At 33.5% G+C, this 133472-nt stretch overlaps 1 protein-coding gene, 1 long non-coding RNA gene and 3 other non-coding genes across 5 annotated transcripts in view; 1 reads left to right on the top strand and 4 right to left on the bottom strand.

Moving 5' to 3' along the window:
* The first annotated feature begins 22784 nt into the window (after positions 1-22784).
* Positions 22785-128604, top strand: LOC149423249 (uncharacterized). The gene is made up of 2 exons (XR_016302311.1): positions 22785-23050; positions 127018-128604. It is a non-coding gene; the product is annotated as an uncharacterized LOC149423249 (long non-coding RNA).
* On the bottom strand, positions 84764-84882 carry LOC149423252 (5S ribosomal RNA). The gene has a single exon (XR_016302379.1). It is a non-coding gene; the product is annotated as a 5S ribosomal RNA (ribosomal RNA).
* On the bottom strand, positions 85206-85324 carry LOC149423251 (5S ribosomal RNA). The gene has a single exon (XR_016302378.1). It is a non-coding gene; the product is annotated as a 5S ribosomal RNA (ribosomal RNA).
* LOC149423250 (5S ribosomal RNA) lies at positions 85648-85766 on the bottom strand. The gene has a single exon (XR_016302377.1). It is a non-coding gene; the product is annotated as a 5S ribosomal RNA (ribosomal RNA).
* A 3890-nt stretch (positions 128605-132494) lies between the features above and the next one.
* The window catches only part of bigmax (helix-loop-helix-leucine zipper transcription factor bigmax), an 11751-nt gene continuing 10773 nt past the window's right edge, over positions 132495-133472 (bottom strand). The window contains exon 6 of the mRNA XM_089632928.1: positions 132495-133472. This exon is cut by the window's right edge and continues 2815 nt beyond it. The gene's annotated coding sequence lies outside the window, so the exon portion shown is untranslated.

The raw sequence follows: 133472 nt of genomic DNA, 5'->3' as shown, positions 1-133472 counted from the left end.
AGAATTTTAATGTATACCTATATTATACTTTATACCTACTTCATGTACAAACTGCCATTGAAAATAATTTATAAAATATAGATTTTTTTAAATTTACGATTATGTAAGTAAACAAGACAAGAAAAAAAATATTACAGTATGATTATGTAAGTAAACAATACACGTTATATTATGATTAGTAAGTAAACAATACAAAAGAAAAAAAAATACACGTTACATTACGATTATGTAAGTAAACAATACAACAAAAGAATTCACGTTACATTATGATTAGTAAGTAAACAGTACAAAAGAAAAAAAATACACGTTACAATATGATTATGTGAGTAAACAGGACAAAAGAAAAAATAATACATATTACAATATGATTATGTAAATAAACAAATCAAAAGAATATATGTTAGTACAGAGTTAACGAAAGAAATGAAGAGGAAACAAAAACAAAAACAAAAAAACTGTTACGCTTACCTAGTTAAAATATTCACGTTTTTATATATTCACACAAATGTTTAATTAGTACAGCTTTATACTTCAATAAACGCATATTAAAAACATCAGATATCGTAGTATTAAAGTTATCAATCGTGAATAACCTATTTTTAACAGAATTTTATCCTGAACCGTAGTATAATTGTCACAATAATACATACTAAATAACGCATTCTTGAAAGTGGAAAAAGCGCATAGTCTAGAAAAATCTCTATCTGACTTTACTTGTCAAGAATATCCCGAAGAAAGGCAGTAATCCAAGATATGGGTGGTAATACAAATATTTGATGCCAACAATAAAAAGCTGGAAAATTCCTGCCCGGTCAAAAGGACGAAATAAGTGAGTTTATTTTATGTGCATGTATAGGTACTTATAACATACAAGTTATATATATTTTTCTAATAACAAAGGAATGAGATGAAGATCAGATCCTGCTGCGTAACAAGAAAAACGAATAAATCTGAGAAAATACATGTTTTTTGATCAAATTGTTACATAGGTTGTTATTATATTTAAATATATATTGTGATGTGGAATTCATAATAAATAATCTTTATAATTTACTCATTTATGTATTTTATTTATTTATTGTATAACAGATTTTTAAACCACACAGTACCTACTAGATTTCTCATTTTATCAAGATAGGTGTACAAAAAAGTATTATGGTTATTTAAAGAGTGAATATATTCACTGTTTTCGAAATATCGTTCAGTAGTACCATTCCTCTTGTCATGCTATGCTGAGCTAGAACATTTGTGTATCTTGAACAAGTGGTGATGACTACGGATGAAGTTTTCAGGTAGGTATAAGCCACAGCATTCCAAGAGGAACGGGCTATCATTGCTATCAATATAACAAGTACAGGGAAGTTCTTTCCGTATGTAATGTTCATCAATTTTGAACATTACAAAAGGTTAATGAAATAGTAAATAATTGTTTGGAGTGAACTTTATTACATGAGCTAGCTATAGATATAAAAAGAGACAAATACAAATAAGCAATAACTACCACACGTGGTTATTGTTTTATGTCTGTCAGTTTTTACCTCACAGTCTCATAGATCTGATTACCTACAAAGATTGATACACAATTATAGAATAAGAAGAAAAAAATTGGTGCCTGGCATCTGTGGAAAAAATGACGAAACTCGATTGTATGTAGTTATGCTATCCAAGTTGTAAGCAGTTCGTATTTAAAATCATAGATGGCACTGGCAGCCATCTTAATCTCACGAATCCAAAAACAAAGTTCCACCAGACAAAAACTGATATATAGTGATATGAGTTTTTTTTACAAATGTATCTGGCTTTCACCCTTCAAGTATGTTCAAGGCCATAATTTCAAATTATGGAAAGGGGGAAGGTGAATTTATATATTAATTTGGTTTACATTAGAAAATAATAAAATTATATGGAAGATTGGAGTAGAATTCAGACATGTCAGACTCAGAAGAGATGATATATTTAGATAAATAGAGGGAAAGCAATTTTAGATAAGGCTTGATAGGAGAGAGGATATTTGTTTAGAGAGGGACAACCAAAAAATATTACTTTTTTTTAAATATACGCCTAAAACTTTTATTTACGCAATTTTTATAACTCTGAAGCAATGTACATTACAGACTCATATTAAAGAGGCGTCAAAAATCGTCCGAAAATATTTTTAATTTATACCACCTCCAGGGCCAGCGCTAGAAGCCCCAAGGCCCGGGCCTATAGCCCCAACCTGGGGGCGTCCCATCTAGGGACCTTTTTTTGGCAAATATTTTAATCCTTGGTCCTTCACATCGTAGACACATGACTCGCACAATTACGTCAATTGAATGAGGCATTCGACGAACGGTTTATGCGGGAAGTCTTTGAAAAGAATTGGCATTAGCGAATCACCGCAGATTCAATCCGGTACTGTATTTGGATGCCTTTCTGAAAAGAATGGAGTTTTTATACGGACAAAACTATTTATACAAGTTCATATTATATTTATAATTCATCTAACTAACCATCACGCCGTTTCCCCGAAGGGGTAGGCAGAGAGGACGGACCGCCAAACAACTCGGTCTTGGCACACACTTCTTGCCTCATTCACATTCATACATCGTCTCATACATACTCTTCTATTATTCTGACTCTTGACATGGCCCGACTCGAGTATCTGATTCACATGATCGTGCCATGTCTTCCTCGGGCGTTGCCGACTTCTGCTATTTAACTTTCGACTTTCGAATTTGCATCATATATCCTCCTTACACTCCTTTCTTCGCTCATTCGCTCTACGTTCCCAAACCATCTAAGTGTCCCTTTCTTAGTCTTACTCATTACGCTTCCATCCGCCTTACACTCTTTGCGGATCTCCACATTTCTCATACGATCATACATGGTTTTACCACACATACGCCTCAGGGATCTTATTTCAACAGCATTCAATCTACTTTCATCCTTTCTTTGCCAGTTCCATGCCTCACTTCCATACATCAGGGTAGGTACCAGCACTCCATTGTGGACTGCTAACTTCGCTTATTTGGACAATTTTTCGTTAGCGCCAACTGCGTTCAGTCCTCCATTAACGGAATTACCTGCATTTACCCTTCTTTCAATATCTCTGTCAGCCTTCCCATCTATCGTAAACACACTCCCTAAATAGACAAACTCATCCACTATATTGCTATAAAGCTATATTGCACACTGTTTTCGTACTCTCTCTCTTTCTAATTCATCATTATATTTATAAGTAGGTATATCTTGCAAAAAGTGTATTTTGATGAAAAAAATTAAATTAACGCCATCTATGAATAAGTAGATAATAACGTACATTACGTTTACCCGACATTTTGGATAAAAGTTGAGTTGCCGATAAAATCATAGATGACACTGGTAGCCATCTTGATTATTCAAACGGTCCCATAGAATAACAAGATTTCATTTTTTTTGTGTGTCGATGGATCTCTCAAACAACAAACTATGGACCTGAAAAGTCCCAGAAACAGCATCATTGCCATTTTGGATGAATATTGAGGTCAAATCTAGGGAAATTGCCTGGCAGCCATCTTGTATGATTAACTTTTGAACTGATTTGTACGCAAAGGCAAAATGAACTACAAACGAATTATTGTATATTTTATATTGTTCATGCAGTTATAAAGGTTTATGATTTTTTGGGGGGTAGGTATTTGATGAAAAAAGGAATGGGATAAGTTTTCCATACATCTTCCCCCTCGCCCCGCGGATTCAAATTGAGTAAAATTTATCAAATGGCTCCGTCCAGTGCTTTTAAAGCAAATTGTTTGCCAGCCATCTTGTATGACAAACAATAGTATGCAAAGTGGTGCATCTGATTTATATGTTCGTCCAGACAATAGCATCTTCTTCTGATAGAATTATTGTCCTAGCGTCTGGACGATGTAGGCCCTCTGATTGGTCAAATTAAAATTGTCTGTTTCGGGTAAATTCCGCCAACTTGAAAATTAAGACACGATTTCATACTAAAATAGGATCGCCTCATAATAATACGAGATTTCTTCAAAAGCATCGTTTCTGCTCATATAATTTTTGGATAATATCGAAGAAAATATGTTTTAGAAAGTTCATAATCCATTGGATTAATTACATTACAATGAAAATTATCCACAGTTACGTGATTATGTTTGACGTTTATAAAAAATCACGCGTTCTTTCAATATGGCCGATACGCACGGCTATAGATGGCCGACAGAGCGCACCTCTGGCGGTATAAAAACGAACCAAATGACTGGTGCGAATATTTAAATATGCAGCTCACAATACTTGACTACTTACCATTAACAAGCGTTTAATAAGAAGATTTCTTCTGGAAGCTTATCACTTTGTAATGGCATTTTTCATTATTATTTATATTTTTTTTGCTTATTAATTATATCTGATTTTATATTGACATGCAAAGATATTAGAAGAACGAGATATGCTATGTTGGCCGCCGGACCGTAGCCGGAGTACTACCTAATTAGGGTACTTTGAACGGTATCGGGACGTGTACGCACAGAAATCTGTTCTATGTATTAGTGCGGATACCTTAGCGCAAGCGAAGGTGTGCAGTAGTGTTGGTGAACAAAACCGGCGACACTCGGCAAAACAATTTCACTCAGTACGAACTGCGCATAGCACATCTCGTTCTTCTAATATCTTTGTTGACATGTTTTCTAATTTCTAAAATTTCAAAATTATTTATTTTACTCAGATTCACTATTTCCATTTAGAGCCCTGCGATATTCTTTAGTTCTGACGGAAGGTAGACCAAGTTTCTATTGGTTCTACCTTTGTAAAAGAAATTACAATCATCCCAATTGAGTTTTTAAACTCCTGATTTTTTTGTTTGAATTTTGCCATCTTTATTATTAAGAATATATTTCTTCATTGTTATTAGAGTAAAACGCCAGTTGAATAGTACCAGGATTGTTTTTATATATAATTTTAGAAGTATCGTTATCCACAAACAGAATTCTACGCCATTGTTTATTTCTATCTTTAGAAAGACCGTTTGAAGAGAATATGTTTAATATTTTTATTCAGTATTTCAACTATCAATTTATTAGAATAACCGTTATTAAATGCTATTTGTCTCATGAATATATTGTTTTATGGTTGTATGCTATTTGTTTTTTTCAGGTCTTAAAATACTTCACTATAAATAATTTTGAAATTTTAGAAATGAGGAAACATGTTAATATAAAAGCAGATATAATTAACAAGATTTTTTTTTAAAAATCTCTTTTAAATATTTTCCCACTTAACTGGTCTTTCCCGTCTAACGATATTGTAATTCCTAATTATTATAAACCCAGCCTACTCATCCCCTCCCCCCTCCTTCCACTTTTCTTTCTTTCCCAATTGCAATCTATATTTAATTTTTGACTTCGGTGTATACACAATAAAATGTAAACATTATATTTATTTATTTATTGGACAATTTGCATAGCGCCGCTTTTGTGAGATATCACCTCAGGGGCGCTTTATTGTAATAATCTACCTTTATATATAGATTTTTACTCTCCTGATGAAGGTGTATATATATATAATCTAACTTTAAACTTTATTAGATACAGTAACAGTTGTAGGTAAAGAATTACCACCAGTTGGAGTAAAATTAACACATTTTAATTAAACCGACTGCTATTAATTACCCTCCTTTTATTCATAAACACGGGTACAATTAATCAATATGTAATAATCTATTATTTAAGTCAACTTTGTTATAACTATTTTTAATTGTGACAAACTAAACGATATTGATTCAACTTATAGACATTGACGGTTGTAACACATATGCACTAAAAGTCTCATATGATCAAATTATATTAGGTACAATAACAGTTAATATCAGACATGTAGTCAATAATAGTGTTTCATTTGAAATAATCCATCACAAATACGTAAAATTTCATTTATTCAAACAACTGTCATTCTTGTTATGCGTAAATTTAGCATGTTATTATTAATTAACTCCTTCCTTTTCCGTGTTTTAACAATATATATACTCACCCTCTCTCTGTGAATGTCCTAATATCTATCTATTAAATGTAACTGTTGTTAATATCACTTAAGGTTAAACGCAACGCTCGTTGTATTCTACGTGTTCACAGATGGCGTTAATTAATTATTTTTTTTTAAATACGCTTATATATACGCCCGTATATACGCAATATGAATATGAATCAATAGTTTTGTTCGTTTAAAGACTTAATTCTTTCGAGAGAGGCACACAAATACAATATTTTACCGATGATTCAATCCAATATTGTATTTGTATGCCTTTCTCGATAGAATTGAGTTTTTATATGGACAAAACTATTTATTCATATTCATATTGCGTATATGAGGGCGCAAACCAATAATTTATCTTAATACTGTAAAGCAATACCTTGCAAAAGCGTATTTAAAAAAAAAAAAAAAATTAACGCCATCTGTGAACACGTAGAATACAACGAGCGTTGCGTTTAACCTTAAAATGGGCGATGCGCAAGTTAGAGCCGCCCGCAGGGCCTAGCAGAAAAAAACCCGCAGAGCGGGTTTTTAACTGCTAGTATGTATTATTATGCTATTGTATGGACGTTTTCGGCCCTCTGATTAGTCGAATTTAAATCGTATGTTTCGGGTAAATTAAATAGCCTTCACGCAAAAAAAAATAAATCGGTGTCTGCAGGCAAAAAACGACCACTCTGCCCCTCAATTTTAACCCACCGTAAGGTTCATTTCGGTTTGCAGGCGACCGGACCCAAAAAATTAAGACTTGAAAATGAAGACCAGATTTCATACTGAAATACCGTTACAAAATTTAACTGCGACCCCAGGGCGACCAAAACTGGAACCTCTCATAACTCACCGAAGAAATTCAGCCGAAGTTCTATTTCCAAGCAGCAGGTTCGCCAGTAAAAAAAGTAAGTTTTAACAAGGAAACTATAGTGCCAAAAAGGAAACTTAGTTTATTATTTATTTATTTATTTATTGTAAGAAACAAACAGCAATTTTATACAGGATAATTTATACAAGAGGTTAAATATGAGGTAAGCCAAAATAGTTTCTTATGCTAATGTTGGTTAATGTGATATAATACAAAATTGTAATTGGTTATAACCATTAACTGAAAATGAAATTAACAAAAAAATCATATAAATATATTAGAAGGAAGAAGGAATAGGAAAGGGCAAGAGGCAGAGGAAGATGGGATGGGGACAGGAGACGCTCATGTTGTACCTTTTCTATTACTGTACATTAATTTAATTAATATTTGTGGTCGTGCGCTTGACTTCGTTTCGGTATTTCACAAGAGTATTATTAAGAATATCGATATTGTTAAATTGCGTGTTATATTGCGCGCATATACGGGGGATTGGAGAATTTTTTCTAATGTTGGTTCTGCACGCGGGCAAATGAAAAAAATGGTTTTGTCTGGTTGGCCTTGTTGGTATGCGAATTCTTAAATAATTTACGAGTTCTGGAGAGTCCAGGCCGTTATTCAGAATTTTGTATAAAAATATTTGATCAGATATTAATCTACGTGTTTGAAGTGGAGTAAAGTTGTGAAATTTTAAGGATTCGGTGTTATTTGCAAAGAGTAATTTAAATTTATAATTTATGTGTTTAAAAAATTTGTTTTGCACACTTTCGATTCTGTCAATATGGCATTGGTAGAACGGTGCCCAAATTAGTGTGCCGTATTCTAAGTGGGGGCGGATATACGTGGTGTAAAGGGAATACATGGTTTTAATGTTGCGAAAAGGTTTAGATATGCGAATTATAAATCCCAACATTTTATTGGCTTTGTTGATTACTTCGTTAATGTGTTTGATAAAATTTAGTTTTACATCCAGTACTACCCCAAGGTCACGGATTGATTCTATTTCATTGATATGTGTATCATGAAAGTTATAATTAAAATAAATTTTATTTTTGTTGCGCGTAAAAGATAATTTGTTGCACTTAGAAATGTTTATGATTAATTTGTTTAATTTACAGTATGCAAAAAGACGATTTAGGTCTTTTTGAAGTTTTATGCAGTCATTGATAGATTTGATTACTAAGTATATTTTTTTGTCATCTGCATATGCAAGGTAGTTAGCATGTAAAAAACATTTATAAATATCAAATATATATACATTAAACAGTAATGGTCCCAGATGGGAACCCTGCGGTACGCCAGAGGGCACAGTTAAGAAACTAGACTTAGTTCCCTCAACTGATACGCACTGTAGTCTTTTCTGCAGATATGAAGTTAGCCACCGAAGTAAGTCGCCATGGATTCCTAATTGGTGTAATTTTTTAATGAGGATAGAGTGGTTAACTTTATCGAAAGCTTTCGAGTAATCTGTGTAGATAACATCTACTTGGTGTCCATTATCCATATTGCTTGTTAAGTATTCAGTAAAGTTGACTAAGTTTGTTATTACTGACCTTTTTTGTAAAAAGCCATGTTGTTGATTTTGTATGCTGCGGACAATAGATATATAAATTTGATCGTACACAATGCGCTCAAAGAGTTTACTAAATACTGTGAGTATTGAGATTGGGCGATAGTTTGCAATGTTACTTTTTGAGCCAGTTTTATGGATGGGGATTATAATGGCTTCTTTGAATTTTGTAGGAAATATTCCTTTTTTTAAAGACATGTTAAATAAGTTAGTTAAAGGAAATGCAAGATTTTTGGCACATTTTGAGATAAAATATGGCGAGATACCATCACTGCCCGCACCCTTTGTAACATCCAATTCATTCAAGTATTTATTGACCAATGAGTTGTTTATTTGTACGTCCCCGATCGGGTTAACATTATTAACGCAGGTGGAATTATCTATATTACTGGGATCATCCGTGCCCTCATCGCTTACGTAAGTAGATTGGAAGTGTTTACAGAACAGTTGGCACACTTGATGAGCACCGGTGCCTGACTCGTCTTTTAGGTTCATGATTTGTGGTATGCCATTTGTCCTATTTTTGTTCTTAGCGTAATTCCAGAGACTTTTATTGTTAGTTGGAATACTAGACTCAACTGAATTTATATATTGGGTGTAACAATGTTTCTGTAAGTGTTTTTGTTGTATTCGTTTGATAGAAAACTCTATGTAATCTACTGGATTATTACTTGATTTCCATTTTTTGTGTAGTCTTTGTTTCTCATTTATAATTTTGATTAGGGGAGGTGAGTACCAGTTGGGAAATTTTTTCTTTTTGATGAAACGTTTAGGGACAAACTGGTTAATGGTGTTATTTAAAATGTCATAAAAAGTATAAATTGCTTCGTCAACGTCAGCATTATCGTGAGTAAAAGACCAGTCTGTTTTAGACAGGTGTTGGTTTATTAAATCATAATCAGCTTTATCATACCGATAAATTTCTTTTGGTGGAGCATTGATAGTTGGAAGTGTGTCTAATTGTAGTATGATTTTGAGCGATGGATGGTGTAAATCCTCTTTGACAAGAGGGTTGTATGCTTGAGATACAAGGCATTCCTCATTACAGATAACTAAATCTAGTATACGTTTATTGGTATTTTCGATGGAATTGTATTGGTTCAGTTCAGAGTAATGGATTGTGTCAGTAAGTAAGGAAGTAATTGAATTTAAATTTTCAGGTGTTAAGTGTGAATTTTTATCTTGTGGTTTCCATGTTATGGTGGGCATATTAAAGTCTCCAATTACGAGAATAATATCATCTGGGTTTTGATCTTTGACGTTAGCAAGCAAACAAAGGAATGAACTGAGAGCATTTTCATATTTATGTCCCTGTGGTAAGTATAGACAAGAAACATGGATGGTACGTTTTGAAGTATAGTTAGACGGGGGAATAGTTACCCAGATGCATTCAGCATTACAGACCAAGTCTTCGCGAGGGTATGCGTTAAGATTGTTATGAGTTATGATCATGACTCCACCGCCTCGACGAGAATCTGATTGGGTATTAATGCTATTAATTGTAATGTTATTTGTCCTATCCCGTCTAAAAATACTGTAAAATTCAGTTGGTGCCAGTTCCGGATCTAAAATAGAATCAATAAGCCAAGACTCAGATATACCGAAAATGAAGCAATCGTCATTCAAAAGAATATTATTGTGAAAAATCTCAGTTTTAGTTCGTAGTCCTCTACAGTTTTGGTATATAATATTTAACATTGTAATTTAGTTGAGTAATAGTTGGGTACAATTCGGTTATAATATATGAGTATAACTGAAGAGTAGTGTATTATGAATGACATGTACGATATTAAATTGATAGAATAATGTACAAAAGTGAGCATCAAGTACAGGAGGAGGGGGGATAGCGAGATAAAGATGGGTAAGGAGAGTGTAGGAGTGTATCTTCTATATTGGGTAATATATACATTCCTTATTGTAAATATACTAAATTTAATATTGAAGACAAAACAGACTATTTTAGCAAAATTTATAAGATAACTAGGTATAAACAAAAAAGGAAATAAAAATAAGAATAAAAATAAAAATAAAAATAAAAATAAAAATAAACATAAAAATAAAAATAATAACATTATTCAACGGTAAGTTAAAATTAAAAGAAAAATGCAGATCGTGCGAATGATCTTAAAATATGGTTTTAAATAGATGAAATAATATGAACAGATTGCTTATAGCTTGTAAGTATACGAATATAATAAAGTAGAGACCGTATCAACAGTATCAGGATTATTGTTAGTAGGCGTTCTTGAAATATAGACAATGTCTATTAGTAGCATTATAGATAGATATGTACATGAAAGATATACAATGTTATAGTATTATTAACATGATATAAAACGGTAAGTTAAAATTAAAAGAAAAATGCAGATCGTGTGAATGATCTTAAAATATGGTTATAAATACAGGAAATAATATGAGCAGCTTGATTATAGCTTGTAAGTATACGAATAAAATAAAGTAGAGACCGTATCAATAGTATCAGGATTATTGTTAGTAGGCATTCTTGAAATATAGACAATATCTATTAGTAGCATTGTAGATAGATATGTACATGAAAGATATACAATGTTATAGTATTATTAACATGATATACATGGAAAACATAAGATAAACATGAATAATAAACAGTAGTAATAGTATCACTGCATTTTGAGCATAGGTACATGAGATATAGGTACACAATTAGATAAAGGCACACAATATCGTCGAAATTGTAAATAAAGGTCGTGAAGTACACACGCTACCAGTAGCCTAATTGTAAGTATGTATGAACAACTGTAATATGCGCGGTATTGCGATAATTTGCCTGCATGAGTATTATAATACGGGCGTTTCTAAATGTGTATAATATTTTTGCAGGCTGAATTGAATAATAATAAAGTGTATGGCGAGCGGGTACTACATAGGTATTCATAAGATGTTTGTTATTATGGTTTGTGGGCAGATTACTAATAAAGTTATAATATGTAGGATAAGTTATAATGCGATAATGTAAGTTAAGTATATTATATATGTACCTACGTACTTGTTGATAATTCAAACTATTCACCATTCGAGCAAAATATGTTTTTAATAACGTAGTTTTAGAGATTATTATTTATATTATCAAAAAATAAATCACTTTTTATTATTATTTTTAGTAACCGACTTTTAACAAAACCGATAATGATGCCACAAGGTATTTTTGCTAAGTTTGAAGAATTATTTATGTTTATTGGTTCTGGAACGCAGACCGATCGGTCTGGAGTCATCATTAACAGAACCAGCAATGGAATCGGAATCGGGCACGGCGCCGGTGGACTTGTTAACTGGAGGAGCTGCTGGGTTAAGAGCCTTGGCCCTCGTCAAGAGGGCGGTCACGATATCCAGCTGCTTTTGGGAGTTGATGGCGCGCTTGCTGCCATCCGGAAGGAGAACGACGATGGTTCCATCACTGGTCCAGCATTTGAATGGTGTAAAGACCGAACGGACCTTGGAGAATAACTTCTGCCGTATGGGAGTGAGCGACTCTGTTAAGAGGAGAGCAGAGTTTTTCAGACCCTTTTTTCTTTCCCACACGGATCGACGATCGGACTGGCGCAGGAACTGAAGCAGGATGGGCCTGCTCTTATTGGGCAAGGCACGACCCAGTCTCTTGGCGCACTCGATGCCCTTGATGGCGTCGTCGGGGCATCCTAGACCGGTCAACACATTGCTCATCAGGGAGCGGGTGTCTTCAGATGGTGATTCTTTAACACCGTGCAGGAGAAGAACATGGTTCCTGGAAGCTGCGTCAATTGCATCCACACGAAGCTCCAGTCTGGTCACATCCTCCTGAAGGGCGCACAAATCAGCAGTAATCTTAACCTTGAAGGCCGCAAAATCATCATGGATCTTCTTAAAGTCAGTTTGCGAGTTGCCGGGTTTATTTAATGCCGTGTTCAGTCTTTTTTCGAAATCGCTCATTGTTATAATAAATTTTTCGTTCAGCTCCTCGATTGACATTTTGATGTTATTGATAGTGGGTAGATTGTGAAGACACGGTCACTTTGGTGAATTATTTAATTATTTGCACTGATATTATTATTTCATGTGTTAGATTGTTCTAAGACCACGCACAATTGCTGTACTACATAACTAGATTAAAATTGAAATAGTATAATAAAAAACCCGATTGATAGTACATTAATTAATATGTAGTATTGATATCACGTGTGACACGCACGGAGGTCGGTAGGAAAGTTCCTTTATTGCCTCTGTCCGATCGTCCAGTCGGACACTGTAAATGTATTGGAAATGTTCGGTAAGAAATTTGCAGTGTCCTATCGGATAGAGGAACAAGAGCAGTTGAATTAATGAAGCTCATAGAATTGAAAGGAATCGAATACGCTATCCATAGACTTACATAATTCATCCAAGTGTTTCAATCGGTTCCATGATAACTCAACACAGTGACAATTCAACACACTTTTAAAAAGTGATATAAAGTCATTAGAAACGATGAAAATTTTTTTTTTAACCTAACTCAACCTAATCTAACCTAACCTAACCCAGTTAATAAAGTTTTTGTTTCATCACTTTCCATGACTTTATATAATTTTTTAAAGATGTGATGAATTATCATTGTGATGATTTATCTGGTCACCGTTTCAATCATATGACAAAAAACCTCAAAAATAAATTAACTCCTATTTACTATCAAAAAGTACATACGAAGAACCAAAGTATATTAAAGTTAGTTTTTCCATTCAAAATTGGGAATGCATTGGTTTTTTTAAAAATTTTTACGACTTTTTAAAAATATGTAACCCAAATATTTAGATTTTTTAGGATTTATCCCAATAAAATAATTCTTAATAAATTTAAAAGTTGGGGTGAAGGGTGTTCCTCTCATTGTCCGCGCTCTGACTACTACAGAGTCTTACTATCTACCCACTGACCCAATATCTACCTGTTAATGTAACTGTTGTCAGTATCACTTAAACTGGGCGAAGCCCAACTATGTGTGTGGTATGTCAATATTTTGTGTAGTAGATCAGTTTTTAATATTCTCCTGACGAAGGAAGGGTTCTTCCGAAACCGGTAGAGTGAAAATAAAACTATAGTGGTCAAAAACAAATTTATGTGTTTTATTGTAAATTATTTACTTATTGAAGACAATATTAGAGATTCCTAAACGAAAATCTGGAACAGAAAAATCAGAAAAGTATACGGTCACATCTAGGACTCGAACCCAGGACTCTTGCCTTGCCGAGGCACCGCTCTACCACTGAGCTAATGGGACCCTATCCCCTTCGGTCACTTTTAACTGTATCATACTTCGAATAAGAACTACCAAAATTGTCTTCATTTTTTCACCGCATATTTTTTATTGGCAACTATCGTCATGTATGATCGCAAGATTCAACCCGAACTAAATGCAATCTAGACAGCGTCTTTTTAGATAAACCTATCTAATTTTTTTTTATTTTAATGTGCGACATCTATTGACTTTTTCTGCAAGTCTAAGATGAATTTTTATTTTTTGGAATAATTTTATTGAGTAAAACCTGAAATTGTAATATTTAATTATTGAAGACAATATTAGCGATTTCTAAACAAAAATCTGAAACAGAAAAATCAGATAGATATAGGGATCAGATGGGGATAGGGTCCCGGTGCCCCGGCAAGGCAAGGGTCCTGAGTTCGAGTCCTAGATGTGACCGTATCCTTTTCTGATTTTTCTGTTTCAGATTTTCGTTTAGAAATCGCTAAAATTGTCTTCAATAATTAAATATTACAATTTGAGGTTTTACTCAGCAAAGTTATTGCAAAAAATAAAAAAAATTATTAACACTTTTCTGGAAATAAATTATTAGTATGATTATATTACATATTTATATAAATATAATATAATTCAAACGTTAAGAATATCGTCTATATATGACTTATAGAGGATTATACAGACGACAAAGTGATTTTGTGATATTTTGCAACATTTGATTCAAAGCCTAATGGGGCTATTCCCGATGAAACACTGATTTAAAAAAAAACTTTATACGTATTGTACACCTATAACAAGCCACAAAAAAAACACACACACAAAAAATAACACCATATTTCTAAACGACTGGCCGGGGACACGTAACTGTAAATGAAACCCTCTCCTGGAGAAAATTGAAATGGCATTTTCCCCAAAAGAAATAAAGCCTAGTCCATACGAAGTCGTGACAATATTGTATTGTCCCTATCCTGACCCATTGCTCTAGTGTAAAAACAAAACAAAAGACAGAACAATGAACCAAGACATTATCCTAGAGATAGACGGGCAGTATATCTCCGCAGGACCATTTCTTACCCCCGCCACCGTGCCTAGTCCGTGTGTCCGCGTGGAAACGCGCTTGGACAGGACATTAACACAGCTGGACAATATTTCGGTTGCGTAAATGACAAATGGACGGCCTCCGTGGTAACGGGTAAGGCTCTCGACCAACAAGCTAGAGGTCGCGGGTTCAAGTACCGGCGTACACAAGTAAATTGTATTCGATTATTTTTTTTATTCTTTCACAAATTACTCATTAAAAATAATATATGGTATATTTGCGTCAAAGTGGAAGATACTCTTAGTAACGCCCTTGTGTAAGACATCCATTCAGAATTGAAACGTTGTTTGAAATAGCTTTAACCGTGTTTGGTGACCAGATCTGAATAGCCAGGTACTCCCCCATCTCCACTACCTTCAGCCTTATAACATACTCCAATTGGGGAAGCCATAGACTCACTGACTCCAGAAAAATGCAATACATTTGGCTGTGATATTTTTCGGGCGCTTCGTACTGTATCCATTTCCGCAGCTTTCCGAATATGAGCTACGGTTGAATTTTTGTTGTTCCATTATCCTATCCTGCGCATTATCCTATCCTGCGCATTATCCTATCCTGCGCATTATCCTATCCTGCGCATTATCCTATCCATGCAACACTATTGTACCTATCAGTCCCCGTCCTTCCATACATGTTGTGGATGCTCCGCATCCCTTGCATTTTAGAGTAAAAAGATTTGGACTTCTAGCCGTAAAAAGCAATACTGCAATTTAAATATTTTAGTATTTTTGCAGCCACCAACGGCGCTGTAAAAAATCATAAAAATATTATTATTATAAGACATCGTGCATATTATCGTCCTATTTCTGTGTACGCATAACGAACGACACGATGCAAACAGCGCGGGCTAACGTAAATACACATACATTCTCAAATACGCGTAAAACACACGTGTGGTGTGGAAGCGATCTGTAAACCGGATCCAAGAATGCTAAAACGTACGTTCTTTCCGCGCATGCGCATTGAGACCCGCAAGCTAATATCTTCGTCAACGTTATATGATATTAATGACAGCATCCAACGTACAAAAACCCTCTTTAATGCTCATATGCATAATGCACAGAATCGTATACTCTACTAATCCATTATATTGTATGCGTGCGCTGCTTTGACAGTTTGCTTTGAGCTCGAATACTGAAGTCGAATTCCTTTTGAATATTATTAACCTGCGATTTACTTTTTAATCATAATTTAAATAAATAAAAATGAATATCCAAAATGAGATGGATACTTCGCCAACGTGTTCTAATTGATAATAGTGAATTTGTGGCTGTATAATTGAATCATTAATGCGAAAAAGTTATGTGTCTCGGCCATTTGCGGAAAAAAAATTATTCTGCATACTGGAAATATTGTGTTATGGAGCTTAATGGATTTATGGAGATTATTTTAGACGGTACCTAATTGTATGTTGTTCGTGGGCTAGCGTCTAGATGTGCTTATTTGATATCAAGTACGTAGTAAGTACGAGTTGATGTCCAGCATCCCTTCTACAAAAAGTCACCGACCGCCATTGGTACTTATAGCCTTCAGTATTGTCCTCGTGTGAACGGACCGTGACAGCGTAAACACCCTCGCGGCGATTTGTGATTACTTCAGCATGGAGCCCTGATAAACATTTTCCCTACGGCCTGAAAATACCATCTCAACTAAAGAAACTCTCTTGGGTATGAAATTAATCAAACTTTTTCCATTTGGGTTTTCCATTTCCAAGTCTGAATCAACATGATTTTTGTTTAAATTATGATATCAGAAAACACGTATTTTTTACTCATTAGATTGGTTACAAAGTACAATAATACAATACAAAGTAAGCGTCCACATCTAGCCCACATAAAGGGGTGCATTTAGAAACAGTTTTTACAATTCGTTGTAACATAGATTGAAGTGTTACGGAAAATGAAACAGAATTCAGAAAATTATTTCTTTCTTATTTTAAAACAAATGTGCTATTTCATTTCATCGAAATACGCTAGCCATCTACGTTTTTAACCCTTCAAAACTTTCATCACTTTTGTACAGTTTTCTGTTTATTTCAAATGCTCTATATACATCTTGTTTATTGATTTTCCGTAAAAACAAATACTGTTTTAAAAACTACATAAAATTATCTTTCCAGTGTATGTATTTAAAATAAACATTACTATTTCTAAATAATAAAGTTTTAAAATCAAATGTGAAAAATGTTGTCGAAAACGCTAACCACATTTTTACTTAAATTTTTACTCTAATCATAGAAAAATTGAAAGATAATCGATATTTCGAAAACATATTCGTTTAGTTTGGGGAATTTGTAAGAAATCTGTACATTCACTTTAATCTAATTTTTAAAGTAAAACCGATTGTTTCTATAGCGGCGCGAAATATGAATTATTCATTTTGGCTATTTTTTGGATTTTATTTATAAATTCCAGCATAAATATTTGAGTCAAACTGGAAAGAATTATTATAATTTCTTTCTAAAGTAAAAAAATAAGTTTTTCCGAATTCCATGACAGAAAAAAAGATAAAAATACTTTTATAAAATTTGGACGCCCGGTCATATATGACCCACAAATGCTGGAGGGGTTAATTGAATACTTAACTTATCATGAAATAAAACAAATTAAGGTTTTTTTTTTACTTTAATAGGTACATCTGGTTAAAAATGGTTTAAACTTTTAAAAAAAATGGTTTGACTGATGATTGAACCTTCCTACCCAGAAACTGGAGATGATAACTCTGCTAACCTTGCCAAATGCCGATCGGGTAGAACCGAAATTTATTTCGTATATTAACTGCTATACTATCATACGATTTCAGGGAAACGCTAATATTACTATGTCCGCACGTGTGTGGATAGAATGCATTGTCATCGACAACGAGTTTATCTGCCGAGTTTCAGCTCGATCGGATGTCAGAAAGCTGGTTAATTTCCACTTCCAAGAGTTGCATTCATTCATTCATTCATTCATAACCGAAACAAAAGATAAATTAAAATTGGAGATGTATTTAAAAAGAAAATGTTATTAAAATGAAAATTGTAAAGTATTACGTATAATAATTTTTTGTTGGATTTCCATTATAGTAATTAAAATAAACGCCTGCGGTGTCAAGTAAATAAACGCAAGCTTCTCAGTGAGCAGCAATCCTTGGAGAAAATTGCTTTAGGTACATCACTGTTACTAATCAAAAGTTTTACCGGTAAATCCCAACATTTACAGAAATTATTGTGATGATTTTATTCCCTTATTCTTGTTCACTAACCGATGGACAGTGCTGCGGTGAGTGGTCCCATACAAGGCTATAGATTCCACAGATCCACAGTCCTACTAAACAAAACTTAGATATCTACTACTGATGTTAAAACAAATGATTGACTTTGCACTCTCTTTTTTTAAAACTTTAAACCCACACAGGAAAATAATCACCCTCAGGGCCTATATCATCTTTTGAGGATGCTGTGTGGAGTGTGTTTTTAAGGCAAGGAAAGTTCTCGGAAGGTAAACGTAGCAAACCACTTGGGGTGACCCATGTCAAAGATGTTGGTGATTTATTAAATGGTTGCTGGGGCGGCGGTACCCAATATTACTAATTTATTTATTTATCCACCAATATATTACTGAGAAGATCACATTTTTGGGGTATATATAAGTATAAAAGGTTAAGGGGGCAGTGTAACATGTCGATGATCAACGCAGAATCGTTTAAGGCGATGCACTATGTCGTGTAATATTTTAAATTGAGCCGCTATCAATAACAACTCTTACGTAGATGGCGATAAGGTTTAAATTCCCGCTTAACACCATCCGCCTGTTTTGATTTATGCAAGAAAAAAACCTGACCAAAAAGTGCCTTTTATTTTATTTTGTGGATGTTCAGGAATAAATATTTAATTTTTTTCGATCATTTTATAGATAACTTAATTTTCCACATTATACAATAAAATCATAACCGAAAATTGGTTCGTAAGTAGGAGATTTTGAAATTTAAAGCAGTTTTCGTAGGCCTTATACATAATTTTTTTCTGGGCTTATAAAAAGATTTATCTAAAAAATACTCGATTATTTTAAAAGCCAAGATGTATTCTACTCGCAGTATTTAATTAAAGCATCTGAAACATTTCTAGGCGACCAAATTTTCAAACCAAAAACACATGATTTTGCATTACTACGTATGGCATCGCCTTAACAGTTGAGTCGCTCGGTTAATTGGCGAGTTCTGATAGGCAGAAGTCCTCGCTTTTCGCAGTATAAAAAAAGTGCATGGGATCTCTCACGAGTATACTTGTTAGGCACATAAAAGTTAACCTCTTTCAATATAAGTGGATTAAGTATAGTTCCAGGGATTAGTTTAAAAAAAATTTTTCGGCGTGCTTCCAAAGTGTTGAAATCGAGCTTTCTTGTTAAGGCGAAGTTTAATGCTAAATCACTATTTTGATTAATCTTTATAACGAATTTGTGTACATTATGAATACCAAAAAATATGTTTTAGATAAATTGAAGGTTTTCCTATAGTTTCGCTTGAGTAGAATACAAACAAAAAAATAAATTACTCAATAAAAAATATAAATGTAAACTACTTATAAAAATATTTTTTCAATAGAAATGTATAAACGCGTAAAGGAAACAACTTTAAAAATACATTATTATAGCTAAGATTATCTGTGACAGTTTCACTTGATTAACTTTTTTTCTATCTTATAAAATTATTTACAAAATAAATTAAAAACAGTTTTGTACTTGAAATCGAACGTTTTTAGACTCCGTTTGTCAAGCGATTTTAATACCTATTACCTTCAACATACCAGAAATATACACGTTTTTGGCTTATAGCTTCCTTTTAAGAAGAAGAATGGATACAGGAATGGATAGTACGTATATTCTCTCATATGTAGGTAATGTATAAACCTCTATTGTACATTTTCCATTTCTTGTGTAATGTTTTGTTCAAAAGAGGCCCAAATAATGGAGCTATATTCCTGTAATATTCCATATAATATAGAATACGTTACGCCTAATGATCTAGTTAACGTTATCTGAGAATAAAATCTAATAAATGCTATGCAATAGTCACCCTTTAGAAATGTAAATTATTTGGACGACTATTTGAAAAAAAAATTAAAAAATGTTCCTAGCCATGAATGAGACCGCAGCACTGTGATGTGTTGGGTTGTCAACTGTCACTTGCCTGCCACGATATGTAAATAATACTTTCAACGAAGCACGTTCGTCTGTTTACTTTGCAACCTGGTACTAAAACAAATAAATGGAATATCCATACCACATAATATACAACCCCGCAAAGAGACAAATATTAAACATTTACGCAGGTGAAAATTTACCTAAATTAAACTTACATTAAAAACAGGAATACATGGAATCATCTTATGTGACAAGAGCCTGCGAAATGAGGTTAACGCATGTTTCATTAATGTGTCTAACCGAGAAAAGCACTTCGAAATTTGATAATACTCAGCTCAGAAGTTTTGAATTGTAACTAAATACATAAGACGACGCAGTACCCTAAAATAAGTCGGAATCGTAACGACGTATGTGAAGAAAGCGTGTACAAATTTATTGAGCCCGCGGTCCAGCGTATTGGACTGACCTACGGTTGAATTTGCTCTAGCAAGTCTAGAAAATATATATTTTAGCGGGGTTTATTTTATTTAACTCTTATAACTAAAATCTTAGATGTTTCTCATTGAATCCCTCGGGAATTTACTAACTCAAGTATAAAAAAATTAAATCTTTGCTTGCCTATAATTTTGTAGTTGATAAACGTTTTATAAATTTTTAAACCGTTTTTCGTAAAATATTTTATTTGATAGGTACTTTTTAAATATAAATAACTCATATCCGTGTGTATCGGTCTGAGAAAAAAGGTGTTACAGTTACAAATTCATAGGAATTAATTGAAACGTGAGCCTCGGGCAAACCCCAGTCATTAGAGTCTTGTGTTGCATTCATAGAAAATCTCCCCATGAAAATTCTCCATTTGTGAAAACTTGTAGGAAAAAATATTTTTAACTGGAATTTAAGGTCTACGGAACTATTTTACCTGAGCCATGGAACTTGACACCCCAATGTTTCGCCGTATGAGCGTGCAACACGACTTATAAAAGTGTGATAATGATATTGTTCGTTCCATGTTTTTCCGGCAAAGCCGTGCCTGATATGAAATATTGTTAATTTATTAAAACTCTGTTCAAGTTCGTTTTTCTGTTAAAAACGGGATTGAAGGCATGTTATGTATGATTTTACAAATTTCATAACAAACTATCAGTAAAGCATTAATATGTTATGAGGAAGTCGGAAAACGTGTTCTTAAAAATAATAATATTGTCGCATCTCGTACATCATATTTATTTGGATTGGGCCACTTGCGTGAACACGTGTTCAGATATATTCTAAATGACTTATATTTTATCAGGAAATGGTCACATTTTTAACAGGGGCTTGATAAAGGACGCCGTACTCATTTTTCTCCACAACTGCTAATTATTCAAGGGACGTATTTGACTACTTTAACTAGTGATCCCTTGCACTATACTTCTACCTTGCAACAAAAATTATAAAAATAATATTCAAATAAAGTTGCACTCTTTAAAAATAACGGAAATCTTAGACAAACTTCAATACTACCTACTGCGAAATGTAAAAACACAATAGGAAAGTTCAATCATAAATATCTCGGAGTTAAATTTTTTAACTCATTACCAGAAAAAATTAGAAACATGCATACAAATATAAAAGCCACCTTAAAAAGTATTCTGAACACTTGAACTAAATCATATAAAATTTAAACCAATATAATAACACCCCTCATACACACAAGCCCTGCTTATTTATAAGGGTACGTCAAATAAATATATTATGTAATTAATAACTGTATTATATTTATTTGTAATTCGTGTATCTTTATTATTAGTTTAAAAAAAATTAAAAGAAAAATTATTTGGAATACAAGAATGTAAATAAAATTTTGATATTAAAGCTTTTTTTTTTAAAAGCATGTAAAAACCAGTTGGTACCGGACTGAATAGTTACTCGGCCGAGTAACCAGTGACGACACGTGGAATTTTTTTTTTCGTTTTAAGTCAATTGTGTCCGTTCAAAAACCAAAAAGACAGTGCAGTTTTGAGGGGCTGTTAAAAATAAAACGGTGAAACTTAATGATATAGGGTTTATTTAATTTTATTCGGTAAATCATGCCGTTTTATGCATCCAAGTCTTGAAGATGACATCAGATAGATGATGAAGGCGATCTCGATGGGTATAGCGACGATTTCCTCCGAATTCGATCCTTGAGTGCTTCCAATGTGTAAGGCCAAAGCTTAAAACATTTTCTTTCAGGTAGTCCCACAGGAACAAGTCGCAAATTTCAGCTGGAAGGACCGCTGGGTGGTGATGAAAGAATTACGGCTATTTTCAAGAAATGTGCGGATGGCGAAGCTCCGGTGTAGTCCGGACCAAAACGTGGTAACGACTGAAAATGGCACGACCCTCCGGACACAATGAGACCCCTCCCAGGTACCTACCCCCATCACACGGGAAGTATCGGCCCTTCAAACTGCACTAATACTTTTGGCCCTGAAAATTTCAAACTATACAAATCTCAAATTATATCTAGGTATCACAAAATGGCTTTAATTATTTTAGAACTCTAAAAACTACCAATCACACATCAAGTATTTTCATTTTAACATTCTTCTTGTCCCCTTTCTCCTATCGGTGGATGACTATTATCAGGGCAATTTACAAATGTCAAAAAGTCTGCTAGGCACCTAAAAATATTTATTATTTTTGAACAAATTTTACCGATTTCTATTTTTATATCCTGTCGGTAGGCAAAATGCAAATCGAATCAGTTCCTGATTGGAGATAAACGAGGAAAATGTGAGACGCGGAAAATTGAACTAGTTGTTTCGTTTCACGTCCGATAGAGGGAGTCGCTACAATCTGTACCACTACCACAGGCTCAGTTTTCAGTTTCTCTCCGATCTCCGCCTGGGAGCACGTCATTACAGTTATATTCCCGGAATCTGTGTTTTATCGGCAAATCTGTTCAAACATCCAAATTCTAAATTCGACTTGACGTGTGTTTACGTTGATGTGACAGATTGAAAGTTTGAAATAAATAAACAGATTTTTGATTAAATCGGTTATTATTTTCCACAAGTGTTGTTGAATAGAAAAATTGTAATGCAATAAAATTTTTAATGGAATAAGTATAACAAAACATGTTAAGGCTGCAGTTTTTCAGTGTCTCGATTGGAATATTTCTTCAATGGAATAGGTAAATATGACGCTTCTACTTTTTACTTTTGTACTACTTTTACTTTTTACTTGTTACTTTTTAATTTTGATATAAATATTTTTTTCTGAGAAATGTATTGCGGGAAAAATTGATTAACAAAAAATAATAATACCTTAATTCTAATCTTAACCTAATGCATAATGTAAAATAAACGTTTCTTTTTTACGATTTTTAAAACAATTAACTTTCTCACTGAGTAAAAGAATTGACTATTTCCGTACGTATATTTAAAAAAAAATTGATAGATTTCAGAATGTTTTCCTCCAAAACTTGAGCAAAAAAAAATTCTAATTTAATTTATTCAAAAGGTAGCTCTTTTTTGTATTTTAAAAGGTGATTGTTAGGTTAAACACAACAATCACATTTTTCCTTTGGATTTTAAGTACTCTTTCAGAAGTTAGCCCTTCTTTGTATTTTAAAAGGTGATTGTTAGGTTAAACACAAAAATCACATTTTTCCTTTGGATTTTAAGTACTCTTTCAGAAGGCAGCCCTTTTTGTATTTTAAAGGGCAATTCTTGTGTGTAACCTAAACCGAATCTTTAAAATGTAAGCTTTGAAGGTATTTTGTTTATAAATATCTATGCTTGTTTATATAGTTTATGGGTAAATTGATGGTATATGCGAGTAATACAAAAATGTTTCCAATATAAAACATGGTAGTAGAGTTTAAAACAATCAGTAACTGTTCTGTTAAGGTGTTAATTATAAATGTTTAGTCAACACCTCACTAGGAGAACCTGTGCTGAGGTGTTCACAGAGTATTATATATGTAGATTGGTTTTTATTACTTTAATTTTTTTTATATAATTTTTGTTGTAAATAAATAAAATGTGATATTTTTTTAGCATAATCTAAGATTTGGCAATTTATTAATATACCCCGAGACCTATTGTTATTTTAAATTAATGTAGCAATAACATCGAAAGTAATAAAAAAATAATTATCCCAAAATTCGTCAAAAAACTCTACAGATTAACACTTATATATGTCTACTTTAATATATAGTTTGGCTACCATTGCTAGTTTTAATTCAGGTCTGAAAGTGTGAACACGACAATCTATGGCAAATTGCGAAACTGCATTAATAAAATTATTTAATAATATGATGGATTACCTAAATTTGCCAGGACTTTTAATTATTCTGAAGTTTAAATTGCTTAAACTGTTTATTACAGGTTTATTTCGGGATTATCAATTCTTTTTATAAATGGCTACAGTGATTTTATGAAACAATTTAAACGGTCTAGCGATCAATATAGCGATTCTATATTTTTAATTAAATTTTAATTATTAGGATGGGTTGTTTCATAGAATTTGAACAATTGATGAACAAATTTCAACGTTTATTTGCGAGTTCTGTGGATGTCCTATTCAAGTTCTGTTATTATATCATTATAGGCTAGTTACTTGACAGAACTGCAATAACGACAGAACTGAAACAATGACAGAACGTGGATAGAACTTTCACAGTAACTATGTACAAAAATATTTTTTGTTTTTTACCTACGGGTATAATTTTTGAGGTGTATTAATTTTAGACTAAGAATTAATAGATTATGAGTTTTTATTATATTAATTGAAATTGTTGAAGTGAAAGAACTTTTTTGATCTTGCTTTTTTTATATAAAATTGTAAATTATCAGTCGGAGTCCCGATATATTAATGTTGATCTTTCATGTTCCTACCCCGAGTGGTTCGCTACGTTTAGTGACTTAGCAGGGTGTCCGGGTTCATGGGGTGAGGTTTATTGAGGTGTTGACATGGCTCTCTCGTGGCGGGACAAATCGATAGAAACTGATTGAGGAAGGCTTTTGACCTCTCCAGCCGGACTATCTCGATCCATCGCCGCAGTTGGAGGGTTGGGTTCATACATTCATCACTCCTGGACACACTGACCTCCAGATTCCTACCCACCCCTCATACCTTTTTCCTTCCCAGAACATCCTCTCGTTATTTTCCTTAAAAAACACCCTCCTTAAGATAAATTAACATAGGCCATAGGGAAATTATTTTCCTCAGCGCCACCTGCGTAGAGCTAACGTAAAATAAAAATTAAAAAAAAGTTTTGTATATAATTTCTAGTGAATTTGCATTACGTCCTTCTTGCGATTTAATTCGGCTCCATGCCTTACTCTAATACCACGAGGGTGATTAACTAAAATATAACAAACAACGTTACAACAACCCTTGACTGGCATTATCTATACAAATAAATACATTTAAAAAACATTGGAAGTTATATTTTTGAAAAGACTAAACTTCCTATAACGAGTTCTAATGATTGAACCATTTTTATAATATGATCAATTCGTATACCAATTTGCCAAATTCATGCATGTGTGATTGAGTGTGTTTCAAGAACTTATCGATTTTCCAGATAAAAATAGTAATCATAATGGTCCCGTTGTCAGAGTAAAACCATTTTATCCAAGAAACATGATATTCGTAGTTATCTGGATGTAATGTTTGTAATAGTCGGAGATTTTTAATAAGAGGGGTTGAGATTTTGTAAGGAAGTCGAAGCAAGTTCAGTTTTTATGTTATTCAACTTTTTCTCTGTTAAGGTAATTTTCATCAGGAGAAATTATGTTTTTTCTTATCCACTGGAGTGATTTTCGGTATATTGAATCGAGTTTGCAAAACGTCTCGAATGATCGCACGCCATTTTTTTACTCGCGCATTTACGATTTTTTAATAATTTTATCATAAATTCTCAAAATATAAAATAAACAATAAAATATAGGCAAATTTATTGGCTATATAGTACAGTAATCAATTTATATGTCTTAGTATTAAAAATCAGAGGTATGTTTTTTTAAATGAAGGCGAGAATTTTCAACTCGATCGCAAATCACCCAACTCATATTCCAGTTATTGAAACGAGCACTCGAGTGGTTAAGTGTAATATTGCCACTTGAAATTCAATAAGGAGTGAAAAATATTTTGACTTATAAAAAATATGTTCATGTAGATCAAAAAATATCGATTCTAAATATATAAATATATTTCTATATTATTATTCTTAGAATTAGTTAAACGTTCTTGAAAAAGCATTCAATAGCAATAGACTGTATACGCTCCACGATTGGTCGAAAGAATTCTGACGTCACATGTGTCGTGACTTGTACGTACAACGGATCACCTATGGTGCATCTCTTTCTATTACATGAGAGATGGTCGGTTTAGATGAGAGAGGTGTATAGGCCAAAGATTTATTTGGGTTTGTCAAATATATGTACGTATTTGTTGTTATTATTATATGAAATGGATTTCTAAAGATACATATTCGTATAGTGCTTTATAATAATATGTTGTTTATTGCATAACTTAGAAGTTTTTATTATTATACATGTCACATAGCATGTGATACACTTCAGGCCGCCGGCCGCCCAGAAAAGTCTCACAGTGAACTGGGCTGTAAACCGTTATTTTACTTTTGGTCTTTACTTTTCTGCGCGCTGGTCCTGAATTCGCGTGGGGCAAGTCAACAAATAGCGAGGCAATACCGTACAAGTACCGTACCGGGCGGGAAAAGCAAATATTCTAACTTAAAATATTAATTTAACTATGAAATCTTAATCAATTTTCTTTTTTTTTAATAACATCAATTCTAATAGACGGTTAACATTGGTAAAAAAATTACTGGAATTCCTTGTTGAAGAATTAAAAATTTTTCCATACAAAATGCTTAAGCGACGTGGTTTTCACAGTTCGAATGACGTCACACCACACCCCGCCTCTTACCGCTCGGATTGCGCTCGTTTTGGCGGGCTTAATAAAATTACTAATAACTTTGAGAATTAATTTAATTATGAAAACAAACTTTTAAAAAAAATACCAGTATTGCGAACATTGATAAAAAAAAATAAAAAAAATGGACTCAACTTCCTTATTACAAATGGATACTATGTTTTTAATCTTATCTCAACATTAAATAATACTGTTTTTGAAAGCAGTTACAAGACTCGTTCAGATTTAAATTTATCAAATGTATATAAGGAATTCAAATTAATTTTACAATTTTTATTGGAATAACTTTTCTTTGAAGGTTACAGCAATCAATTTAATAAATAATTGAAGAAAAAAATGACACTAATAGATCTAAATGAAACAGAACAAGACACAGAAAAAAAGGTAACGGTCTCAACTGAGAATCGGACCAACGACCTCTGTCTTACCGGGATAATGCCTCTAACCTAACCTATTTGTTTTATATCATATTTGTCAATCTAATATTTCAAATATAGAATTAATAATATTATACTTATAATATTTTTCCCATATAGTTAATTCCCAATTAAGATGGTCACCTATTTATTTTTCAGTGTTTTGTTCTATTTAATTTAGATTTATTAGTATTATTTTTTATTTAATGATTTATTTAACAATTGTATAAATATATTGGAGTTAAATGGTTTAAACAATTGCCTGTTAATACTAATAATAACTATAATACAAAATGATTAGAAAAAATTTTTTTTTTTAAAGTACAAATAGAAAACTACTTCAAACATATTTCTCAATATGTTTTTTAATTTATTATAATATTTGATTTCATTCAACTTAAGGGCTTGATTATTTCACCTCCATTCATTGATTAGCCGGTTATTTTGCATAACGAATGACGTTATCCAAAACGTTGTGCATATTGACAGCTTATCCTAGGCTTAGGCCTCGCTGAAAGCAGCAGCTTTCGTCTACCGACTCTCGGATATCGTCATACCGTATCGACATAGGGCTTTATCGTCAATACCGTATCGACATAGGGCTTTATCGTCAATACCGTATCGACATGGGGCTTTATCGATCGTCCCCGCTAAACCTCCTGATCATTTATATGAATAGTTTAACAAAATTGCTGGAATATTTTGTTGATATAATATCTGAATTTCAGAATGGATATTCCACCACAAAAAACATATCTATTTATAAAAATCTTTTTTTTATTAGATAAGATATCGTAACAGGATTAATCATTCCTAAACAAAGTGGGGCTATCGGTGTAATCTCTGTTAGGTATCATCTAATCTCCCCATTGACGAAATATTACCCAATTAAACGAAGAGAGGAATGGGCATTAGGAGAGATTTTCCCGGAGAAGTGCTGCCGCGACTTCATTAATTTGATTAAAAAAATTTATTTCTTGGGAAAATGTTTCCGTCCTTGAAAATTGAACCTGATTTGAATCACATCAAAGGAAAATGTATTTTAGATTAGTCATAAAACTTCATCTTTGTATTTTTACGTCTGCCCCTGTTAAATTATTTTCAAGAATATAATATTTTACACACGGAAGAGTAGATTAATTTATACTAATATATTCATTTTCTGTAATTTCATGATCTGTCTTAATTCAAATTGTTCGATTTTGATTTGCGTTCCACCACATCTCTAAGTGCACTAAGGTCTAATACGTCGTGAACCGCTTTGTATAGTCCCTGAATTTGTTATCAATATAAATAAAAATGTAAAAGTTCGTTTGTTCAAAATCTTAAATCTCAGAAAGTTCTTCACTGATTGCTTTGAAATTTTGATACGACGCGACGCGATGCGATGCGACGCGACGCGAGACGCGACGCGACGTTGCATTCGAATACGCGTGTTTTTTTTATATATATAGATGTCACTTGTGACATTTTTTATTTAATAAATAGTTAATACATTTATTTATTTATTTATTTTTTCATGTTCTCCATGAAACGGTTATACACCAATATATCATGGAGAAGATTACAAATTAAAAGGTTTACACAGGCAGTTTTACTATTTTGTCACATGCGTTATAAGATAGTTACTGAATTGTCTGTAGGTGACATTGAAAATGTCGATGGCTAATGCAGAATCGTTAAGCAGTTGAGTCGCTCTGTTTATTGGCGCGTTCTGATAGGCAGAAGTCCTCGCTTTCGGAGCATATAAGAGTGCATGGGATCTCCCTCGAGTATAATTGTTAGGGACATAAAAGTTGACCTCTTTCAACATATGCGGATTATGTATTGTACCAGAGATTAACTTGAAAAAGTGTTTGCCTAAAAATATTTTTCTGCGGGCTTCTAATTTATTGAAATCGAGCATTCCTGTTAAGAACAAGGATGGATACATGAATGGATAGTATGTATATTCCCTCATATACAGGTAACGCATAAACCTTTTTTGTACTTTTTCTATTTCTAAGATATGGTTTTGTTCAGAAGGGGCCCAAATAATGGAGCTGTATTCCAGGATACTGCGGACAAGCGCTTCATATGTTCTCCGTATTGCAATTCCATTAGTAAATGATCTCGCATTACGAAGAACAAATCCAAGCATTTTGTTGGCGCGGGAGACAATGTCATATATGTGGGATTTGAAAGAGAGATTTGCTTCGAAGATCACCCCAAGGTCACGAATCTCGTTTTTGCGTGTTAATATATTTTTATTAATGTGATATAAGGTAATAGAAATGTAATAAAAAAAAATAAAAAAATACATATCAACAAATAAGTCCTGCTAAGCCAATTGAATTGGCTTGTCAACAGGTGCTTAAAGTTTAGTTACATATACATTTTTATAAGTTATAATTTACATCTTATATCTACAGAATCAACAATTTTACTAACAATTTTTCATACATATTAAAGTAAATATTTTGTTTTCCGATAGCCAATTTTTCACCATATATTTAACCTTATTCATAGACTTACATTCAAAGATATTAGAAGAACGAGATGTGCTATGAGCAGTTCATACTGTGTGGAATTATTTTGCCGAGTGTCGCCGGTTTTGTTCACCAATACTACTGCACACCTTCGCTTACGCTAAGGTATCCGCACTAATACATAGAACAGATTTCTGTGCGTACACGTCCCGATACCGTTCAAAGTACCCTAATTGGGTAGTACTCCGCCTACGGTCCGGCGGCCAACATAGCATATCTCGTTCTTCTAATATCTTTGCTTACATTGCTTTATAGTGTCAGGTAATAAATTAAATATCTTCGGTATGTTGTATTCAAACGTCCTCTGTCCGTATTTATTATTAAATTTCGGAACTATTAACCCGTCATTGCTTGTGAATCTCGTACTCTATTTATGACCTAATTTTTCTTTATGCTGCGGGGTAAATATATACTGAATTATAATATTTTGCCATAGAATAGCCTTAACAGGTAAAATTTTGGCACTTTGAAACAGCAACGGTGTATTATGTCTCTATTTAAAAATATTAGGGACGACTAGTAATTTTACAATTGCGTTTTGTACAACTTGAACTTGTTTCAGATTGGTTATAGTAGTATTTCCCCATATGGTTAATCCATATCTTATAATAGATTCTGCCATTGACATATAAATTATTTTAAGTGTTTCAATTGATAGGAAAAAATTTAATGTGTACATTCTGCCAGCAATTGATCTGAGTATTTTACAGTTTTTTTTAATATGTTTGTCCCATTTGAAAAAGCAATCTACTGTAACACCAAGATAGACATATTCCGTAACTAATTCTAAGCTTTCACATTTACAATTAGTCGGGATATTTTTATGGATGCAATTAAAATTATGAGAAATAATATTAGGATTAAATTGAAATCTGGCATTAGGTGATCTTATATGCATAAATTTGGTTTTTTTAGCATTTATTAATAGTCCTGCATCATGTGACCATTTACAAAGTTGGTTAAAGTCAATTTGCATGAGTTCAATTGCAATTTTTAGATCTGTTGAATTGATTGAATATGTTATTTTTGAAAAAACAGCGCCATATGTTGGATGTAAAAGCAATACGCGCTGTTGTTTCTCTACCTGCAACGACAGACTGAGCCACAGCAACAATAGTGGTGGTGTACAGCTAGTTTTAAAAGATATCTATTTTAATTTAACTTTTGTTTTCGGGAAAGAAAATCTTGGAAGCTGAAATGAACCCACTTATGCTTTAAAAGATATTTTTAAAGTTCATACCAATATCAGAGTCAGGCCCTGGGAAGGAAGGTTTAACCTACAGTCAAACAACAACAAAAATTGGCTACTAGCCGGCCCAAGAGGGCAACTAGGTCGAAAATTAACAGTAAAAAAACTTTGTTTTTACGGGTAGGAAGGTATGTATGTATATTTATTTTTTTGAATAACTTTATTGAGTAAAACCTCAAATTGTAATATTTAATTATTGAAGACAATATTAGCGATTTCTAAACGAAAATCTGAAAGAGAAAAATCAGAAATGGATACGGTCACATATATGTATGTACTTTATGGTATGTACTTTATGGTATGTATGGGATTCCACCTCTTGATATTATTGAAATCCACAAATGTTATACATTATTTGTTTTCGAAATTTGAACATCCCGCTTTTTTCCACATGCAGACCACACTTTAATAATAGCCTTTAGTAATTAATTAAAAAAATTTAGTGCATAATATATAATTTAGTTTTTTTCAATTATTTAAGGCATCAAATAAATTATTAAGGAAACAAACCTACACGAAATGAATTTTGAAACATTTACATTTTCAGTGTAACATGCCTAAATAAAATGATAATATAAAAATAATAATGGATTCCAGTCCATGCAAAACAGCCAAAACGAAATTATATTTACGGTATTTGTCGCTGTAAAAAAATTTCAACCTAATAGAAAAAATAGACGCCACAAGGAATATCATTCACAATCGATACACAAAATAGGGTCGATTTGTTTCACAAAATCAAGAGATATTATTTTTTTCATGTTCCTGAGAAAGAACTCTGGTATTGAAAGGTATAATTGTGACAACACACAGAGTTTGTGTATCAAATTCAAGAATTTCGGCAGTGTTCTGCGCGTGAAGTACAACAAAACATTACATTAATATATGTTAGAAATTCAGTTTTCAATCTTTGTCACGTACTTTAGTAAGGGCAGAGATTGCGAGTGTTTGTATGTACAAAATTAGTTTCCATCTTAAACCAACAAAACTATAACAGTGCACCTTTTATTGCTATATTAATTTATCTATATTCTGTAAAACACCCAATTTGGCGTAATAAGGGTTTGCTGTATACAAACATGCTTTACGAAAAAAACGTTTATTTTTATAAATATTAACAAAGTTACTATACTGTTACCTTAAGTACTTATTTTTTCCTCTTGATATAATATACAATTATTGAACTCCTTTGTAGAACAGAACTATCAATTTTAACTTGTATTGTATCTGCTTTTATTGTGCATACTCAGACGCGAATGTGAATGATAGCAGAAGTCGGGGACGCCCGAGGAAGACATGGCACGATCATGTGAATCAGATACTTAGTAGGGCCATGTCAAGAGTCAGAATAATAGAAGAGTATGTATGAGACGATGTATGAATGTGGTTGAGGCAAGGAGTGTGTGCCAAGACCGAGTTGTTTGGCGGTCCGTCCTCTCCGCCTATCCCTGCGGGAAACAGCGTGATGGTTAGTTAGTTACTCATTTTATTATGTTATCTACTAAACCTTTTTATTTTAATCCTGAACAACTTACCCATAACAATGTATACTTATAAAAGTCTTGAAAAGAAGTGAATAAGGAGATAAATATAGTACATAATAATCAATGAATACTGAATCATTTTTTTTATTATTTTATTTTCTATTGAGAAGCACTAATTATGTAACACAATATTTCTACAAAATATCTTGACCGTAGGAAATTAAAAATATCAATGGACAAAATAATTACCTAGTTCAAAATAAACCCTAGGGCAAACTTTAGATCAATTAATGCAAACCTTTGAGAAACCCACAGCTTAAGTACGCAGCTTAGGGTCTTAATTAACATGCAAAAGTTTGGATTAGGTTGAGTTTAGTTTGGTTAAGTTGAGTTGATGGACCGTGAGATCCCCCGAAGAGGATAATATTTCAGAATTTAGGGAAAAGAGATTATAGTTTGATTAAAAAATAGTTATCATTTTTTAAAGTGGTAGCTTAGACAGCTAGGGTCGACTAAATATCTTTCACAACATCCGTACGTCCGGTTTAGCCACGTCACAAACCTGTACTAACTCTCCCCTTACTATATACTCGGTAAATATTTATATGCTATTATTATTTCATGCAATGCATAAATGTATTGCCAAGGAATTCCTAAAAAAAGAAACCCGTAGTTTGTATATATATATATATATATATATGTATACAGAGATATTTTAGTAATTAGAGACGATGTTCACTCAGTGTAAGGCATCGGCAAGGAAAGGTTTAACCACGAATTTAATGGTATGTTAACCCGAAAGATACAGATTAGGCCCCGTGTTGAGCTTTGAGAAAAATAAATCAGGTTGCGGGCTTGAAATCATTTTTCACAAAAACTTCGCTATACGAGTTATCCAATTATTATTATTTTCAAAATGGAAAATGTTTTTGGATGCACGAAATGTAGGTTGAGGTTAGGTAGAGTGAAGTGAGGGAAGGAAAGGAAAAGTGACTGAGGAAGTTTGGGAAGTAAATATTTAGGGTCACTTTCGAAAGAAGTTATTAATATTTAGACGGATCCGTTCCCAACTAGCAAGTAAGTTAACAATTTCTTCCATATTGATGGGAAGGCCCGAATACACGAGTATGCTCATAATTTATTTCAAACTCTTTATTTTTTCCTTTTGATGGCTTAATTATTTATTTGCTAGTTGGGAGCGGCGCACGTACACTGTGCGGCTCGTCCGTATGGACTATGATACTGCTTTGGAGGATTGTGATTATCGCCAATTTAAATGGGTTGTTGGATGATTGATTCTGTGGTTCTCCAATCCGCAGAATCCAAGGTTGCGTGATTACTCTCGGTTTGCAAAAATGAGAATTCGGAAATTTTCAATTTAGTTTTTATTTTAATAAAACTCACGTCACAATAATTTTATGAACAAAACAGATCGCGTGCGTTAGAGGAGATTTAGAGCTAAACCGGCGGCTAGACCACTGGAGAGAGAATGAAATATTTGCCGCGCGAGGTATCGCGCGCAGGCTTACAGTGTTACCAGTCTCACATGTAATGTTAACATAAAAGTAATGCTGTTATTATTTTCGGGAGATGTAAACTCCCTATAATTTACCCTACACTACCTCATTTTTCATGTTTTAAAAAATATTATTCACTATACGCCGCCTACTAGTTTCGCAAACAGTGTCATTATCAAGGAACAGTAATAAGATAATTATAAATCTCAAATATCTTTAAATTTGTATATGGCGGAGTGTCTGTGGCGGGCGGGTGGCCTGTTTTTATACAAATCTACAGTTTATTCCGAGATTGATGTAATTTTGCACACTTGTTCTTCAAAATAAGAGGAAGGTCTATATTCAAATTTCTAAGAACTCTGCAAAAACTATGAAAAATAACAGCTTTACAAGAAAGAAATATAAAAATTTGGAATTTTAAAATTAGTGGTATTTAATGAAAATTACTATTTAAATTTAAAATTATAGCATTTAAAATATCAACTTATTATATATTAGATTTTTTTTTATATTTACCCAACATCAGTTGAAGACATACATATTTTTGGTCCTTACTTATTAGAGTAGGTACTAGGTAAAAATTGTGCAATTTAAAAAAACGGACAAATTAATGGTCTATCTAACATAACATTAAGGGCCCGTTCCCACTTCCGTTTTCAAATCGGAGGCGGGTCCCGTTTTAAAAACGGATGGCCAATGGCCCTATTCACACTACCGTTTTAAAAACGGATCCGTTTTAAAAACTGACCATACTCTACGAAAAAAAATAATTGTCGATTCAACAAAAACATGTTATTTGCTCATTCTTCAGTAATGGTGCGCAATGAACGACGATGAAGCTCTTGTTGTCATGTTGTACTTATTAAAAAGAAGGAAAAAAGTGAAAAGAAAATTTTGGGTACACCCAATCATAGCCGAATGATTTTCTGTAGGAATTTTCCAAGTGTTAATTGGTGAGTTGAGAAGTGATGAACTAAAGTTCTTTAATTATTTTAGAATAATAATGATTGGATTATTTATATAGCGCCGTTTTCACCATGAAAAATCACCTCAAGGGCGCTTAATGGCTTAAGAGAATGTCTATCACTTCCTTTAACCATCTACTGGAATGAGTTTCAGAGAACTTAACATATCAAAATACAAAATTGAGAAAGTGCATTTGTCCTGAAGAAAGGCTATCGATATTTTAAAGTAAGAAAACAATAACAACTCAAATATTTTTTATTATGTGTTTATTAAAATAATAAGCTCTTCCGTGCATCTCATTAAAGCTTTAAAATTTAAAAAAAGTAAACTTAAAAAAATAAAAATAAAAATTTTGATGTACAAAAGTTGTGTACACCGAGTGTTTTGTTTTTATTTGGTTAAAGATAAAATATTACCATACTCTTTCTTCGACCAGCGGTATTAAATTTTCGGGATTTATTTCCTTATCCATTATTGTAGTTTTGATTTATTTACTTAACAAAATAACCAAATACAAGCACGCAGCGTGCCTGCTTCCTTGCGACAGGGAGCGGGCGGGGAGGGGTCGGGGTTTGGCGGGGACTCTGCCGGAACGACTGGACGACAAGTGTGAACAGCTCCATACAACACTATGAGCGAGCGTGTTCCGACACGATTTGAAAACGGACGCGCTGCGTAGGCGAGCCATCCGACAAAAAATGTCGGATCCGTTTTCAAATCGTGTCGGACAAGTGTGAACAGCTCCATACATCCACTACGGCCACTAGGGCATCCGTTTTTAAAACGGGACCCGCCTCCGATTTGAAAACGGTAGTGGGAACGGGCCCTTACTAAACACTTTCTGAGACAAAAAAAAACAATTGCGTTTAACAAGATTCTTCGGTCATGCTTATTTATAACATTATTACAGACTAATATAACATGTCACTAATTTTCGATAATATTCACTTTCTTCTATTCGCCGACGATCTAAAGATGTTTAAATCGATCGGTAATTCTTCTGATTGTTTAACTCTACAAATTAACTCAAATAAACTTTATGAATGGTGCATCGTAAACAAATTACATCTTAATATCAACAAATGCCAAACGATCAGTTTCCATAGATCTAAAACCCCTTTATTATTCGACTACTCAATTAACAATGCCAATCTAAAAAGAGTTTTTGAATTTAATGACCTTGGAGTTATCTTTGACTCCAAATTACGCTTCTTGAATCATATTAATAGCATTACCAGTAAGGGATTACAAATGCTTGGATTTATTCTCAGAATCGCTAAAGACTTTAATAACATAAAAACTATAAAATTACTATACACGTCTCTGGTTAGAAGTCAGGTTGAATACAATGCAACCATTTGGTGTCCTCATTTCAACTCTCATTGTTTACAAATTGAAAAAATTCAAAATAAATTTTTACGTTTTATTAATTTCAAAATTGGTATTCCTATTATTGAAATCAATTATGTCAATTTACCCAGTAAACTTAACTTATCGAAATTATCTGAAAGGCGAAAAATATTTGATATTATTTGATTATATTTTTATTTTATTATTTTTTTGAGTAGCGCCCTTTGTGGCAGCTGGACGCGTCATGCCGTCTCCAACCGCTTTGTGTTTTTTAGTATTTTCAAGGGAAACGAGGCAACATCCCTTTGAAGTTATTTTAAAAATCAGTGAATCAACATTTTAAATTAACTTACCAATTAGTAATCAGAACTTAATAGTAATGTGACTAGAGTGCAGTGTTTCAAAAATGAATAATCGAAAATTGTGCTAAAAATATTCTAAATTCGCTGAAGTTGAACTTGGGACGAGAATCGGTAACTGTAGGTACGCCAGATGTTTTCAATGTTATTCTTGGAAACTCTGAAAGCCCTAACAAGTGCCCAAGGTGATTTATTATCCCGTCCGCCGCCTTTTATTTCGGAACAATGCACCACTAACATGATCACCAGAAACAAGTGTACAAGGAAATGGACTTTCCGAACGTCATAGCGGTGCTGCCAAGGTTTGTTATCTATGTGAGGATTTTTTTTTTTTTTTTTTTTTACAGTATTACCGCACAAGAGTCCCAACTGCTCCCGTCTGGAGCCAGTGAGACTATGGCATCCCCAATTGGGGTATGTTGTGAGGCTGAGGGTATTGGGGAGGGGAGGGAGATGGGGAAGAGGAAGGTGGGGAAGTACCTGGCTATTCAGATCTGGTCACCAAACACGGCTAAAGCCATTTCAAGCAACGTTTCAATTCTGAATGGTGGTCTTACACCAGGGCGATACTGAGAGTATCTTCCACTCTGGAACGTGCCGCAAATATACTATATATTATTTTAAATTAATTAATTGTGAAATAACACAAATTAATCAAAATAAAATTTATTTGCGCACGCCGGGTTCGAACCCGCGACCTTCGGATCTGTAGTCAAAAGCGTATACCACTAGACCACGCCGGCCGTCAATATACTGTGACAGCGCCGGATACTGTGACAGCGCTTAATTAGCAGCAGACACATACCTGGACGGATGACGAACCTCGTGCTGGCACTGTTGGTGGCGCGGTGCACTCTTTCGCTGCAGTAGCTGGTCCAATTTCCTCACCACTTGGGATTCTTGCTGCAGAGTCTCCATCCTCTACCTTCGTCGAATGTCACAGCGGTGCTGCCAAGGTCTGGAATCCATGAGGGGACATTGTGTCAGCGCTCTATTAGCAGCAGACACATACCTGGAAGGATGACGAACCTCGTGCTGGCACTGTTGGTGGACGCGGTGGACTCTCTCGCTGCAGCAGCTGGTCCAGTTTCCTCACCACCTAGGATTCTTGCAGCAGATTCTCCATCTCCGTGTCACCTGTTTCTGTACTTCATTTTATTTAACTTAATTTCAATTTCAATTTGTAATATTTATATTTTTTTTTTGTAATATCTGCATTAACTGTACAGCGCCCCTGAGGTGATATTTCGCAAAAGCGGCGCTATAAAAATCATCCAATAAATAAATAAATATATAAAATTGTTCATTCAAGGTTAGACTGCCCTGACACTATAAACTTGCTATCTTTACATATACCTCCAAAATATACTAGACGGAATATTTTATTCTACAACAATAACTTCGCTACGAATTCTGTGTTAGAAAGAATACATAGGTTGGGCAATGAACTAAGTGATGTTGCTGACATATTTAATTTAATCTTCAATACATTTAAAGCCAAATTAGTCCACCACTTTTTAAATTTAAATAATGTATGAGAAATCATTATATTTTATTTCGATTACTATTGTTTGTTTTATACTGTGGCTAAAAATGAAATTTGTAATTTTTATGTACTTAAAAGCCCAATAGGGCGTCAATAAATAAATAAAAATATGATTTAAGATTTTCAAAAATATTTTTTAAGCCAAAAGTATTTTTGCTATTTGTTTTTGGGATGTTATGCCGTGTTGCGCTAACTCATTCTTTAGCCAACGTTTCGGACAGCATTGCAGTGTCATCATCAGGGCAGATGTGTTATTTGAGGTTGTGGTAAAATGTGAGCTTATATATGAGGATGTGATACCGTGTTGCCAGCTCCAACCCTCTGAGCTGACATTAAAGTATATTTTTTTTATAGTGGTTTTCTTCGTTTAGCTCTGGTGTATCCGTCAATTACCGGATACCAAGAACTATTGAGATAACCTCCATCTTCTCTATTAACAGTCTCATTACAGACTGTATACAGTACATATTCCAGATCACAACAATTTTCTCATTCAATGGAATTTTAACCAAACGATTTTAACTAACCGCAGTGTTTTTGAAAATAAAGATTAACACATGATCGCACTTTTTAGCTAAAATGCAAATGTACGTGGAATTGTAATTCGATTCTGAATATGCCAAGAATTTAATTTTATAAAGTAATAAATTTGTGAGTGTATTGTTAAACTGCGAAATAAAACACCCACTTTTTCTTCTTCTTTGGTATGGTGGAGGGTCAGAGAGAAACATCTAGGTTTGTGAGCCAGTCTAGGACCTCAAGCGTCGCCCAGTGGACCACATCAATCCCGCCGGGGAATGAATGCAGCGGGAATTCTTTGACCACATGTTCGGTGGTCTGTACTGCACTGCATTCACATATCGCTGACTTTTTAAGGCCATTTATCCTATTGAGATTTTTATTATAGGTTTGATTTTTTATAATATACTGTCCACTGGACAGTATACAGTGTACCTACAGTGTAGGTAGGTGCAATTACAGCAAAAATATGGTAGACAAATGAATGGGAAATAATGAAAGATAACTAATAATAATAAATAATGAAAAAAAACTAGCTGACGTGTACCCGGCGTTGATCTTTTCTCTACTTTCAATAAATATAATATCCATGTATTATATACATAAGCCTTCCGGAAGAAATTCTCTAAATGATAGTGAAAAGCCTATCAAACTCCATTGCATAGTTTAGAAGAACTAAGCGCACAAACAGAAAGCGGATAGTTACCTTGTTTTATACAATTGTATACAAAGGTTCGTTAACAAAGACAATTGTTTTAATTTATTTGTTAGTTATTTATTTACGCCCTAATGGACTTTTACAAAAGTAGTTAACAAGTAATACAGTTGTGTTATATAGTTTACAATAAATATTGATTTTTGGTTAAATTAAGGTAAATTCAAATTAATAGTGTGGATTACGGAAAGCTAAATATGTATTAAGGAACATATACATATAAAAACAAAAATGTATTCACTACAGAGTTGTGAATTAATACATCTCAGTAAAATGATTAAAAAGATTTTGTTTTATAACTAATACGGAATCTTTAGGCATGTCTACAATATTCCCAAATTTATTGCCAAAATGATGTAGTCTATTTATAGGTGTATGAGCTTCATAGTTGGTTTTAAAATTATCACAGAAAAATGTAGCACTTTGCCTCGTATTTCTAGTCGGTACGTAAAATTTTATTTTGTCGAGAATTTCAGGGTTGTCAATGGAATTATTAATAATTTTATTTAAAAGTACAAGGTCAGAGATGATCCGCCTATCTGGTAGCGTTATTAAGTTAAGTTGTTTCATCAAAAGAACATAGTTAATATTTTTAATTGTAATATTCAGTTAAAAGTTAATAAATCTTAGAAATTTGTGCTGTACCCTTTCAATATTGTCAGAATGCGTTTTATACAATGGGGACCAAATAGGCGAATTATACTTATTACTATCTACTTAATTCTCGTATTATTATTTACTTTAATTATTATCTAGCTAATTTATTTACGTACTTACTTTTTATTATTATTTACTTCCGATTTTATTGTCCGGGTTAAATCTTCCCCATGGGAAAAACTAAACCCTTCCACACACTTTTCCACAAATGATCATCTAGTCCAGAGGTCGGCAAAGTGCGGCTCCGGAGCCGCATGCGGCTCTTTAGCCTCTTAAGTGCGGCTCCCGCGCAAAAGTTCACGGAAAGGCGCGCAAGACGCGCCGATGGTATCAGCGGGTGACGCCTGTGGGGTGCGCGGTGCGAGGTAGACTCTTCTCGCGTTTCAATAAGTCTGGTTTTCGTTGGATAGCAGTCACCTCGCCAGTCACGTTTGTCGCGCACGTGTTACAAGGGTTTTTTTCCATCCAGCTGCACATTCTACAGGTATTTACATCATTAATTTAATATTTATTTGATATTTTTATATGATAATCATTTATATTATAATGTTATTTATTTAGTGTTGGTGTCGGAAAAAAATTATATTATAATATGGTAGTTATTTAGTATTGGGGACGGAAAAAAAAATTTTGAGATTTTTTTATAGGTCCCCTATTTCACATGGCTTGTTGAGTTGAGTGGACCGAGACTTTCGCGTTTATTCAAAACTTAGATGGCCTTCCGACATGTCTTATTTGTAAGGAAAAATTGGCGCATAACAAGAAGTGAAATTTGGAGAGACATTTAAAAATAAACACACTTCATTTAGCAATAAATATCCTGTCGGTAATGCAAGGAAGAAAGCAGTTGAGGAACCGTACACAGACGGCGAATACATTAAAAGTTTTTTGTTGTTGTTTGTTTTTGGGGTGTTATGCCGTGTTGCGCTAATTCCTTCTTTAGCCGACGTTTCGGACAGCGTTGCAGTGTCCATCATCAGGGCAGATCAGGTAGATCCGAAGATGTGAGAGTTAGCGCAACACGGCAACACCCCAAAAACAAACAACAAAAATGCTTTTGGCCGTGAGAATCTAAAAACTTACATTAAAAGTTGTTTTGTAAAGGCATCCGAAGAACTATTTCGGGATTTTAAGAACAAGGCAGAAATTAAAAAAAAAATTAAAGAGTTCCGTTGTCTGCCAAAACAGTGAAAGATAGAACACTTAAAATGTCTTTGAATATAACCATCCAGCAAATCGAAGATCTAAAATTGGTTTAGGCTTTATCAATAGTAGTTGACGAGTCTTGTGACATAAATGATGCAGCGCAAGTTTCGATTTTTGTAAGATTTATTTCTCATTCAGGTCCTAAAGAAGAACTTTTAGGATTATTGCCACTCAAAGGTCAGACGCGTGGAGAGGATATCGCAAACGCTGTAATTGGATGCATGGATAAACATCAAATTTCTCTCTAAAAAATTGTGTCGATTTCAACAGACGGGGCCAAAAGTACGACCGGCCACAGAAAGGGGTTTGTTTCTCTTTTGAAAGAAAAAAATAATCACGAGATACTTGCTTACCATTGCATCATTCATCAAGAAGCGCTTTGTGTGCAGACATTTCCAAAAGAAATTTGTAAGGTTATGGAATTGGTGATTACGATTGTTAACTCCATTTTAGCTAAAGCTCTTAATCATAGCCAATTCAAAGAATTTTTAGTTGAAATTGAGAGTGATCTTCTGATTCATAACAAGGTACGTTGGTTATCAAGAGGGAACGTTTTAAAGCGTTTCAAATTGCTGTTTACAGAAATCAAAGCATTTCTCCTTGAGAAGGGTGTTAACTATCCAGAACTAGCAGACGATAAGTGGATTCAAAACTTTTATTTCATGGTAGACGTTACGTCTCATCTAAATAAAATCATTTTTTTCGATGTTAGAAGAAGTCGTTTTATTTGAAAACAAATTATCCCTCTTTGCTGAAGATTTTGCAAGGGAAACATTGTTTCACTTTCCGAGTCTGCTGAAGCATCGCCAAGAAAATAATTCTTTCATTGACAAGCACTACTAAATATGGAGCTCTAAATTTGAACGTTTTTGTGTTGATTTATAAATACTGGAGAAGAAAAAATGTGAGCTTAGTTCACAACACAAGTGGTCTACCTTGAAAGACCTAGAGAAGGAAGACATGATCATATTCAACGCTTGGAATAGTATTCCCAACTCTTATGACCAGCTGAAAAAACTCGCTTTTTCTGTACTATCCCTTTTCGGTTCTACATATTCATGCGAACAATCTTTTCAAGCATGAACTTTATCAAGAGTAAACTGAGAAGTCGTCTTATTGATGACAACCTGGAATCGTGCCTAAAATTAGAACAACAACATACAAACCTGACTTACTCAAACTTTCGAAGGAGATGCAAGGGCATGGTTCGCATTAAGTACTTATTATGATTGTCATTGTCATGGTTTAATATATATTATTTTTAATATGTTTTTTAAATTTTTCTTTGTACAATATTTTACGTTACTTAAATCTTACAAAACTGATCATTTTGATTGTAAGAAATTTCTCATTTTGCCTGTTTATTCGTTTGAAATAAAAAAATTATATCTCAACTTAATATTTGAATAGGTAATACATCATAATTACGTAATAGTGTGATACTTTATATTAAAATACTTAACTGATTATTATAATGCTTTTATAATTGGCTCTTATTTTTTTTTTAAATCGTTGTATTGTACATATTTGGCTCTTTGGCAAATAAGTTTGCCGACCTCTGATCTAGTCAATCAACATTATGTGAGTGCATTATATAAGAAAAATAAATACAAAAGAATACAAGAACAACACGTCAACTCACCAGAGATCAAATGGGAAAATAATTCACCGACTCCAGATATTTTCATATCAGAGTGTTCGGCTCGGTAGAACTTCTAACAGGGCCTATAAATAAATTAAAACATTACTAAATTGAAATATGAAATATTGTAAAAAAAAATGTATCAACAATAAAAAAAAAAAAAAAAAAAATCCTACTGATCCCTCAACATAAATATTTAAAAAAATCTTTTGTTATCCTACATGTATTCAAAATTACCGACTTTTGCATCTTTATATATAATTTTTTTGATAGATCTAATACGCCTAAATTTTTAATGAGAGAACTAGGTATAATGCCAGTAGCCGAAATAACGAATGGTAATATTTTTACAGTCTGAGAATGCCAAATTCTTTTTATTTCATTTCCTAAATCTGTGTATTTTCTTATTTTTTCACTAACAGATTTTTGAATATTACAGGAATTTGGAATAGCGACATCAATGATATAAGTTATTTTTTTAATTTTGTCATGTAAAACTATATCGGGTCTATTATGACTAATCGCTCGGTCTGTTAGTATAGTTTTATCATAATATATTTTATAAAATTCGTTTTCTAAAAATGAATTTGGTTCGTATTCATAATATGGTACTACATTACGGCAGTCAATCAAGTTATGTTTAATTACCAAATTTTGGTGAATTATTTTTAAAACTTGATTGTGCCTAAATATATACTCGGACGGTGCTAATATAGAACATCCCGATATAATATGTTTTATAGTTTCCGGAAAAGCCAAACATTTTCTACACAAATCATCAATTTGATTTGTATCTTTGATTATATGCTTTCTATAATTTTTAGTATTAATGACTCTATCCTGAATGGCAAGCATAAATTCTTCTATTTCTGCGCTCAACTCTCCAATACTCAACCATTTGTTTGACGAAATTTTGTCAACATACGTTTGGTTGAGATAATTGAAGTGTTTTGCGTGTAAAATTTTATTTGACCAGGAATCTAATAATTCCTGGTTAGGATTTATAAAAATGTTGGCATTCTCATCGTATAAATTTAAAGGTGTAATATTTATTATTATTATTATTATTAATATTATTTACTTACCTATCGGTTATTATTTACCTATTTTTATTTAGTTATTTTATTTTTTCTTATAATTTATTATTCATACTATCCATGTTGTAATTGTTAGTATGGTTACCCTACGCTTGTGTCTGGTAAGCCAGCACAGGTACCTTGTACTTTAGTTAACAGAAGAATATTATTGTTGTCAACTTACTTACCAATGCTTCTTTTGTTGACATTTTTGTTTTTATTTTTCGTACATTTGTTAATAAAGTTTTTGTTTATTTTTGTCTACCGGTCACGAAACGACCGTGTCATAAACTTTTCTTTTTTAGGTTTAAATTTAATGTTATTATTACATTAACACACTATGAGCGGGAATGGTATTTTTACCCGCGCGGCCGACTGGTGCTTATCGGCGGGACGGGTAAAAATACCCTTTACGCCGGCTCCACTTCAAAGGCGAGGAAGGTAAATTATTATTATTATTTCCCGTGACTATTAAATCTAAACGTTTGAAGACATTACAAACTACACACACATATAACAAAAAAAGATAAGCCGTTGTTTCTTGTATGTACACACATACTCTTGCAATAATTAGGCAATTTAATCGTGTTAAATTTCAAAGATCATTAGTTGTACTGGGAATATGAGTACCTATTATATTTTTATAAAGTGTTATAAATTCATTGGACCTTTACTCTTATGAGATAATCCGGAGGATGTTATTACAATAATCATTTCCTGAATGACTTTTCCCGGCACTCGTTACATGTGAAGATAGAGTGTCGCTAATATACACGTGCTTTAGTTATGAGTTATGATATACAGAGTTACAAAACAGACGTGTTTTTTTAGTGGAATTTATTTAATTGATATTTTCTTTTACTCTTCAAAAATGTCTTCAGATAATAACGAAAGTGATGAGGAAATATTCGCCGATAATTTGTCTGCCCATTCTGGTGAAGATTTAGCTGAAGCGATATATTTTTGCACTATTCGCGAAAAACACCCGCTATAGGCTAGATTCTATTGTTTGAAGCGCCCGACTACAATGTGTTAAGTTAACATATATGTATTGTTTTAAATGATATAATTGTAAAGCTGCACATCTTGATACAGGAATGCCCTAGTGAGATGTGCAGAGTACGTTTGTTATGTTAAAAACAGTTTTTTTGAATAAATAAATAAATACTCTACCTGGCTTCTTACTAAAGAAGTGTACAATGTTTTCAAACATTCGAGTGACTTGAAATCACTCGCCGTTCTGCATATGAAACCAAGCATTTTTATAGCTCTCTTTGTTATATCATTTATATGCAGAGTGAATGTTAACTTTTATGAGCAACTCAATATATTTATACGCTGAACTAGCTCAAATTCCCGTCGTTGTTTTTCCCGCAGAGTTTATCGAGATCGGAAGTAAACAATAATTATTTTCTTATTTCGTAAGGACAAGTGTGCACCATATCATAAAGAAATATCAAAATTCTACCTTTAGGGGTAGGTTTTCCCGTTGGCGATGGGGTAGTTTTTAGATATCTCGTGATTTAATACCCCTTTTTTTACTAATAAATGAAAAGAAAAGATTTAAGAAAATGACGGTGATACCTGTCTCTGTGAAGACGAATCTAAGCGAGAAGTACTACACCAGTTGAAATTTTGTTCCCTTTTCAGTCCGTAAGAATTCAGACTAGATACCAAATGCAAGCATGATATAAAAGAAAACTAGACAATACGAATATGGTGGTTAAGTTACCGGGATTTTTCCCTGCTCTTTATCTCTCACTGCTCTTATAAACTCACTGTAGGTTTCATATGTATTGCTAAACACCTTACAAACTCAGTGTAGGTTTCGTAAGTAGTATCAAATATCATATAAACTCGCTGTAGGTTTCGTACGTTATGTCAAACTTCTTATAAACTCACTGTATTTTTCATATGTAGTTCTAAACCTCTTATAAACTCACTGTAAATTGTATATGTAATGCCAAACATCATATAAACTCACTGTAGATTTCACATGCATCTTATAAACTCACTGCAGGTTTCATACGTTGTGTCAAACATCTTATAAACTCACTGTAGGCTTCATACGTTGTGTCAAACATCTTATAAACTCACTGTAGGTTTCATACGTTGTGTCAAACATCTTATAAACTCACTGTAGGCTTCATACGTTGTGTCAAACATCTTATAAACTCACTGTGGGTTTCGTATATAATGCCAAATACGTGTTCCGACATTGTGATAATATATTCGTTATTTTCTAAAAGCTTATCAGGAACTTAATTAATTCATTCGTTAAGGCCTGCAATTCCGTTTTTAACCGGATTATGAATATTTTGAAAAGATTCTTAATAATTAAGTAATAATCATTTTTCTCCGTGCAGTACTCCCATAGAACTAGTGTCTAGTTACGATTATCGCTTAGAATCGCAGTAAAAATAAACTATCATATAAATTGCAGACAAGGGTTTTTCCAAGCAAAACAAATTGTGATCACATTATACAGTAGTAATAACCACAAAATAACATAAAGTTGCCCCACAAAAAACACATAAAGCCTTTTATAGATCTTTCCCCATCTCGAAAGATATTACATTCCATAGAAAATTCTAGGAAAATATTTATTATTTTTTTGCGGCAAACCGAAAAAAAGCCGAATAAGTGAATAAGGGGATCAAGTATCAATTGGGTGATGTTATACAGGGTGTCCGGAAACTCGTAGTACAAGCGGGAAACTGGTGAATCTACATCACATTTGGAGTCGATTTTGTAGTATATATTTTTTTTATTTAAGCTTTCGTTATCGAGTAAATCGAGTTTGAAGTTGATTTTTTTTTTTTTTTTTTAATCAAATTCTTATAAATTATTACTGAAGATCAAAGTACCCAACTAATTAAAACTATTTGAAAGTAAAACAAATGAAGAAACTCGGATTTGAAGCATTATTTTGAAATCACCCTTCATTTAACCCGGTGTAATCATAAAATATTTCTGCTCTGCAGGGTTAAAACATCTGTTATTCAACCCTAAACACCAGAAAAAAACTTTAACCCTAAAATAGCCGAAAAATATTTTTTTTTGGTTTTTTTTTTTTTTTGAAAATGCTCAAATCAAAAAACTTTATGTTTTTTTGGGTTCCCCATGTGGTGTAGATTCTCCAGTTTCCCGCTTGTACTACGAGTTTCCGGACACCGTGTATAAAAGGGGAAGGCAAAATATTAGTTCGTAAAAAAAAGATTCGTAGTATTGCAGTTCTGCCTAACTTCTTACAAAATCTACAAAATTATAAGATCACTTATTTTGAAGTAAAGATGGGATTTTGAAGTATACACAATAACAATTGTCAGTTAGATTGGAAAGTTGAAAAAATAAGAAAAGTCGGCGGCATTTATTTTTACTCGGGAGATATTTTCAATTTGTATGGATATTTCAGGCGACTAATTATTGTTATCCCTTGTGCTATGCATAAAAAACCTTATCTTATAAAAAAATATAAATATTTATGGTATGTAATTAAGGTAGGTATTTTAGTGCCTACTTACAAATCTGTTAATTTCAGAGGAAATATTGGTTTTGATTAAGTAAAAGAAAATTAGATACATTGTTTTTTGGACGCGATGTCAACTGTTAACAAAACTAGTCATGTATTTTTAAATTATTCAGCATTAGAATAATTATTGGCGAATCTGGGGATGTAATTAATAAATCGAGTAGATTGAAAAATAAATATTTGTAAAATAGTTAAACTGAGTATGTTCATTATAAAGAACAAGATTTAAAAAAAAATGTATTTAATTTTTTAAATGTTTGGAATATTTTTGGAGTGTTTTCATGATACGAAATTTTTTTTACAGCTCTTTTAAAATTGGTTAATAGTAGCTTTAAGAAACTATAGCGGCTAAATTTATTTATTTTCCAAAAACTTTTTTCAACACATTTGATGGATTATATCCTCAAAGCGAAGACCAATAAATAATAAATTAAGCAATTAATCATCAAAACGTAATTGATTATCAACATTTCACGTTCATTCACCCCACCCATGCGCTGATCTATTTTCATACATGTGTATACTTTTCTTAGAAGTAATGTGCGCTCAGAAAATTTCCCGGGTCACACAGTAATGCAATGTACTCGTGTATTAAAGCATTGATATAGCTACAAAAATGAATGAACATTTATGTAGCAAGTTTGGTGAAAAACCTATTTACATTGTCATTTTTTTAGGAAATACCTTTTCACCGAAAATATTTTCAATTTACAAATATTTTGAGAATTTATATCATAATTTCTTAAAATAACCACGCGTCTATAAATATAACATAAAAATCTATTTATGATTTGGAAATTGTGAATTCAGGAGAACACTTCAATTCGAAAAGGCGAGATGAATCGGTCAGTTGAAGAGGGTCAAAAATAATGAAGACATCTTGAGGTGACCCCTAATTTATATACATAATCGTATCGTAAAAATACATTAATCCATTTTCACAGTTTATTTAAGATTGTTAACATTATATGTTTGTCTAGTTTTAACTGCGCGTATACATATGCGATCAGAAGCCCGGACCGAGCCACGAATTATGAAAAAACCACACAGAGAAAACAAATAAAAACAATTTTATTCGTTCCGAGCATTTTGTTTCACTTCTTTGTAGCCGGGTCTACGCTTCGATACACTTTAAAAGACATTTGACAAATAATTTAAAACTTCGGGCTTGGTCTACTAGAAAACGATAGCTTAGATCAAAAACAATTTATACGTCGCAATAGACTCCAAATGTGAAGCAGATTTACCAGTTTCTCGCTTGAACTACGAGTTTCCGGGTACCTAGTTTTTTTTTTTTAATTATCCTTACGAAGAAGTCATTGACTTTGAAACATGTAGTTTGTTATTAGTGTTTTATCTCTAATCTCTAAATGGTATAATTTTGTGCGCTTAGTTCTTCTATATCTTCATCATTAGAAAAACAAAACTTTTTATTTTCGTCGATAGCATAAAGCAACTCTACTTTGCCTATGTATGAAGTCATTTGGAGTTTGCATCAATTGGATGGTCTCCATTTTACAAAATCCACATAAACAAAATGGAAGCAATTGAAAACAAATTCCTAAAATATCTTTGTTACTATTTCTAAGATTTAATAATTATGCATTATGCTTCATACTTTAGAATTGATTCACTGACTGTACGGAGGCATCATAAGGATGCACTATTCCTGTATAAAGTAGTTAACAATAATATTCAATGCCCAGAGTTTCCATTCAATGTACTTGCGCATTCAACACGCTCTCGTGTCCTGTTCATGGATGATCAAAGCAAAACGAACTCTAAGCAGAAATCTCGCTTGAACAGACTATGCAATAATTACAATAGCGTATTATCCAAGGTTGATATTTTCAGTTGCGAACTTACCAAATACAAGAGGCCCATAAAAGAATATTTCTCTGATGGTTTGTGAATAATGTTTATGTCTCTATTGTTTATATCTCTATTATGATTTGATTTATATCTACAACCTCTCTCCATGGCTATAAATGTATTGTTTTGTAAATTTTTCGTTTTATATAATCTTTTGTTTTGTATAATTTTTTTAATTCATATTCCTTTCTCACAAATTTAATTTACCTGCGCTTACATTGCCAACGCTGGCTAAACCTTATGAGATACATTAAAATAATAAACTACGGAATTGTATATCTTAAAAAGACCTACAGAGAAGTCCGTGACGGTATATGTCTATCTCCTAAGGATAAATCCCAGCAACGCCGGGTCAGCTAGTTTATATATAACCTTGTTTTTTGTTTATGTGATTTTCGCTCCAAGTCCTAACTACGTAGAGGCTTTGTTTTTGTTCCAGATGTTCTAATGCCTCTCACCAGGGTTATACTAAGAACATCTACCTTTCAGGTTTATAATACACTGATTACCCATGTCAACGAGAGAAGCAATATCTTCCGTTCTAGAATTTTATTTGTTTCAGTTGTTAAATAAAGATATTTAGAAAAGTTAAAATATATGTTTTTTAAGCAAACCTACTCAAACATAGCTTACTGAAAAAATCATAATATTCGAGCAATTTCTAATAACAACTGACATAACGATAATGGTTCCATGATAACTCAACACAGCGACAAATCAACACACTTTAAAAAGTGATATAAAGTCATTAGAAACGATGAAAAAATATATTTTTCAACCTAACCTAACCTACATAACCCAGTTAATAAATTTTTTGTTTCATCACATTCCATGACTTTATGTAACTTTTTAAAGATGTGTTGAATTATCATTGTGATGATTTATCCGTTTACAAACGATAATAATAATAATAAAAATTCATATAAAATGGTCTTGCAAAAAGTAACAATGTTAGTTATATACGACAATAAATATCACTGACAGCTGTCGAGTTTTTTCTGTGTCTTACTAGAAACTTATAAATAGAACAAAAAAAAACAGTGTTTTTAAACAAGTTTCAGTATACTGCAACATAATTTAGTGCACTACGTTTATTTATTAATAATCATTTCGAAATCATCGTAAATATTCACCATTATTATAAAATTTATAAATCAATTTGTTTAATAATCAATTGTGCACAGTGTTCCCTACGTCTCGCTCTAACAAGTAACAGGATAAGGTATTCTCTCCCTCGCACTTACTGGATAACACTTGTGGACGCTCCCGCTACCTACTTGAGTTAATTACCTGTACATTGCGAGCAGGGTTGTCACTCATATTATTTTCTTATAAAAAAAAAAAAATTTAAATTTAACTTTCGAAATGAATAATAATGAAGCAATTGCTTTCCTAAACAAAGCTAAGGAGGAGATTAATAGCATCCACAATGCCATTACCGATCCTGTCTTAAAAATAACAAAAGACCAAATGGCAAAAATACTCAGTAAACTTTCTAATCTATCTGGAACTATGCAAGACCTAGGAGTAACTGTTGGAGTTCTTGAAGGAAAAGTTATGACATTCGAAAAAATCATTGAAAAGAAAGTATTACCACAGGAAACAACGCCAATTTGTGAGGTGCTCGCTGAGATAGAGGAACGCAAGACCCGCTCGAAGAACATAATTTTACTCAACGTCCCCGAGTGTAATTCGAACTCAACTACAGTGAGCGTCTTGGAGGATGGAAAAAAGGTATTAGCAGCTATTAGTGAAATTAATAGCGAGTTCAATCTAGAAGATGTGAAAATTTACAGGCTCGGAAGTAAAATTCCAAACAAAACCAGGCCAATTAAATTAGAATTTGATGAAGTCAAACAGGCGAAACTAATACTCTTTAACAAAACTACTCTGTCCAATGGAATTATAATCAAACCTGACAGGACACTACAACAAAGAAATCACTTAACTGACCTCTGGAAGGAATTAGAAGAGAGGAAAGAAAAGGGCGAAGTCGATTTACGAATCAAACATTTCAACGGAATTCCCAAAATCATCAAAACCCAAGCAAAAAACTAAAAAACAAACAGAACAGATTTTCTAGACTTACAGGATATTATCAAAATGTACGGGGAATGCGTACAAAATTGCACCAACTTAAAACTAACTCCCCAATCTTCTCACACGATATTCTGTTTTTAACTGAAACATGGTTAAATGCTGATATCAGCTCGTCAGAATTAGGCCTACATCAATATACCACATATCGTTCTGATCGAAATTCTATTACGAGCAAAAAGTCTAACGGAGGAGGTGTGATGCTGTGCGTATCCAAGAATATATCATCTACTAAATTACCGGTAAAACACAAAAGTGTTGAACAAATTTTTGTATTGCTCAATATACCTAATGGAAAAATTATTATTGGCTGTGTCTATATCCCACCTGCATCGGATTTGCAAACGTATAAAAATCACAATGAGGACATAGAAGTACTCAAATTCAAATATCCTAAAGCAAAATTCATTATTGCTGGTGATTATAACCTTCCTAACTGGACCAGCCAAGATGACAACGGACCTGCTACAAACCAAGCCGATTTACAGTGTGCTAAATGTAGTGAAATTCGTGATATGTCTTTATTTTTGGGACTAACTCAATCAAACAAGATTTTCAACTTTAACAATCGAATGTTGGATTTAGTGTTTTCAAGTGATTCGAAAATAGTGGTTGAGCTATCCGACGAATTATTATTACCATTAGATCAACACCACCCACCGTTGGACATTATCATAACAAATAGGCCTTTAACATCTTCAAAAAAAACAAGTGTCCCATCGTATAACTTTTCCAAAGCTGAATACCATCATATTACGGAGTACCTTGCCCAAACAGATTGGTCCTTTTTAGATGAGGAAAATAATATAAATGATCAATTAGAATACTTTTACTCGATTTTAAATACCTCTATAGAACAATTTGTTCCCAAGGTTAGCTTTACATCATCTAATTATCCGAAATGGTTTACAAGGGAACTAACTAATTTAATTAATAAAAAAAAATGTATCCACAGAAAATATAAACATACCAGAAATTCTAACGATTATATAGCATTTACTAAACTACGAAAACAATGTAAAGAATTATCAATAAAGTGCTATAGTGACTATGTTAACGTAATTGAAAATGAGGTACATCATCACAATGTGAAAAAATTCTGGAATTTTACTAAATCTCAACGAAAAGACAACTGTGGATATCCTAATAGCATGTTCTTTAAAGAAAAATGTGCCGACAGTATTGAGGGTATAGTTAATCTTTTTGCTGACTCATTTAAAAGTGTCTACGACAAAGATATTCCCATCAAAGCAGTCTCCAGTACGTCAGTGGAAGAGTCATTAAACCTAAGTCAATGTTTCATAAAATTAGATTCCATAGAAAGAAGCATAAAAGCACTAGATAGTAATAAATCTGCTGGACCGGATGGTATTCCTCCCATATTTTTAATAACTTGCATTGATAGTTTGATATATCCCTTACATAAACTTTTTAACAAATCCTTAGCGTCTGGCTGTTTTCCGGCTCTGTGGAAAAAGAGTTATTTAACGCCCATTCATAAAAAAGGCGACAAAAGCGATATATCTAACTACAGACCTATTTGTATTATGTCTGCTTTACCCAAACTTTTCGAGTCATTAGTATTAGATACCATTGTAAAACCTATCAACAATATTATTGTTCCTAACCAACATGGCTTTATCAGAGGTCGATCTACCTTAAGTAATTTAACTATCTACAATAATTACATATCTGAATCGCTCAGTCTGAAACAACAAGTGGATTCTATATACACCGATTTCAGTAAAGCATTTGATAAGGTTCGACATCATATTCTTATATCCAAACTCCGACTGTTAGGCATCAAAGGTAGTTTATTGACATGGATTATTAGTTACCTCAGTAATAGAGTTCTTTGTGTCAGGATTAATTTTATAGAATCCTATGTATTCGAGGCCACAAGTGGTGTCCCGCAAGGGTCCCACCTTGGCCCAATATTATTCTTAATATTCATTAATGACATTGTAAACATATTTAAAGATGTACAAGTCCTACTTTTTGCAGATGATCTAAAATTGTTTAAAAGAATACGAAATATATATGATTGCCTAATTTTACAAGCTAATTTAGATAAATTTTTTAAATGGTGCGAACAAAATATGTTATTTTTGAACATTGAGAAATGTCAAGTAATACGATTTTCCAGAACTCATTCTCATATCTTACATGAATATAATTTAAATAATGTTAAATTAACACCAGTATCACAAATTCGTGACTTGGGAGTTATATTCGAATCAAACTTAACATTCACAGCGCATATAGATGATATAACTAATAAGGCTTTAAAGATTCTTGGCTTCCTTTGTAGAACCCTAACTGATTTTAAGTCCTTGGATTGCATGAAAACACTCTACATTTCACTAGTTAGAAGCCAAGTGGAATATAATTCACCTATTTGGTCTCCTTTCTATAAAGTACACTCTAACAAATTAGAACGGGTTCAACACAAATTTCTTAGGTACTTAAATTTCAAGCTTAAAATTCCAATAGAAAACATTAATTATGTAAATTTGATGAATGGACTTAATTTAATTACGCTGTCTGACAGAAGAACCATTTCAGACCTAATTTTATTATACAGAGTCATGAACAACCTTATTGACAGCCCTGCCATCGTTGCTGCTATTAAACTCTATGTACCGACAAGAAATACTAGACAAAATACAACATTCTTTTGCGACACATATAAAACCAACTATCAGTCAAACTCACTTACCAATAGGATGCATGATTTGGGCAACAAGTTTGGTGGTATTATAGATATATTCCATGATTCCCTTTATAATCTTAAATTCAAATTAAACCAACACTTTGTGGAATCATACAAATTATTGTAATAGATTTAACGATTAGATATGTTATTGTAATGTTTTATATTATATTTTGTTCTTTGTTATTGTTAAATATTATGTTGTTTAAAATGTTTCTTTACGCCATATTCTTCAAAAACTACTTGTATATTTTTTTTAAAATTCTTCACTTTTATAACTCTTAGTATAAATTCTAACTCGATAACTTATGTAAAACTTATTTATAATCTATGTAAAAGCCCCTATGGGCGTATAACAACAACAATAAACAATAAACAGTTAAGCAAAAGCTTTTTCAGAAATGTGTCAGAAACTTGACAGTCTGTTATTAAAAATTATAAAGTGCTTTTCGTTCTAAATAAATAAAATTCTGCTGAAATAATAATAAAGAGAAAAAAGTCAGAACGGTAAGTGACAAAGTTGGCATCGCGTCTGGTTCCCAGACAGGCGTGAGTTCAATAACTCCTGGAATATCTAAGGCCTCCATCACAACATTTAAATTTATTTTATTCATTAATTATTCTATATTTGAAATGTGTAGATCTTTTGTTAAAAAACAAATTTTTAATTTTTCAAGTTTTGATGTTTACTGGAAAGGTAAAATTCTCGTAGTCTTTTGAAAAGCGATGATCCCGAGTGAATCATTTTTTTTAATAAATACTTTCAACTTCAAAAATCCCACAATTTTAACACACTGTGATATTTTATGCGCTAGTTATTTTAATAAAGTTTCATTTGCTGATTCCAAATTTTTTAACTACGCTATTGGTTTTTGCTACATCTGTCTCTCACAAACAGGAGTACCGTCTATTATTATGGAGCCGTACGCCATCAGGTTTCGTTCATGCTGGACGTCCTACAGGGTTTTCCAATAAGAGGTGTTATTTTGAATAGCCCTCTATTTCGGTAGATGTTACTTTTGAAGCTGTCATTTTTTGACATTTGACAAGTAAAAACTACGCCATTAATAAAAATGGAACGATAAACGCTTCAACAACGCATTGAAATTATTAAAATTCACTTGAGTGAATCAAATGCAAATCATCTTGAGTGATGAGGCCCATTCCCACCTCGATGGCTTCGTCAACAAGCAAAATTGTCGCATCTGGGGTTCAGAAAACCCAAGAGTTATTGTTGAAAAGCCTCTTTATCCTCAGCGTGTGACTGTTTGGTGCGGTTTATGGTCCGGCGGAATCATTGGCTTTTTCAAAAATGAGGCTGGAGCAACAGTTACGGTGAATGGATTGCGCTATCGAGAGATGATTAATTATTTTTTATGGCCGGAATTGGATGGTATTGATCTGGACAACGTTTACTTTCAACAAGATGGCGCTACGTGCCACACAAGCAACGAAACCATTGATCTTTTACGATTGAATATCCAAATAACACCTCTTATTGGAAAACTCTGTATGTTACCTATTTATTTTCTACATATTTTTATTGAGAGTTGTTGACGTTATTTTCTCCAGGCCTCGTGAGTTCTATTTCTCCGCTGGCTAACTCCTCCATTATAACAAAAGCGACATTTTCCGCGTCCCATGATGGTAGTAGAATACATTTTTCTGTATTATATAAGTGATGGACTGAAAATTCAAGAGCTTCATTTAATATTGTTTTATCACAAATTTATCTACTTATTTTCAAGAACGTTTGCTAACACGTGTATGCAGAACGGAGTAGGGGAGGGGAAATGGTCGCCCGAGATAGCCTGACTCCAGGTAGGTAGGTTTATTTACATAAGGGATCAATTTTCCACTATGATTTTTGATGACTTGTATTGGAGAATTGTAAAACGTTCCGACCATTAAGATAATTTGATGAAATTGGCTCACGTGTCTTCTATACTTGATTTAAAAGATATTAAATTGCTTTCATATTCTCGTTTTTACAGTTATATGTACTTTATAGCATTTCTCTTGAAGTTTATCACTCTCGTGTATTGAATTTCGCATTATTGCCTATATATCACCCACCATCTCAATCTCTGGCTTTAGTGGGTAGTTTGGAATGCAATACATATATTTATTAGGCTTCGAGTAACAGAGCTAACCAGAAAATAAATTTAGAAATATCTATCTACATGTATAAAAATGAATCTTTGTTTGTCCCTTGTAGTCTCAAAAAGTACTCTCACGATTTACTGAAAATTTAAAAGTTTGTTCTTATTAGTTTCAGAAGTGCTTAAAGAGTGGTATGAATGGTAACAGAAGTCGGGGACGCCCGAGGAATACTTAAGGCATTATCTCTGCACTGGAATGAGATACAGAGTCGAATTAAATTCCATATTATGTAGTTTTTTAATATTAAAGCTGACGTGTACCCGGGGTTGTTAGATTTTCTATTCTCTACAAATATAATATGCATGTATTCTATACATAAACATTCCGTAAGAAAATATCTAAATGATAGAGAACTCTATCAAAATCCGTTGCGTAGTTTAAAAGAACTAAGCGTCAAAATATTTCACCAACAAATGTAGATATAATATGTATCGACGCCATCTAGTGGGAATTTTAGCACTAACAAAGCCTTTCCTACAAAAATAAAGTTGGTTGTTTACAGGTGAAAAACTATACTAAGCAGTAATTGTTGATTGAGGTACTAGTACATATTGAATTATTTGGCGGGTTAGAAATAAGCCGACATAGTTTAATGGTTCAGAGCACCTGACCGGAAATCAGAAGGTACAGGTTCAATTCCCGTTGGCGGCATTTATTTTTACTCGGGAGATATTTTCAATTTGTATTGATATTTCAGGCGTCTAATTATTGTTTATAATTATTTGTCATCCTTTATGCTATGCATAAAACCTTGTCTTATAAAGATTAGTTTAACAAAATAATATTAACAGCTTTTGTTTGCAAGATGATGAATTCTTGGAATTGGTTAATAAATAGAGTAATTAGTATTGAGGTTATTGTTACATTTTAAAGTGTCTATGCTTCGAGTTTGTTTGGTAGGTATATTCATATAAATTAATGCCAATAATTCAGGGCTGTCAATTAGAGAATTAATAATTTCGAATAAAAATAATTTATCAGTTAAAACTCTTCTGGTTTCGGTACGTATGTTATTAAAATTTATAAATTCGATAAATATACCAATATTCAAATTTATATACAGAAAGAACAGTATTATGCTTAGCTTGGAAATTAATATTATTGATGTGTGTTATTATAGCCTTCTTCTAACTATATTCCGTGCAGTTAAACACATCTATAATTTCTGCGAAATTATTGCCAACTGCACAAGTAAGTATCTAAATGACTCCGTTTTAATATTGTTGTTGTAATCAAAAAATATTTTTTGATCGAGTAGTTCTAGTTGGTATGTTGAAGGTGATTAGGCTCAATAAATCAGGGCTGTCTACAATTCCATTAACAATTTTAATAATAAAATCTTCTTTATATGCGTTGTTTTCTCAATTCAAGAAAAAAAAATCAGGTACCGTGAAACCTTTTCATTGTTTTCTCTTCCCTTCTCAATATATATTTACTTAAGGTTGTATAATTCCCAGCAGGTATTAATGCCTCGTGTACTCTGTGAACTATGATTATCCCTTTGTTTTATACAAACTATGTCGTTTTAGAATTCTAACTACACGGATTGGCTTCTGTGGTTTCCTTTGCCTGAAATTACTTTTAATCGGACTTGATGATCCTTTAACCGCAGAGGTTCTCCACCTGACTCACCACCCATTCCCTAGGATATTTTTCTCAACGTCCACCCCCCTCTAGAGCAGCTGTGGTTCAATGAACTCGGATTTATTGTGAATTCAAGTATTATTTTGAAAATTGGAACTGATTTTGTCAAGAATTCGGACAAGCGATAGTGTACCTACCTCTTATAACATAATATTTTAAGGCGATGCACTACGTAGTAATTTAAAATCATGTGTTTTTGGTTTAAAAATTTGGTCGCCTAGAAATGTTTCAGATGCTTTAATTAAATACTGCGAGTAGAATACATCTTGGCCTTTGAAATAATCCAGTATTTTTTAGATAAATCTTTTTATAAGCCCAGAAAAAACATAATGTATGCCTATGAAAACTACTTTAATGTTCAAAATCTCCTACTTACGAACCCATTTTTGGTTATGATTTTATTGTATAATGTGGAAAATTAAGTTATTTATTTAAATGATCGAAAAACATTAAAATATTTGTGCCTGAACATCCACAAAATAAAATAAAAGGCACTCTTTGGCCATATTTTTTTCTTGCATAGATCAAAACATCTCTTATCGCCATCTACGTAAGGTGTGTTATTGATAGCGGCTCGATTCAAAATACACGACGTAGTGCATCGCCTTAACAAACAATATTGTGATTGTCATTTTCTAAATTGGAACTGTTCGTGTCAAGATTTCAGGTGAACGATTAACCTAATCATCTATAAAATATATATTTTTCATCCGAAATTTAGTCTCGAACCCAGTTAACCCAACGTATCTTTTTAAATATGGAGTCGAGACTGCGGTAAAACAAATCCCTCCTATTCCCCTTCGTGAAGCCAGCTCAAGTGCTCAGTGCTCAGTGTAGCGAAAACAGAACTGCACGGAATGTATTTTTCGATGGACAAAAATGAGTGTGGCCAATTTATTGAATCTCTTCAATTGATTGATAATCTGGTTAAAAACGGGTTTGCGGGCCTTAACCGAATGAATTTACAGGTTTCCTGATAATCTTTTAGTAAAATACGAATATATCATCACAATTATCCGAAGAAGTGTTCCGACATACTGTTAATATATTCATAAATAACAAATGTTTACCGATTAAAGCCTGCAATCCCGTTTGTAACCGGATTACGCATATTATAATATTTATGTTCAAAATTGTAAATGGTAGTATAGACAGCCTTGATTTAATTAACCTCATTGAATTTCATGTACCCATAAGAGCTACTCTTTCTAAAACCCTCTTTAATTGTAACAATTCTAAGACTGAACATTTCAAACACTCGCTTGTACCTAGATTACATGAAGTTAGTAATAGGTACGCAGATGTAGCGGATCTGTTTAACTGCACAGAAGCAGGGTACAAAAAGGCTTTAACTAAAAAATAAATTTCAACATACACAAAATAACACTAACAGACCAGTTAGACAAGCGTACAAAGAAAACATAAAAACTCCGACAGTAAATTCAAGCTTTGGACAAAGACACTACCAATACCATGCTATAAAAGCTTTCAACAGTGTAAAAATTGAAATTAAAATTTAGGAAAATAAAAATTAATTCATACACAAAATTACAAAATGGATTAAAGAACAACAAAGACAATATTAACAAAATTTCATAGCATAAAATAAAAATAAAACCTACACGTAACACACAAAACTAATATAAACACACATCACTCACTAACACACAAGATTATATATTAAATGTATTATTTTATATTATATTGTTCATTGTATTTAGATTATATTTTCATATTATAAAATGAAGGGCAAGCCACCCAGTGAGGCCAAAATTACTGGAAAACTTTGAAATGTAAAATAATATTGTACCAAATAAATAAAAAAAATATATCATATCTTTTAAATCATGACCAATAAAATGTCTACTCATACTTACGTAAAAAGTCAAATAAATTATTGAAAAGCATTCAATTCGATTGAGAAAGCTGCAAAGGGGATGGAGTTTTGAGTGAGATGTTTCCTCAATATTCAGAGGCAATATTTTTAATTGTTCCACGATATTTAGTGATTCCCCTTACGTAGCTTAGGAGTCGCCGATGTATGTATGCGGTGCGCTGCAGACAACCGAACATGTGGTCGACGAATGCCCGCTCCATTCATTCCCCAGCGGAATCGATAAGGTCTACAAAGTGACGCCTAAGGCCATAGAATGGATCACTGACCTAGTTGTCCCCTCTGAACCCCCCACCATGCGAAAGAAGAATACGAAGAAAAATCCATGTATCAATTGCTGAGTACACAGTCAAAAGAAATTTCTGTATTTATAATGTAGTGATATTTTCTGCAAATCTTTTCAGATGTCAATCGAAACCAAACGTTTATTTCAGAACAATTCGTCGCCCACTTCACAAACACGCGTATCTGATTTCTTTTCAAAAACGAATAATACTTTTACTAAAGATTTTCGTGGATGGGCATTCAAATGAGAATATAAGCGAATATTCCAGGACAGCAAAAAATACTGTGTTTTTAGTCGGATTCTGATATATTTTATAAATTTAATTTTACACTTAGATATTTTGCAATTAAAATATTTCCTAATCCATTTATATATCTAGATTATGTATAATTTATTTATTTACGGTACAAGTACCTTATATAAAATATAAAAACATTTTGTTTCAAACAAATAATTAAACTGTATAAACAAATTATGATAACACATTACTCTATACACATTATATCTTGGCCTATTTCAGCATATCGCTCGCCAAACGTCCCCATTGCTAGTGTACGAAATATGTATTAAAAATCTTACTCATAACGTATAACCTATGTAAAATTGTAAATTACAATACATATTTGATAATAAATTATTATAAGCAATAATTAGTCGCCTGTAATATCAATACAAATTGAAAATATCTCCGAGTAAAAATAAATGCCGCCGACGGGAATTGAACGTCGGCTTATTTCCAACACGCCAAATAATTTACTATCCTTTGTGCTATGCATAAAAACCTTGTCTTATAAACATTGGTTCATTATTATAAAAAACAAAAATACTCTTTTTTCAATGCAATATGACCTATTTGTCACCACATTATATGGCTCACTCATATTGCATTGAAAAAATATAGCACAATTTTTTAAAATATATTAATTAACTTATAGTCCTAATGTAACCTTTGAAAAATAATATTTTGTTATAATCCTAAGCCAAGTAAACTGACATATCATTTTATTTGTATTTTATAGTTAGATTTTTGATCCGTTTTATAGATTGCCAAATCTTAACAAACGGATTGCAAAATCTAGAGCACAGGCATCAGATTGGAATGCGGTCTTGTTCTACCGGTAGTTTAATGGATGATGCTACGAGCAACTAGCGTCTTAAATAGCTTTGGCACAGGAGATATGTGATCTAGGAGGTTTTAAGGAAACGCGCCAACCGCGCGATAAACTTTTCTACACGGTTGAGATTTGTCTGGTCGTTTTTATGACTCGTTCTCGAGTTCACACAGAGAAAACATACCGTTAATTTATTAAAAATCTAGTCAAATTATTCGTTTTTCATTTGAAAATGGGACTGCAGGCCAATGACGAAAAAATTGAAAGAGTTCGTAACAAGTATCAGTCAAAAGCAAATGTTTTATGCGGACGGCGGAACACGTTTTCATACACATGCTGATGTTGATACTGACATACTCATATTGTCGCAAGCCGTCATCATAATATATTCATAAAAGAACGCGTGTTCTCGATATATTCTGAATGACTAATATTTTATCATGAACTTAGCATGCTGCCACTTTTTAACAGGATCATTTGATCAGTTCGGCTGCGGAACGATCTGTCGGAATCTGGTTTTTCTCCCTCCTACAACATGGGTCTCTTCATGACCCGTATTTACTCCCTCCTTTCCTCTACAAGACCCTCTACACAGCATCCCAATAGATATAGATAAAGGCCTCGAGGGAAATTATTTTCTTTAGGACATCTTGTATGCAGAAAATGCGCAAAAGTTTTATGTTTAAAAATATAAATTTATACGGACATAGATAATGCAAGATTTTCAATGTGGCACTTGGGAAATTAATCAATTGGCTCTAAATTGTTAAACGTGGAACCCTTGCACAAATTTGCGGACATCCACTCTAAGTGCAGACGAAATTTGCATATTATTGAAAAGCATTCAATTCGATTGAGAAAGCTGCAAAGGGGATAGAATGCAAGGCGAACGAATCCATGAAGAAAAACTCATGTCAATGAAACTCCTCAGACCAGTACTAAGACACGGGATCAGGCTCAAAGATAGCGAAAAAATACTAGCTAACTTCACAGGGACTTTTTTTACAGGGACCATCAAATTAAATACTTGAAATACAAATATCTTTCCTTGGACCCCTAAGGCTTCTGGCATGACTGTTATATTTTATATTTATTTATTTTATATGGCCCCTTAGCAAGCGTTCAAAGATTATTTAAAAAAACAATTTAATTCGAATGTCAGCGGGAGAGTGCTAATATTTAAAAAAAGGTAAAAATTAAGCGAAAATGGTCTCGTTTGAAATAAAACGAAAATTTCCCAAAAAATGCTTTTATTTGCATTTAAAGATACACTGTGATTTTTTTCATGCCTATAACATATTAAACAACAGAATAAAACGAAATAATTTTCGGAGCTTACTTTGCAATTTTTTTCTAGGGAATTGCATATAATTAACGTTTTGGCATAACAAATGTATAGATATTATCTTAAAAAATTAAAATGTTGAAGTTAAAAACTTAAAGAGTTAACCAGAAACTTGTTATATATATCTGTAGAAATTGTGTATGCGGGGGCTTTCAAAAAGACTGAGAATTTGTGTGTATTTCCGCTTCGCAATAAAATCCCAAAAGTGGAATATTTATGAACGTATCCAAAAACTAAAAACTGTTTTTTAAAGGTGATAAAATACGCTTTTAAATTTTATTTTTAGATATAAACAATTAAAAACATAATTTTAGAATAATCAATATTCTGAAAAAAGTTATAAAAATTGCTCACTTCAAGTGTTTTTGTCTAAACACTGAACTGAAATAACTGAGAACGTAGAATAACACATATTTTACTAAATTTATTTATTAAAAACATTACTGTCACTTCACTTTTTGTCGTTTCATTAATAAAAAACACAAGATTTCATATTTTTTTCTGAAATTGCGGTCGGAAAATTTAGTTTCATTTGAATTCTTCTGTGGTCAACTTCTGGATTTGAATATAAAGCGTGGTGTTTTCTAACACCATTTAGTTCATATATCTCACCATACCAATAAGGAAAATACAAAGATTTCTTTGAGACTATCTGATATGTTCCCAAAAGCGAACAAATTAATCCTACGGGTGATAGCTGTTTGTTTGCAAAACCCGAACAATTTAGGCTGAGCGGTTAAACAAAAAACGGTAACTACAAGATACAGAAAAATCATTTTAATGGTATCTTATAATTAGTATCTTAATAATTCTGCGTTGAAAGTTTCAAAAAAGTTTTTTGAACTACTCTGTAACACCCACCCCCATTCCCCACAAATTTCGGAAGAAACTGGGTTGGGTAATCACTTTTATCAATTTCATTAAAATTAGACCAGCGATTCAATTCGATTATTTAATTTGATTTTTATTGTTTCATTCTATGAGCTTCGTAACAAAACAACTTTTTTATTAAAATTAAAATACATATTTTTTAGATACATCCAATACCACGACGTAAGCAAGCATTTCTTTAAAATGATTTACGTGTAACTCGTTTTAGTAATGGAATTCAAAAAACGGCTTCAGAAATATTATGAAGATGATTATAAAAACCTAGGTACTCACTTGAAGGGGAAAGCCAAATACACATTTGTTTAAAATAACCACAACATTAAAGTAGAAAGAAAACAGTTCTAAGAGAGTTTATATTTACAAAGGTATTTGACATTGAAAGTACGCAAGTGATTGATGCGAATGTGGATTACCCCATGTTGTAATAATTCGATGGTTTGACGCTAATATTGAGTAAAGTGTGTTGCCAAAAAATTTGATTAATCGGTTGTTTTTCTTTGCCGCTATTGAACGACAGCAGGAGTAGGTTGGTACAGTTTATCTGTTGTCAAAAAATTCACTGCAGCCGACAAAATATACGGGAGTTGAAGCTACCTACATCATATTATATTATGTACATTATTAAGAAGCTTGTAGGTTATACCGGTTTTTGCGAATCAACATGTTTATATCATAATTCAGATCATATTACAATTATTGTTTTGGGGGACACCACCTTTAGAGGTCTGCCACCATCGAATAGTGAACATTTGCAGAATTCATCGTATATTAAAGGAATGATAATAATATTTTATTGAGGGGAAAACACATATTAATTCAAATTAATCGACCAAAAAATATACCACGTTCAAGTTTCGAGATGCAAAGTGAAATAACGAAACGCATTAGAAAATAATAGCCAATATCGATTCGTGGATAGATGAAAAACCTACACATATTACAGCCTTCTTAGCATGTAACGAAACGCATTAGAACGGGATAGCCATTCAAAGAATATGTGTGTACGGGAGAAACAGCCACATTATTATGAACGTCCGTGGTTTCTGTATGCGGTGGCCCACTGACGAGCGAGCATGTAACAAACATCAGTGTAAATAATTATATTTTTTAAATAATCAGTGATTTGGAGCACATACGAATGGAAATAGATTCAGTAAATAAAGATCAGATTTTAGTTTTTGCTCGAGAATGATTTGTGAAAGCACAGAAGAACTTTTCTTCACAAAACATTTTTTGTTTGCTCTTGCCTAGAGCGACTTGTCCGTAGTAGCTGGTGACAGCTAGTCTGACCAGCGAACTTATGTGCGATACTAAACGAAGTAAATCTCAAGTATGTCCTTTGGACCTAGTTCAGTTAAACCACGCGCGTTTTATCAGTAACCTATTTTCTGTTTTAATTCATCTAAGATACAGACGGTAAATACCAAAACAACATAAAAAACATTAACTGTGGACATTCACCTGTATCCTAAATATTTCTCACAGATTAATATTATCTTAGTTAAATTAAAACATTGTGGTACACGGAGAATTAAGGAAAAGTACTTTTTTATTTAGGAAAATAGCTTTCAATTTTCTACAAAGTACTGCACATATCAAAGGATTTATATTAATTTCAAACAGGAGGCATTACATTAATACGGAAATAATTTCCCTCAAGGTCCATGGATTTAAAGAAAGGAACGAGGTAGAGTTCTGGGAAGGAAAAGGGTAAGATGGGTGGTTAGGAATCTAGGAATCAGTTCATCCAGGAGTGACGTACGAATGATCTATCCCTCCCGCTGCGGCGCAAGGCGATGCGTCAAGAGATACCAGTTGAAGAAGTCAAAGTCACATCCATCAGAAATTCTTTTGATTCATCCACCATCGATCATTTTAGTGCGTTCATCTGAACACTTAAATAAGTTAATAATTTTTTTATCACAGGTCAGAAAACAGTGCCAACTTATTTTAAGCAGTGGTCACTTGATTGCTAATAGTATGGACGATCTACAGTCTCTCGTGTCTAGGATGAACGAAGTATGCATGAAGAATGAGTTAATGATGAATGTAAGTAAGTCTAAAGTAATGGTGTTTGAAAGAGAGAGTACGAAAACAGTGTGCAATATAATTGTGAATGAGGAATACTTGGAGCAGGTGGATGAGTTTGTGTATTTAGGAAGTATGTTTACGAGAGATGGGAAGGCTGACAGAGATATTGATAGAAGGGTAAATGCAGGTAATTCCGTTAATGGAGGACTGAACACAGTTGACTCTAACAAAAAAATGTCCAAAGAAGCGAAGTTAGCAGTCCACAACGGAGTGCTGGTACCTACCTTGATGTATGGAAGTGAGGAATGGAACTAGCAAAGAAAGGATGAGAGTAGATTGAATGCTGTTGAAATGAGATCCCTGAGGCGTATGTGTGCTAAAACCATGTTTAATCGTGTGAGGAATTTGGAGATCCGCAAAGAGTGCAAGGCTGATGTAAGCGTAATGAGTAAGATTAAGAAAGGGACGCTTAGATGGTTTGGGCATGTACAGCGAATGAGCGAAGATAGGAGTTTAAGGAAGATATATGATGCAAATTCGAATGGTAGCAGAAGTCGGGGACGCCCGAGGAAGACATGGCACGATCAAGTGAATCAGATACTCGATTCGGGCCATGTCAAGAGTCAGAACAATAGAAGAGTATGTATGAGACGATGTATGAATGTGAATGAGGCAAGAATTGTGTGCCAAGACCGTGTTGTTTGGCGGTCCGTGATCCTCTCTGCTACCCCTGCGGGGAAATGCGTGATCGTTAGTTAGTTAGTTAGTTGGTCACTTTAACCTACATCGAAGGGAGTATTGAATTCAGCGTACATAGCCAATCTATTTGTGATTATTCAAAGCTCAATCTAGCTCCGTCTCCTGAAACCATACACGCTTTGCTCACTCGTGCTGTTTTAGTAATTTCTCTCAGAATTAATTTCCCGCAGCTCTTACGCTAACGTTGATTTATTTATCCATGTGCTCAGATAAATGCAGTTTTCGGTAACGCTGATACGATAATCGAATTATTTGCATGGATTGCTTAGCCGCGAGCGGTGTTCCAATTATTGATTTTCCTTACATTTGCCGAGCACTTCAATAGGAATCAATCATTGGACATATTGCGCCAAGCAAACGCGAAGATAATTGGACGTTGCTAGGGAAAACCAATCAGTCAACTTTTATTGAACTCTTTGTTATTTTTAATGGTGAAATTCGACTCACTCGTAAAACAGATGGATCATTTTTTTCGATATCTCTCCTCAAATGTTTGTATTTAATTTGGTATCTCGTTGCTTTGATCAATCAAATCCCTGATATTTAAGTCAAATAATGCACGATAATATGAGAAAAAAAAATACACGAAGAAAAGTGATTATTTGTGATTTATTAAAAATGTCTTCAAATTATTTGTAATCCGGTTAAAAACTGGATTGCAGACCGTTTCCTGATAAACTTTAAGTCCAACCCTAATAAATTGGAACATGTATCGTGACAATACATTACTCTTTTACTAAAAGATTTACAGGAAATCTACTAACTCATTCGTTAAGGGCCTGCAATCACGTGTTTAACCGGATTACGACTTATTTTAAGAGATTCTTAATAAATTAGCAATACTCATTTTTCTCCGTGTACGAAGCCTTCGTGATTGGAGCGAGTTCCGTTCCGTTGACCTTCAAGTTGACCTGGTAATAGCTTACCTGCTGTAGAAAAAGACACAAGAATAAGGCGGCTCCCTAACGGGTCGGTAAGGAATCGACAAAACGAGAACGCGCCGATACATTAATCTATTCTATTGGAGCCAGCATGCAGACCAGGAGGAAGCGGGAGAGGTGCGACGTAATTCTAGTATAATACCGCAAGCGGGTTTCTTTTTTTTTCTTTAAAAAATATTATTTCGATGAATTAAAATAATTAAAAAAGATTGTTAATGAATGTAAAATTATCGCCACTTTGACATAATGCTAAATGCGGAACAGTAAAACAGAAATCTGCAATACCGAAAATTTTCTGGCTACAATTATACTCGAACCGTGTGCGACATTTGCCGCATTTTTGCTGCCCTCGGTTTTATGTTGATTCCTTCCCGAACCGTGAGGGACCTCCGAGATATTTAAGAATACAAAGTATTACAGTCCAATTTCGTTCGAAGATCTCTGCCCTAAAACGCTATATTTTGTAGAAGGCTTCAAACAAGAGAAAGCAATTGCTTACATATTTGATAAATCAGGCCCGCTAAAAGCAATAGATAAGATATAGCTAACATGTTTTTTCTTTCATTCCCCGAATATTGCAAACGTTAACCAAATCATTTCATGTGTTATCTAGAATCGTTATTATGATATATTTTGTCCCATGTCGGCTGCACCGTGGTAAACAATGAATAATCAAATCTACTTCGGTGTATTTGAGCTTGCTGTAAGTCTGAATCCATGCATATGAATAAATGAATTGCGTCAATTGCGCGTGGATACGATATTTATTATGTGTGTCATTGGCTACCTATGTGGTGTATTACACTCAGCAATCTATTTAATTAATATATTTGCCACGTGATTGCACGTTGAATGGAGGGTTGGGGATACTTCAATGGGTTGGTAGATAACCTTTCAGATATTATAATATCTACTTCAATATACTATGTAGGTACTGTATTTGCATTTTATTATACTCAATTCATAACAAATCCCTAAAATATCTTTGTCGCAAGTCATTTGTAAGATTTAATAATTATGCATAGGCAGCTTCATACTTTAAAATTGATTCACTGAGTTTACGGAGGCATCATAAGGATGCACTATTCCTGTATAAAGTAGTTAACAATAATAGTTGACGCCCTTCTGTCCTGTTCAGGGTGGATCAATGCAAAACGAACTCTAAGCAGAATTCTTGCCTGAACAGACTATGCAATAATTACAACAGCGTATTATCCAAGGTGGATATTTTCAATTGCGAACACACCAAATACAGGAGGTCCATAAAATAATATTTCTCTGATGGTTTGTGAATAATGTTATGTCTCTATTGTTTATCTTTCTATTATGATTTGATTTATATCTACAACCTCTCTCAATGGCTATAAATGTATTTATAAATGTTTTGTTTTGTAATTTTTCGTTTTATATAATCTTTTGTGTTGTATAAATTTTTGAATTCATATTCCTTTCTTACAAATTTAATTTACTTATTCCTGACTATGCTATCTCAGTAGAGGTAAAGTCACAAGGAGGAAATCCATAATTGGTTTTTTGGCTATGTAATACTTAAGTACGATTTCCCTAAAATGAATAAATACTTTGTTAAATTATGATTCGTATTATAACCCCTCAGGTTAATTTGTTCGGTTTTGCGAACAAACAGCTGTAACACATAGAATGAATTTGTACGCTTTTCGCAACATTTCAAATGATCTCATAGAAATCGTTGTGTCTCCCTCAGTGTCATGGTTGTAAATATGATCTAAACGCTGTAAGAAAGAGAAAACACAACGTTTTATATTTAAATCTAGAAGGTAACCACGGAATAAGTATAATGTACATCTTTATGAAACCAAAGGATTCGTGCGAAATTTTGGAAAATTTATAAAGCTTTGTGAATTTTTAATGAATCGACAAAAATGTCAGGTGGCAATAATGTTAATAATACATTTGTCTAATAATATGAGTATGTTTTTTCGTTATATTTTATTTTAGTTTTTAGACCAAAAATCTTAAGGTAAGCCAGTTTTAAAACATTTTGTATTTGATTGAAATTCTTTAATATTTTAAAAATGATGTTTATTTCTAATAATAAATTTTGAAAGTGTATTTCATCACCATGCAGAGAAGTTTATAGGTTTCGTAAACATTTTATTTTGATTTTATTGATAAGCGGAAATATACAAATTCTCAGTCTTTCTGACAACATCTTTAAGAAATATAAAGGTTAATATGCCAGAGGCCCGAGGAGTTAAAAATACATGATGATCTACCGCACTCGTGGGCATAAGGTGCGACAATTGCAATATAAATTTATTTATTAGGGTCATATTGGGCTTTAACGTAGAATTTTACAATTAGTTACAATATGTAAGTACATGGTTTTCCAATAAGAGGTGTTATTTTGAATAGACCGCTATTTCGGTAGATGTTACTTTTGAAGCTGTCATTTTTTAAAATTTGACAAGTAGAAACTACGTCATTAATAAAAATGGAACGATACACGCTTCAAAAACGCATTGAAATTATTAAAATTCCCTTAAGTGAAGCAAATGCAAATCATCTTAAGTGATGAGGCCCATTTCCACCTCGGTGGCTTCGTCAACAAGCAAAATTGTCGCATTCGGGGCTCGGAAAACCCAAGAGTTATTGTTGAAAAGTCTCTATATCTTCAATGTGTGATTGTTTGGTGCGGTTTATGGTCCGGCGGAGTCATTGGACCTTACTTTTTCGAAAATGAGGCTGGAACAACAGTTACGGTGAATGTATTGCGCTATAGAGAGATGATTAATGATTTTTTATGGCCGGAATTAGATGGTATTGATCTGGACAACGTTTACTTTCAACAAGACGGCGCTATGTGCCACACAAGCAACGAAACCATTGATCTTTTACGATTGAATATCAAAATAACACCTCTCATTGGAAAACCCTGTATAACAAAGTATACCATATAAAAGCGAGTATATATCTATAAGCATATAGTTATGTTTTTTTTATTATGTGTGGCATAAACCAATGACACAAAAATACTTGTAATATTATAAAGATAAGATTTAAAAGAACAAAACAAAAATCAACTCTTAAAAACAATATTTTTTTACTGGAATACATCTATTTTAAAATGTCTTTTAAAACATATACATATATTTTTTTTGTTTTTCTGTGACTTGAAAATTCCTTTCCAGGGACTAGAGTCAATCACGCTACCGCTATTGCCAGATGCCGAGCGGATAGGATCCACGTTTATTTCGTATTTTAAGTGCTGTAATGTCGTCCGAATTCATAGAAATATGTGTACGCAGGGTGTGTACGTGAGCGAAACCGAAAGTTGATAGAATGCATTCTAACCGACAACGAGTCCATCTATCGCTCGTTCGGATGTCGAGAAGTGGATTAATTTCCGCATCCAAGATTTGCATTAATTCAATATCGAAAACAAAAGTAAAAATTCAAGAAGATCTATTAAAAATTGATAATGATAATTATTACCAACACGGAGAAAATTTACTGATAAATAAAATGCTAATTTAATTTAATTTAATAATCTGACAATCCTTGATAATCTCCTACTACCACCATATTAAGCGGAAAATGTTGCTTGTGTTGTGATGGAGGACTTAGCCAGCCGAGGAATTGAACACACGACGCCTGGATGGGACCCAAACGCAATGCCCACTCAGCCACAAACCGGTTAATTATTCATTAAATGGTTTCAAACGCGATTGCAGGCCCTTAACGAATGAATTGATAGGTAGAAAATAGGAATAAAAATCCTAACATTTTCGCATTTCGTCATTATATATTATTAAGACAAACACAGGTGCATTAACACGTGTCCCGACATTATTACTAATTTATTAAAATAATATCTGGAAGCGGTCTGCAGTTCCGTTTTAACCGCATTACCAATATTTTGAAGAGTTTTTCTTAAATAAATCAGCAATTCTCATTTTCTCTGTTAAATGTAATATATCGCTTGAGTGAATCTATTATGAGTGTAATTAACAAAATTATATCAGTAGTATCTTGTAGTTAAGTTTTAATTTTCATTAACTCCACACAGGAGGCCTCGAGGATTCTGTGTGGAGTGTATTTTTCAATTGAGAAAGGAGTGAAGAATCTTGAGGCGACCCATGTTATTTACCCAACATAGAGTCGGGTAAATCGTTCCATAGGCGAACTTTTGAACTCAAGAATTGGTCGAAAAAATTACCCGTTCTCATGCGATAAATGTCAATCGTTTACAAATGTCGGGCGCGCCTTTTAGCGTGTTTCCCATCTATGCACCAGTGCCGAAGGGATGAATGACGCTAGTTCCTCTGAATATTTTCCACTGAAATACCAGTAAAAAAACAACAGCATTCTCACCTAACGCCTGAGATAAAGATTGTAATCCCTTTGTTGAGATACGGAAATCTTTCAAACGGACGTCCCGTTTTTGCACAGTCGTGGGTTTTTTCAAGTATTTTGGACTTCAGACCAGCAGAGTTGGATGCCAAAATCAACAGAGGGGCGCGCTTTAGACAGGGTTAGCTAAGAAAATTTAAAAAACTTTATGCATACAGTAAAAAATAATGGTATAGTTTTCCTCTTTGTGGTTAAATTTCGTTTTTTTAATTCCTCTGCTAAATCTAATAATATAACGAAGATTTTTAAGTTATTCTTTATATTTTCTTTTAGTGCTTACCATTGTAGCTGACGATAGGTAGTGAAAATATTTTTAAAGGTATTTAAGCCAGGTGCAAGAAACAGAGAGGTAGGGGTAACAACAGATGCCGAGGTATTTAGATCTACTCGCGAAATCATCAAACAATATCTGATCAGTACCGCAAATCATAACCGATCCTAAATACAGGGTTTTCCAATAAGAGGTGTTATTTTGAATAGCTCGCTATTTAGATGTTACTTTTGAAGCTGTCCTTTTTTGACATTTGACAAGTAAAAACTACGCCATTAATAAAATTGGAACGATACACACTTCAACAACGCATTGAAATTATTAAAATTCCCTTAAGTGAAGCAAATGCAAATCATCTTAAGTGATGAGGCCCATTTCGACCTCGGTGGCTTCGTCAACAAGCAAAATTGTCGCATCTGGGGCTCGAAAAACACAAGATTTACTGTTGAAAAGCCTCTCTTTTCTCAACGTGTGACTGTTTAGTGCGGTTTATGGTCCGGCGGAGTCATTGGACCTTACTTTTTTGAAAATGAGGCTGGAGCAACAGTTACGGTGAATGGATTGCGCTATCGAGAGATGATTAATGATTTTTTTTTATGGCCGGAATTAGATGGTATTGATCTGGACAACGTTTACTTTCAACAAGACGGCGCTACGTGCCACACAAGCAACGAAACCATTGATCTTTTACGGACAAAGTTTGTTTGAATATCAAAACAATACCTCTTTTTGGAAAACCCTGTATATGTTAAAAACAAATATTGCTTAGTTTGGAAAATCTTGTTTAAGTTAATGGCGAAATGACCCAACTACAGGTAGACATTATCTAAATTCAGTTAAGAGGATTAACGTTGTCAATATCCTGAGTAAATATACGTAGAAGCGATCAAAAAGAAGAAGAAGATGGTTTGAAAGGGAGATTCGTAAATACGAATGTTGGAGGGAGCGCGTTAATTTTAAAGAAAACGATAATAATTAAGCGCAATTGTGAAAATATTAAAACGAGCAAATGTTTAAAATAGAGAAAAAATCTCTCGACAAATGCCTACCTTGTATTTAAAGATACAGTGAGATTTCAATTTGGGAGGCGGGTTTGGGTACCGCCGCTCGGGATAACAGGAGTGGTGCGGGTAATTCAGCAGGAGTGTTCGAGTTCAAGCGATATATATGTTTTAAATCGGTTGAAATTCGGAATGTGGGAGCTTATGTTTAACGTCTTTTAGCGTTGATTAGGTATCCTTTTTTTAGAAATATGAATGGTATTTTACCCTGCACCTCTTCCATGTTAAAATAAATATTAAAACAAAATTTAACTCGATCATTCAAATCTAATATTGTGTTTTTCTTACCTTCTTCTTTCTACTTTTAGTCTAGGCGCACACGAGCAACTTTAGTTGTGGGCAGCAGTTGGATGCATGTAAATCCATTACGGTATAATACAGGGTTTTCAAATAAGAGGTGTTATTTTGATATTCAATCGTAAAAGATCAATGGTTTCGTTGCTTGTGTGGCTCGTAGCACCGTCTCGTTGAAAGTAAACGTTGTCCAAATCAATACCATCTAATTTCGGCCATAAAAATCATTAATCATCTCTCGATAGCGCAATCCATTCATCGTAACTGTTGCTCCAGCCTCATTTTCGAAAAAGTAAGGTCCAATGACTCCGCCGGACCATAAACCGAACCATACAGTCATACGTTGAGGATAAAGAGGCTTTTCAACAATAACTCTTGGGTTTTCCGAGCCCCAGATGCGACAATTTTGCTTGTTGACGAAGCCACCGAGGTGGAAATGGGCCTCATCACTCAAGATGATTTGCATTTGATTCACTCAAGTGTATTTTAATAATTTCAATGCATTATTGAAGCGTGTATCGTTTTATTTTTTATTAATTTACATAGTTTCTAAAAAAACAGCTTCAAAAGTAACATCTACCGAAATAGCGGGCTATTCAAAATAACACCTCTTATTGTAAAACCCAAATATAAGACGCGACACTAGGAAGACAATGGATATTTTGATTGTGCATAATTTTTTTTTAAATAGTTGTTCACTGTTGCCGCAACTTACGTTTTTTGTGTGCTCTAGGGCTGAATATTTTTTTTACAATTTCTCATTTTCTGACTGATATGTAAAACATTTAAATAATTTCATTATAACTATATTTATATAAACGCAAACCATTAAGAGGCACCCAAATCCGTCAGCCATCAAAAACTTGACAGCTGCCCAAATAATAAAACGGAGATGTAGAATAAAATATACTTTAATAAACACTAGCTGAAATGGTCCGGCCTTTACACGGAAAAGAACGACTTTTGCTGATTTATTAAGAATCTCTTAAAATTACTGGTAATTCTCGTTAAAAAAGGAATTGCAGGCGTTACGAATGAATTAATTTTTAAGGTTTCCTGATTAACTTTTAGTAAATTACGAATATATTGTCGCGATGTCGGAACACGTCTTCCTGAAAATTTAAATATGTTTGCATTACAACAAATTTTTTTATTTATTAATTACATGATTTATTATCAAGGCAAATCAATAAAACATTATTTAATTGCTTTTTTATTAATAAGGCCTGCATATTGACATCTTTTTCTCTCCGTGTGCAAAGAGCTTTTCAAAATCTAATATAAACTGTGACCTTCCTATGTTTTGAAGGTCAAGTGTGCAAAATTTCATCAACATCGGAATAAAACTCTAGATTTGTTTAGCCACTGGAGTATTAATTTCAGCCTCGGGCGCTAATTTTATTTGGTTTTGAAATTTCCCGCCCTCTATCAAATAAATTATATCTCCGAATTTTAATATTTAGATATATAAAGTGCCTATAGTAATAGAGAGCCATTAAATGCACCTACGTTTGATCGTTTATTTCATATTTTTAGGAGTCTTTAAGAAATTATTAAAAAAATGTTAAATTTATAAAGCTTGAATTCTGTTTATTATTTACTTTAAAACTGTCGTATGTGGTACGTACTTTGCAATATTAAATAGTATGACTTGTGTTTTGTTTATGGCCTAGTTGATAAGTACTGCCATATAAAAATAGCTCTTCCATAAAAAAATTAAATTAAACATGTTTTTTTATATGTAAACACATGGTCAATGATTTGTGAAATTCTAAACCATCTGAGCGCCCATTTCTTAATCTTACTCATTACATTTACATCAGCCTTAATTTTTTTGCGGATCTAGAGATTTCTCACACAATCGTACATGATTTTACCAAACATAAGCCTCAAGGATCTCATTTCTAAAGCATTCAGTCTACTTTCATCCTTCATCTGCCAGTACTACGCCTCACAGCCAAACATCAGGGTAGGTATCAGGACTCCATTGTGGACTGCTAGCTTCGATTCCTTGTACATTTTTTTGCCAGCAACAGCTGCGTTCAGTCCTCCATTAATGGAATTACCTGCATTTACCCTTCTTTCAATAGCTTTAGCAGCCTTCCCATATCTCATAAACATACAAAAACTCATCCACATGCTCCAATTATAAATGATTCACAACTATCTTACACACTGTTTTCAAACTCTCTCTTTCAAACATGACTTTATACTTACTTACACTCATCATTATCTTATTATTCATACATACGTTGTCATTTATTTATTAGTTTACATTTATTTCAGTTTATACATAAGTATTATATAGCCAAAATAAAACCAATTATGGATTTCCTCCTTATGACTTTACCTCTTCTGAGACAGCATAAGGCTAGCTTTAGACTAGTAAGTTTTTTCGTAAATTTACGACTTCTAGCCAATGGGCATATTGCATTTTGAAAATCCAATATGCCCATTGGCTAGAAGTCGTAAATTTACGAAAAAACTTACAAGTCTAAAGCTAGCCTTATAATAAGTAAATTATATTTGTAAGAAAGTAATAGGAATTCACAAATTTAAACAGAACAAAATATAATCTAAAAGAAATATAAATCAAAACATAATAGAAATATAAACAATAGAGACATAACATTATTCACAAATCATCAGAGAAATATTATTTTATGGACCTCTTTTATTTGGTAAGTTCGCAACTGAAAATATACACCTTGGATAATACGCTATTGTTATTATTGCATAGTCTGTTCAGGCAAAAATTCTGCTTAGAGTTCGTTTTGCATTGTTCCACCCTGAACAGGACACAAGAACGTGTTGAACGCGCAAGGCACATTGAATTGAATCTTATTTAGCAACTCTGAGCATTGAATATTATTGTTAACTACTTTATACAGGAATGGTGCATTTTTATGATGCCTCCGTACACTCAGTGAATCAATTATAAAGTATGAATCTATATGAATATTATTAAATCTTACAAACGACTTGTAAAAAATATATTTTAGGATTTTTTTTTAATTGATTCCATTTTGTTTATGTGGATTTTGTAAAATGGAGACCTAGACACGAAAGACTGTAGTTCGTCCTTACTTTCAGCAGTCAGCACCGCATCATCAGCACATAACATGCAATAAATACACCTTAATTCAAATTATTGAACTCAAATTAGATTATTGAAAATATCAATCAATAAATTAAAAGAAATCTTGTAAGTAAAGTTATCTTTGAGTTTGATAAATACAAGAATCGTTTTTCCTACACAAGTGCCGAAAAAATATAACTCCTATACGTGGTACAGCAGATCAATTTAATTTATACTCGGAAAAAGCTGATTATCTCAAATATTTCTACAAAATTCTAGTAAATTTATTCATGAAGCATATTATTGTTTATTGGCCAACACTGAAACTTTTGTGATGGTTTGTAAATCATTTTCGTTCCTCTGTAAACTTCCCTCCGTAATGTTTCCATTGTTAATTTTGTTTACAGACTTTGGACAATTTACAATAAGCAGACCGGTGCAACGCGGATAGCAAAAATAAACGTGCATTTCCAAATATTTGTTTAACTTGAAAATATAATGGGTGTAGGATTTATAATGTTTCAGTCTTACTATTAGCATTATCTCTTTTATTAACTGACAGATGGCTAGCAAAAATATTCGATGCCACTTTGTTTGAAAAAAATGCAACATAATCCGGACAAATGCTACATCCGTTACTAAACTTCTCATGGCCTATCCCGTTACACGTTTTACAAGTTACAAGTTTTTTTTGTTTATCCCCCTACACAGGAGGCCCTCAAGAAAATAATTTCCCTCAGGGCCTATATCATATTTTGGGATGCTGTGTGGAGGGTCTTTTTAAGTAAAGGAAGGAGAAGACGTTTTCGGAAGGTAAAAGGTATAAGTGTTGGGTAATAATCTATGGATCAGTGTGTCCCATTGCGGGGAAAGGCGATGAGTCGAGAGACCAGCTGGAGAGGTCAAAGGGTCTCACTAAACCAGCATCTCCCGATCTGGCACGCCACGCAGCTGGTGGGCAGGCGCATCCTGAACACATCTCAACCGATGAACCCTGGCACCCCTGCTAAATCATCAAACGTAGCTAACCACTTGGGAGAGAGGTGTTGGTGATCCTTTTTATGATTGTCGGGGCGGCGGTACCCAAACCCGCCTCACAAATTAGAGAATCACAATCAGTAAACTGTCAATAGTATCATTTACACTTCTATGGCGCATGGCGTTGGTTCTATAATGCGATATTGGTATCATGAATAAAAGTGATTTATTTATTGGCTGAGTGACACTAAAATTATTTATGGTTTTATTAGTAATAGGTTTTGATTTAATACAAAAATAACGTGTAATATTATGGTTGTGAACAGTAATTCTCTGGAGATAGCTAGTGGGTTGCGTATTGATAGGGTTTTTGGTATTTTTCACGAAACGTGTTGTCGCGTCGACACTTCTCAACGTACTGACCTTGAACCGGTCTCGTTGCGGAGGGGAAGAGTCAGGCTACACGTAAATGTAGCCAACATGTCGAAAATAAAATCTCGTATTAAGTGGTGACCGAATATTAATCCCCGGACAGTTGATCCTTCTGCCAGTTGATTCTTCTGCCAATTGATCCTTCTGCCAGTTGATCCTTGGATATTAGATCTCCCAAAGGATTATTTCTATTGTAATTCCTCCCTGGTAACGTATGCAGAGAGGATATACCGCAGGATAACAAAATTCTGTGAAACCGGGTCTCAACTACTCCCAATTGTCTGGAGTCAGTGAAGCTATGGCATCCTCAATAGGGGTATGTTGTGAGGCTGAAGGTAGTGAGGAGGGGTAGTAGATGGGGAATAGAAAATTGGGGTAGCCAAGTTCTTGGATATTCAGATCTGGTCACCAAACAAGGCATTTCAAGCAACGTTTCATTTCTGTATGGTGGTCTTACACCAGGGGGATACTGAGAGTTACTTCTACTCTGGAACATGCCGAAAATTGTGAAATAACATAGATTAAAAAATAAAATTTATTCAGCGTCCCGGAATTTGAACCCGCGACCTCCAGTTTGCTAGTCAGGGGCCTTACTCCTACAACGGCGATCGTCAAAAGTATGAGATGAGAATGACATCAAAATAATAAAGTTTTACAGAAATACGAAGGAAATTTAGCAACTGATTTTTCAACGTTTGTAAATTTGAGAACGTCTTCAAAAGACAGTTTGTTCTTTTCAAGTTTTTAATTAAGTTTTGACACAATGTAAGGTATAATGAAATTGAATTTTCGCGGATATGGTTCGTGATTTTTATAAAGCGTTACAGAACTTGGATCTTTATGACAATATCAGGATTTAAATTCCTATTCAAAGATGTGGAAATTGCTTTATATGAAACACCGGAGCAAGGCCAATATCTCTCAGATGTGGAATAAAATAATTTTATGCATGACACTAGAAGAGAATTACCAGCAAATGTGTAATAAAATGACATCACTATATTTCTGCTATTTGATGTCTTCATGAAATAAATGCAAATAAAGCGTGAATGCGTTGCAAAATCGTAAAATATTATCATATCCTTTGAGAAATTTTTTACGCTTTTTTTTACGCCAAGCCATCACTTGGAGCGGAGTCTGTTCGTGCAAACGCGCAGTATATTCTGAGATTAAAGAGCTGATGAAAACAAATATGGTTACTTAGTAAATATCTTTCTGGCAATTTGGCCAACTAGCAGTCCAGTACAGTGATTAAACCCCGATCGTTGAAGATAGCAGACGCGTAAACAAATTACGTGTATTTATTAACGTTTTCAACGAGTTTTTGTAAATAACACTTAATTTTTTTTTCGTATGATGCAATTACCTCTCTGTGTCTAATGTCTCCCTTCCACTTATTAGTTATCAATTTGTTATCTCTTTAAAATATTTTATCTCGCTCTAGTATTGTTTGTCTGTCTACCTTTCTACTTGATAGTCGATAAATCTGTCTTATGACGGGTTGTTTCAGAGAATTTGAACAATTCTTAAAATTTTAAAGTTAATTATCAAGTTCTGTAAAAGTTCTTTTCAAGTTCTGTCATTATTTCAGTTCTGTCAAGTAACTGGCCTATAATGATATAATAACAGAACTTGCAAATGAACGTTGAAATTTAACTAATTTTTCAAATTCTATGGAACAACCCATCTCTAGTACGGGTTTTTTCAAAAAATTTGAACAATTCATCAAATTTCAAAGTTCATTTTCAAGTCCTATCTAAATTTTGTTACTATTTCACTGTTGTAAAGCATCTGGTCAGTAATGATATAATAATATAACATGAATAGAACCTTCACAGAACATGTAAATCAACTTTAAAATTTGATGAATTGTTCAAATTCTCTGAAACATCCCGTCTTTATTAGTGTTTAGTTATTCTTACATCCTGATGAAGCTTGGTTTAAGCGAAACCGGTAGATAAACAAAATGATAAAAAAAGCGTGGATATAAACATTTTTCGTATTTATATAAATTTTTAACTAAAACATGTCTATTTTGGTTTACGTTGATTCTGTATTTTTGGCCCTCCTTGCTAGAAAGATAATAAAAAGAATAATAGAGTAATGGTGGATAAAAGCGAAATGTTTTCCAATTTCCTTTTTTGTGCGATATCCCAAAAAGAGTCCTATCGGGTCATAGCTCGGGGTATTGCCCGAAATCAGTGGACCAGTTTACCTAATAAGGAATATTGCATTCCCTATTTTGGTGATTGTTGTAAAACTGAAGAAAGTGTAGGCGGAAAGCGGGAAGGAGATGGTACAAATGGAGGTTGAGACACAACTCGTAACGAAACTACGTAGCCGCAATTTCTATTTCTAGGAACACTTGCCTTTCGCCAGGGCGGTAAAGAGAGCATCTTCCACTCTAAAACGAGATTAAAATATATCTACTGTAAGGAGAAAAATGATAAATGAATAAATATGAAAATTAATTTTAAAAAAGTGACGGTACGCCAATTTCCTGATAAAATATTAGTCATTCGGAATATATCTAGAACACATGTTTTTTTTTCTAGTGAATATCAAAGACGGAATGCGACAATATCAGTATTTCAATATATATATCATGACAGAAAGCGACAATATCAGTATGTCAAAACATATCATGACGGAGTGCGACAATATCAGTATGTCAATATATATCATGAACACGTGTTCCGCCATCCTCATAAAACATTCGCTTTTAACTGATGCTTTATTAGGAACTCTTTCAAATCCATTCGTTAAAGACCTGCAGTCCCGTTTTTAACAGGAAAACGAATAATTTCTCAGGATTTTTTATAAATTAACAGTATTTTATATCAGTAAATTTTCTCAGTGTATCTACTGGTACAGTCTAGGGCTCCCACCCCTTTCCGTTTTACGAACCAGATGGCTCTCTCTATTAGTTCTCATGTCAATACACTCCTTTTTATAAACAATGCTATTATTAAAAGTTTCTAAAACGTCCCCAACTGTCCTTAGACAGTTCAACATATAAATATACATACCCAAAAACTTTGCGTGTTCTCATCCAAGGCAGTTTGTTCTTGTTCTTGAAGCTAGTGGAGGGAAAACATTTTCTCAACGGAATTCTAGGAAACTCGGAAGGCCCAAGCAAGTGTTTCGCTACGCCCAGGGTAATTTATTATCCCAACCGTCACTTTTTATTGCGGGCACAATGCACTGCTTCTACAATCACAAAGAACAGGATTATATGGAGATGAATGATGGATTCGCCGAACGTCACAGCGGTGCTGCCAAGGTCTGTTATCTATGTTAGGATATTGTGTCAGCGTTGTATTAGCAGTAGAAACATACCTGGACGAATGACGAACCTCGTGCTGGCACTGTTGGTTGACGCGGTGAACTCTCTCGATGCAGCAGCTGGTCTAGATTCTTCAGCAGCTAGGATTCTTGCAGCAGAGTCTCCATCTTCTATTTTCGTGTCACCTGGTCCTGCTTTACATTTACTTAATTTAACTTCACTTTCTTTTTGTAATATTTAAATTTTTTTTAATACCTGCATCAACTCTAAAGCGCCCCTAAGGTGATGTCTCACAAAAGCGGGACTGTACAAATTATCCAAGAAATAATAATAACAATAAAGAGGAACACACAAACAGAAGAAGAAAACAAAAATGAAAAACAAATTCAAACAACTTACCATGACAACACAAGATTGGCATCCACAGCCTCTATAGAGCCGCAGGAAGTCCCACTATTCTCGATCCAAGTTAAGAACGACCTGCTGGAGTACAAAATTAGGTTTGTTCTGCGCATACCACCCCCCCGCTACGTTCCTTCACCATCGCTCGGCTGCAATTCCTGTCTCCGCTCACAACTCAGTATGTCCTCGGCTTTCGTTCTGTGCCCGCGCTTAGAGAAATTAACCCATTCTGACCCTGCGATAAATTGGATGTTGCCGATATGTTCAAATTCATTATCACCAATTACGAAAAACAAAAAAAGGACAGGTTAACATTATTTATGTGTTATTTGCATGACTATTCGATTTACAATAATGCATTTTTATAATTAAGGTAATATATGTACAAAATTGGTGAATGTTGGTGTTGATCGGTTTTATTTATGTTTATAGGTGGTGCACAAACCTCAACGAACAATGATTATAAATATGTATAAAAATATTTTATCTGGAAACCCTGATATCTCACAAACATGTGCCATTCACTTAATTTCTGAGCAAACGGGTATTGGGCTACACACCATCAAATATACATTATTGCGGTATACAAGAACCGGTGAAGTTAAATCGCCAAATAAAAAGAGAGAGCGATTGAACTTTTTTGCAAAAATCGATGATTTCGATAGAAATGCCATGAGATTAAAGATTCACACTTTTTACTTGGAAAAGCAATTTCTTACAATAAATAAAGTTTTGCAGAATGTCAATAACGATGATTCCTTGCCAAATTTTAAGCGCAACACTTTCCACAAGGTAATTAAAGAATTGGGTTTTCAATATTGTAATCGAAAAGGTGACAGTTTGTTGACGGAGCGCGAAGGCTTAATTATTTGGCGTAGAGATTACTTAAGAGCAATCGAGAGACACCGTAGGGAAGGTCGTACGATATACTACCTCGATGAAACCTGGATTAATGCAGGTGATGTATCAAAAAAAATAATTGGGTTGATAATATCTACTGATAAATCGAGACGAGATGCTTTCGCACGCGGCCTTTCCATAGGACCCCCTAATCCAACCGGTAAGGGAAAACGGTTAATAGTGTTACACATTGGAAGTGCTGCAAGATTTATACTGAATGATAAATCTGATGCCAAATAAATTACAATACGTATTGTAATACTATCATCATCATTATTTGAATGTATAAAATGTTTTAATAATATACAATGTTTTAATACCGACAAATAAAATAAAATAATTTATTTATTAAAATAGTGGGTCTGAATGTGTTGACGCTCGTCCTTGTAGAATGGGGAGAAGGGGCAGAGACATGCGCGTCCACGGGTTGTTCTAATGTTGGACCGAGAATAGAGACAGTGAGCGGTGGGATGGGAAGGTGGTCCTTCAAAAGCTGTAAAGACGGTGGGACATTGGAGAACAGATTTCTGAAGAACCCTGGGGACTAAGTAATTGACTCCAGCAGGATAAAACGTAGGTAGGCACATAAAATTTAATCTGGGCATGGTTTGAAACCGTGACCTGTGGATCCTGATCGGTGGATCGTAACCCTCTATGGTGGAAGTCATCAGGTATTAACCAATGTGTCGTATATGCAGATACTAGATTTGCTAAAAAGTGATCGGAATTACCTTCGTGGACCCGTTTAATAACGGGTATACCTATGTTAATAATTTTACGATGTCAGTCTTGATGGATAGACTATTTGGCCTCATTATATAATGGGTACGCAATGACCATAAAAAATCACGCCATCTTGAATGATTCTCACTAATGTTAGGTACATTATTATTTTATTATCTTTTTTAAGCATTGCACGCATGTATGTCGGATGTGAGCAAGTAAAAATCTAAATATTCATTAGAATGTGAGCACAGTTACAATTTGAAATTCAAAAATACATAATTCTTATTTTCAGCACATTCAATTTATGCCGCCGCTCTTTCATATTTGGTGGTGTAATGATAAACACAGTAGACTTCCAAGCAGATGATCGGAGTTCGAACTGATATCAAATATTGTTAATTTATTAAAAATCTATAAAATTATTTATTTGTCAAATTATTCGTTTTCCCGTTAAAAATGGGACTGCAAGCCTTAAACGAATGATTTGAAAAATTTTATAACAAACTATCAGTGAGCACAAATATGTTATAAGGAAGTCGGAATACGTGTTATTCAAGATAATAATACTTTCGCATTTCGTCCATTAGATTTATTCGGACAAGGACACCTACGTGAACACGTGTTCAGATATATTCTGAATGGCTAATTTTTTGTTGGGAAATGATCATGCATTCACATTGTTAAGAGGAAGCTACGAGCCAAAAATGTGTATATTTTGATTTCAAGCAAAAAACTGGTTTTTATTTATTTTGTAAATAATTTTATAAGAAAGCAAAAAAGTTAATCAAGTGAAACTGTCACAGATAATCTTAGCTATAATACTGTATTTTTAAAAGTTGTTTCCTTTATGCGTTCATACATTTCTATTAAAAACATATTTTTTTTAGTAGTTCACATTTATATTTTTTATTGAGTAATTTTAATATTTATTTGTATTCTACACAAGCGAAGCGATAGAAAAACCTTCAATTTATCTAAAGCATATTTTTTGGTATTCATAATGTACACCAATTTGTTATAAAGATTAATCAAAATAGTGATTTAGCATTAAGTTTTGCCTTAACAGTATCTTGATAAAAAAAGCTGTACTCATTTTACTATAAATTATTATTTGAAGTGAAACTTCTTTACCCGCGTCATGCAATTTCGAGGACCGGAGTAAAACGAACTCATGACCGAAACGAAAATGCGGGACCGATTAAAGTTCATTTGATCTAGTCAAAGTTTTGAAGTAAAATATAAATGCTTCTTAGCTCATCTCGACAACTGGCGTTGGTGGTGTAATGGTCAGCGTAGTTGCTTTCCAAGCAGTTGATCCGAGTTCGATTCTCGGCCATCGCACATTATTTTTTTGTTTTTAACGCCTTTTTTTTTTTCAATGGTTGACCATAATATCAATCCACTAAGTAATATTTTAGGCCTGTAGCATACTTGAAAAGTTAAAGAATGATATAAGATTGTTTATGATGTTAACGATAAAAAAATAATCAATCCACTAAGTAATATTTTAGGCCTGTAGCATACTTGAAAAGTTAAAGAATTTTATGATATTATTAATGATAGTAACGATAAAAAAATTAAAAAAAACATGAAATTACCATAAAAAATGGGCCAACGGCACGCGGTGTTCCCAAGCGGTCACCCATCCAAGTACTGACCGCGCCCAATGTTGCTTAACTTCGGTGATCGGACGAGAACCGGTGTGTTCAACATGGTATGGTCGTTGGCAAACGCTAAACAATATTAATTTCTACTCTACCTGCCAATAAATATATGAAAATTAGTATAAAAAAGCCCTAATAATACTGAAAACATTAGCAAGGTGTGTGCGACGTTGATAAAAATAATCATTACATACGCGCTTGAAAAAGATCGTAATTACATCCATAACTTTGCAGGAATTTTTTTTTTCAATGGTTGACCATAATATCAATCCACTAAGTAATATTTTAGGCCTGTAGCATACTTGAAAAGTTAAAGAATTTTATGATATTATTAATGATAGTAACGATAAAAAAATAAAAAAAAACATGAAATTACCATAAAAAATGGGCCAACGGCACGCGGTGTTCCCAAGCGGTCACCCATCCAAGTACTGACCGCGCCCAATGTTGCTTAACTTCGGTGATCGGACGAGAACCGGTGTGTTCAACATGGTATGGTCGTTGGCAAACGCTAAACAATATTAATTTCTATTCTACCTGCCAATAAATATATGAAAATTAGTATAAAAAAGCCCTAATAATACTGAAAACATTAGCAAGGTGTGTGCGACGTTGATAAAAATAATCATTACATACGCGCTTGAAAAAGATCGTAATTACATCCATAACTTTGCAGGAATTTTTTTTTTCAATGGTTGACCATAATATCAATCCACTAAGTAATATTTTAGGCCTGTAGCATACTTGAAAAGTTAAAGAATTTTATGATATTATTAATGATAGTAACGATAAAAAAATTAAAAAAAACATGAAATTACCATAAAAAATGGGCCAACGGCACGCGGTGTTCCCAAGCGGTCACCCATCCAAGTACTGACCGCGCCCAATGTTGCTTAACTTCGGTGATCGGACGAGAACCGGTGTGTTCAACATGGTATGGTCGTTGGCAAACGCTAAACAATATTAATTTCTACTCTACCTGCCAATAAATATATGAAAATTAGTATAAAAAAGCCCTAATAATACTGAAAACATTAGCAAGGTGTATGCGACGTTGATAAAAATAATCATTACATACGCGCTTGAAAAAGATCGTAATTACATCCATAACTTTGCAGGAATTTTTTGAAGTGAAACTTCTTTACGCGCGTCATGCAATTTCGAGGACCGGAGTAAAACCGACTCATGACCGTGACGAAAAAACGGGATCATTTCGCTATAGGAGCCTAGCTAATATTATATACCTAGTTTAACTCACTCTCCTAACTCATCTTCGCTGTCTACAGGCAGAGCGCACGACTGTGGTCGTGAAGAACCGAGGTTCGATCCCCGCTTTAACTAATTTTTTTTTTCTTTTTTTATAACTTTTAATTTTTTTTATCACATGCTACTTATAAATATGTCAATAGACAGAAAAAAAGAGAGAATGAAATGAAAAGAGAGAGAGAGAAGAATACTAGAAGTTTCACTTCTGTCTTGCGTAGGCTTGACACACCCATTTTTTTTATTTATTGCATCTCATGATTTTTGACGGGTCTGCGTTGGTTAACTATGTTTGATAACGCTGTAAGCACGCTGAAATTTGCAATACACAAACAGAATGTTCGTATATTCTCTTGAATACTGCAGAAAGCTGATAAATTTGAAAATTTAGAAGAAAAACAGTTCGTTGGAAAATTTTACGACGTTTTGGCAAACTTCATGTTCACATCGCGTTTCGTCACGTTGATAGAAAGTATGTAAAGCGTTCAGAAATGCGCCATCAATTTTAAAGATTTATCGCCTAACCAACCCACACCGGTAGCTTTACTAAGCCAGGGCTAAACTCACACTAGGGTACGTTATGTATATAAGATTGTAAGAGGCCCATCAGTGCCGGATCTACCACAGGTTCAGAGAAAACGTGTAACGGGACTAATTCTCCAATTCAGGCCACTCGCAATCGAAGTAAATACATTGGTCGACTACTTATGTTTTTTTTAATTATTATTTATTTTGCCTTTCACCCATTAGAAGTGATCATGGCCATACACAATTAACAAACGACCGAATATAAATATGCAGATAAATAAACCTAACATAAACATAACATAACATACTTAAAATAAACGGTACAGAGCTGGTAACAGTAGGTAATTATAAAATTATAAAAATAGGAATAGGTTTTTCGTTATTTAAACAAAGAGATTTATCCAAAACAGAGCTACGAAATTGGCAAACTTATAAAAAAATATAGCAAATGGGAGTATATAAATGTGATTTTAAAATATAAAGATAAACATAAAACAAACATAATATAACAAAACATAAACATATCATAACCTAACATAAACATAAATTCTAATTCTGCTTAACATACCTGAAAGTGACACCGATAATCAAACTAACAGGATATCTGATGGCAACAACTTATAGTCCAAGCGATGACCGTAAAAATTTAAAAATGTCGCTAGAAGAAAGGTATTTTTCGCTCGAATAATCGCGTAGACCACAAGGTTCTCCTCGGCCGAATTTTGGCCGTACGACATATTCGTAAACAGGGAATTTTTATCTAAATTCTGACATCGATTTCATTCGTGTGGCCGATGAGATATTTTGCCGCATCTGGAGGATACCTACTATGTCATTTGTTAGGTACTTCTCCCCACACAAAAGTTGGCCGAACGATTTTTTTTTTCATAACAAATTTGCAATCAACTTTTGCCGTTAGTTTTTGTAATGTCGGATATTTTCATCTCAAAAATGACACCGGAAGTCGTCGCTTTCCAGGACTCCTCCCGGGCCGAAATCTGGATGAATGCGTTTTTTTAACTAATCTTATTTGGGGTTAAAGCCCAGTACTAATTTGGTTCATGTGGCCTATGGGATGGGATTTTTACGGTCATCGCTTGGACTATTACAAACAAATACAGAAAATGGGATTATATGAACATGGTTTTAAACAGTACTATGAAATGGTATGATTCGAGATTTTCACGGCCAAAAGTATTATAGTGATTTGTTTTTGAGGTATTATGCCGTGTTGCGCTATCTCCTTATTCAGCCAACGTTTCGGACAGCATTTCAGTGTCCATCATCAGGTGATTACACATCTGCCCTGTAAAAATATCATCTTTCTGCATGGGCCAAAACACGTTATAAGTTCGGCCCTGCAGAAGCTATAAGTGTGCATATAATCAGTATGTATATTAAATCTCCTTTGTTCTTGGGTTCGATGGATGAAAATGATCACGGGAGCTCAGTGAATTTATCTCCCTGTAAAATTCCGGGCGACGAGTGAAATATAAACGATGATATTGCGAGAATACCTATATTACCTCTCCGAGGGCAGCAAGCGGAAATTTTACTTTAAACATTCTTGGATTTACGAGCAGCAAAATTGCTGAATGAAAATCAGCGATGTTATTGCAGTTTTAATGGTTCCACGTTATTCCACTATGAGATTAGTTCCTCTGGAAGTTTTCAATCTGCATTATATTGTTTCAGAAATTATCACTTCACTGAAACCTTTGCCGCCTTACTCAGAAGAAATTTATCAGTTTTTAAAAGAACATTTATTTTCTTAAGACCCGCATTCCCAATTCTACCGAATTATAACAAGTTTCTCTAAAAACTTTCTAAGTTTTTTACGTTACAAAAAAAGAAGTTATATTTTAAGATAAAATTTAATATATTTTTTATGCCGAAACGTTAACTATATGAAATTACCTCAATAGAAAAAAATAACAAAAAAATATTAAAAATACGTTTTTTCTGTTATTTATTATGTTATGGGCATTCGTAAATCACAGTGTATCTTTAAATGCAAGTTAAGCATTTGTCAAGAGTTTGTTCTATTTCAAACGAGTCGTGTTTTATTAAATATTTTCACCATTTTCACTTAATTATCATCGTTTTTTTTTATATTAGCGCGCTCTTTTTTTAAACTTAAGGAATTAATGAAAAGCTTGTTATCAAATTATTATAAGTATTAATTAATCGTCTGAAATATCCATACAATTGAAAATATCTCCCGAGTAATATATTACCGTCGGCGGCATTTATTTTTACTCGCGAGATATACTAATATTCAATTAGTACGGATATTTCAGGCGAGTAATTAATGCTTTTGATAATTTGATAACAAGCTTCTCATTAATTCTTTAAGTTCCAAAAAAATATGGTTGTTATTTTTTAAGATAATTGTTAAGACATTTGTATGCCGAAACGTTAACTATATGAAATTCCCTCGATCGAAAAAAATCGCTAAGTAAGCTCCGAAAATTATTTAAAACAGGTTTTGTTCTGTTATTTCGTATGCTATAGGCATGAAAAGAGTCACAGTGTATCTTTAAATGCAACTAGCGCGCTACCTCTAACATTCGTATTTACATATCTCCCTTTCAAACCATCTTTGAACGGGGCCTTAACTATCAGTTCATGTTGACAGCATGGCCTGTAGTAATACAAGATGGCGGTGGTCAGATGTATGAGATCCTAAACATGAAAAAACCATCACCTACTGGCTAAAGCAAAGACACCACCGATATGGAGCAATCAAAGCATTTAATGATCTTGCTCCACATATGAGAAGTAAACAGAAATCGCCACACTAGTAAAATAAACAGGTGCATCAAATTATTTATTCGGAACTATTTTATTAAAAACAAATCCAGTGTGACAACAGATCGACACACCTACAGCCTTACTAAATACATAGTGTAAATATTAGGCGGCGCGTAAAGTCAGAAAATTGAAAAACTTATTACCATTGTTGGTCTCCATGGTCGATACATATGGATAAAGATGGCGGTTATTTTACTGTAGTAATTGTTCTCGTTTGCAAAGCAACGGCATGATTACGATTAATCGATGTTTGATTCCGATGTTTTTTTTAATTGTTATCTACGTACGTTTGTCAGTAGGTACTTGAAATATTATTAACCTGAGTAGGTACCTATATTTATTTTAACAACCTGAGTTGGTACCTACATTTATTTTCAGTTTTTCCTTCCTTATAATTAGTTTCTTGTAGGTACTCAACAGAATCTGAATGCTATATTATATGACAGCCTAAAAGTAAGTCTCTCGGCTCGGGGTTACAAGTAATTAAAATTTGATTAATTTGTGTTATTTCACGAATTGCGCAATTAAAATAATATAGGGTTTTCCAATAAGAGGTGTTATTTTGAATAGCCCGCTATTTCGGTAGATGCTATTTTGAAGCTGTCATTTTTTGACATTTGACAAGTAGAAACTATGCTATTAATAAAAATGGAACGATACACGCTTCAACAACGCATTGAAATAATAAAAATTCACTATTATTAATTATTAGAATTCCATCGAAAAATCATCTTGAGTGATGAGGCCCATTTCCACCTCGGTGGCTTCGTCAACAAGCAAAATTGTCGCATCTGGGGCTCGGAAAACCCAAGAATTATTGTTGAAAAGCCTCTCTATCCTCGACGTGTGACTGATTGGTGCGGTTTATATACAAGCAACGAAACCATTGATCTTTTACGGGAAAAGTTTCTTTGAATATAAAAATAACACCTCTTATTGGAAAACCCTATATATAGTATATTTTCAGCACATTCCAGAGTGGAAGATACTCTCAGTATCGCCCTGATGAAATACCACCATTCAAAATTTAAAAGTTGCATGAAATGGCTTTGGCCGTGTTTGGTGACCAGATCTGAATCTCCCCATCCTCTCCCTACTACCTTCAGCCTCACACCACACCCCAATTGGGGAAACCATAGTCTCGCTGGCTCAAAAAAGCGTCATCTATGGTTAGCTAACACCATCTATGGTTACCTAATAGACTACTACAATTTCCATCTGTGGGTGAGCTCCTACATTAATATCAAGGATATCAGAGTGGAAGATACTACCAGTATCGCCCTGGTGTAAGACCACCATTCAGAATTGAAACGTTGCTCCAAATGGCTTTAGCCGTGTTTAGTGACTAGATCTGAATAGCCAGGTACTTCCCTACCTTCCTCTTTCCCTTCCCCACTTACCTTCAGCCTCACAACATCCCCCAATTGGGGATGCCATAGTCTCACTGGCTCCAGACGGGAGCAGTTGGGACTCTTGTGAGGTATTCACTATAAAAAAAATAAAAATAAAAAAAATCACAGATCAAATTTAAACTCAAATAAATATGTGCAATATTTGCGAATCAGTTTTTGATTTTCAGTGAAATTTGATTCCCATAAATATAAATTTTAATTTTCAGTGAATTTCATCTCATGAATAATACAGTAATAGGCGCAAAGTGTAGTGATTGATTTAAATTCACGATATTCGTCCAATTATGTAGATTTAGAAGTAATGGTTGCCAAATAAAATTGCCGAATTCCAACAATCAAATTTTCCTGTAAATATTTCACAGAGATATCAGAACCAAACAATACCAATGGAGCTTTGTAACTTTTAAAAATAGATTGATATATTTGAACAGACGCAGAAAAAAAAACGAAATAGGCGTAGGTATATATTGCTTGTTTATCTATGCGATATTGTTCATAATAACACAAGAATGATCAGAGAAGATAGTTTTTTTAATTCAAGTTCATCCTCTAAATTCACCACATCAAAATCAAAATAAGCTTAGCTGTAGTTTTTTTGTATTATGTTCGGGAAAATTATTATTACACTATTATATGAAGTTAATTTTTTTTTTCTAAAACTTGGCGTTGTCCAGGATTTATACAGAGTTTACGAAATCAGATGTAGACAATGACCTTCCTTTTATTCTGAAGGCCAAGTATGTAAAATTTATATAAATCTCGGAATAAAACTGTAGATTGCCGCTAAGTGGTCGCCCGCCACAGTCACTCTTCTTATAAATAGACAGATAAACATTTTAATAGTTATGTAATCGAATTTTTTAAATCATAATGAAATAAATTTTTAATATGTTAATTTTTTTTTTGTTTATTTGGGAAAACCAACAGATGTTTTACATTCTTAAATAATCAACTTATAAAAAATACAAATAATATCTAATGATAGGTTTTAACTTAAAAATTATATTATAATAACAAACTAAGGGTCCAGTACCCGTGGGCAAAAAACACAAATTATTAATAAAGTAAAAATAACATCGGATATAAGAACACAAGTAAATTACAATTTATCAATTTTATCCTCACACAACACCAATAATCACTAATATATGTATATACCTATGACTAAACTGAACAAATGCTTATAAAATGAATCACTTGTAACTGGAAAAGCCTTTTGTAATATCTATCCATCTTCTATATTATACAAATAAAAAAGTAAATATTTGTTTGTTCAAAAATTTTTTACATTTTGACACATCGTTGCATTCGAATACGCGTGTTATATATGTATTATATTACTCGTATGTCGATGTCACCTGTGAGAGGTAAAAACATGTTTATTTTTTAAAAACAGCGTAATCTGTTTGACAAATATGCTTTTTTTAAACTGCGCCATCTGTTGAACTTAAAAGCAACACGCACCATTGTTTTTCTATCTGCACAGACAGATTGGGTCACAGCAACGCGTGGCGGGGTGCTAGTCTATAAATATAAAAAAAAAATTATTTGTTTATCCTTCTTTCACGTCGCGACAGAGCGACCGATCGATGTAATATTTTGCACAGGGATAGTTGGTGGATTGGGAAGTGACATAAGCTATTTTTTATCCCGGAAAAACATTTCATTCGTTTTACAGTAATTTCTCCCTAATACCGCTCGATCTAAGCCGCGGGTAAAAAAGCTAATTATGAATAAAATCATACTTAACTAAACTTTTTGTAAATTAAAATTTTTGATGTTTTTATTTATTTAATAATATTTCTCTATAAGAGTTATTTATTTATTTATTTTATAAGAAACAAACAGCTTTTATATAATATACAATGATAGATATAAATATACAAGTTAACTGAAGTCAAGCCACAGAAGTTTCTAATGTTAAAGTGCATTAGAAATGAAGTTTAGTATCTTAAAATTAATTTGGTGTTAAAGGAAGGGGAGAGGAAGAGGGAAATAGGAAGAGGATAGGAGATGCTGCCGATACATTCCATACTCTCATATTAATAATTGATCGTACGCATTACTTCATATCGATATTTCTTTAGGTTATTACCAAAAATGACAATGCTGTAAAATTTTATATTATATTGTGCAAATATACGAGGAATTGGGGAATTTTTTAGAATGTTTATTCTACACAAGGGTAGATTAAATAAATCAGATTGTCGGGTTGATCTAGACGGAATATGAAGATTTATCAAATTGGTAAGTTCTGATGAGTCCAGACAATTATTTAAAATAAGTTATTTAAAATTGATTGAGAATCTTCATCCCTTGGTGACATATCACCCCGAAGAAACTGCGAAACTTATAATTTGTAGCGAAAAATATTTTCGAAATGCAATAATTATTAATTTCTGTTTGGTTTTTAATTTGTTTATGTATGTATGGCATTAATTCACATTAGTTAAAAAAAATCACCAAAAGAAAACATCCGCATGAAATAATACTTTTTGTATTTTACTTTGTGAGTTTTACGGTGTAAAATTCGTCCCCGCGGTCGTTTATTTCTTATAGCGAGTATAAAAAAGTGCTTTTCTGAACACAATAAAGAAATTATTTCATTTCTGTCACCTAATATTCTTTTACTGGATCCAAAAGTGGTACTTACTAGCAGTGACGGCTCATGAATTTTGAGTGTACTAAAGTGCTAACATTACGAAAAATGGCATTATTATGTTTTAGCTAAAAACAACTTTTTTAAAGATTTTTCAGGAAATTTCAGTTTGGCCGTGGCCATACAAAAAAAATCGTTGTCAGCTACAACAAGATCAATAATGCCATTTTTTTCTAATATTAGCACTCTAGTACACCCAACAGTCACGGTCCGCCTCTGCTTACTTGGTACCAGACCCATAAAATAAGATACGTGGAAGATATTGTTACGAACAAAGTACACACATAACTTTGGTATTAAATTTATATCAGCTTTTTAGTAAAGTTAGGGTTAGATTTTTTTAATGCAATATTGTATTATTTTTATCTTCTTACAAAAGCCGGATGTCTAATTTTATTAGATGTTCCGAGATTATTTATTCATCAAATAACAGGAATGTTTCTCGTAAAAATAATTTCCGCTACCCCCACGGGCAAATCCACATCCTGGCGTTATGTTCTGTTCGGATAGGAGAAGGTTAACAACAAGCATGACTTATTTGAAATAGAGCGATCTCTCGGCAAATATCTTAAGTGGCATTTAAAGAAACAGTGTGAATATTTAAATTGATATGATATGCTAAATATAAGAGCCAGATGTGTTTTTTTGTAATTTTCTGAGAGTAATTTGTGATTTTTTTCTATGGAGAGCATTTCATATAATTATTTTTACAGATCGACCATTGTATTGATATTATCTTCGAAGTTAATATATATATTTAAGTGCCAATAATCTTAGTGTCCAAGGAAACTTTCACTCTTCTACGGTGTTCTAGGCCATTATTTCAACTTATGGAGAGAGGGAAGGTGAATTTATATATGAATTTTGTTTAAATGGGAAAATTTCAAAATTGAATGCAAGATTGGAGCCGAATTCAGACTTAAATGTTACAAATCGGTATAAATTCAGAATACGGGATCTTAACTAGAAGGACTTGAACCACGATCCTCTAATCCATAAGTGCTTTCATTAAGCGGAAGCTACAAGCCAAATATGTGTATATTCTTGGTATACCTTAATATTGTTGGTAATAGGCAGTAAAATCGCTTGAAAAATGGAGTCTAGAAACGTTCGATTTCAAGTACAAAACTGGTTTTTATTTTATTTGTAAATAATTTTATAAGAAAGCAAAAAAGTTAATAACAGATATTCTTAGCTATAATACTTTTTTTAAAGTGGTTTCCTTTACGCGTTCATACATTTGTATAGAAAAACAATTTTAGTAGTTTGCATTTATATTTTTTATTAAGTAATTAATTTTTTTATTCGTATTCTACTCGAGCGAAACGATAGGAAAATCTTCAATTTATCTAAAACATATTTTTTGGTATTCATAATGTACACCAATTGGTTATAAATATTAATCAAAATAGTGATTTAGCATTAAACTTCGCAACCAATAATCTCACTGACAGTGGACCAACATCATCTTCATCACTCCCTTCCGACATTTTTTGTAAGCCAGAATAAAATGTGAAGAAGAACATAAATGTAGGGAATCATCTGGCTATTCAAATATAAATGTAGGGAATCATCTGGCTATTCAAATATAAATGTAGGGAATCATCTGGATATTCAAATATAAATGTACGGAATCATCTGGGTATTCAAATATAATTGCTATAGTTATCATATTACGTTCAGATGCCACGACTAAATTAACTAACTAACCATCACGCCATTTTCCACAGATGCACGCATAGCAGATAGACTGCCAAACTACTCTGTCTTGATATACACTCCTTGCTTCATTCATATTCATACCCTGTCACATAATACCTTTCTGTTATTGTGACTCCTAACGTGGCCTGACTGAAGTATTAGTTGAACGTGCCATGCCTATTTTCGAGTTTTATCAATATACTTCCAGTAGATTTACTGATAATAACAAAGTACCTATTTTCAAAAACATTTTACTTGCCACTTTTCCTGAAAACTATGACATCTTGAAAAACTCTCTGATTTGTAGTTTTGATAATAATAATTAGGAAGTCCGTGATACTTTTTAAAATTTGAATTCATTCAAGGTCTGAATTCAAGACTTTTTTTTCACTCTAAAAACGTGCGCGCCCTTGGAACAAAATATTAAAAACTTGAGCTTGATTTAAATTAAATTAAGGAAGAAAAAATGTCAAATGGTTAAAATAAAACATTAAAAAAATATATAACATCGTTTAGTTGAAATTTCATAAAAAAAGTCAGTGTCCGACCTATCTCTGTCGAACTCGTCGTAATACTCTCATTTCTTGTATTCTCCGGCAACTGATCTTATTAAGGTCAGTCAGGGGAAGAGCGGCATATAAATACGTAAATGATTAGATTCTTTTTTTTTTCAACATTAGCTCCACACAGGAGGCTCTGAGAAACAAAAATCTCTCGAGGCCTGTGTCTTCTATGGGTATGCTGTGTGGAGGATATTTTTATTGAAAGGAAGGAGAGGAGTTCTGGGAAGAAAAAGGTATGAGGGTGGGTAGGAATCTGGGGTCAAAGGAGTGACGGACTTATAAATCCATCCCTCCCACCGTGGTATAAGGCGACGGGTCGAGAGAGTGGGACTAGTGTTTAAAAAATCTCCCCCAACCAGTCTTTCCCGATTCCCTACAAACACCCACCCGCCCCCAAGACCTAGACATACCTCACCCCATGAGCCTAGGCACCCCAGCTCACTAAACGTAGCAAACCAATCGGGGTGACCTATGGCAGGGGTGTTGGTTATCCAATAAATGGTTCCCGGGGCGACGGTAACCATTTCCGCTTCCCAAATTATCAATACGTGGCGAATTCTTCGTCCTTTCGTGAAATAAATGGTTTATAAATAAAGTTAATATAAAATATTTATTGAGTGGAATAAATTATTTTATCACGTTTTTCGTTTGAGAGTGGTTCGAGATTGTGGATCTCATAAATCCCGCCAGGGAATGAGAGGAAATTCGTTGACCACATGTTCGGTAGTCTGCACCGCAAAACATTCACGCATCGGTGAATCTTTAAGGCCCCACATATGCATAGTGCACAGCGGCTGTAGAAGAACCTTATCCTATGCGGAAATATTAGGATTTTTATGAACACGTGTTCAGACATCGTGATAATATATTCGTATTTTACAAGAAGTTTATTAGGGAACCGATTAATTCATTCGTTCATTTGAAGAGATTCTTCAATATTATTAATTTTTCTTCGTGCAGAACCATCTAGCACCAGTAAGAACGAGGGTTTCGCATTTTGTATCGAATACAGTCAAAAATTGCTTAGTTTTCTCAAAATACCTGATAGACCAACATACCCCATAGACGCACATGTCCCGTAGATACGCATACGCCGAAGACGCACATACCCTTAGACGCACTTCTCCAGAATAACCTTACTTAAGTTTTGGGATGATCCGGTTTATATAATAAAAAAAGATAAGGCAGATAACACGGAGATTTATCCGACTGACTGGCTTCGGTAAATAAAGAGATTACTGCGAAGTGCTAAAACGCCTGCTGGACCCGAAAGTAATTTCATTACGTAAACCGTAAGCAAATAATAACTCAAGTTATCCAGTATGTGTGTTGTCCAATAGTGGTAACTAAATAATACGTTCTGAAATAGGCTGCGTACCGAAACAAATTATATTTATTTCTCGCAAATACTGAGTATCTCTATATATATATACAACTGAATGTTTCTTTGTTTGTGCCTTATATTGTGACTCAAAAACTACTGGTACGATTTCACTGAAAATTTCAAAGATTGTTTTTATTATTGCCAGGAGTAGTTAGAATGGTTGAAGAAGTTAGGGACGCCTGAAGAAGACTTAAGGCCTCATAATAAGCGTTCAAAGATGGTCTGAAAGAGAGATATGTAAATACGAATGTTAGAGGGAGCGCGCTAATATAAAAAAAACGAAAATACACGAATCGTTGAAAATGGAGCAAAAATCTCTTGAAAAAATCTTCAGTTGCATTTAAAGATACACTGTGAATTTTTGCATGCCTATAACATATTAAATAACGGAACAAAAGGTGTTTGTAATGATTTTCGGAGCTTCGATTTTTTCAATCGAGGGAATTTCAAAAAAGTAACGTTTGGGCATAAAAAATGTATATATATATATAATATTATCTTCAAAAATAACAAACATATTTTTTAGAACTTTTTTTAGAACTTAAAGAGTTAAAGAGAAACTTGTTATAATATATTGATGACGAAAGAACTCTAGGTACTACACTTTAACAAAATTACATTTGCTGATTAAAAATCCAGATCAAATCACTATTGCTAATTCTTAATTACCTGTATAAATTAATTCAGGATCTCATTGCGGTTCGGTGGCTTGTCCCCGAGGATTTGTAAAACATTGTGCGTAGGTAGCAAGTTTTTCGTACTGATCGTGGTATCCAATCATTTTCCAACGTATTAAAAAATAATAACCGTAATTAGATTACGCGTATCTTATTTAAAACTAGTACAGACCTGTGAAAAATAACGGGATATATTAATTATAATTAGATCGGTAGAAATTGGGAATACGGGGGCTTAACACATTATCTCTGCACTAGAGTGAGATACGGAGTCGATATAGTGTAATTTTTTAATTGTGATTATAATACATTAGTGAATGGTAGACAAAGTTGGGTACAGCCAAGGAAGACATGGCACGATTAAACGAATCAAATACTTATGTATGGTAAAATGTGACATATGTGATGAGGAAATCTAGGGTCTAATGATAATAATTAAAAATACTAGCATTTACAACATCAAAACTTTACCCGCGGGCCCGAGCAGACCGTCAGCTAGCAATAATATAAAAATAGAAAGAAAAAATATTTGCCTATATGAAAAACTTCATTTCAAATGTTTTTGACCATGTGTACAATTTTATATTCACTGACTTGTGTAGAAAGTTATGATTACAAATCCCGACTTTTAAAATTTATAATAACTTTACAATGACACCAGCTGAAGTCCTCGGTCTTATCTTGGCTTTACAAGGAATTTTCTGAAATCAGATGTAGACAATAATTTTCATCTTATTTCTAAAGTCAAGTATGCAAAATTTAAGCTATAAGTATCGGAATTCTGCTTTAAGGTGTGAGAAAAAAGGACGATGGAAACTGAGAGTAGACAGTGACCTTCCTCTTATTTTGAAAGTCAAGTATGCTAAATTTCATTAATTTCGGAATAAAACTGTAGATATGCATAAACAACAAACCCCGCCGTCCGGAACACTCTTCTTTACCTATAGTTATATAAGTTTTATTTTTATTATAATTTTTACATTTAGATTAATAAATAGGTAAATTTATTTACATATATACACTATATTTCTGTAAAGCTAAAGAAATATATGAAATCTGTATATTTATTTATTTATTTACTAACGGACATCGTCCAAATTACAAAATAATGACACGAATAAAGTAAAATGAAAAATATAGGAGTAGACAAAGGTACATGAAAGCAAAGACATATTTATGGTAGATATAATATAAGAAAATAAAGTGACAAGTCGAATCAAGTCAAGAATATGCCGTGGGTCAGGACCACAGAACACTTATAATATTTCGTCACTTGTTTAGCGACTGGCAAAAATCATTTAGACTTATCCCAAAAAAGTTAAGGTTTTGACTTGAGTTGACCAGTCTACACATTCTCGACAATGTATATAAAAAATTGCAATCTAAAAATAAGTTAATTTAAAATTATGAAATAGTACAGAAGTTACAGCAGTTATGTATCATCGGTTGTAATTCATTTTTATATATATAAACCCGATTGTAACAAGATAATTATTAGAAGATCGATTGTGCGATTTGTAAGACACGTATTTCAGGATTTTTTTCTGAATCCATTCAATTTTGTTTGTAATAATAATATATATGTAATGCATAAATGGACAAAGTGGCTTCATGTCTATGCGTAGTATTTTTTTTTTGTATTTTTTATTTCTTGTTATTGATCCAGTCATTTTTGCTGCTTTTATTATTATTTGATTAGTGTGACATTTATATGGTTACTTATTATAGTTTTTATTTAACAGATATTTGATTTAAATTTTTTTTGTCATCTTGAACCATATAAAATAGCTACACTATTTAAGTCATCTGTAATTTGATAATCATTTAGGTTATTTATGGTTCGTACAGATTGACACATTCGACAATTAATTCAATCACTTCAAATACGTCAAATAATATATACATATATTTTTTTACTTTTTGTGCTTGTGCCATTTTATACTTTATACTTACTTAAAATTTATGCTTTACAATTCACACTTTATACTTTATACTTTTCTTTATACTTTATTCATTATTTTTTATACATTTTACTCTATACTTTACAATTTACTTTATATTTTATTATTTATTCACTATACTGTAAACTTTAAACTTTATACTTTACTTTATTCGTTATACTTTATAATTTAAACTTTATACGCTATACTTTTTACTTTACACGTTACATTTGACACTTTATACTTTACTTTGTACTTTTCATTTTATACTTTATACTTTACACATTGTATTTTCTTATTTTTTCTCTATTCTGTATACTTTACACTTTACACATCCCACTTGGCAATTTACTTTATACATTATTATTTATTCTTTATAATGTATACTTTACATTTTATACTTTATTTTACATATTATACTTTATGCTACTAATTAAACAGTTTATACTGTATACTTTTCACTTTTTACTTTATACATAAAATTTTTATTGTATAATTTATACTTCTTACTTTTTAACTTAAAATGTATGTTAATATGCCGTTTAAGAATATAATATGTATAATTTATTATCTAACTGAATCTTAATTAAAAAATAAATTGTTAGGTATGTCAGCGAAATATCAGAGGCCGTTTATAGTTCCATAAATAAAGGAGTATCGGCATGCTGTGAATAGCGGCATGCCATTAAGGTTTTGTAGTTGGGCATATAACACCGACACGTAAATACAACCCAACCCATTAATTTTGACTGAAAAGATATAAAGGAGTGTTAATAGAATTTTAAAAGGATGTCATATAAAATTTACGTCCAAAAAACGATCTAGAAATTTAATAAAATCACATTTAAATTAAATTAGAAGTAAACCGCAATACGAAAAGAACAAAAATAAAGTGCTCCGTAAAATGTGAACTTTGCTAATTGCATTGTTGAAATTCTGAGAAAGTTGTCCCAAAATGAAACCCGCAGGACGATATATTTTTGGAGGCTGATCCTTATAAATAAAGTTTACTCGCCGTGATTTTCCAATTGGGGGGACCTTTCTTTGTTTTCTAAGTACCAACAGAATTCCTCTATGGTAAAAGGACATCATTAAAAGTAAACATCTTGAATTCAATGAAGTTTGAAATGCAAATTTCTCACTTTAAACATCAGGGAATTTTAAATATTGATAACTTTTTTCAACGAACAAATACAGGAATATTAAGTAATCGGTATATTTTTTATTTCAATTATTAGTTAAATCATTTATAATAGGGCTTTCAACTCAAGATTTTTATTAGGAACTGAGATACGGTGCTAGCATTTTTCATTTTAATTATTATTAAAAAAATAGGAGTTGTTTAAAATTTTTTTATTTTCAGGAATTATACTTAGAATAGTTAACATATGTCGTTAACTAAATTCTAATAATATAAAAGTAGATGCAGAAAATGAAATAAAAATCAGAATTACGTAACACAATAAAAACTCGTTCAATATTTTGATGCTTGAAATTCGACCTTAATGAGATTTCATAATTTAGCGATGATCTTACTCAGGTGATGTTTTCCCACATCGCGAAAAAATCCGTTTGGTTTCACGGTAGCAGGCGGTATTGATTTGAAATCATTGTAGTATTTTTATAGATTTAATTATATTTTGTAGACAACACTACAGTAGCAAGTAGAGAGCAGTTTACCTGCATTTTCAATACGTAAAACCTTATTCAGAATAACTTTCACAGTAAAAAAATAAATTCCCGAATTTGGAGAATTTATATTAGGTCGGGGAATATTCCCATTCCCGGATGCACAGATTGGTTTTGCAAAGAAAAAAGTAACACGTTCAAAAACTCAAAACTCTGCCAAAAGATTTTTGAATCACGCTGAGTTTCGAATTCCAAATTTCCTGCTCCTGTTTAGTAATATTATCTGTGACTGTTCCTTTTTTTTAAAGATATTTTGGATCTAAATCCATGATAATAAAAACTCAACTTTATCAAGCATATCGAAATAATAACCAATGTTGAAAATGTTGGGATTTATTTTAAGGGTATCTAGTGATTTCAATAATTTCAATACTGTAAAAACATTATATATGTCACTAGTAAGTCATGTAGAATACAATTCCACGGTTTGGTCCACAAATTATGAGGTTCATTCACATGCAATTGAAAGAATCCATAATAAATTTTTAAGATATGTAAATATATAATATATATCGAAATAATAACCAATGTTGAAAATGTTGAGATTTATTTTAAGGGTATCTAGTGATTTCAATAATGTCAATACTGTAAAAACATTATATATGTCACTAGTAAGGAGTCATGTAGAATACAATTCCACGGTTTGGTCCCCAAATTATGAGGTTCATTCACATGCAATTGAAAGAATCCATAATAATTTTTTAAGATATGTAAATTTTAAAATAGGCATTCCTATAGAATTCCTAAATTACGATAACGTGCTTTGTTCATGAAATTTAATAAAATTATCTGATCGTAGAATCATTTCCGATTTAACCTATTTGAATAAAAGCATTAATTCAATGTTTGATACCCCTGATTTATTATATATAATCTATTTTCATACTCCAAGCAGGTCGGTTATAAGACAGTACCTACCATATTATTGTAGCAATTCTATATAAACGTCCCAATATCACACTCCTATGCGACGGATTCAACAGCTAGGAAACAAATACTACGATGTGTTTGATATATTTAGTACATCAATTTCATTATATAAGTATACCTTATTGAAGTTTTTTCCATTCAGTAGGGGAATATTTTGATCATATCAATGCTATTTAAATTGACAGTATTACAGTATTTTGCACGTTAACAGTATTTGTCGGCTGAAAGAAAAGAATTATTTTGGATTTTTTATTTTTATATTTTGTACTTGCATACCGTGTGGATCAAATTCAACAATATTTTTATTGATATATGTGTTTTAAACAGTCATTTCCTGCACTATTTACGAGTATAATTTCTCAAATATTGTTGTATATGTATGTAAAAGCTTTAATAGGCGTAAAAAAAATAATAATAGCTCTATCGAGTTTTTATCGAGAAACAGAGAAAGACATATTTTCTTTGAATGATTTCAACATGTCAGCAACCATTGCTTTTTCTACATGACTGTGAACAAACTTCACCCAATTGCCAATGCGAGCGTATAGAAAGGGTAAACCAAACAAAATACCTAGGGGGCATTATTGATTCACACTTACGCTGGACTGACCACATAACTTTCATTACTAATAAACTAAAAAGAGTCATGCACCTAATAAAGTAAATTAAAACATTTTCCCTCATTCAATACTTAGATCTATATATTTCGCACTCTATCAATCGATTGTTACATATGGCATACTGGCTTGGGAAGCCCTAGAGACACTGCAATCGACCCAATACCAAAAATTCAAAAGGCAATAATTAAAATCATCTTGCAAGTACCATTCTACACAAATTCAAACGAAATTTTCAAATCATTAGACGTCATGTCAATAAGACAACTTTATTCCAAATCTGCACTACTAAATTTCCTCCAACAGAAACTACACATTCCAATGCCACCTCAAACAACAATAAAAAACAAGGTCGTCAACAAACAATACCCTGAACATACCGATAACATACACCACACACGGACAAAGACACTTCCAGTATTACACTACAAAACTTTTTAATTGTATGCCCACCACTCTGAAACTACTACTAATGGGAAATACATACACAAACATTCACAAAAAACTGATCACAGCCTGGATCAAAAAAACATAATATCCACTTTATACAAAACATTATAACACCATACCAAACATAAGCGTGGATGAATGTGAATGTGAATGTATGTATGTATACATGTGTTTATTTATATGTGTGTATGCATGCATATATGTGTATTTATGTATGTATGTGTATACATGGGTGTATGTATATATGTGCATATAAATAAATATTTTTTTCCTTTTTCTTTAAATAACAATGTACAATAACCATTAAAAAAAATCCCAACTTACACTTTTATAAGAAAATTTAACTAATACACATAAATAAATGTACCATTTAATCATAACCACGTAAACACCTCAGCACAGGTTCTCCCAGTGAGGTGTTTACAAAACATATAACACTACCTACCACAGTGTCACCTACTCAAACCTACCTCACACACCCAACATAAAAAAAAAATAATAAAAAATAAAAAAAATGAAATATTGTAGTTTTGTTCAAATGCCCAAACACACGAGATTAAATACTGAATGTTATTGAGGTTTCAATGAAACATTCCTTACTTTTAAGTAAAACAGAGCAATATATATAACCTACACTAAAATATTTATTTTCATTAGAATCATAAAATAATAATTCATAATAACATTGCGCAATAAACGAGATGCTGCCGATAAAAAAATATAAAAGGGTCGTGACACCAACAAAATAACGTAATCCGCTAATCGATTGAGAAAAATGCAGTACTAGTATTACGGTACCGATATAGGTCCGAGATTCCCAGGATCCTGGTTTTCGAGATTCCTTGATTGAATTTACTGTACAATATTTCTTATTTTAACATTCATAATATTTGGAAAGATATGTATAAAGAATAAGGTTATGTAAAGAATATTTAAATAAATCTACTGTTTCACAAATTCCATTCAATACCACCATTCCTCTTATCATGGTATACTGTGCTAAAAAATCTGTACTGCCATGTGGGGTAGATAAAATGTCGTTTTCCAATAGATTATTAATTTCGTCCGCATGTCTAGGACTCGAAAGGTCTCATGCTAAACTGGCGACATAAGTATTCTTTCAAATCTGTTTAGATTACTCTTCTATTGGTTTATAACTCCAGCAGATCAAATTTTCGTGAACTATGTAATTGTTTTATATGAAATATCTGACGCAATCCTACGGACAATATTAACAGCTAATGCAATATTTAAAAAAAAAACTTTTATCTTTTTCGAAGCAATTAATAAATTGAATTTCAATAATTTTAAAGCAAACCTTTTTCAAGAAAATTGTTGTGCCAGAGATGATTCTACAAATTCCAAGGTGGAACTGTTTACAAAGTAAATGAAAAAAAATCGGAAAATTTATGAAAAATTTAATGAATTCTTGAAAATATTTTTCGCATAAAAATTTGAGTTCCCTAATCATTATTTACTCAGACAAGGTTCCGAATTCAAAGTTTAGGGGTTAACAAATAAGGATAAGACGGTTTTTTTAAAAGGATTTAAAAGATTGTTATTTGAAATGTTCTTATAATAAGAATTTTTCTTAGGCCCGATTAACATCAAAGCAAACACAAAACAACATCATTCCACCCGGACCTAGAAGCTCCCAAATGCTTTACGTACGCTTATTTATTTATGCGCTATATTAGTACATGCCTACTGGTAGTTATAAAAATTAATACGCGTGTAAAAAAAATATATTCTTCAAATTTTCCTTTATTATAAATCAAAACCAAAATCACCCCAGAAATCATAAGATATTAGTAGGTAGGTACTTAAATACCCATCTACATAATTATAAGCCATATAATATTTTATACTAGTATTTTATATAACATATTGTTTATTTCAAATTGGAAAAAAAAAACAATTTGTTTGAAGAATTTCACCATCTCAATGACGATTCTTTTACGAAATTTCTTCATGCAGGTGGGTACTTTATATTTCTTACAAACATACATTATTACATTTTTAAATATTAGTATATGTTGAGAAGTAAGAGCTTCATTGATGCACGCACAGATGGCAGTGCATAGAGCTTGCATGGAAGACCGCAAGATGGAGCCAGTGACCAGTAGTCGCTAGGTTCAGTGGTAAGGCTCTCAGAGAAACTTACTGTTTCAGATTCCAATTAGCCAGCTTCTAGTTATGTCGACTATCGGGCCACCATTATTATACGCGGAGTATCAATAAATCCCTGATTAATCTAAAAGAACCAATTATTTATAAACTCCTTCCAAGACGAGTTGGAGACCTGTTTGTACGAACACAACAGTATGGTTCTTACAATCTAGTTTGAATATATCAATTAGAGCACAATTTATAGTTTCCGGCAGCTCATTAATAAAGTTTAACAATCCTTTGTTTAGTAAACTATTTTGCGTATTGGTTTTGTCCTTTTTTTGGTAGCCTAATTTCATTCCCCGTTCTTGTTTTATGTCTGTGAATGTCCTTGTAGTATATAAATTTGTTTCAAAATTATTTTGTTAATTGGTTGTTTATTATTTTATGTAAAAATATCATCGCGTTCAAGGTCAGCCAATTTAATTCTTTTAACATTTTAGTAACTTTAGAAAAACTATTCCGCCCAAGTATCGATTTTAATATTAAAAAAGTTGAGTACTGTTCAAAACGTGTTTTTAACTTATTCCGTGCGCTAAAGGATATTTTATCAGGCGTGAAATAAAACTTAAATAGGGTTCCTATCTCCACCCAGGAGAAGAGTATTGGTTCTATTACCGTTACTCCACGTCTAAACGTCTTCTTACTTCCACGATGCCAATGCTTTCCACTAGTCACTGTATTTGAAAAAAAAAGTCAAGTTTGTTATTCAAAATCAAGTAATGATCACTATAAGACGTAGCGTAAAAGCGATACAACTGCACAGTACTGCACACATCAATATTATAATACATTAAAGTGTATTATAAAGTATTGAGTGCGTTTCAAAGTACATAAACTCAACACAAGTAGAGGTCATCAAACTCTCCGTGTTTTCTATATAAATAATTGGTATCAATATCGACTGCTAGTGACATCTGCCGTTCACTTCATATAAAGCCGAAACTATTCCATCCTTTTCCTGTTATGTGTGTTCGGGAAAAGACAGGATGTTACGAAAGCAAACATACTCTGTGAATGTGCGGTTTAGGTACCTACGACAGATGATAATAAAATATAGGGTGAACAATAAACGCTACATCAGCAATTTTCGCTAATAAAAAAATTATTCATTTTTGGTAGTGTTTTACTTTTGGGGTATTATGCTTTTTTCGTTACCTCCTTCGCTAGCCAACGTTTTGGACAGCATTACAGTGTCCATCATCAGGGCAAATGTGTAGTAGAAGATTTTGTTGCCAGTTCCAATCCTCCATTATCATGTATTAAGTCATATAGCAGTATTATGTAAGCCATAGTTGTAAGTCATATAGCAGTATTATGTATTAAGCTGTAGTTGTAAGTCATATATTAGTATTATGTATTAAGTCGTAGTTGTAAGTCATATTGCAGTATTCTGTATTAAGCCCAACTTGGTCACTAATAATACATATTTGCTGTAAGTTATTAGTTGTAAGTGTAAGTGATTAGTACCTAGGTTAAATAAATTATGATGCAAAAATGATTTTCATGCGATAACGGCGCCATTTAAAAAAAACTTTCATTATTATTATTATTAAGGCGATGCACTACGTCGTGTAATATTTTGAATCGAGCCGCTATCAATAACAAACCTTAAGTAGATGGCGATAAGGCTTAAATTCCCGCTTCACACCATTCACCTGTTTTGGTTTATGCAAGAAAAAAACATTGCCAAAAAGTGCCTTTTATTTTATTTTATGGATGTTCAGGCACAAATATTTAAATGTTTTTCGATCATTTTATAAATAACTTAATTTGCCACACTATACAATAAAACCATAACCGAAAATGGGTTCGTAAGTAGGAGATTTTGAACATTAAAGCAGTTTTCATAGGCCTATACATTATTTTTTCTGGGCTTATAAAAAGAATTTTCTAAAAAATACTAAGGCCAGGATGTACTCTACTCGCAGTATTTAATTAAAGCATCTGAAACATTTCTAGACGACCAAATTTTCAAACCACACAAACACATGATTTTAAATTACTACGTAGTGCATCGCCTTAAATGTGCAGTAAAAAAATTGAAAAGGGTAGCATTAGGACTGTTAAATTAATTTTCTGTAATTCTGAGCCATGCGAGAACATGGGTGACCAATATCAATTAATTAATTAATTATGTCTCAATCAATAAATATTTCATGATGGTACACTAGTTTCAGGGGAAAATTCCATTTCAGTGAGGTGGTTGACAGAATAAAGGCTATGCAGGCGATAGGACGACGGGGTGAAGGGGGGTTGATCAGGGGCATGCTATGCGCGACTGCCTTCCGGCGGAGGCTTCAGGCCCTCGACCAACTTCCGGGTCAATGACTTCGGCAAACTTCGCCTTTGTAGGCCTATTCTCGGCGACAAACCCGTCGAACTAAATTAATGTAGCGCCTAAATCTCATCAACATAGATTGGAATTAAGAACTGTCAATCGTAAATAGATACTCATAAATCATTAAAGTTCAATTTGAGAGGCGTTCGGGTACCGTCACCCGGGGAACAATTTATTGTATAACCAACACCTCTGGCAAAGGTCACCTCAAGTGGTTCGCTAGGTTTGATGACTTAGCAGGGTGTCAGGGTTCATCGGGTGTGGTGTGTACAGGATGCGCCTGCCCACCAGCTGCGTGGCGTGCCAGATCGAGAGAGGCTGGTTATACCAGAGAGACCCTTTTATCTCTCCAACTGGTTATCTCGACCTATCACCTTGCGCCGCAATGGGAGGGATATATTCATATGTACGTCAACTTTCTGCAATCTTTTTTTACCGGATTACCAATAATTTTAAGAGATTCTTAATAAATTAGCAATTCTCATTTTTATCCATGCAGTTAGTTTGAAAAACATATGAAATGAAAATCCGGTATAAAATTCTAAAAAATATCACGTTTTTCTAAATAATACTATTAATCCTGCTGTATAAGGTTTTCATTAGTTCTTAAAGAAAATCACGTTCACTTGACACAGGAAAAGTATCGGAAAAATAGGTTTTTTCTTGTTCCTAGACTGTTTCTCCAATATTAAAAGTTTCCCAGATGTTTTTTTCAAATGACATGTTTGCAATTCAATTCGATTTCGAATCAATAACATGAATGTGATATACGAAAATATCGGTAACACGTAAGTCATGTATGTATGAATATTACATGTAAGTTATGTAGATAACAATCCTTGTTTCTTTTGGGGGACTATTTTTTTTATTTTGAAAGTTATAGCGGGCAGAAAGGAAAATTAAAAAGAACGACAAATTTTGTTTATGAAAAATTAATATATTTTGAATGTTCGTATCAACTCGTGAAAAATGTTATTTTTATGAATTACGATTTTATGAAAAAATACCATAGAACCTTTTAATAGTTGAAGAAATTAATATTGACAACTTTTAATGAAAATATGAAATATACGTGAAAACAGAAAAAAAGGTAAACGGATTCCAGTCTAGTCGCCAGTCCCGGTAATACTAGATGATCTGAATACATGTCGCAGTTGCGACCGTGACTTTTTTATTTTTGTTTTTTTTTCTGTTGAGATTATTCCAAAAAGAGGTGTTATTTTGATATTCAAAGAAAAATGCCATTTTTTAATATAAATAATCCAATGTTTATTTCATTATAAAGAGGAAGGTATGTCGTTAATAGTGAAAAATAACATCAGTTAAATGACCACCACGACCACGCCTATAGGACCATATCCTTTTCATGAAATTTTCCTTAACCAAATCGCAAAGTGACTACCTTATGTCCTCGATAGCCTCACGAATTCCATCTTTGAGGTCTTAAATCGACGCCGGGCTGTTGGCGTAACTCCACACAGGAGGCCCTGAAGAAAATAATTTCCCTCAGGGCCTATGCCATCTTTGGGGATGCTGTGTGGGGGTCTTTTTGTGGAGAGGAAGGAGTGAACATGGGTCTTGAAGAGTCCCATGTTGTAGGAGGGAGGAAACACAGAGGCCGGCAGCTCGTTCCACAGCCGAGCTGTTGAACTTAAGAACGAATCGTAGAAGCGACCCGTTCTCATGTGACAAATGTCAACCGTGTACAAATGTTGGGCGCGCGTTTGGCGTGTATCCCGACTACGCACCGGTGCCACACGCAATATAATTAGCGTAACTAATTTTTCTGAACCCATAAAATTTTCGACGAAAATGTCTATTTCAGCACACTTTAACCTATTATATAGTCGACATATTTGGGTCAGAGGGCTAAAATATGCGATATTATTTTTGAATGCGTTCAGGTGGAACATGCTATTGCATCATAAACAATGGGAATTAGGAACATTTTTTTAATATTGCTAAGACATAATGTAGTATCATTTTGTGCTTTTAATTTAAAGTGTATTTATCTTGAAGTATTCAAGAATTACGTCGTGTAATCTAGATAGATAGTCACGTAGAACACGCTTGTAACGCTTTATGTCCCCGATAACTTCACCAGGGCTAGATAGCAGAGGATTTTTTTAATTTTTTTCAAGAAGCAGGACCAACCTACCAGTGATAATGCCTTTGGGGAGAATGATTACACTCTTAAACCACCATTCTTCAGTTAAATTTCAGTGAATAAATCCAGTTAATCCAAAATATAAATCTAAATAATCCAGAATAGAGCAATCTGACAAATTTTGAGGTGAACTAAATATAAATCATTAACGAAAATGCTTAAGGAATTAGATAAAACGAGTGTTAAACAAATAATTTTATTTTATTTTATTTTTTTTTTCATTAGTTTAATTTTGTTCCCTGACGATGCTCGAGTGAAGCGAAACCGGTCGGTCTTAAAATTAATAAAAATTCGTGGTTTTAAACAAAAAATTATGTTTTATTTTATTAAATAATTTTCTACAACGTATTAATTTTTAATTACAAAGCTTTTAACAATTTTCTACAAGCTTACTCTAGAGACAAACTAGGAGTACATTAAAATAAAGATTTCCACTCACACGTATAAATAAAAGAATACGACTAACAAGATTGGAAAAATCAAACACAAAGAATTGTTTACTTCATACTCATGTTTTTGTGAAATTTTTCATTGCTATATTCAGGTGTAGTTCATTTGTAAATACCTACCATTCTCTTATTTCATTGTTAATGTTTTTCAGTTCTTATTTTTTTTTAATGATTAACTTATGTTTGTACAACAAGATTTTATGCAAAGCATAAAGGATAACAAATTATTATAAGCAATAATTTTGTTATCCTTTGTGCTATGTATAAAACCTTGTCTTATAAACATTAGTTTATCATTAAAAAAAATCTTATTTGACAAGTCAAAATATTTCACCAACAAATGTAGATATAATATGTCTCGACGCCATCTAGTGGGATATTTAGCACTAGCAAAGCCTTTCCTACAAAAATAAAGTTGGTTGTTTACAGGTGAAAAAATATTGTAAGCAGTAATTGTTGATTGAAGTACTAGTACATATTGACTAATTATTGCTAATAATAATTTCTCGGTTCTTGTTATATGCTGTGTACTGAGCTATTATTGGATAAATAGTCTGTGAACAAATGTAATAATAAATAATAAACGTTTGTAATAAGTATTAGAAATAAACAATGTGTAAATTATGATGTAAAAATGTATTAATGTTTATGTTAGACCACATGAAGTGGATATATTTTAAATAAATAAATATTTTTTTAACACCATTCAGCGTCTCAACTGATGTAATGAATGTAATTGATGCAACTATACACTCTTTAACACGTGTTCCTGCATCCCTCCCCCAATTACCTGTACTGGTCTGAAAGTGTGGAGTACCTACATTTAGTGACATTTCAACAATTTAGTTATACAGGGTGCGCCAGAGAAACTTACTTATTTGAAAGTTCAATAAAAACAAAAGCACTGTAGTTATTATTGTAATTCTTTTTTTATTTGAAAATGCAATGTACCAAGTTTTTTTTCATACTGTCTTAAAAATTACATCTTTTAAATGGCGACCCTCATCGCGCATACCAAGTTTTCATCCACTCTTCTCAGCATATCAATCGGAATATTGGCAATAGCATCAGGAATGTTGTTCTTCAGGTGATCTATGGTCCGTGGTCGATCGACATAAACAAGGGATTTCAAATAACCCCATAAAAAAAATCACATGGAGTCAAATCCGGAGAGCGCGCCGGCCATGGGAGATCGTCTCGGAGAGAGATGAGGCGGTTGGGGAAATGTTGTCGCAGCAAATTCATGCCCGCTGCTCTCTAGACCACAGCATAATGGCAACTGACGAGAATGGGAAACAAACTTGGGGACGTCCTCCCCCAGATGCGCCCCCTCCCGCCCCTCTACTTGCCCAACTCAACGGTCGGGAATTTTTTCAAATAAGTAAGTTTCTCTGGCGCACCCTGTACATGACCAGTCAGTTGAGAAAACGGGTACAGTGAACATGTCCCTTCAGTGATTTTAATTCGAGTTCATTACGGAAGCATGTGAAGTTTTGACCAAGCATTGTCCCTCAAGTCCATAATATCTGTCGAAAAGACGTAAATCAGAATCCTTTCCAATTTATTCGAGCTGTTAACCACAACTACCCCAACAGTTGTTTCCAAATATTGATTATAGTCCACAATAAAAACACAAACTGATCCGCATACGCATTGCGACAACAGTTATTAATTGTAAATTTTGTGAAATGTCACTGTTTTTCTCCATAAATAGAAAAATAAAATTAAATAAATTTTAACTACTGCATTGATAAAAAAAATTGTTTCCAACTGGGCCGATTTCATTACGCTATGGACATCACTAATGTTAAAAGTTTTCAGATAGTACGAAGTACGTTCAGCAGTACGAAATGATGGATCTACAAAAATATTTATATTAGGATTCTTTGCACTGTAAACAGATTTTTAGCTTCTAAATTCATCTAATACTTTTCGCGGCTGGTACGAAATAGCTGAAACTGATAACTAATTATTATTTATGTTTTCTCACTCCCACTTGCAATTTTAAGTTTGATAGCAAATAATTACACCTTCACAGTTTCCAGAACACGCGAGACGTATACAACAAACTTTTCACCTTTCCTTGCCTCGGATACAAGAAAATATATTGTGTAGCTATGTACTAATGTGTATTCCCACAATTATATTTTGGAAACATGGAGTTTTAAAAATTATTTTGCTTATTGGTTTCGCTGTTTACTAAATACAAAACTGTTGGGAAGTGAGTTAGCTAAGAGCTTCACAGATGCACTCATAGAGGGCAGTGCAAAGAGCTTGCTTGGAAGTCCGCAAGATGGCAGCTAGTAGCCAGTAGTCGCCAGGGCCAGTTAGGCTGCTTCCAGACAAACATGGTATTTGCAGATCTCATTTAGCCAGCTCCTAGTTAGGTCGACCATCGAAGTCACTCCTGTAATAAGCGAAGTATTGAATAAATCCCTGATTTAATATACCTAGAGAACTTATTCTCTAAAAATTTCCTTCCACGATGAGTTGGAGAACTGTTTGTGGGAACACAACAACAACACATTTACACAACATGTGTACAAACAAGACCGCTTTACTTCTGAGATTGTACGTTCGTGAGACTTCAGTGCATTCGTCGCTCCAGGAGGGTATAACTCCGATCGAAAATTAAAATCAAAATATTATGACGTCATACGATTGCCTAACTATATCCACCAATGAAAAACTCTGAAAGTCTATGGAATAAACTTTCAGAGTTTTTCATTGGTGTGAAGTATAATCAGTAGGCTCTCAATGAGAATTATACTGTCTATATATTGGCATATCTATGTTTTTTTAGGACAAATTTATTTCAATCTAAAAGCCCGAAGATATCGATCTAGTGAGTGGTTTATTTATGGTTGTGAAAGTTGGAGGTCAGTTGAAGGAAAAAAAGCGAAACCTATATTTCGCTTCATGTTTCATCCAAATATAATACACCAATGGTTCCGCGCGTCAATTACCTGCAGAGAATTTGAAGTCACTGAAATACATTGGTGAGAAAAATACATCCTTTTTTCCTTTGCAACATTTGTACAATGGTCCTTCGTTTACGAACATAATTATTACAAAATTTACAGATAATTTATTATATTATTAAATTTAGAGATGTTGTGAAACAGTGAAGATACCTACGCACAAACTATTTGAATATCCATTTGTTTCAACTTAATTGCTACAAGAAACAATTATTTACAACGGGGGAGATGGTAAAAGATACATTAAAATTCCATTTTCCTTCAATCAATGTGCATTATTTCATGATTCTCACTAAATACGTACAAATTATTTGAATAACCCAAACTAAGAACTTAATTACCTAATTTTGAAAAAGTTTTTCCATCTCCCCCCACGCGCGACGTAAATAGTTGTTTCTTGTACAAATTAACTTGAAGTATTATTTAAAATTATTGGGCTATTTGGAAGTAAGCGAAGCACGAAAAGATTACCAAATTTTCACTGGTTTTCAGTGCATTCGAACGGAAAGACAAACAATAAACAAGGCAAATATTGTAGGCAAAGCAATTTGTGGTTTTATACATAAAGTGGACTTAAACAATATTTGTCATAACTATTAGGGATCTGAGGGTAACAGTTAGAATTGGAAAGGGATTCTAACTTACCCCTGGTCGGTAAATCGATATTATGGCCTTGAGGAACACTGCAAAATCACTGCACGAGCTTCCGTAATAGACTCGATATTATACACACTGAAGGAGAACTTATTTTTTTTACGGCACAGGTTTTCTTAACAGACTGGTAAAGTGCAATAAATTGTTGCAGTGTCACTGATGTAGGTATCACTATCAGATAGGGATAGGTAATTGGGTAACATGAGGAATGACGGAACATTATTTAAAGAGATAAACATTCAGAGTTTTTCATTGGTCCGAATGAGAATTGTACCGTCTATAAATTGGCATATCTATGTTTTTTAGGACAAATTTGTTTCATACAAAAAGCCCGAAGATATCGATCTAGTGAGTGATTTATTTATGGTTGAGAGAGTTGGAGGTCAGTTGAAGGTAAAAAAACTGAATGTATTTTTTCTATATCTCGTATAGTTGCGTCAACAGTAACTATTTGTCATTTTCTTCGTCCAGACAATCCAAATAAGTATAAATAACGCACGTGTGCCGTTCCCAACGTACAAATAAGTTAGAATAATACTTGAACATTGAATGGAAGGACCGAATAGATTATTATAGTCACAAATGATTTATTACCTTTATTTTGCTGTTGGGAACGGCTAACATGCATATTTTTATACGTGATATTTAAGACATTTACAGATAACAGATATATATTGAATCACTGTACAGGGCGGCTGTCTGTTTCATGGTGATTAATGAGATATTGATATTTTGTATAACATACGACGTACTTCATGAACATTTTAAGATTAATACATTTAAAATGAGAAGGAAATTGACTGATCCAATATGATTACTCAAAATGATTCTTGGCCATCTTGATACTACATTATGTCTTATTAATATAGAAATAAATTTTCCATTTCCCATTCTTTAAGACGTCATAGCATGTTTAGAGTGTGCTGAAGTAGACATTTTCGTGAATAATTTATACGGATTCGGAAATGACACAACGTTCTAAAACAAGTGTACATTCATTTTGTATGAGAATTGGTGGAAATTTAGCTAGCGCAGTAACTTTTAAAGATTTTCCAGAACCATAATTCAACTAACCAAAACCATTTTAGAAAAAATGTCACTGAACACCGCTGGCTATTTATAACGTGCAAAAGAATATTCTCTGGGCCTAGGTCAACCTTACTTAATACAATCAGAATTTAATAGGTCACTTTCGTAAAGTTTATCCGGAGGTTTTATAAAATAAATTAGCCATGATTTATGCATCTTTTTTTCATAGAGATCCCAATATGGAAATTATATCGCGACCAATATGAAAAATCTTTGCATTACACGATCAGTATTCTTTTTTATGCAAAAAGTTGCCATTAGAGAAGAAATAATATTGTGAAACTATATTAAATCGTCAAAAAATGGCAGAATCTTGAATATAACGATAGACAACATGAAAGCATTCTCTAATTTGCCTTTTCCGATGCCAAATCGCCTAAATGTACAATACCGAATTAGTAATAAACATACAAATTTTACTCTTTTATCAATGTTAAAATTATAGCTGGCCGACAGGCGGAATCCTTTGCCATTTGCTACGGATTAGAGCAACTGGTTCAGGAGCCTACAAGGGTTCCTGATGTCCAGACTCACCGCTCCAATCTGTTAGACCTATTCTTAACTACTGTGCCACACGGTTATAAGATTGACGTCACAGCGCCTCTGGAATCATCCGACCACTGCCTAGTGACGACATCAATCCCCGTTAACCTCAGACCAACCAATGAGAGACTGAGGAGAAAAGTGTGGCACTATAGGTCAGCAGATTGGTTCGGTATGCGGGCCCATTTCAACGCTTTTCCGTGGTCAGCTGTTTGTTTTCGGACTTCGGACCCTTCAAGATGTGCCCAAGAGATTGGTGAAGTCATCAAATCGGCGATGGATGGCTTCATAAAATCGACTACTAAAGAAACTGGTGTGGGCTCAAAGCCGTGGTTCAGTCGACAATGCTCCGAAGCAGTTCGACGAAAAAACGCGGCTTACCGAGCCTACAACACATCTCGAACGCCCGAAAGCAGATCAGCATACAACAAATCGGCAAAGGAAGGCAAGAGAATCATTAATAGGTCAAAATTCGAACACGACCTGCAGATCAACAAAAAGCTGGCTGCCTGCCCGCATGGCAGCAGAGCATTCTGGTCGCTTGCGGGCTCAATAGGTCAGAATTTTTCCAAACCCAGTTTGCCACCTCTTACCAGACCTGACGGCTCACTAGCAAACACCGCCACCGAAAAGGCTAACCTATTAGGGAAAATGTTTGCGGAAAACTCGACCCTCGACGACGGAGGTGCTGTTCCGCCGTCGGTTCCTCACTGCGGCTTCTATATGAAAAAGCTGAGGATCCGGCATCGGGATGTACTCCACGTTATACGGGGGCTCGATGTTAACAAAGCTAGTGGACCTGATGGAATACCTGCCCTGGTATTGCAGAGGTGTGCTGCGAAAATAGTTCCAGTTTTGACAAAGCTCTTCAAAATGTCCCTGAAGTGTGGCACTGTGCCCTCTGGTTGGAAAAAAGCGGTCATTCACCCTATTAACTACCGCCCCATAGCGATCACATCAGTTCTGTCCAAAGTGATGGAAAGTGTGATCAACGACAAACTGCTCACATACCTCGATAAGAACAAAATTATCAACGACCGTTAATACGGATTCCGGCGGAACCGCTCGTGCGGTGATCTTCTCGCGTATGTGACGCATGTTTGGGGGCGGTGCCTGGAACGTCACGGTGAGACCCAAACGGTCGCACTAGACATATCCAAGGCCTTTGACCGGGTCTGGCACCGAGGACTTGTCAACAAATTGCCTTCTTACGGACTTCCCGCATCCCTGTGTACGTGGATTGCTGACTTTTTAAGGGATAGGTCGATTCAGGCGGTTGCTGACGGTTTCACCTCTTCCTCACACTCCATAAATGCTGGCGTCCCACAGGGATCGGTTCTGTCTCCGACTTTGTTTTTGTTGCACATCAATGACCTTTTGACATGTGCACCGATTCATTGCTACGCGGATGACAGTACAGTTCATGATAGCTTTTTGTTTGACAAGCCCCCAAAGGGCACACAAACTCTAACGGCTCGGAGGGCTTTGAAGCAGAGAATGGACGGTTATCTCGAGAGTATTTCCTCCTGGGGTAAAAATAATCTCGTCGAATTTAACGTTTCAAAACCCAATCCTGTCTTATTACGTCTAAAAGGGATCCAAATGATAATCTAGTCTCCTTCAACGGAAGCAATCTTCCGAACAGGCCTTCCATTGATATGCTTAGTGTAACTATAAGTGACCAGCTCAGGTACAGGGGCTCCATCGAAGCCAGAGTAAAGTTGGCCTCTCAGAAGCTAGGCGTACTGTTCAGGGCCCGCAGATACTTTAATAGTACACAACTGCTGACCCTGTACAAACGCAAGTGCGCCCTACTGTCGAATTTGGCAGCCATCTCTGGTCCGGAGCCCCTAAATACCTGAAAAAAAACCCTTGAATTTGTGCAAAAACGGGCGGTCCGTTTGATAGATTACCCAATCTTAACAAACGGACTGCAATCTTTAGAGCACAGGCGTCAGGTAGGTATGCTGTCCTTTTTCTATCGGTATTACAATGGAAGATGCTCTGAGGAACTAGCGTCATGGATCCCTTCGGCACCGGTGCGTAGTCGGGATACACGCCAAACGCGCGCCCAACATTTGTACACGGTTGAAATTTGTCACATGAGAACGGGTCGCTTCTACGATTCGTTCTTAAGTTCAACAGCTCGGCTGTGGAACGAACTGCTGGCCTCTGTGTTTCCTCCCTCCTACAACATGGGACTCTTCAAGACCCATGTTCACTCCTTCCTCTCCACAAAAAGACCCTCCACACAGCATCCCCAAAGATGACATAGGCCCTGAGGGAAATTATTTTCTTCAGGGCCTCCTGTGTGGAGTTAATATAAAAAAATATTAAAAAAATAAATAAAAAAAATTAAATAAACATATCCACATATTATGGCCACGTAAAACAATGACAAAAGACAGATGTCAAATAATGTCCGCCATCTGAAACTATTTGAAAATCGATACCAAAATAGAACACGTCTTTTTTTCATATCGAAACCATTTGAAAAGACGACTCATCGTGAAAAACGTCCATTATTCTTCCGTAGGAGGTGAAAACTATAAAAAAAAACTTTTTTATGCTAACATGAAAGAAAGTACTGGCATAAATCCGAATATTCAGCAATAAAATGTGTAAGACTTTTCCAAGCTGACTTTTTTTACATTAACTCCTTCTTTGGAGATGCTGTATTAGAATGAAAAAAGGGAGAGGTGGTTCTGGGAAGGAAAAACGTATGAGGTGTGGGTAGGAATCCATAGATTTAGGCGCACACACCCCACGGGGGTCAATGTGGTGAGGTTGTATCCCTCTCACTGCGGAGCAAGGCGATGGGTCAAAAGAGATAGGAAGTCAAAGGGTCTTAATACATATATAACATACGCGATATCTGCACAGACAAACTGAGCCACAGAAACGCATGGCGGGATACAGCTATTAAAATAAAAATAATAACATAGGAAAAAAATCAACTTGACACTCGTAGGTACAACAAACACGAAAAAGAGAAGAGAAAAAAGTATTGTTACCTGCCTACAGTTAATAACATAAATCTTTTTTTTAATTTTATTTTAGCGATTTTTACATCCAAGTTTACAAATGCATAATTTATTATAACTTACATTATTACATTGTTATTTATAACATTATCTTTTGATTAATATGGCTCCTTCAATCCAGCTTGAATCTATCAATTGTTGCAGTCTGTATAGTTTCTGGCAGCGCATTATAATATTTCATTCCTTTGCATAATAAACTGTTTTGTGTATTGAATTTGTCATTTTTTGTAGACTAATTTCATTATACATTATTTTTTTTTTATTTTTTTTTTATTTTTTATTTTTTTTATTTAATATTTGTATGTTTTTTACAATAAATATACAATTTATACATATTATACAGTGTTATAAAGGTGAATAATAATAGCTTTTCCTCACCATAAAGAGACGAGGCTCTTGTGTTTGGTGAGTGAATCCTAGCTCAATTATATGGAATCATGTAAGTAAGTAAATAATATTTTTTCAAAACCAAAGGGATAAGTAAGAAATAGGCAAGATTTATCAATAATACAGTTTCAAGATTTGAAGGAAATAATAATAAGAGTAAGATATGGACTTTTATAGTAGTTTTAGGTAATTTTTTAATTTTATTTTAAATTCCTGAATATCTTCAATATTTTTTAGATATAATGGAAGGATGTTAAAATATGTTATACCTAGATAGAGATAGGTATTTTGTGTGTGCTTTGTATTGAGTTTTGGGATTTTGATAGTTTTTTGATATCTTGCTGATGAATTGAATTGTAAGTTATTTAACTGTATTTCTTTATAAATTTGTAGAATTGAATATTTTTTATATATATTGTCTATTGTGGGTACGTTGAATATTGAAAAGAGAATCTCGGTAGAAAATTTGGATGGTTTTTTCAATATTACTTTAATTATCAATCTTTGAACTATTTTAAGTGGATTTAATATATTGTTATAAGTTCCTCCCCAGCCAATAATACCATATTGTAATATAGATTGTACAATTGCATAGTACACTCTTTTTAGGTTTTCTAGTCTAAGAATATTTCTAAGTCTTATAAATATATAAATACATTTTCTAATTCTTTTGACAAGTTCACAAATTTGTTTTTTCCATTTAAAATGTTGATCTATATATATACCAAGATATTTAATTTCAGAAGTTAGACTAAGTATAGAACATTCTTGATTGCAATTAGTTCTGTTACATTTAAGTTGATGTATTATAATTTTTAATTCTGGTATTAATTTAAATTTGTTGATAGAGAATGGGATACATTTTGTTTTTTCAGTATTTAATGAGAGGAGGTTTTTATCGAACCAATTTTTTAGTATATTAATATCAGTATTTGCTAAGTTATTAACATTATTCCAATCAGTACCTTCAATTATTATGACAGTGTCATCAGCATAAGATATTATTTTTCCATTTAATCTTTGATTGAATATGTCATTTACATAAATGATAAACAATAACGGTCCCAGGACTGTACCTTGAGGTATGCCGAAGTGACTTGTTTTTTGTTGACTAAGTACATCGTTGATTTTTACTACTTGAGGGCGTTTGAAAAGGTAGCTTTTTATCCATTCTATAGCTGTACCACTTAATCCAATATTTCTTAATTTACTTATAAGTTTGTCGTGTGATATGCTATCAAAAGCTTTTTTTAGATCTATGAAAATTCCAATGCATTTTAATGATTTATCTAATGAATTATGAACAAGACTAGTTAATTTTGCAATTGCATCCTGAGTGCTTCTACCTTCCATAAAACCGAACTGATTTTCATTAATTAATTTATTACATTTTACAAATTGGTTTATCCTTTTTTTAACTATCTTTTCAAAAATTTTTGCTATGTTCGATATTACTGATATGGGTCGGTAATTGCTAACTTCTTCTGGGTTACCAGATTTAAATATTGGAGTAATGGTAGTTTGTTTGTAGATTGATGGAAACACTCCGCTTTGGAAACTTACATTTATTATGTGTTTTAACGGTTTAGAAATTTGATTTTTAATATTTTTTAAAATATTAACTGTTATTCCATCAAAACCCGGGGCAGAACCACCTTGCATATCGTTTATAATTGATATTATTTCGTTCTCTGTGGTGACTTGGAATGTTGCTATATTATTGTCAGTATCAATACTACAGTCTGGAAATGTTATATTTGGGTCAGTATGAATGAGATTGGCAAGATTTTCCCCTACGTTCGCAAAGAAGGTGTTAAATATGTTTGCAGCTTTTGAGGGATTTTCTTTACAACATGTTTTCATGTTGTCATGAAATATAGTGGCGATGTCGTTATTCTTGTTTTTTTTCTTGTCAATTATTTCATTTATAACTGTCCACACTCTTTTACTATCATTTTCAGCCTGATTCAACTTTTGTTTATAATACTTTTGTTTTGTATTTTTTATAATATATGAAAGTTTGTTTTTATATGCTTTAAAATGATTTAGTAAATTTTTATTATTTGGTTGTTGAGTAGTTAATTTGTAAAGAGTTTGCTTATGTCGTACAGATACTACTAAACCATGAGTAATCCATGGTTTTATAGGTTTCAAGTTCGACACTTTGGATTTGGTTATTATATTATTATTTGTCGAGTCATTTATGCATTTAGATATTTTTTCTTCAAACATTTTACAACATATATTGACATCATTACATTGTAATAATTTATTCCAATTTTCTGATTCTAATTGGTGTTTTAATGTATCCATATTAAGTACTTTTTTTGAGTAATTATTTTGTTTAAATAATGGCAAAGTTGGATTGGTTAATTTATAGTTAAAAATACATGAATAATGATCAGTGATAGTTGTATGAATGACAGCTGATTTTATATTTTGGATATCAGGAATATTTGTAAAAATGTGATCTAAGCATGAGGGGCGTTGACCTTTAACATTTCTAGTATAAGAATTTATGCACGATAAATAATTGAGTTCTGCTAACATATTTAGATATGTGTCTTTATCTTTACTAGAATAGTCGTTTGCAATATTTAAGTTCATATCTCCAACAATAATAGTATTTTTATTTCTAAAATTTAACAGAATATTTTTTAATTCATCTATAAATTGAGGTATTATCGATGTATGCGTACGATAAATAGCAATAATGTTATAATATTTATTTACGTCTTTAAATTCTATATTTAATATGTTAACATTACTAACATTAATTATTTCTTTAATATTGAGAACATTATACTGGTTAGAAATAAATAATCCGATACCTGAGTTTTTGTTTATTTTGTTTATTGTCGCATGGTATGTGTAGCCTGGAATAGTGTAATTGATTTCGCCTGCAGAGTGTGTCTCTGTTAACACAATCAGGCCCGGGAAAAAATTTAATTCTTTTAATGTTATAACTAATTCATCCATGTTTCGTTCTAAACTTCTAATATTTACATGAAATAGGGTAAATCCTTTTTCAGAGCAAATTAAGTTAAAATCTTTCATAGATTGACATAAATTTTCTTCAATATACATTTTTTTATCTAATGCGTTACATAAAAAATCATTCATTTTTAAGTTTTAGATTAGAGTTTAAAGAAATGAAATTTACCGTATTATTCATAGTCGATGCGCTCCCTAGCTAGTTGAAGCATTTTTTGCCGATAGAGACATTTCATGCTATCAACTCTGTGTTCTGTAGAATAATTCATAGTAAATCTTTTGTTTTGAACACAGCAATTGTTGCATGTTGGAGGTTGTTCTTTATTTTCACATTTAGACAGAATGTGCTCCTTTGTGCAATGAGGGCAAATGGGGGGCTGCGTCCTGGCGAGACATCTTTGCGCTGTGTGGCCGAACTTAAGGCAGTGGTAGCATTGAGTAAGCGGGTTACAGTCTTCTATGTATACTCTTTGGAATTTGATGTTTATTTTGTTTTTTTCTAGTAGCGTTTTTCTTAATTTACCGGTTGTTTCAATAATGTAGTTAGTGGTGTCGTTTTCTTTTCCTTCATTGTATTTGTTTTTTAGTTCCTTGATAAGCTTGATGTTGTTTTTGTCTTCCAGGGTTAATCCTTCATTTTGTTGTACAATCCCATCTATAATTTCCTCTTCAGTCAATTGGCATTGCAGCCTTTTCAACATTAAACACGGTTTCTTTTTTTTAATTTCTTCGGCCAATATTTCTTTTCCAATTACCTTATTAATTTCTTCGGTTAACTTTTCTGCATCTTCTTTTTTTTGACATGAGATCAGTACCTTTTGTTCTCCGATTTTTTTTACTCCATTCACTCCAACTTTTATTTTAGTTAAATTAATGTTTTTTTGAATTTTTATTTTTATATCTTCGGCCTTCAAGGTGTTTTTAGATGTAATTATGATGGCGTGCTTCTGTTCTGGAATGTGTGCACCTGTATTCACGAAGTTTTTATTGTCACCTAATACATTTGCATATGTCCTTTTGTTATTATTATGAATTTCTTCTAGTTTCTGTGCGTAGTGATGATTGTTTTTAATATTAGTTTCTTGTAATTCTATAATCTTTTTTTGTAGGTTTATTAGTTCATATTGAATTTTTTCTTCCAGTGATATAATGTTCTGTTCCAGTGTTAATTTTATTTTTGAGTCCTTCACTGAAGTGATCTTGTTTATTAAATCTTTAATGTTTTTAATAATTTCTTGAGTTTCCATTTTGGATGGAATGTATCGCCCAGGTGGGCGAGTTATTAATGTAAACTATATTACTTGATTTACTTGTCACAAAATTACGCGACTGTACTCCTTCGATGTGGAGCGAGTAATGGCGGATGTGGAGCGAGTAATATTGTGTTATGTCTGTGAATGTTCTTGTAGTATTTAACATTGTTAGAAAATTATTTTGTTATTTTATGTATAAATATCATCACGTTTAAGGTCAGCCAATTTAATTCATTTAACATCTTAGTTACTTTTGAAAATCTATTTCTCCCAAGTATTGATTTTAATATTAAAAAGTTGAGTATTGTTCAAAACGTGTTTTTTACTTTTTCCGTGCGTTGGTAATAGGTTTTTATTATTATTTAAGTATAAATATCACCGCGTTCAACGTCAGCATCTGTTTTACTGTTAGCCAATTTAGTTCCTTTTGAAAATCTGTTGGCTTAAGTATTATTCTTATAATTATTGGAGATTTTGCAACTTATTTTGTTGGGCAGTAGTTAAAATGTGGCGCACGAATATACCTCTGCTCGCATGTACCCATGGAAAAATAATATAGAGTCGTTGGTTGGTAATGATCAAACACTAAAGATAATTGATATCATCTGCAGATAATTGATATCATCCGCAGATGATTGATATCATCTGCATTCTATTAATGATTTAAAAACACTTTTTGTCAAGACACGAGTAGCTCTAACCTTTCACGAACTAAACCGTTAACTTTTTCGCAGAATAAATAGTTTTCCGACGTTTTAAAATAGTCAAAGGTCATGTGCAGTGACACCGTGCAAATGAATAGTTGGACGTGAATGTACTATTTAAGTATTAAAAGCGGGTACCGTATTTTAGAGTGCACTCTAGGATACTTTTATGCGACCCCTGAAACAGTGTAAGCAAGCACTAGAATTATTTATCTGTTGCGGTGCATAATTGAAAAGCAAGCGAGGTACAGGGTGTTCTTGAAGTAAATGTTTATCTTATGTAAGTTTCATCTTGAAACGTGGTGCGACCTACACTTTACTAACCGCAAATGTCTTTTACAACAAAATATATCTACACCTAAGCGACTTATGTATTGTTGCGCGTTCACATTTTTTCTATTTTATTTCGTTCGAACTTGCTCTATTACGTGATCGATTCTAAGTATATTGTAGAATACGATAGTTTTTTTTACATTAGCTCCACACAGGATAATAATTTCTCTCAGGGCCTATGTCATTTTAGGGGATGCTGTGAGGGGTATTTTTAAGGAAGGAATGACAAGAATTTCTGGGAAGGAAAAAGGCATAACGGTGGGTAGAAATCTGGGGGTCAGTGTGTTCAGGAATGACAGATATGAATCCATTACCCCCACTGCAGTGCAAGGCGATGTTCCGAGAGAGTACTGCTGGAAAGGTCAAAAGGTCTCCCTTAACCAGTCGCTCGTGATCTGGCCTGCCACGCAGTTGGTGGGCAGGTACATTTGAAGGTCTCTGTGGTCGAGGGGTAAGGCTCTCGACTAGCAAGCCGGAAGTCGCGGGTTCAAAGCCCAGCGTGCGCATGTAAATTTTATTTGATTTATCTGTGTTATATCACAATATATAGTATATCTGCAGAACGTTCCAGAGTTTATTGAAAATTGAAATGTCAAGCCTTTAACAAATAAATTTACAGATTTCCTAACAAACTATAAGTAAAAGACGAATGTGTTATGAGGGTGTCGGAACAATGCTCATTAAAATTCATGAACACATTTACCCATAATATTCTAAATGTACTAATATTTTATTAGGAAATGGCCTGCCATCACGTTTTAACAGGATTTTAATAAATCAGCCGTACTCATTTTTCTCCGCCTTGTACTGTTAAAATCGTTATTGTTGTTGATCGAGTCCACCAAGTGAAGAAGAAATATTGTTACAATTTTTATTTGAAATTCGAATTAGTTTCTTTAAGTACCTACCGAAAAAAAATCTCGATTCTCAGATCGTTCCAATTTCAAATAAATCTCTAAATAGTAAAAAATAAAGTCGCTATCCGCGTCGGTCTGTTTGTGCGCTTAGTTCTTCTAAATTATGCAACGGATTTTGAGGGTTTTCACTATCATTTAGAGAATTTCTTCTGGAAGGTCTGGAAAGTAGAGAAAACTTTCCGAGCAACTCCGGATACATGTCAGCTATTCGTTATATTAAATTTTATTGCTTTGAGCCAGAGTAAACAAGCGATAAAATCTAACTGTAAACAATTCATGATTGCCCAGTCAGGATGATAAATAAATTATTGTTATGCTCTAGAAATATTGGATAGGTGTTTTTTACTCGTGACGACGTGACAGTTCGTGAAATAACTCGAACGGCAAAGTTTAGGAAGCACGAGCGACATTTTTAAATACATATATTTGAAATTCGATTTTATTTTGGCAATGAATGAATGTTCCCGGATAGGAAGGTGAATTTTCAATCTTCAGTGAAACCATAAAAAAAAATTGAAAAAAAATCGGCTACCAACTAATCGGCTAGGTCGAAAATCAAAAATAGATTAAAATAATATCGTTCGAAAAATCTTTGCTTTTTACGTGTTGTTTTTTTGTTTGAAAGATCTTTTCAACTCACACTCGTTTCAATCACGAGCGAAGTAAAAAAAAACAAGTATAGACGCCATTTCATTTTTTCCATTTTTCTATTTCTTTTTACTTTGCTACCGATTTTGATATTATTTCTTATCGTGTTTTTTTCTCCGATCTCGCCTGTTCCTCGTTTGTATGACGAAGGAAATGAATGTTTTTCTCTTCATTCCTATGTTTTCATACACCAAATAATATAGTCGTACTCGATTACGGCACACAAAACAGCGGGATAAAAAGAAAATCTAAATCATATATTATTTAAATCGCATTTCACACAGATCCTTTTACAACTAAGGAAAAAGGTACTTGAAAATAAAGCTGTTTTTTATCACATTGAATAATATGTAAATATGTATTCTTTTTTTAAGTTCAAAATCCGTTGTTTTCTTTCCTTCGTAAATGAATAGACCATTTTTGTTTCTTTGTAGTATTTTTAAACTTTGCTTCTGTCTAGTTTTTCGATAGTATTTTTAAACATTGCTTCTATCTAGTTTTTTCGGTAGTATTTTTAAACATTGCTTCTATCTAGTTTTTTGTAGTATTTTTAAACATTGCTTCGATCTGGAAAATCTCTTCAGCTCTTCACTTAACGAATTATGGATTATGGACTGATGGACTATCCTATCATTTTATTTTAATTTAATTTTGTTTAAATTTTACTGTGATATTTTATTTGATGTTATCATTAGGTTTCCATGTATCATGTTTTTTTCCGTTCTTATTTTTAAACTGGGATCATACTATTCTCCCAGTTCTGCTGGATTAAAAACTTTAATAAATAAAATAATGCACTCTCAGTATAGTGTCAGAGTGTACAACTACATCAAAACGATTTACCTTGTCTTAATCCGTGTGCAAGGCAAGATAATCACTCCATTCTTTATTATTTCCAGATGTCCCTTGATCTGAGATCCGAGTCAGCATGGCGAAGCGGGCTCCACTCACCGATGAGGAGAATGACAATGAGCTGAGCATCCTGCTCGTGGTGACCGTCATCATCGGCATGATACTGATGGCCTCGCTGCTGCTGTGTTACATCTGCGTGTTCCGCCAGCTATGCTGCGAAGGCATCGAGGAGAACAAGAAACGTCGCCGAAGGGCCGAGAGAGACAGCGTCCCCCTTGCCGAGATTACGCACGTCTCCAGCCAACCCACGGAGACTGAGAGAATTTGAATTGAATATTATCCGTTGTTATCGTTCATGATTTTTTTTAAATTTGTTGCCAGTGATGTGATTCTGTAAATATTCATAGATCTGGGGAAATTGAAAAAAATTCTAGTATCTGCTGAACAAACCTTTTAATAGTAGGGGGCCTTTTGTCAATTGTCTAATTTATTTTAGTGAAGTAATTATCTGGGGAAAATTTCCTTACATCTCGGGATTAAAAAAATACATCTAGGGCATAAAGAAAACTTTTAATAATAGTAGGGCCTGTTATCAATTGTCTAGTAATTGTTTTACTTTGTTGGCAGTAAAGTAATGTCTGGGGAAAATTTCCCAGATCTCGGGATTAAGAATATGTACAAAACGTATAGTATTACTAATTTGAAAATTTTATACTTCTTATTTTACTTTGTTGTCAGTTGTCAGTAAATTAATTGATGTCTGGGTAAAAAATTTCTCTGGAATTTGAGAATTTTTTCTAGGGCAGTAGTGCGCAACGTTTTTATTATAATTACCTAATTATTTATTAAATTTTCTTGTTATTTTCAAGGTTCACAAAGGATACAATTGTTGCTTCTGGGATAACTAACACTATGACACACGTAATGTGGAAATAATTTGTACCAGTTCGCATCGAATTCAAACTCAAGCATCGCGGGTTCAATTCCTTGCTAGCTTATTCCTCTATCCACTGCACGAGTTAATTATTATATTATTGATGTAGTCGTATTGTTTTCATTAAATACGTTTACCCTTTTAATTTAACTACACCGTTTCAGTGGTAAAATTATTTTCAAAATGATTTATGAGATGGTGTCCCAATAAATAATGCCACAATTGGCCGAGGGTTATGTATCGCTAATCTATGGATAGTCTGAAAAAAGCCTGTGTTTCGTTTTCACCTACATTTTACCAGTAATAATATTGGGATTTTTTTAATTTTTTAAATTTTTATGTTCAAAGAATATATTTAACAATTTTCACGTATTCTCTATTTTCTACAACTGATAAGAATATTATGAGTATTAGTTTATTTCATCCTACCTACGATGAAACATTCGATCTCGGTGTTATCATTTTGGTATCCTGAATCTAGGGAATTTCTGGGAAATTTTTCACCCTTTCGAAGGGAAATAAAAAATTTGGGATGGCATCACTGATTACTGCCGACAAGTTATTTATTTCTGTAATGGTTTGGAAATGAGTTTTTCGCGACGATAAAATTTAATCATCCCATCTTCGACATCTCCAAGGAGCGGAACCTAATGTAATGATTTATAGCGTAAAGTAGAATTGACGGAATGAATTTTGATAATGTTAGTATGAGTTGTTGTGATAATAATAACCAATAAAATGTTGTAATAACCCAAACTTCCGTTTTCATATTTTGTAATCTTCATTTCATTAGCAAAGACACCAATCTCCACCATCCACGTGTTTTTTTCTCCATGAAATAACATAAAATTTTATGTTGAAGATGCTTATTTGACTTTTTTAACAACAACTAGTAATCACTGCCCGGCATCGCCCGAGATGTGAAAAAACACTTTACGAAATCGTGGAGACATTTAAGAGGAAGCTACAAGCCAAAAATGTGTATATTCTTGGTACACCTTATATTGTAGGTAATATGCATTAAAATCGCTTGACAAACGGAGTCTAGAAACGTTCGATTTCAAGAAAAAACTGGTTTTTATTTTTTTGTAAATAATTTTAGAAAGAAAAAAAGTTAATCAAGTGAAACTGTCACAGATAATCTTACCTATAATACTGTATTTATTAAAGTTGTTTCCTTTATGCGTTCATACATTTCTACTAAAAAAATATTTTTTTTAGTAGTTTACATTTATATTTTTATTGAGTAATTTATTATTTTATTTGTATACTACTCAAGCAAAACGATAGGAAAACCTTCAATTTATCTAAAGCATATTTTTTGGTATTAATAATGTACACCAATTCGTTATAAAGATTAATAAAAATAGTGATTTAGCATTAAGCTTCGCTTTAAATTCAGGCACCTTTATTGTTTTAGGTAAAAAATAAAATAAAATATAAACCTTGCAATTCATAATAATACAATAAAACAACCACAAAATAATGTGGTAAAAGTTCGTTCAAATTACAGGGGTTATTGTGGTGTTATAAATCAAATAAGAACGCCATCAAAATTACTTAACAGGTATATTTGCAATGAATTAACACTCATAATTTAATATTGATATTTACTAGAAGGTGGTGAGCGAACACAGAAGCGACTTGCGCCGTACGGTAACCTCAGCAGTCAAGAACTGAACGGTTCGGTTGGGGCACGCTCGGCCCGTCGCTGTGCTGGAGACCATGTCAGTACAGTCAAGGTACTCCTTTGTGGGATCGCTGCTGGGTTCGCTTCCCACAGTATGAAAACCACGAAAATGATAATATTTTGATAACTTATTCCCATTGTGATGACGGACGCATAAACTAAATTTGATTTAGTGTAAAGATCCGTTGAACTACATGTCGAGTATCACTTTTCAATATATTTTCCAGAATCTCCTAACTCGGGTACCTACTTTAGGTACCAAAATTAACAAGGAATCCGTACAAAGTCGTTTAAAGAGTCTCGTGCAAAGTTCCTGAGCGAAGTTTTTGTACAAGAACTGATACTGGGGGTAAGTACCCAATCTAATAGTTTGAAATAAAAGATTGCGATGGGATTGATATTGGATATTATGTCAATTAGGGATTACGAAAATGTTAAATTATATCGCAACTGAACTGAACATTGGGATCTATAAATATGCATGTCGAAATAAATACCCGCAAACATAGCCGGTCCTGTGCAGGTGCAATTGGAACAGTCCGCTCCAGACGCTGACAAACGCGCTGATGATACCTAATACAGCGCCCTTGACTTTTTTACTAGCATCAGGTCCCGTTTGGCTCAGGGCCGGCCTTGCCTGCAAACCCCTGGCTTTAATCATATACCGTTTTACTCATAATACAGGGGGATAAGAACTGGTTGATAGAAAACATTACTCATAATCTGAAGCTATAGTCTCCCTGGCTCCAGATGGTTGGGAGCAGTTGGGACTCTTTTGCAGTTTCACATAAAAAAACGAACAGCAGCTGCCTATCTCCTGCAAAGAGGAATTTCTCAAGACCGCTGATGAAGCGGTCGAGGTCAACAGAGGGCGATGGTGTTTTGACTAAATTCTATGATTTCAATGAAGACAAAACTCGTCAGCGGCAGTAGTAGGATGGGAGATTTGACACCTATTTTCTATGCCTCGAAAAAGCTGACGCGGTAGCCAGTTGACTACTGATGATAACTGACATCAGTATAATTCTTGGTGTAAGTACCTACCTACGGAGCCACGATCATAGTTTGACTCCTACACAAGGGCGTGTATGAAGTGGGGAGTTTAGGGCTTCAACCCCCCTCCCCCCCAAGGGTTTCACGTACATGCACCGGTGAACCAGGGACCAATGCTGCTAGCTCCATTAAAATACCTGTAGAACAGACTTAGAATACCCACATTGCGTCTGTGCATTAGAGATGGCAATCGGTCTGTTAACAATGGATTGTCAATCAGACGGACCGCCCTCCTTTGCACAGAATCGAGTAGGTTTAGCAAGTATTGTGGGGCTCCAGCCTAGAGGTGGCTTCCAAATTCTATTCTAGGGCTTACTTGAGATTTGTATAGGGTTAGCGGCTGGTTAGTTTTGAAGAATCCTATACAAGACACCCAGTTTCTTGGAGGGAAGATTTACTTGGGGTTCTGCAGAACCCCAATACTTGAGCAGTCAGATATACTTACTTCAAGCATTTCAATGGAGTCTTTATTGGGCAGGATGCTTCCATCAAATTGCACCAGACAGTCATTGATCTCCCTCTTTGCCGAAATCTGACACGCTTGGGTTTTTGAGATGCTGAAACTGTCCAGGTGGGCCTTACCTCAGGCACGAATCTTCTCGAGGTGGTGGTCATCTTTTTGTCTCAAAACATCCCGAACGTACGGACATCAATAGTAGAAGGGGGCTTGTCAAAAAGATAACTCTCGTGAACGGTGCTGTCGTCAGCGTAGCAATGAGTTGGTGGACATTCAACGAGATTGTTGATGTACAACAAAAACAACGTCGGCGACAGCACAGATCCTTGTGGAACCCCCGCATTGATTTGGTGCGGAGAGGAAGAAGAGCCGTCAAAAACGGTTTGAATTGTTCTTCCTTTTAAAAAAGTCCGCAATCCATCTATGCAGGGTTGGATGGTAACTTTCTGACAGGCGCCCGATGCCAGACCCTATCAAAGGCTTTGGAGATATCCCACCTGAAGGTTTGAGTTTCTCCAAAATGTTCCAAGTACCGCCCCCAAATATGTGTTACATAGTAGATCAGATCGCCACACGATCGGTTTTGATGAAATCCATACAGACGATGGCTTAAGATGTTTTTATTCACGAGGTATGTGAGCAACTTGTTATTAACCACACTTTCTAATACTTTTGAGAGTAAGGAAGTGATGGCTATGGGGCGGTAATTGGAAGGATCGAAGCGGTCCCCCTTATTAGGGATTGGGTGGATGATTGCCCTTTTCCATAGATCTGGCACCTTTCCACTTGTGAGTGAGAGTTTAAATAATTTTGAGAGCACCGGGGTTAATTCTGCAGAACATCTCCTAAGGACCAGGGCAGGTATTCCGTCTGGACCGCTGGCTTTATCAATTTTCAACTCGTTCAAGACCCGGAGAACCTCCTTGTTCCAATTATTTGGTTCCATCATTTGGAAACCGCATTGCGGAATGGAAGGGGGAGTCTTTCCGTTATCTTGAAGAGTCGAGTTTTCCGCGAAAATTTTGCCTAATAACTCAGCTTTCTCGCAGGCTGAGTTAGCCAGCCGGCCATCGGGCTTGGTCAGAGGTGGAAAAGTGGTTCTGCAGGAATTTCTCCCAATTGAACCTGCAAATTGTATTCCATGAATACACATGAATATTAAGAATTTTTATCAATAATATCTCAACAATCAAAAAATATTTCCTTAGAAGAAAATCAAAGATGAAAATGTATATTTCAAGTAGGAAAAACAAAAATATAATAATGATTAAACCTTTTTCTTCTAAACAGCTGATGTATTTACAGATTTTATTTGTCTTTTTAAACAGATAACATACAATTCTATTGATAAATGTTGTATAAATATATATTTATTAAAATAATAAAACAATTCACCTACGTAGTAGTACTGAAATATGTCGATTACACTTAAATCTTTAAACATAAAATAAATTTATAAATAAAATAACACAGTACAGTTTTCATATTAAAATAATTTCGTTTGTACAATAATTTAGTTAGTACGTAGCAGATGCGGCTTTAAAAGAATTTATGCAGGAATAAACTTTAATAATCAGGAGTCTTATTCAATCATATATCAATTAATAACTATTTACACTTATTATCAAAACAGAAATTCTCAATGACAATATTACATAAAAAAATAATAAAGTAAATGATAGTAATATATGTACAGGTAAACCATTTTAAAAAGACCCTCGCTTTTACATGTACTGGATGGATAAAAAATAACAATTACATATTTACCTTTTTAAAACTTGACGTTTACATTGTTAATGCTGATTTGTTTGTTGTTTTACCACAAGCATATACAGAGTTTTCCAATAAGAGGTGTTATTTTGAATAGCCCGCTATTTCGGTAGATGTTACTTTCGAAGCTGTCATTATTTGACATTTGACAAGTAGAAACTACGCCATTAATAAAAATGGAACAATACACGCTTCAACGACGCATTGAAATTATTAAAATTCACTTGAGTGAATCAAATGCAAATCATCTTGAGTGATGAGGCCCATTTCCACCTCGGTGGCTTCGTCAACAAGCAAAATTGTCGCATCTGGGGCTCGGAAAACCCAAGAGTTATTGTTGAAAAGCCTCTCTATCCTCAACGTGTGACTGTTTGGTGCGGTTTATGGTTAGGCGGAGTCATTGGACCTTACTTTTTCGAAAATGAGGCTGGAGCAACAGTTACGGTGAATGGATTGCGCTATCGAGAGATATCGTGATTTTTTATGGCTGGAATCGGATGGTATTGATCTGGACAACGTTTACTTTCAACAAGACGGCGCTACGTGCCACACAAGCAACGAAAACATTGATCTTTTACGATTGAATATCAAAATAACA

The sequence above is a fragment of the Hesperophylax consimilis genome, chromosome 6 (assembly GCF_061612785.1).
Source record: "Hesperophylax consimilis isolate HC1 chromosome 6, BYU_Hcon_1.0, whole genome shotgun sequence".
Classification (NCBI taxonomy): Eukaryota; Metazoa; Arthropoda; class Insecta; order Trichoptera; family Limnephilidae; genus Hesperophylax; species Hesperophylax consimilis.
Note: the sequence above shows the minus strand (reverse complement) of the source record. Positions and strands in the feature narration are given on the sequence as shown.